This window comes from Brachypodium distachyon, chromosome 2, assembly GCF_000005505.3.
Source record: "Brachypodium distachyon strain Bd21 chromosome 2, Brachypodium_distachyon_v3.0, whole genome shotgun sequence".
In the NCBI taxonomy this organism is placed as follows: domain Eukaryota; kingdom Viridiplantae; phylum Streptophyta; class Magnoliopsida; order Poales; family Poaceae; genus Brachypodium; species Brachypodium distachyon.
Genome location: NC_016132.3, coordinates 47,245,420 through 47,382,872, shown reverse-complemented (window position 1 = coordinate 47,382,872; position 137,453 = coordinate 47,245,420). Strand labels below are relative to the sequence as shown.

The window sequence follows — 137,453 nt, the reverse complement described above, 5'->3', positions numbered from 1 at the left end:
ACACAACAATTAAATCTGTTAAATAATTAAGATATGGATGATGTTTTCCATCGAAGCTAAGATAAAATTACTAGCAAGTGCCATTAATATCTAAAAGTTTTTTAATTCACGATCAGTCTAATATGTTTTATCCGTAGAAACGCACGGGCATTTAGCTACTAATAATTAAAAATGCCATGTAATAAAGACAAGAATAATAATTTTTACAATGTGAGATGAGATATAAATACTCCACGTTTGTCGGCCATGTCACTGCCTCCACATGCGATGCTTCCTGGCCAGCAACAAGTGAACAACAGCAGCAACTCAGCATTCAGAAAGCAGCAAGCAGCAAGGGCATCGGCAGCAAGGCAGGAAACCAGCAATGTCAGCATAACGGCAAGAAGCCAAGAAGATAGAGCAGGAACTGCAGCAGGCAGACGAGAGGGGGGAGGGATGGAGGGGAGAGATGAGGGTGAGGTACTACTCGAGCTTGCTTGGTGTTGGGAGGAGAGCTGCGGCCTGGGGATTTGGTGGTGGTGGTGAGTACAGGCCACGGCGGCGGAAAGGTCACTCTAGCCTGGAGGGTCGACCGGCATCTCCCCGTGGTGCGATTTCTGGTGCCCCATGCATGTGTGGCTGCAATTTTAAGGTTCCAATTGGGGCTTACTGGGCACCTGTATCCCCCATTGTATCCCAACCGTACCCCCATTTAATTTCTTTTTTTAATCGGAAAAGATGGGATACTTGGGGATACGCATATCCTGGCGTATCCCATACCCCGCCGTATCTGAACAGGGACATGGCTGCCGCAGCCGTATCGGTGCTTCAGAGACTGTGGCAGAGGAAATTTGTATAATCAATTCACATTGTATTCCTTTTTCATTGCAAACATGGAATATTTGGTTATTTCCATTAAAGTATGTTGTGTCACTCAAGTTGTCCCAACACTCCACTTACCGTATTTGCTTGGTCAGTAAATGGTCCTCATATGCCAGCAGGAAAGGAGCAAAGTTCGGAAAACTATGCTCCTCTATGAGCAAAAGATTTACATCTTTGTTTTTATGTCTGTAAGACTCAAAAGTTTGATAAAGATAAATTACATTGTGTACCTCTTGCTATTCTTTACTTAGATGGACTCCAGCATACTGTCTCGTTGTTGAAAATCCACTTAGTTCCTTGCAGCCTTGTAATGAAACCTACCATCTTGCATTCTCATAGAAATGACTATAGTACTATGGTTTTACCGATAACCTCCATGGGAGTTATAAAGACAAACTATGCATGAATATTTTGTTTCTAACTTAATTATTTTCATAGTGATTGGTGCTCACACACTTTGCATGCCATATTTATGACTGTTGATGTGAATTGGAGTTTAATGGAGGACGAGTGACTTGACTATCTTTAATTGAATTTTGGAGGCAGGTCCATGCGGACACAGTGACAGTCATATGTTATGTGTTTGATCTATGGGTATAAATTTCCGGCTTCACAACCAAAAAATGAAGAAAGAAGGCAAGCCCAAATATGTGTTTAGACCATCTAATTGGCTAGTACCTGAATTAAATTAAAGTGATTTATGTTTTGAGCCAGAATTATTATTGCAAGGGGACTGAACCAGGGTTTACAATTTTGATATAATAAATTTTTGGTACCCCTTGAAACTGATGAAATTTCGACAATTTCAATTAATTTCAGAGAAACTGAAGAAAGTTTGTTGAAATGTGAACAAATTTAGGTTTCGTATAAGAAATATATTAGAGTCCATGACATTCATATTTGTTCATCTAGCGTAGTGGTAACTCCTTGCCCTCTCTCTCTGTTTATATATGGTGCCAGGTTCGATCCTCCACCTCCACCTTTGCATTTTTTTACCAGTGTAAGTAAAAAGAATGAAAAACGAAGAAAACAGTGGAGATTCGACCCTGTGACCTCAAGGGTGTGCGGGAGCATAACACCACTATGGTAGTTCTTTGGACATGTCTATGTTAGGATTCTAATTTCTAAGTATATTTCACACTTAATTCCAAATTTCCAACCACAATCAAAATGACCAAAATTTCGAAGAATTTTTTCCCTTGGGCTGAACCACCACTTCCAATTCTTATAATGGTAAAGGTAGAGATCACAGTTCTATGATGCCACTAGACTCCGGAAGGACCCCTTATTCAGGCGATGTCTTATGAGGGAATGATCACCAGTAATGTCAATTGTATATCGCATTCTTAGGCAATGCTGCAGCGATTCATATCTGTTTAAGCGTGCAACTTGCAGCCAATATTTATAATTGTTTTGACTTATTATAGGATTGTATTTCGGTACTGCTTCTAGAGTTAGTTGTACATTACTACGAGAAAGGTCTACGACTCTTCACTTGGACCGCTTGCAGCTCCGTTGTGGCAAAATCAGTTAATATGTTTCCAAATTTATTCTTTCAGGTAAGCTTGCAACCTTGAGGGTGAAACAGAGTTCAGGGAGCTATTCCTCTTCCTTTTTGGTATTCAATCAAGAGGATCCTAACACACAAGGTGGTATAAATTTGATAAAAGCAGTTCAAGCCATTTCAATCCACCCGTTCTCCAAGGACATGTTTTTGGCACTTGATTCGGCTGGAGTGTTGCATGTCTTCATTCTTCGAAATACTGAATTGGTCACAGAAGCTGCCAACACATACTGTTTGGATTGTGACATGAAAGTGCAACTGTTTGCTGTTTTTCCAAGTAGCTCTGCGAGTGAGTTTTTATCCTGGATTTGTTCTTTTCTGCATCGTGTTGGTTTACTTAATTAATAAATGTGTTCAGAGTGTCTGTGCAGAGACACAAATATTTTGGGTTTCAGATGGTGGACATTCCATACACATAGTGCCAGCATTGCCGACATTTGATGTTGAGTCCCTTCAAAACAAATATAGTGATGGGGAAAGAGAGTCAGCAGCCATTAAGCTTTCAGGTTCGCCTTTAAACCAAGTTATTTTGTTTTTGTTAGTGTTGTAAATTTTAAAATTACTCAGATCTTAAATTGTCAATTTAAGTTTTTCAGATTTTTTGGCCTATTGAAAACGGATATTATCTTATGTGGAATTATTCCACGCATATACTTCATGTTGCTCGACATCATAGGGTCATTCCAGAACTTTGAAAACTAAGCTATTTTCTGAAGGACAGTGCTATAACAGTTTTACGCAAGTCACGTACTGGTTTCTTTATGTCATTCGTGTTTAACCTGGGAAAGTCACTCACAGTACTTCGGAAACACACAATAATTGTTCAAAAAAGAAGTATAAATTATTATCCAGTTTCTATATAGGACAGTATTAAAATAATTTCAACGGAAGTAAGCTTCTTTTGTTCAAAAAAGTACTGTACCTGGGCAGTTTTTTGTCTATAGAAAACACAGAACGGAAGTAAGCTTATTTTGTTTAAGTTGTCCATTATGGTCTGTAATGCGCATGTACGTCATAACCGTCTTTTCCTCAGGATTCTAACTTCTGTTATCCTGCAGCTATTGAAGCAATCTTTACAAGTGAAAAGGTTCAGGACATTGTACCTATCTCCAAGGATTCAGTCCTTATCCTTGGTCAAGGTATGAGTTAGTGATGTGTATCTTAAAGTTGGACATTCTCAATTGCCATAAACCTTCTACTCCCTCCGATCCAAAATAAGTGTCTCAGTTTTGAACTAAGCCTAGTTCAAAACTGTGACACTTATTTTGGATCAGATGTAGTAGATAATATATTGGTTTTGTTTCTCTTCTCTTGTTTTCAATTTCTCTAATGCCATATATATTGTATTTCAGGCAACATGTTTTTATATGGAACTGCTTGAATTTGGTTTGTCATCATATGTGTGGTAAATCTACCTGAAGAACTTTTTTGCCATTTTAGTTAATTTTCACATTCATTGGTTTAGCCTACACCACCAATTTTTCTTTTGATATCAGGTGGAGACACAACTGTTGTTTGGATCATGAATTTGCAGTTTTGGATGGTATTCTGGACAATGACAGGGTGAGTTCAGTGACTAACTGCCTTTATTTCACCATTTCTGAGACCACTCTTATTTGTTGCTCACTAATGATCTGCACTTTTTGTCAGAGTGCAGTGTTTGTTGATCGTGAAGACACACTTGTTTGCCTGTTTTTGAAATCATGAGCATCATTAGTATTTAATTTCAGTAAGCAGATGAAAACGCATGACTTCCACAGCTACCACCAAGAGTTGAAAGTTGCAGGCTGTTCTCTACCTTGTGTCAACTATCTAAAAGTTTAACGTAGAAAAGCCCCGAGCCCTCTTTCAGCACAGCTCATCAGTACTTCTGAAGTCTGAACAGGTGAGCCAGATTATGCATGGATTACGAAGACCCAGCTGTTCTGTATTCATATTTGCATGCCAGGACAACGCCATTTCTAGTTGTGATGGCTGCAAGAAAGGGGTGGTTGAAGCCCTTTGCGCAGGCTCAGCTGTCGTCGAATATGGATCAGCACCAAGTGGGTCAGTTATGAACTGCTCTCTTCTGGTGCTCGACTAGGAAGTCGATCTACTGTGAGTGATGTCTTGGAGCCGAGAGTAGTGGGTACTTGTAATTGCCAAGCTATGGGCACCTCAGAAACCAATAACGTTGCGCTAGTGCTGTGACTAGATCAACTGCTAAGTCGTCCTCTGTTATGATTTGATCTTCCTACAGTGTGCTAGAGTTTGCTTGCCCCTTACTGATAATCCGAAACTAGTTGTTTGTCTCTCTTTTTCTACCGTATCAATTTTGGCTCTCTGTTGTAATCTTTGGATTTAGCATGAATTGCAAGTTTGTAACCCCTTGTTTTTTTTAGTTATGTGAAAGTGAATCAAAGAGGTCTCAGAACCTGTCAAACACAATCAGATGAAGAGCGAGCAAATTTCACTTTCTGTAGTAGTAGCATAGTTGAACCCAAATTTTGCTAGAAGTATCTTTTTACGGAGGGAAAACAGGCAATTCTTTATGAAGGAAAAACTACGAACCTCCCTAAAAACCAGAGCTTATCCACCCCCACCGGATACTACGCGCACTAGAACGGGTTAACGGAGCTAATTAGTAGCCTGTATCCGATCTGATAAGTGGTATCTCAAGATGGAAAAAAGGGAGTAATTACACCCGGTAGTACCAAAAAGACGTCCTCCCTTAGCGAAAACACATACAAGCAGCATAGGGGGGAAACAAAGGGAGGGAAAAGGAAAAAAACTCACTCAGGACACAGAAGTAACAGAAATGAGTCAGACCCTTGGTGCCTCCCTGGCGCCCACTTTAAATCTACAACTCTGATTCCTAAGAGAGACTTTGAACTTTAAGAGCCAAGCCTGAACAGTAGAGGTGACATTATTAAAGATGAGGTCATTTCTGCATTTCCAAAATTCCCACGCAGCAGAAAGGAAGATTTCCTTGTAAAGATCCTTGTGCATACAGTTCTTGGAGTATCGAATGTAAGTCATGAAGGGGGGATCCGGCCCAAGGCTAGTCCAGTCTAGGCCAATCTTGCGCCAACAATTTATACTGAAGTCACAACCGAAAAAGAGGTGATCTCTGGTTTCTCTAGCATGCCTGTTACAGCAAGCACAGGTAAGGATCCCATCTCTGTTGCAACGGCGACGATCCATCAGGTCCCTGGTGTTGAGCCGATCACAAGCGAGAAGCCACATTGCCCGGCGTAGTTGCCGCCAAGAGCCAGGTTCATCGTCTCTCTGCAACCCAGTGCCTCCGACTCCAGGTTAGCCAACTCCCCTCTCCGTGGTTTCTTCTGCTTCCGCCTTACGGCCGACCAGGCTCCGTTATGTCAACACCATTGAAGTAAGTTCCCTCTTCCGGCTGTAGCAGATCCGTATCTTTCCTTATCGCCGCATTGTACCAAGGCACAAACTGGTGGCTAATACTCCATCAGTTCCATACAGATTGGCACAGCTGGTCTGGTTCAAAGCCGCGCCAATTTTTATGGAACGGAGGGAGTATCTAGGTTTAATGTTTGGTATGATATCCTTGTAGTTGCAGGCCTTTTCGTTGGAATTGTCAAGTTGCGGTGTTCTGTAATGGAAGCGGAGCTCGAAATTTTTGGGGCACATAATGGATCTTCTTATGGAAGTAATTGAGTAATTCATTCCCATTACGTCTTGTGATGACTGCAACTCTGCGAGGTGAATGCGTCCTTGGCCAATGGTTGCTGTGATTCCAAATCAATTAGGTAGGAAAAGTATGGCTTTGATATGCTCTTAATTTAGGTGCGATGTGCATGCTATTTTCTTTTTCCCCCAGTGTATGTGTCTATTCTGGTGACATGGTGGATAAACATGGTTAAGATAGATATATGGATATATCACACATTACACGTCCAATATCAATGTAGGCCATGACATAAGCGTTCCCAGCACATCTAAAAAAAATAGAAACATGAAACACTCGAGACATCTCCTAACTAGTATGTAAGCCGATAATATGTTGTTTGACAAGTCATTTATACAATTAATGTCGAATTGGGATTCACTAAGAATTCCATTGCTATGACATACTATATGGTACATTATCCTGTTGTACTCAAGTGGATGGACAACCATATATTCGTGAGAATAAGTTATATGTTTCATGCCTTTGTAGGGGTCTATTCTAGTACACAAGTAGTACAGTATTACTCTTATTGTTAGCTCAAGAAGTAGATGATCTTCTGTTCTATATGTGATATGACAGCAGCAGGTGAGTCTGGTGGCTCTCTACCTCTGTTGGGAGCAATAATGCACCTTGATCTTATTCAACTTCACTACCACATTGTTCATCGGGGTTCTTTCATCGGGTATTGTTGAGGAGCACCGTAAACTCAGCTCAATTACAGATGCAAGACATGTGTTGAGGATGGCGGACTGCTCTTGCAAGGTGCTCTTGTCAGCATGAAAACGACTCCTGCTTCCAGTCGAGAGAATTTTGTGGTCAATTACATCTATAAGTTTGGATGGAAATGCTTCACTAACCCACTGCCACAAGCTCAGTTCCCCACTAAACATCGGATCCGTGGGTCTTTTCCCCGTGAAGACCTCCAGAAGCATGATCCCGTAGCTAAAAACATCACTCATCCGTGATGCTTTACCAGTTGATCCATACTCTGTTTTTTCGCATATTAGAACATAACACAAAATAAGACACATTTCTACATGCATAACAGCTTTATGTGCTGACAAGATTGGTAAGTGAGTATAATACCTGGTGCCATGTAGCCAATCGTACCGGGCATGCTTGTCAATGCAACGGAGTTATTATCGCCAAGCAACAACTTGGCAATGCCAAAATCAGCAACATGTGCAGTCATGTCTTCATCCAGCAATACATTGCTAGGCTTAATATCACAATGAAGAACAACCTCATTTTTCTGGTGGTGTAGGTACTCCATTGCCATTGCTACCTCTAACATAATTTCTAACCTCTTGAGGAACCCCAAACACTGCTGGCTGTTGCTGGAGTGCAGCCAGCTATCCAAACTCCCATTTGGCATGTACTGGAGCACCAGTGCCTTGAATTCAAAATTGGAGCAAGTGCTAAGTATTCTTACTAGGTTCCGGTGACGGGCCATGCGCAGAGCACTGCACTCTACATGAAAACTCACCGAGGCTCCTTCATGTTGCATGCTGAGGACCTTTACTGCGACAATCGATTCATCATCTAGCTGACCCTTGAAGACTTTGCCAAAGTTTCCAGATCCAATCAGGTTGCTCTCACTGAAGTTTGTTGTGGCACGAACAAGCTCATGGAATGATATCAGCGGGTAGTTGATTATGCTGGACTCGGAGGGAATTGATACCTTTTTCCACTTCTTGATCTTTGTTCTGAGCAGTACACACAAGCAGGTAGCCAAAATTGCAAACCCCCCGACAATGGGAAGTATGATTTTTATCAATGATTCCTGTGATCTATGGTTGCTTTGGCAGGGCGAGATGCCTAGACGTGGGAGGCCACAAAGAGCATTGTTTCCTCTCAAAGACTGGAGAGTGATGTTTGAGAAAACTCCACTATCCGGTATCGCACCATCTAGTCTATTGAAAGAGAGGTTCAAGCTAGTGAGGAATGTCAGATTGGCCAGTGACGCTGGTATGCTGCCCGAAAGGGAATTATATGATAGGTCCATGGTCTCTATGCTGACTAGCCCTCCAAATGAGCTTGGTATCTGTTCATGGAATGAATTGTTTGACAGGTTCAGATAGTTCAGCATCTGGAGCCTGCCCAAGGAATCTGGTAAGCCACCAGTCATTAGATTGCTGGAGAGGTCCATTTGAGCGATTTGTTTTACTTGGCTAACATCCATGGCCAGTGGACCAGTCAACATGTTGTATGACAGATTAAGACTGAGAAGCTTCGAAAGATGCCACAAACTCAAGGGTATGGTTGAAGAAAGTGAGTTAAGGGAAGATGTCATGTACTGCAGCTCACTTAGATTGCCCACACTACTTGGAATGGAGCCAGATAACTGGTTTTTATCAAGATACAATCTTACCAGGCGTGTTAATCTGGAAATTTCTTCTGGGATTGCACCGGAAATGGTGTTGTTGGCAAGGTTCAGCTCTTGGAGATTGTTCAGTGTAGTGATGGATACAGGTATCACCCCGCTCAGTTGGTTTCCATCTAGATCAACTATCATAAGGCTGCTGAGATTTGCAATTGTATTTGGAATGCTCCCTGTTAGGCTATTAAAACTTACTATGAACTCCTGCAACTGGGAACTAAGGTTCCCCAAATAGCCAGGTATTCTTCCTGTAAAAGCATTGTAGGATATTCCAAGTGCGCTTAGATTCTTGCAATTGGACAGTGCACCGAGAAAATTTAGCTTGCCGCTGAGTTTGTTTGCACCAACATACAGGCCTGTAAGACCAAGGATGTTCCCAAACGTGGTGGGCACTGATCCAGTGAACGTATTGAATGTCAGATCAAGAATTCTGATGCTTGATATGTTGCCAATGGATTCAGGAATGGTACCTGTTAGAAGGTTTGTCGAGAAGCTCAAGGCATTGAGGTTTTTCAGATAGCCTATTCCAGGTGGAATCTCTCCTTCCAGCTGGTTGACACTAAGGTCAAGCATGACAAGGCCTGTGAGGTTGCTTAGCTCAACCGGGATCTTACCGATGAGGTTATTTGCAGCCAGTAGAAGGGCATAAAGCCTAGGCATTGTTGCCAACCATGCTGGCACAGGACCAGTGAAGTTATTAATGGACAAGGAAAGAACCTCAAGGTTTTTGCATCTAGCCAATGCCGGCTGGATGTGGCCAGTGAAGTGATTTGAAGAAAGACCTAGTTTCTGCAGCATGGGGAGGTTAAAGCTCTTGTTGCCAGGGAAAGAACCGAAAAGATTGTTATCCCCCAGACCGAAGATTCGGAGCTTCGACATGTTAAAGATGGCAGGAGGGACAGGGCCATCCAGAATATTGAGTTCTAGGACTAGGATCTCAAGCTTCCTCAAAACGGCAATGGAGTGAGGTATGGTTCCAGCAAGCCTGTTCCGGCCAAGCCATATCACACTCAGATCAGGCGTGTTGTTGAAGAGACCTATAGGTATGGTGCCACTCAAGTCGTTGGAGTTCAAGCTTATGTACCGGAGCTTGCGCAGCTTCTGCAGCTCTGCTGGAATAGCCCCGGAGAGGCCATTGTAGCCGATGTCAAGATGCTCGAGCTCGGTGAGGTTGCCGAGCGACGAGGAGATGGTACCTGACAGCTTGTTCTCCTTGAGGTCCAGGTGTTTGAGCCGCGCGAGCCGGCCAAGCTCAGCCGGGATCATGCCGGCCAGCCCGGTGCGGCTGAGGTTGAGATGGGAGAGCGAGGAGAGGTTGCCGAGCTCCGGCGGTATGGCGCCAACGAGTGGCACGCCGGGCAGCGACAGCGCCATGACACGGCGGCCGCGTGCGTCGCAGGAGACGCCGAGCCAGCCGCAGAAGTTGGCGCGCGCTGTCCAGCTCCGGTGCAGGACGCCTCGTGGGTCGCGCACACTGGCCCTGAACGCGAGCAGCGCGGAGCGGTCGTTGTTGGTGGCGTTCGCTGGCTGCGGTTCGAGCGCCGCCGTGCCGGGCAGCAGCTGCAGCGACAAAGCCACCATGGTTAGCAGGACAAGATGAGCCATGGTGGCCGTGTGGTGCTTGCCTGCTTGGTTCTGCTGCGTAGGCATAGCTAGGCGTGCACTTTGGTACAACGGGGCCGGAGTTGATTGATCGATGCATGCATCGGAGGCTTTTTGGAAGACGTAGTCGCGCCTGGCTGGAATTGACTACCAAGTGCAGTCGCCTTCTGAGTGGATGATCGAAGCAGAGAGCTATCAACTGTGTACTGTACAGAGGGTGGAATGGCGGCCCATGCTTTCTGTTTTCTCGGTCCATCAATCGGATGGCAGTTCACATCACATTTACGAACGATCAAACTAGTCAGCCCGCAGTGAATGCCTGGATGGTACAACGGCTCTGGCACCGCTACGTACTCAAACTCTCCCATGGAAATGGGAAATCCCGTTGCGGCGCCGTGACTCATGAGGTTCTGCGCCTCACTCGACGAGCGCCTCCGAGGCGTGTGTGCGCAGAAGTGGAAAGTTCCAGTCTGCCATGCACGACTAAATCTAATTTGGGCGGCCACGGTTCGTAACGTCCATGACACGGTGCTAGCTAGCTGCCGCCACTTTTCGGGCTGGCTGACTTGTGAGGCAAGGGAACATTAATTACACCGTGCTAGCTAGCTTACCCAGTTCGTATCAACTGTGCTGCTAGTGGATTTTCTTTATCCTACTTAATTTCGAGTTTGGTACGTCCGTCGTCCTTCGGGCTCTCTCCACCCCCATCTCGCCCCGCCCGCTCGATTCCGCGGGCCGCAACACTGGAAAACCATCCCAATCTGAACCTTCGAAAAAACATCCCTCCCGCATCGTGCATGCCCCCTTTCTTCCACCCTCCCGCTCCGCCTCGACCACCGCGACCTGGCCACCAGCGAGGCGAGCTGGCAAGCTACATCTCCACCTCTGCCGCCGCCGCCGCCGCACCCGCATCACCTCCACCCGCACGCTGAACCACCGCCTCTCTCTCGGACTTTTTTCTCCCAAGATCTGGATTGAGCCGTCCCCTCTCCTTTTTCCTTGCCGTCGCAGGTTGCCGCTTCCTCTTCCTGGCGCCCACGTCCGGATCTTAGGCCGCGAGTGGGAGGCCCAGAGGCGGAGCCGCGTGTGGATGAGCGGGAGTCGGCATCCTACCCCGGTGATCTCCCCTCCAAGTATGTGCTGCACGCGGTGGACACCGAGGTGGTCGAGGGCGAGGGACACGGGGGCGGCGGCGCGGCCATCGCCTTTAAGCGCCACTACTGGACATGGATCGAGGAGGAGGACCACAGGGATGCCGCGATGGCCGCTGCCGAGGCTGCGTGCACGCAGTAGGATACTAGCTTTTCATAAATCTGTTCTACTTGATGGGTCGTGAAGGGATTGAGAGGATTATCTGTGCTTGCAGGAACAATTTGGTGTCGTTTCGGTATGGTCTTCTCTGGTTTTCATTCATGTGTACGTTCTACATGACTCGGGACATGGTTTTAATTTGTCAAGACCGTGCAGTGACTGCGGCTGCGGGGCTCCGCGGTCGGCACTCCAGGTGGCCGCACGGAAGCAGCCATGGCGAGGCGGCTGCGTGGGCCCGCCCGCAGCGGCGGCGGCCAGTTGAGGCGAGACGGCGGCTGTTATGGGCTGCATCTGGGCCTCCCGGCATCTCGATTCCTTGCGCCGCTGGTGCCTCAACGGCTCAGCCTTGCCGTCGCCCGCTGCCTGCACCACTGTTCGTCGCCACTGTCTGCACCGCGTTCCGCTCTTGTTGCCGTGCCGGACGTCCACTTGCCATCACATGCTACCCATTGGAACCACGGGCCTCGCCGACCATCGCTATCCTGTGCATATCCGATGGTCACCTAGCTCTACCTCTGCTGGCCGCTGGGGAATATCCACCAGCATGGCCCCCGACTATGCAATGTGAAGAAAGGTAGAAGAAGGGAGGTTCAGGCATGCATCGGTGTGGCTAATGTGTTCCTGACGAGCAGGGAAAAGAGAGGGGTCAGAGATAGAGGATAAAGGGAGAGGCCAGAAGGATGAAGTAGAAGTGATGCTGCTATGGTGATGCGTCAGCTGGGTTAGTTTCCAATCCTTTTGCAATTTCCATTTGTTGTGACCTTTAGGGTTGATTGGTATGTTCACCTGAGACATTAATAGTTCAGAAACTAGGATGGATCTGTCCATCGTATGAAATAGGTCACAATGTCAGAATTTAAGTATCAGTAAATATCTTCCCAAAGACCCTAAGTTTGCTCAATATGACGAATAATGTGAAAACTGGAGCAAAAATAAGGTGTTACGGTTCTGCATTTTCTACTCTGCATATCTTTTTTGTTATTCGTACTTCTGGTTAAGATAAATTTATATTTTTTCTCTGCTCGCCAATAGTAGATAAGTAGTAGATGCTTGCTTAAAGGGCTTGATGAACAACACGGTATATATTAGGGTCAATAGAGAATATTCTTCTCTAAAATATGATTCACAACACATTATATATTTACTATTGCATTTTATCATGTTTAGGGTACTAGTAGTTTCAGTGGCTGTTCAATATGGAGCTAGAGATGAGGAATCCCATATTAGAGGAGATGAGAATAGAGCCAGTGATTTGTAGATGGGGAGATTTAGGAGGTTACATATGCACTTATTAGTTTCAGCTGGAAATATTTGGTCATGTTCAATGCAAAAGTTTGCTTCAGAAGGATGGACAGGGGCTCCAGTGAATAGCATTCAGTATCTCAGGTACAAACATAAATCTTGATGTATAGTTCACTACTTCAATGATATGTTAGGATAGACAAGGATATTGCAGTAGTATGCAGCATTCACAAATAATATAGTTCAGGACTATACTTGGGACATCTGTTTATGATGATCTAAACTTCACTGTTTGTTGAGCAGAAGTGGTGCCCTAAAAGCTGGTGTTTTAGTTTCACATCTAATTCATTGCTGGTCTTGGTCTTCAGTCCATGATCCAAACTTCACTGTTTGTTCAGCAGAAGTGCTAAATGCACATATATTCTTTGTTGGCGAAGCCGTACATGTAAATTGAATGGTCAAGTAGTCGGATTCTTTTAGAATTGTTGTTATTATCTCTTATAATTTAGCAATCAAATTGAAATCTAAGAAATATGTTAACATTGTCTTGGGTCGGCAATAAGATCTGCCATGAAATATGTTAAAACCACAGTTGTCATGAAATATGTTAACATTGTCTTGCCAAGATGATCTTATTGGTGTCATTGAGTGCTTCAGAAATTAACATTATTTTTATGTATTCGTCCAGCAAGACAAGATCTTGAATATGTGATTATAAGCAATGGCTACTATTCTTTAATTTAGAGCCTGCAATGCTGCTTGGGAAGAGGTAGCGGGGAAGAAATGGCTATATATACTGTGTTGGTTGCATAAAAGGAAGGCGAGGGTCAGTTGTGGAAATACCTATTTTTGTTTCCTAATTCGATGGATAAATGTTTATTGCGTATTCAGAATAGCTTATGCTCCTTCTTAACGACATGAAGTACGAAGTTGTTTTCTTGATTGTTGACCGCTTTGAATTAAGTTGGGAATGCACAGATATTTGGTACACGTTGAAGCGAGTGAAGCTTTTTTTTTCTCCACTGATTTTTTCACAGTTAGAGCTGAGATCTGATCGAACATACAATGTATATTATGTTAGCTGACCGTTATAATTAGTTACTCCTTCCGATCCAGATAGTACAACTTTGTATACTAAGTTAGTACAAAATTTAAGACACTTATTATGGATCGGAAAAAGTATAAAATCTGAGTTGATTATATTTTCACCTCCATTCCACTGTGTATGAGTGTTGTCATTGTCACCTATCTTTAGTTTAGTGCTTAATGAGTTGTCATCCATCATTAAATGTGCACTGACATGTAGAAAAGAAAAAAATATTTTCATGAGATTGATTTTATCTTTTGCATTCATTTTTTCTCCGTAGCAACACACGGGCTCTTAACTAGTTGAATTATACTTGAGAGTTCAGTTTTTTCTTTTTCTTTTTTGAGAGGATTTTTTTTTAGGAGAACTTGAGAGTTCAGTTAGCCTACCATAATCAGCCGACGCCCGGCTCGCGATGTTGCTGCAGCCATTTTGACACAATGACATGGGCCGTCTACACGGCTCGTGGGCTCGAGCCCAGCGAGTCGTTGTCCACCTACTACCATTTTGGGCTCCCAGGCATCCAGTGCCGAGTCCTCCGCGACAGAGAATCAGATGCCGGCCAGCGATGGCGAGATCGTCGCGCGCGCGCCACCGCGAGCTGCGCCCAAGGGGCCACGCTAGTAGAGCGAATCCCCTTTGCTTCTACCCCGTCTTCATGGATCACGATGCGACAGAGCTAAGCTGGAGTACAACTCCAAGTAAGGATTTAGGGTTTCGCGATGGGAATGGGATCAGTGTTGGTCGGTGGAGCCCGTGGATCGGCAATCGCACTGCTGCTTCCTTGCCTCGATTAGCAATCCGGTCGGGATTGGAAAATGCTGGTATGCTATTGTCCTAATTCTGCATTCTCAACTGTAGCGATTTATTACTTGCGTTCCCAATTCAAATCCATGAGAGAGTGCCCGCAATGCATCCTTGCCATTGTTCAGTCCGCTGTTTGTGTGATCTGTTAATCAGGTCCAGTTGCACGTCATTAGTTGTTGCAATATATATGGTTTTTTACCTAATGTCAGAAACTAAGAAATATGCGATTCTCAAATATGATATGTCAGATGTCCATGCTTTTTCTTGTGAGGATAGAAGCAGGGTGCTTAGCTTAATTTCATTGAGGGGGAAATATATTACGAAGTACAAATACTTATACAGGAAGGTAAGAAGAACAACAACAACAAAAAGAAAACTTTCCCTAAGTGAGCTCCTTAATTCGCTAGCTGAGAACAATAATTTGTCTTGATCTTGTTTAATCTGACAACCACATCATCCATTGGCATTCTCTCATCAGGTGCAGTTCTAGAGCAAAGCAAGCCCAACTCAATGATGGACACTAGGCAAGTATTTAAGATGGTGGATGGGGCATCAGAGGGATTGCTTTTCATATCAGTACCATACTTTGGTTCATTTTGCAGTATGGCAGAGTCAGTGACAGTAGAGAGTTCATGTGGGAATGCTTCACTAACCCACTGTCTTAAGCTCAACTCACCAACAAACATTGGATCAGTTGGTTTTTTCCTTGTGAAGATTTCAAGGACAACAATCCCGAAGCTGTAAACGTCACTCCTCCGTGATGCTTTTCCTGTTGATCCAAACTCTGTTCCATGTCAAAAGGAAACCAGTGAGCTTATGTCTATGAGAACAATAGGAAATATTTTATCAGACTTTGCAATGGAAATTACCTGGTGCCATGTATCCTACTGTGCCTGGCATGCTTGTTAACACAATAGAGTTGTCATCTCCCGCCAGCAGCTTGGAAATTCCGAAGTCAGCAACATGTGCAATCATGTCCATGTCAAGCAAAATATTGCTAGGCTTTAAATCAAAATGCAGGACAACTTCGAAGTGCTGGTGATGTAGATACTCCATCGCCATTGCAACATCCAGCATGATTCCAAGCTGTTGTAGGAAACTAATGTGCCTTCCTCCATTTGAATGCAGCCAATCATCTAAACTACCATTGGGCATATACTCAAGAACCAGTGCTTTAAACTCAAGATTGGAGCAAGTGCTAACTATCCTCACCAAGTTCCGATGCCGGGCCATTCGTAGTGCGCGGCATTCTGTGTCAAAGCTCTTTGAAGCTACTTCGTCTTGCATATTGAGAACCTTTATTGCAATGACAGACTCATCATCTAGCTGACCTCTGAAGACTTTACCAAAGCCTCCAGCCCCTAGCAGGTTATCATCACTGAAGTTGCTTGTTGCACGGACAAGCTCATGGTATGAGATCAACTGGTAATTCACCAAATCTGTGTCTGTGGGTAATGGCATCTTTTCATGCTTATTCATTTTTTTTCTAACCAACATGCACAGGCAAGCAGATAAAATAAATAGTGTCACTACTGCAGGTAATATGACTTTCAGCAGTAGTTGTTTTGACGTTGAGTGCATGTTGTTCTGGCATCGCGCTATTCCTTCCCTTGGAAGGCCGCAGAGTGCTCTGTTTCCCATCAATGATTTTAGAGTGATGTTGGAGAACACACCTCCTTCTGGTATCTTTCCATCTAACCTGTTGAAAGATAGGTTCAAGTTGGTAAGGTATGTGAGATTGGCCAAGGACTTTGGAATGGCACCAGAAAGTGCATTGGAGGAGAAATCTAACTCCTCAATACTTAGTAACTTGCCAACTGAGTCTGGTACCGATCCTTCTAGTAAGTTGCTGGACAGATTCAGATAAATCATCATCTGCAATTCGCCAAAGGAAGCTGGGATGTCACCTGATAGCTGGTTGTTTGATAGATCCATCTTGCTAATTGCCGTCAGTTTCCCTATGTCGACAGGTAGGGAACCACTGAAAGAGTTCTCTGACAAATCAAGCTCCATTAGTTTCTGATGGTGCCATAGACCTGTTGGTATTGTGGAAGACAATAAGTTGTAGGATAGTGTCATAATCTGTATCTGGCTTAGGTTGCTGACACTACTTGGAATGGAACCAACAAGTCTATTGTTGTCAAGATGCAAGCTAGACAAGCTTTTTAATCCATTGATTTCTGTTGGTATGGTGCCAGACAAGCTATTATTTGCGAGGTTGAGTTCTTGGAGATTGCTCATTGCAGTGATTGGTGTGGGGATCCTCCCGCTCAGCTTGTTTCCACTCAGAGACAGAACCAATAAGTTGGTAAGATTAGCCAATGTACTAGGGATGCTTCCGGTGATCCCATTGTTATCTGCTATAAATGTTTCGAGGACCGTGCTAAGGTTTCCAATATAGGCTGGTAGCCTCCCTGTGAATGCGTTGTTTGTCATGGCAATTGTTTTCAGGCTCCTGCATTTTGAAAGTGCGGACAAGAAGTCGAGGTCCCCACTGAGCTGGTTCCCACTGAGCCAGATACGACGAAGGTTCAGCAGGTTCCCAAATGAAATTGGCACCGATCCAGTCAAATCATTTCCAACAAAATCTATTACTGTGAGGTTAGAAAGATAGCCTATGGATTCTGGAATGGAACCTGTTATTCGGTTGTTTGCAAAGCTTAGATAACTGAGGTTTCTCAGCTGTCCATACTCTGGTGGGACTCCCCCCTCAAGCTTGTTCTGGCTGAGGTCCAAACCAAGAAGCCCAGTATTGTTGCTCAGTTCCATAGGGATCTTTCCAGTGAGACCATTTGTTGACAGGTAAATTCTGGTGAGGTTTGGCATCATTGCCAGCCATGATGGCACAGGACCAGTGAAATTATTCACAGGAAGGGAGAGCATGTGAAGGTTCTTGCATGCTGAAAGACCATGCGGGATAGGTCCATCAAACTGATTTTCACCGAGGGAGATAAACTCCAACATAGGGAGGTAAAAGCTCTCATTTGAAGGGATTGGACCTGAGAGGTTGTTCCTTGTGATAGCTATAGTTTGCAGCTGGGACATATTGAAGATAGCAGGAGGCATGGGGCCTGATAGAAGATTGCGTTCCAGGACTAGCATCTCCAGCTTCGACAATGAGCCGATGCTATCAGGAATTGCTCCTGTCAGCCTGTTTGAGCCTAATCGTACTAAACGCAAATTGGGTGTGTTGTTGAACAAGCCAGGAGGTATCAGCCCGCTCAAGTCATTATTTGACAGTCTTAGAGACTGAAGATTGTTCAGATTCCCGAGCTCACTTGGCATTGACCCGAAGAGGTTGTTGCTATCAAGATAAAGAGACTCAAGGCTTGTGAGGTTGCCAAGTGTGGAGGGGATGGTACCTGACAAGCTGTTGTATGAGAGGACAAGATTTTGGAGCCGAGGCAGGCCACCAAGCTCTCTCGGCACAGGGCCCACGAGGCTGGTGTTGCTGAGAACAAGGCTGGAGAGGAAGGAGAGGTTGCCGAGCTGTGGGGCGATGCTGCCCTGGAGCGGCACGCCGTCGAACTCTAGGCCTGTCACATGATGCCCGCGTCGGTCGCACGAGACCCCAACCCACGAGCAAGGCGATGCACTGGTGCTCCAGTTGCTGTCGAGGATACCAAGAGGGTCCTTGACCTGTGCTTTGAAGGCGAACAGCGCAGCGAGGTCTGTGGGTTTGGTTGGCGGGGCGAGTGCCGGCTGTGCAGCACGTGGCATCAGTGAGACGAGGAGCAGCACCATGCGGATGTAGAGAAGAGCAGCCATGGTGTTGTTGAAGAACTGAAGGTTGGTGAAGGGAACGTGGGGCAGGCAGTGGGCTAGCTTTATTTGGAGTTTTGTACGGGCAAATCAATCAGTGTGCCTTATATTTTTATTTTTGAGGGAACATTCAGTGTGGTCAAGTGGCTGAAAACAGAACTCCAACTTGCTCCATATCTTTAATGAGGAACGGCACATTCGTAATGTATGTTCACAAGTTGCATATGGATGTACCAAAACTTGAGCACCGTACGACAACCTTTTCATATGGAACTGATTACACACTGCTGGTTCTTGGAAACCGGAGCTTCCTTCCAAGAGACAGACCTGTTTCAGAAATCAGAAGTTCTACAGCTCTTTCTTATATCAGGTACCTGAATCGGAGGGAATAATTTATTTGATATGCTGATTTGAGATTAACCAGCTGACTAACATAAGACATACTGTATTTCAGTTTTTTGGTCATCAGATTATTATTAGGCTCTAGGCTGCGTAACTTGACACATTATTGACGATGCTTGGATTTATTAAAGTGCAAGTTGATGCATCTGTAGCTTTTTCTGGCTTATTGGACTCTCTCTTTGGTTGCTTTGGAGTTAAATAGTTGATGCTCGGATTTATTGAAAGTGAGTTGATGCATCTGTAGCTTTTTCTGGCTTACTGGACTCTCTCTTTGGTTGCTTTGGAGTTAAATAGTTGACTGAAGAGCCGCTCATCTCGTCTTGTACGTAAGTGTGCGACCTGTACAGTTATCTTTTTCTGGATACGGTGCAATGGACCAGCATTACTTGACAATATTCGATGGTTCCTTCCAAGTACTTTCTCCGTCCCATAATTCTTGTCAAAATATTACATGTATCTAGACGTTTTTTACGAATAAATGCATCTATTTCTAGACAAATTTAAGACAAGAATTATGAAACGGAGCGAGTATTTAGAATTTTTGTGCAGTTATTCTGCAGACTGCTACTGAAGTATCTAACCAAAGGAACCGGCAGGCAACATGAAGTATCTTAATTTGTTCTCAGCTGCTTACAGATGTTCATACCAATGTACCATTTCACTTCCACACGATTATTATGACTTGGATGCAAGGTGCAAGCTGCACAACTTGATCCTTGATGTATTTATTTGGCTGTTTGTAAGTCAACTGAAGAAAGGCACATTCACATCTGACGTTAGCTTTTCTTGTCCTGATCTATTCGGTGATGCGGTACAAGGTGGGCAGCTATTCTCGTTTGCTTCGGGAAAAAAAAAAGGTATCCTCAAGAAAAAGGGAGACTAAATCTATCTAGAGTCTTGTAGTGATGGACTGATGGACCTACCTATGTTTTTTATACCCTTTTTATACATCTAGAGTTGATGAACTGAAATTGGCCGGTGGTCCTTTCCAAATATTTAAATCTCGGTGCGGTTCATCACCCAGATAATTTAGTACTAGCATTATTATCTTTCTCTGGGAGGCATAGCAGTTTAATCGCCTAAGCAATCACCATCACCAGAGATATTCACCGGGAAGAAGACCTGCGTGGACCTTTTGGAATGTCGATCCACACCACACGGTCTACGGCCGGGCTAGTCTACCATTCGTGCGGCCGTTCCGGCGTTTCCAGTTTTCCACCAGTCCACCCCAGATGAAACAAATGCTTGGTGAACGGTGACGCCGGCCGCCCGGCCGGCATTTGTCCTTCAGTTGGAGCCTTGTGACGCCGGCAACAGCTACGTGGACAGCGTCGGGACTCGGGATGAACGCTCTCCATGCCAACGCGCCGCGTGAGTCGACCAACGGGCGGTGCTGACTGCTGCTCTGATCCGATGTTCCCAATTCCTCATGTGTCTTGCTGACCTAGAGCAAGGAGAATAATAATGGGTTATAAGGTGGCTATAAAAATTAAAATATTATTTTGGTGTTTAGTTGGAGGAAAGAGAAAAGGAGAGAGAAGAGAAGTGGGCTGTTAACTAGTAGCCAGCTGCAACACGTGCTTCTAGTCACCCTCTGAGACTGTATGTGGGCCTGCTATTAATAAAATAATGTTTTTATAACCAACTTATTATACATGCTAACTATTATACTACTTAAAGATGACATGGTAATGCTTACATTTAGCTATTATACTACTTAAAGATGATCTGCCGGCAGACCAGTCTCTCGGAGGTGCTCATAAAGATAGGGTGTGTGTGCGTGCGTTCATAGGGGTGAGTGTACGTGCGTGTGTGTGAGTGCTTGCGTCTGTACCGTGTTTCCTTAAAAAAACAGCTTTATTGTCAAGATTGAACAGAAACTAATTCAGGATTCAGATTTGATAGTTTAAGAGATTGGGGTGTTAATCTTCGTCTAAGACTTCATCAATAAGGTAAATTATAAAAAACCACCACATTAACGGCTAGGGTTATATATTGGTACCGGTCTACATTCTTTTACTAAAAACAACCGGATTAAACTAAGTATCCAGTTCCTAGCGAATAACCCAAAAACTGACAAGGCGGGTCCACAGGTCAGGCTGACATGGCGTGCCAACGTGGCAACTCTCTCTTCTTCCTCCGTCTCTATTCCCCATCTAGAAGCTGTAGCTGGCCATCGTCTTGCTACACGATCCAGGAGCTGCTGCAGGCCGAGCTCGCTGCCATGGCCGCGGAGGGCAGCGCGGCGAACAGAGGCGCGCGGCGGGCCACGGAGAGCAACGCGGAAATCATCGATGCGCGGGGAGAAGGGGCGCGCGGCGCGCTGCGGCGAGCGGCCGCGAGCACGGCCAGCCGGGGCGCGCGCGACGAGCAGCCACGCGCGGCGAGCAAGGGCGCGACGCAGCGTGGGAGCAGCAGAGCAGCGCGAGCGTCGGAGCATCTGGGAGCGCGAGCGGAGCAACACGCGGTGGCGCGCGGGCGTACAGCGGCGCAAGCGGCGGAGCGGCAGCGCGGCCGAGCGCGGGGAGCAGGGGAGGAGGAGGTGATGTAGAGGCGGGGCTACACAGAGGTGCTCATGGCCGGAACGCTCGGCCGAGGGAGGAGACGGCTCAAGCTCGGCATCCTCGCTGGAGAAGGAGCAGGGACGGCTGGGAGCAAGGAAAGAGACCATGCTGGAGGCCGAGCTGACAAGACGCGCTGGCCCGACAGTGGGTCGTACCTGTCAGAAGCAGGTTTAGGCGCTAGGAAACGAGTGGTTCCGTTTATCCGATGGTTTTTTGCAAAAATACAAAAACCGGTACCTACGTAAAAACCTATCACGAAAATGGCGCGCGATGCAAGCACAAGGGTTGAATAAAAGAAAAGCCCAACGAAGGAGAAAAATCCAACCACATGGTTAGCCCAACTGGCCAAGCCTAACAAGCCCAGCCCGGCCCCGTCTCATCCTGTGACCCTGTCCAAAACACACCCGGTGCCCAAGTGGTAGCGGCGGCGGCGATGCGGCTGCTCTCCGGCGTCTCGGCTTCCCGCCTCCCCTGCCCTCTCCTCTCGTTCGCCCGCGCAAGGCCTAGATGTGTGCCGCGCTCTTCCTCCATCTCCGCGTGCCGGGCCGCCTCCTCGTCAGCTGCGTCCACTGGTGACGGCGGCGCGCGGAAGCCGTGGCTGTTCGTTGGGCTCGGGAACCCCGGGAAGATTTACCAGAGTACTCGCCACAACGTAAGCTTCCTTATGTGCTCTGTTTACTGTTAAAATCATAGTTCTGCTTGCTGGGATTGTAGATTTATGCTAGTTACTAATGGGTTGAATTGGTACATATTTGAGTTCTACGACAAAAAAGTTACACGGTTTTGGTGAATGGTGAGCGCAGAGGTATGAACTTCTAGCATGTGCTACACCGTCAAAACACGTCTGCAGCCATTTTGCAAGTATAAACCTGCTTTCTGTTGTTTTAGCCGGTGGATTGAACATTTCGTCCTTCTATTGGACTGTGGATAATCGCATTGTATAAGCGTGCTGGTCCTCGGAAATGTCATCTTACCATCTTAGTATCACGGTCACTAGTATCATGGTCAGTCAATTGCCATGCTTTGAGTATAGAATTTGAAGGAACATTTAAATGTACCAGTGAGATATTTGTTTATCCAAAGTCATTATTATGCTATGACTGTATATATTGCAAGGAGGTCCCACTTTTCAGACTCAATTTGTAGAATTGGACTACACATACTTCAGTTTTTCATTAATAGTTCTGTGTGTCAGTGGTCCAGTGTACAGTACCTCTATATTTGAGTTGAGGTCTATCTGATTATTCACAGGTTGGATTTGAGATGATTGATGTTATAGCAGAAGCTGAGGGTATATCACTCAGCAGTATGCAGTTCAAGGCAATGGTTGGCAGAGGTAATATTCACACCTCCCCAAAAGAAACTTTGCATTTTGTATTGACAGCTCCGTTGCTACCTGATTGTGTACTTGGCAGAGCTAAGGTTTCTTCTCCTTTATTTTTACCGGAATTTAACTTTCTTTCTCGTTTCTTGCATACTAATTAAATCCTAACTTGCAAGAATTGTCTAACAATCATCTTTATGGGTTTTCTTAAGTAGTTCATGAAAGCAAAAAACTGTGTGTTTAGGATTATCTGCTCCTTTGAGATTATTTATGTACAATCAGGCATTCATATGAAAATGTGTGTTGTCACTATCCAGGTCGTATTGGAGATGTCCCTATCATGCTTGCCAAGCCGCAAACATTTATGAATGCAAGCGGTGAGTCTGTAAGTATAATGACTGCAAAACAAACTTGAAACTAATTGCTCCATTGTTCCCTTGTTTGACGCATTAAACTATACAGGTTGGGCAGCTGGTTTCGTATTTCAAGATACCACTTAATCAAGTTCTTGTGGTAAATGTTACTCTTGAGTTGGTTCTTTTTATCATGGATCACTGTAATCTGATTCTGACTTCATCTTCTCTTTTCGCAGATGTATGATGATCTAGATTTACCCTTCGCAAAATTGCGACTACTGCCAAAAGGTGGACATGGCGGGCATAATGGGTACTGCAGCCTTTTATATGAAATGCATTTGCTGTATGCGTACCTTATCTAATGTTCCACTGTTCTTTGCTTTACTAACTATAGGCTGAAAACCTCATGACTTCTCATGACTTTGGAGGCAGATAATTCTCAGTCACTCTTAAGTTCATCTAAGCAAAAGGATAACATTATCATATACTTATGGTTACTGCCTTTGGTCTTAGTGCAGTGTAATTGTGTAGTGATCTTTAAAAACTGACTATAAGGTTCTTAGCTGTGATAAAATGCTTCAGACTGTTATGTGGGGCATGGCCTACTGGTGGCACAAGAAGGTCACCAAGCAGGGGGGCACGGCAGAAACTTAAGGGGATATAAATACCCCTAGTTATCTTTAGCAGCTTAAATCTCTTAAGAGATATTTCTTGATTCCCAAGTTAGTTATTTCTAATGTTTGCAAGCTGGCCATATAATGCCTAGCATATGAGTGAATAGAGCAAGCTGAAAATTATCCCAATTTTCTCTCCCTGATTTCTTCCCTGCTCTTGTGGTGCGGCAGCCTCCTATCGGCTGGGTGTCACACCCCATCTTATCAGAGCCATCTCCCCTACTATCCTACCCATATCATAGCATCGACAAACTTTAGTAACATGTTTACATTTGTACATTTATTTCACCCCCGCCTATTTATTTTTTCTTGAGAAGAGTCTACGCCCTATTAATTCATACATAGACCTTATTACTTATGTAAAAAACGTGAAGGTAATAATTTGTAATGCCTTTGGGATGTTTCTTTCATTATTCTTATTTTGGGGAGAGCTTATGGAAAATGCAACTAAATAATTGTGATGAGCTGGTAACCTTTCTTTTCATTTTTCTTCTTCTTCTGAAAATAGCTCTTTGTTTTACTTAAGATTGTTCAACAATCTTCAGGATGAGAAGCATTATCAATCATCTCAAACAGACTCATGATTTTCCACGTCTAAGAATTGGTATGTCAGTCATTGGCTCACTTCTCTCCTTCTCTAATGTTACCAAGTCTAAATTTTTTCTTGTGGTGATATTTTGCAGGCATTGGACGACCACCTGGGAAGATGGATCCAGCTAATTTTGTTCTTAGGCCATTCACCAAGAAAGAGCAAGAAGAGGTTTGGCCTGCCTAATAGAAATTTAAAACTTTTGTATTTACTCTTTTGCTATGCTCAGGTCGTCATTCAATCAAGCAGTATATAATACTTTAAAAACTTGGACCAGCTTATTGATACGAGTGGAGGGGAAATGGATGGTAATGCAAGTAATCTTTCTTTCTTTTTTGCAGCTCGATTTCACGTTCCATAGGGGCTTGGAAGCAGTAAGAATAATGACAGTTGAAGGATTCAACAAAAGCGCTACTTTCGTGAACACTGTGCAATCATCCGAAATGCTGAATAGGTGATAAACCCATTGATTCATTTTTATGCCAAAGAGATTGGCTGATCTTCGCTATATGAAGACCCTACATCACTGAGAATTGAAGGTTTGTTGCTTTGTTGGTGCACAACTGCACATGCCGACATATGGCGACATTGGGTGCTGATTTATACACAGCAATAGAAGTATTACGAATTAATTGATGCCATCTCCCCCCATGTTCCGGAAAAGATTTCTTTTAGACATATTGTCTTCAGGACGTACATGTTATCACTATTTTCTACTGAAATATATCTGTGAAACCCAGCAAAACCATTGCTAGAAGTAGTTATGAATGCATATAAATTTGAATTACCCTACTTGAACTTTTCTAAAGATATTCTTAGTCAAAGTTCTGAAACAATTTATATCTATAATCCAAAATGGCAACTTTTATAAAACTGGAAAGTGTAAGTACAGTCTATCCAGAAGGTGCGAAACTGAAGTTATATTTGAAAAAATTAGACCCTGTCCCTTTGTTTTTGCAAGATAATATTACTACGGAGTAGGTGTCTATCTAATTGTAGGTGCCCAATTTCATCAGATATACGTAGTTATCTTTTTTGCTTCCTATGTGCCGAAGTAGTTTATAAAATAAAATTAACAACCTATTATTTCGTAGGGCTGTTTTAAGACGCTCCACTTTAGCTGCGTCCAGTGAAGAGTTGTAGGGGAATCACATACGTTTATTGTCGAGGATACCTTAGTAAAAAGCATAGTAGAGTGAAGAGTGGTAGGAAAATCACATCGGTTTGTTGCTATTGGGAAGTCGACTAGGCAAAACACCTAACAAAGTGAAAAAAAAGAAGATAAAACAACTTTCTTATTGTCAAGTAGTAAACCATAGTACTCATCTTAGGAAACCACATCGATCATCTGTTCAGAACTCCCAACTACGAAGCTCTTTTCTAGAGCGAGCCAACAATTCGTGGATCCATGGTTTGGATGAAGCTATGTACACTGGTATAGATGATTTGTCTCAAAGATGTTCCACTGATCCAAGAATCTGAAACTTCATCTACATAAACTCATAAATAGATCTATTTTTAGTTAGAGATAAGTCGGCGTGCTTGGCCATTGGATTAGGCAACACCTGGGAGAAGATTTGAAGGCAGATGACACTCCGATCTTAATCAAACGAATCTGATGCGTCAACTTAGATGTAATTAATTTTCTTAAAACTCGGACGATTGAGATAGTCACACCCATAATTACTTGTGTGTCACTATTTCTCGGTTGTTTGATATTTAAGATAAATGCTTTAAATCTTAGTTGACGTATCAGAACTGTTGGATTAAGATCTGAGCGTCATCCCCACTCTACCATCTTCCGCGTGCTCTCGAGGGCCAAACACGTCGACTGATCTCTAACTAAAAAACAGGTGATTTCTCAATAGTTCGCTTCTAAATATCTATACATGCAGCCTTTTTTAGACCAAATAAGTTGATAAATTGGTGTTTGCTTTTCCTCTTACACAATTAATTTTATCATTCATTTAATCATCATTCAATCACTTTTTCTTCTCCACCTTACCTCACACCCAATAGAATGCCAAAAATTATTTGCCTACAAAAGATAAACATGCAATGATCATTTAGTCACTGGGAGTCCAAATGTACAAATATTTAGAGAAAATTTGCTTGTGCTACATGTACAGATTGAAAGAAATAGAGGGAGTATATCCTTATTTACTATGCAATAATTGTACATATTAACCTTTGAGTAGTAAGTACATGTACAATTGGGTGACCTCTACCTTTCCTTAACGATGACATGTAGGGTAATTGCTAAGTGGAAGAAAGAACGAAGAAAGACATAAGCATTCCCTTACTTAAGGGATGATCTTTTCACAAGAAGGATAAGACAAATTTTACATTGTATTAGATTTCACATTTTCTTAACATGTAATTAATTAATTTTATTCATCTAGACTTAGTTGTAAAATAAAGCAGCAAGAAATAACATATTGCACAACATGTTTTGTTGTCTTATCTAGATGACTGCAATACATAAGAGAAGTCAGTCTTATCCACCATTATACATGGTTACATGACAATACTGGTGATCCATCACCTTCCATGAGATAAGGTATGCGAGATGGACAGTCCACAATAATTTGGGAAGGTTCTAAGAAAGTTCTGCTTTGTAAGTACTCTTAATTCAATAAATCTTTTGCATGGTACTATATACATCTACACTGACTCAGGCCACTCTCAATGCTAGTCTATCATCACGTCATTTTGCTGACATGGCACCCTCTTAATGATGTAACTATCTCTTATGTTCGCGAGTGTCTCTTCACGCAAATCAACACAAAGTCATTAGCTCTCTCGCTCTCATAAATTTATTAAATAACTGCTACTTTAGATATCACGAGACAATGCATTTAGGATATGATTTCTTAGCATTTATTGTGTGTTAAGAGACATCACATAAGGTCTCTCCCAATGTTTGTCTCTTAGCATGTCATCTTAGTCATTTTGTTGACATGGCATCCTCTTGATAAAACTGTCTCTCAACACAAAGTCATTAATTCTCTCTCACAAAACTCTTAAATAAGTGATATTTTAGATACAACAATAAGAGACAATGCATTGGGGTATGGTTTCTTAGCATTTATTGTGAGCTAAGAGTCGAGTTTGTCTGTTTTTTTTTTTGCCCACGTGGTGACAGGGTTAACGCAGAATAGAAGCCATGTCATGTCTGACTCAATACATCACTGGATATTATTTCCATCTCGAGAAAAACCTGCTGGAATATGCTGTGCTCACCGGCGAGGCGAGTTCGCACGACGGAACATCCACAGATGCCGAGATGCGACCACCTGTGGTAGCGGTGAGCCAGGGGCCCTCGACGTCTCCAGCGGTCCAAGCCAAGCCCCGTACAATCCATCCAAAATCGATCTTCGGCGTCCCGTCGTCTCGCTCTCGGAATCTGATTCTCCACGTTCTTAATTTGGGGATAACCTCTCCATTCTCGACTCTCCACGTTCTAAATTGTTTTCAGAAAAGATGAAGCTAACAACCTCCCCGAGACAGAGAGAGCACGTCAAGCCGCGACGTGGCCCCTGAGACGGCTGAATTCTAGTAACTGCTACGATTCCAGAAATGAATCCAAAATCTGAACAGCTACGCCGCGCACGATCTACGCGTCCCTACCTGTCAGCGTCCGACTGCCCAACCAATTAACTTTCCAGATCGACCGACCAAGCCTCTCAAAAGCCTAAAACCTCTGACCACGTCATCCGTCTCCTCCCTAATCCCCCCTCTGTTCCTCCGCCCCGCCGCCAAACTTCCCCCGCCGCACCATGGCGACGGCTGCCGCCACCACCACCTCCTCACTCTCCCTCCTCTTCGCCCACCCGCACTCCAACCGCTCTTCCGCCCCTCAGCGCTTCGACAGGTCCCACCTCCGCCTCCCGCCGCGTGCTGCGCCACATCGCGCGCGCTGCGCCTCCGACGCATCCACGACTGCCACGAAGCCCCGCCGCCCCGCGGAGGAGAACATCAGGGAGGAGGCCGCGCGCCTCCGCGGCCCCTCCAACAACTTCTCGGCGTGGTACGAGCCGTTCCCCCCGACCTCCGATGGCGACCCCAACGAGCGCTACTCGCTCGACGAGGTCGTCTACCGCTCCAGCACCGGCGGCCTCCTCGACGTCCGCCACGACATGGAGGCACTCGCGCGCTTCCCGGGCTCCTACTGGCGCGACCTCTTCGACTCCCGCGTCGGCCGCACCACCTGGCCCTACGGCTCCGGGGTCTGGTCCAAGAAGGAATTCGTGCTCCCGGAGATTGACTCGGACCACATCGTCTCCCTCTTCGAGGGCAACACCAACCTCTTCTGGGCGGAGCGCCTCGGCCGGGAGTACCTCGGCGGGATGAACGACCTCTGGGTCAAGCAGTGCGGCACCTCCCACACGGGCTCCTTCAAGGACCTCGGCATGACGGTGCTCGTCAGCCAGGTCAACCGCCTCCGCCGAGCTCCGCTCTCGCGCCCCATCAACGGCGTAGGGTGCGCGTCCACGGGTGACACCTCGGCCGCTCTCTCCGCGTACTGCGCTGCCGCCGGCATCCCGGCCATCGTCTTTCTCCCTGCCGACCGCATCTCGCTACAGCAGCTTATCCAGCCGATCGCCAACGGCGCGACAGTGCTATCCCTTGACACCGATTTCGATGGATGTATGCGGTTAATTAGGGAAGTGACAGCTGAGCTACCCATATACCTTGCCAACTCACTCAACTCGCTTCGACTTGAGGGGCAGAAGACTGCAGCCATCGAGATATTGCAACAGTTTAATTGGCAGGTGCCGGACTGGGTCATTGTTCCAGGAGGCAATCTTGGGAACATTTATGCTTTCTACAAGGGGTTTGAGATGTGCCGTACTCTTGGGCTAGTTGATCGTGTTCCACGGCTTGTCTGTGCACAGGCTGCAAACGCAAATCCATTGTACCGGTACTACAAGTCTGGGTGGACTGACTTCCAGTCACTTGTTGCTGAAACTACATTTGCATCTGCCATACAGATTGGTGATCCAGTATCTGTTGATCGTGCGGTTGTTGCGCTCAAGGCAACTGATGGTATTGTCGAAGAAGCTACAGAGGAGGAACTCATGGATGCAATGGCGCTTGCTGACCTCACTGGGATGTTTGCTTGCCCACACACAGGGGTTGCACTTTCTGCTCTGTTCAAGCTCCGGGGCCAGGGCATAATTGGTCCTAATGATCGTACCGTGGTCGTTAGTACAGCCCATGGGCTGAAGTTCACACAGTCAAAGATCGATTACCATGATAAGAACATCAAAGACATGTTGTGCCAGTATGCCAATCCACCAGTCAGTGTGAAGGCTGACTTCGGTTCTGTCATGGATGTTCTCCAGAAGAAGCTCAATGGTAAGATCTGAGCTTACCTTTAGTTAACCTCAACAGTTCCTTTCTTGTTTATCACCACAGCGGACTGTATTTTGGCATCTTAATCAACTGCAGTTGGTGATGATAGTATGGTGCGATCATCTTTATTTTGCAGTACTAGGTTCTTGAGGCTCTTCTAATTATAGGCAAAAGTGGATAGAGCTTTCCTTGTACTTTATCTGTATCTTGTAATATCAATAATAAATTACGGTCTTATGGTTGAATAATTGCTTGAGGTAGCCTGTGCGTGCTTGCTTATTTGTGTTTTATTGCTCGTTACCCTGCCTATGATGAAGCGACTCTTTGGTTTGAGTGACCTAAGAAGATTTGTTACACTTGTTGGATTGTTGCAATTTGTGCTACCTCTCGCTTGCCGCAAGAAAATTCTTGACCGGACATAGAGTGTTTCACATCACCAGCTTCGGTATCTAAGGAGATAGTTTGGATTGTTAGAACCATATACAGTATTCCATAGCCAGAGTCAGAGGATGCGTAAATATCATAAAATTAGATTCTGCTAAAGACTGAAATTCTAGTATAACCTGTCACTATTTCGCAAGCCATTGTCCTAACCATATCTGTTCTGTGGTGATCTCCAGTTGCTGCTATAGGCTTTCCATTAGTAGAAAATAAGCTAGGTCGTGCATTTTAGGAGCCAACCAATGATCTTTTTCCTTTACCTTTTGAGCTAGGACAGGTCAAATAAAGAGACTGACTTTTGACTGATTGTGATAATGTGGTTGTGTGAGGCCTTGTATGCTTTCTGTAACATTACTGATCATGCTGCTGCCTTTCTAGAAAAACTACTATGATAGTGAGTGGAGTTGTTCACTCACCTTTTTGGTGGATAACTTTGATTTGTGTCTCCCTGCAACTAGTCAGTCTCACGTAAAAATCAAACACCTCCTGTTGATTTTGGTGTTACTCCCATTGGCAATCAGGGTATAGTAGTTTCCCATCAGAATCGCTTGTCCCAAGTCCTACTTTCTTATCCAGGTTTTCCCTATGGAGTCCTGACAGTTCTATCCTTGTTTCATCTCTACCACCGCTAGTCGTGCATGTCTTAATCAGAACCTGGGTACTTTTATCTTTGTGTCTTCTTGTCCCTCATCGCAGTCAAGTCTGGTGGTATGATGTTAGATCACTTTTTTTTTCAATCAACGTAACATCAGAAAGAATTCTTCTGACTGCAGAATTTTGATGCACGTGATTTAAGAACAGACTTTACAGCTCGTTTGGCACCCCTTATTTCATTTCATTTGGTCTAAATGAAATGAAATCTAATTTTTGGTCGCATTTCATTTGGTTGAATTTGAATTCCAGATTCAAAAGTCATGTTTGTCTACCACATGGATTTGTAGAGTTAGAGACAATTCCAGAGAAATGATGGCTTATAGAAAGAAATTGAGGTTAGTTGTACTGTGATTCCATGAAATCACAAATTGATCATGTAGTCAATTTCGTGCCAACCAAACAAGTTAGTTTCTAGAATTCAAAATGAATTCCACAATTCTAGTCTCAAATGATGGGCACCAAACAAGCCGTTATTGTTGTCTCCATTAGAAACGCAAGAACAAGCAAACGATCTGTTTCAGAGGACAACTCCTTGTTGTGCTCAAGCGAACAGTTTAAGTGTAGGCTTAGAGATGCCGCTTCTACGGTACATTTGATGTGCGGTATGTTGCCTTAGTAAAACCATACATTCCTGATGCCGTCCAGTCGCGGCACGCACCTAAACCCATGGCTAAAAGAGCACACACCTAAACCTGACACATTCATATGGCTAAAAGAGTACTTCGAAGTTTTGAGTACGTCCCTGTTCTCCTGGATGAAGTTTGTTGTCCTCAAATGACGCAGCTCTCTGTGAGATCTCTGCTGCGATGCCAATGGCTGCCGCTCCACCACCAGTTCCTCCGCCACATCGATACCATGCGGCTCAACTCAAGCCGTCCAAATATAACTGCCTAGCCGGCAATCACGGTTAACTTCCCAAACCGTCCGGAGTTGAAAAGGCGCGGGGCCCGGCCAGGAGCGCCGCTCTACCACCTCTCCTCCTTCCTTCCTTCCTTCCTTCCTTGCACCACCACACATCCCGGCCATAAGGCGGCATCTCCAACCTCGACCTCCACGCGAAGGAGTACGCACGCACGTACACTGTTCGCCCCATCGCTCCCGATGGACCGGCGGCCGGAGCTTCGGCGGTCGATGACGCTCTCGGAGCAGCTGTCCACGCCCGACCAGGCCATCCGCGACTTCCTCAAGATCCCCAACGACGACAGCCACCTGGACGACGCCGACCGCACCGCCGCAGACAGCGCAGGCAGCGGCGGCATGTGGAAGCCGCTGCGCGACCGTCTCCGGCTCCGCCACACCGCGAACGCCTGGTCCTCCACCCCGTCCCAGAAGAGCCCCACGACGTCGTCCGACGGCAGCGGATCCACTGGCGGAAACCTCAAGAACAACAACAACAACAACCGCAGCAACAAGTACATCTACGCCCCGGGCGAGGCCACGGCGGCCTTCTCCCGCACCACCTCGCTCCGCCAGACGCCCACCTTCTCCCGCGCCACCTCCACCCGCGTCGGCCCCACCGCCGCCGTCGGCCGCATGGATCGCTCCCGCGAGATCAACCACAACGACGAGGGCTCCGATGAGGAATCCGAACACGACGAGGAGGAAGACGACGACGAGGAGAAGGACAACGAGGAGGACGCTGAGGCTCCGGCGGCGCAGATGTCCCTGATGGCGCTTCTGGGGCAGTCGGACGACACGTGGGACGAGGACGACGAGGACGAGGACGGGGACGGCGGCGGCGGGGCCGGCAATAAGGGCGCGGCGCACGGCGGCGGCGGCGACGAGGACGAGGACGACGGCGACGGCGACGGCGAGGGCCGCGAGGAGGAGATGGTGCACGTGTGCTGCGTCTGCATGGTGCGACACAAGGGCGCGGCGTTCATCCCCTGCGGCCACACTTTCTGCCGCCTCTGCTCCCGCGAGCTCTGGGTCAGCCGCGGCAACTGCCCGCTCTGCAACGGCTTCATCCAGGAGATCCTCGACATCTTCTGAAATCAAAAATCGAAAACTCGTCCCTCCTCCGTGCGTCGACTCTTAATTTACCTCTGTCCCTGATCCCCGCCGGCCAGCATTTCTTTGATTCTGATGGTGAGTGAGTGGCCAATGCGCTGCCTCGCTCTGAATATTGAGATCCATGTCGTAGGTGAAACCGGTTCCGCTAGTCCTTTGAGTTCGTTCCGGGAAACGATCACTGATGTTTGCTATTTATTTATTTCTGGAATGTGATCGAGTGTGTACTAGTAGTTGTTTGGAATAAAAATGTTGTATGCGTGTATTGAACTATTGATGTATGTAATGTACTCAAAGTTTGTGGGCTTGTGACGAAGAAACATGGAGATAGTACCGTAATTTCGGAGGAAATCCTATATGAGAATATGATCGACCCCGTTCACCCGTTGCAAGTGCATGAAAAACAACCAAAAAGCAAATTACTTTCCGAGACGAAGACCTTCTTGGGCTCAATCCCATTTGTTATCTAATTCGGCCTTAGGCCCTTTTCGCATAGGGATACTAACGGGCCGTCTGCCCGTTCGCAGGCTAGCACGGGCCGAAGACATGTGTTCTCGGGTGAACACATGTGCGCCATCTTCCGCTCAAAAAAAAAACATGTGCGCCATCTCAAAAAGGAAGACATGTGTGTCAAAGCAGAACGCATATGTACTCCCGAGCACAAGCCTTGGATGCTTTCGGGGTGTTTGGCTGTGCGTGCAATCGGCAAAAGATTTGTCTGTGTCTTTTGGCACGCTGGTTCACACTGTCCATTACCTGATAGTTATGAATCTTATGATGTCTTGATAGTTTTTTAAGTGTCAAATTGCTTGCTGCGTGTTGGTTGTGTATACTACTTGTCGAGTTCACAACTCCTTAATTTTGTACCTTGGCTAAAGGTCACTGATATACCAGTAGTATGTTAGCTAAAGCGCAGCACTGAAAAATAACAACATACGGCTACTAAAATGAACTGCACACTGCTCAGATGTAACAAGAGTTTTGTCCAACGCCTTTCCTGTTCTGCTTTGTACTCTTCACAAAATGAACTGCACACGGCACAGTATGAATTTAGGAGAGCACGCAGGTACGGAAAATTGCAGAGGCACTGAAGCAAACACTATAGCTTAACTTTCTTAACAAGGAGTAGCAATGGCAAACCGCAGCCTCCAACCTAGACGAGCCTACATTGTTTGCAGTACTGCTTTTCTTTTCTTGTAAGAGATGTTTGCAGTACTGTGAGTGATGCGATCAACAGCTAGCACAGTGGCCGTTTAGGAACACGCGGGGGACACACAGACAGCAAGTGAGAGTACGTAGCTCCTGCTTTAACTCCTCCTTCTGTAGTCCTTCACGAGGAAAATATGACGCCGCCTACCTCGTTTCACGCGCAGATAAACGAACTCCCTGATGCGTTCCAATCATTCCACTGTGGATGGCCAGCCCCCGTACGTCAGATTATTAAGGTTGTCACGTACTTTCCGCTGTTGCTCTGCTCCAGCGTACGTACGTACGTACGGTGCTTACTGGCTGTACGTAGCGAGGATTGATCGCTTCCAGCAGAGTAGGCTTCAAAGTCTAAACTGTTAGCTGTCCAGAGCTTAATTGTCCTAGATAACACATCCCAAAAGAGAGTTGACGCCGATAGTTACAAGTCGCGAGTCAGAACATGCAGCAGACACGGACGACTTTGACAGGGAAACCATATAGGCTATAGCTTAGCTATAGTAGGTTTGGTCAAAATACAGGGGAACTGCGATGCGTGCAGTTTGTTTGTGAGGTTTAATTAAGAAGTGATTCGCGACTCCGATACCCCCTCCACAAAGCAGAACAGGGAAAGACGCCTGGCTTCCCGTTAACTAGTGGCCGATCGACGACACCACACCAGGGGCCGGCCAGCAGATTTATAAGACTCCACTAATTTGTCCGTATACAGTTCACATCTGTGGAAAACAATCTTCACATGGAGTTCAGGATAAATAAAGCAAGCTAATGACGCAGCTAGCAGGGCCAGGTCAGGGCATGCACCTCTCCAACCACCCAACAATTGGTCAAAAAGCTTTTCTAAACAAGCCAAATCGCGGTCTCAGGTTAAATATATGTGCGCCTAATGATATCGTCTACCGATGATGACGGAAAGAGCCCCCCAGGCCCCCACGCCAACTTTTGATCTTCTCCTGGCCGCCAGTACTCTTCCACATGCGTGGATCGCCCCGGTCTCCGTGATACTTTAGCTTATGCTGGCGCTAACTACGTACGGCGCCAGGTCAGCCAATTTTAACCAGTCAGCTCCCAGCTCAACTGGTCGGCTCCAGCTTACGTGTGAGCATGTATGTATATGTACATGTGTTTATCGAGTAGACGAGCATCGGACCGAAGAAAGGTAGCCAGAGAACTCGATGCCTCCATCAAATAACTGAAGAGATTACAAAAAGATCATGTTTTGGTGATGTGAAGCACATGGGCGTTTGCAGTGCAGATGAGTACACAACTACGTGCCCTTTTCCTGCATCACCACCTACACCACCCGTCTGCCCATCCATGCGTGATGATAGGCATTTGGCAGCATATAATATTCGCCAAATTGCAACATTTGGATCTATCGATCGAGCTGGAACGAACCGTAATAGACGCGCGATGATTCAGAGAGCAGGAGAATTAAGGCATTACGTGGTAGTACTAGCGGTAGAGTAGTAATACAAGTGTCCCGGGAAGATACGGCATAGGGACGAGATAAGGATGTGTACGTGGTGTGACTCACACCGTGTGAGATGTTTTTTGTCGTTCAGTACGTACATCTCTACATAAAATTGTACTTACACATGTTTAAGCATTTTTTAGTTTGATGATATCGATACTAGTACGGCCGGGCAACTGGTGATCGATAATCAGGACTCGTTACACGTGACGTGAGGACCTCACTGGTCCCGACCGGTGCAAAGCTTTTTCCAACTTTTGGACCTGATCTGTTGTCGTTCTAGAACCGTTTGGAATCGTGGAAGGATTCGGTTGACGAAGTCAGGTAATTGTACACCGACAGATAATAGCCGAGTCGAGATGTGCCACATGATCCAACTATTAAGTAGACCACCGGTTCTATAATATGTTTTCGTTTGAAGGAAAAATTAAGTCGCTCATGGATCTATGGATGGGTCACGGCCAGACGGAACGGCAGTTTAAGCACCTGAGGTTGCTGTCAGTGGCTTTCTTTGCGCGCGAAGGGAACGAATTCGTCAGCCGGAATGGATAATCGAGATGTGCCGCGGGCTATAGCTAATGAGTAATGAGCTCTTTCGCTTCCGTCCAAATTATTATACGATGCTACCACATCAGTCATCAGCAGCTCGATCAGCTGGCTGTCCCTCGATCCCCGGTCCCTCTCTTTCCCACACACAAGCTCTTCCGTTACGGCAGCTAAAGAAAGCTGCTCAATGCAATGTTATCATTCGAGCTTTTCCAGATAAGGAAGGAGGGAGAGGCATGCATGCGTGCATTATTTAATTTTTACTTTTTGAGATGAGCATCGTCTTTTACATGTGAACAAGACACAGGCGGAGGGGGAAAGGAAGAAATTAACCACTAAGCCACATGCAAAGGAGTGATTACTTAGCACCAATATTATCATTAAGCACATAGGCCAGATGAACTTTCACCGAACCGAGACCAACCGAACCGAGAACTGGCCGCGGAAGGGACAGCTAACTTATCTCATCCGCCTTATCTGGAACACAATTGGCAAAACCAACAGCCAAATCACAGAGAGAATCTCGCCTCCCATTCCTGCTAAAAAAAGAGAGCACGCTCAATCGCTCATCCTAAAGGACAACAAGCCCATGCACATCTGCATTATTCAAGCAGGGGTGCCGAATAAAGAAAATGGAATGGATAGATAAGCCCTGGAGAGAGAGATAGAAACAGCAGCGGGAGATGGACATGGAACGAAAGCAGCAGCCGAAACAGCGATGCCCAGTGTCAGCGGTCAGCACGAGACCGGACAGCAGCTGCAAATTGTTTCTGGGGGGAATGCACTTGGCGCCCGCAGGCCGGCCTGGTCCACACTTCATGTGAACGCCCACGCCCCTCCCTCATCCGCCTGCCCAGTCTACCATGCACATGCAAGTGGTCACACCGCGGCCGCCATCCTTGACACTGTTTAGCGTTTACGACATAGTTGTTGTTTGTTTTGCAAAAGGAAAATGGTGTAACTGTATCGACGATATAATGTGTGTTTGGTTGAACAGAATTGAATTTTTCAAGATCTACATAATGGGATGATATGGAATGGTTTCACACCGGCATGTTTGGTCCGAAGAACGTGGGAAACGGTTTAAAAAATTTGTTTAAATGATGGAGGTATGAGTTTGCTTCACATATATCTGAAATATTTAATTCGTTCGATGAAACCATCTTACTCCATTCCACTTTGCTATAAGCAGAAACTTGAAAATATTACGTTTGATGAAACCAATTTATAAGTAGAAACCATTTGATTCAATCTGCAGACTTTACATGTGACACTCTCAAACTTGGAAGGTATGCAAAATAAGTTGATCAAAGGTAACTAAAATACAGACGACAACGCACCAGGTGAAAAACTCGCAAAAAATTGAAAACTTTCTATACCCATTCAATCTAAGATAAATGGATCAGATGAAATGTGAAACTCTACCCGCTTAAATATATTTTCTGAAAAACCTCTTGTGATTAGAGGACTAGAGGGTTTTTTTCATAAAATATATTTAAGTGATCAGTGATGGAACCTTTCATCTGATCCATTTATTTGAGATGTAATGGATATGATCGAAAGTTTTCAAGTTTTCACAAAATAGAAGTTTTCACATGATACGTCATCAAAGTAGATTTAGTAATTGCCTTGCTACATGAACACATAGAGGGAGTCATTTTGTCGATGTTTCCATGATTTAGATATGCATTTTTGCATAATCTAAATAAAAAAATGTCTTTAGAGTTGAGCGAGGTCCAAGTGAACTCACGTGACATATCACGAGCATGAGTGCTTCATGCAAGAGGAGAAGGAAGGATGAATATGAAAAATAAGGTGACAGAGGAAGAGATCGATGAGGAGGCGTCTGACCTTGTAATGCTCCTGGGCTTAGCTAGACAGAAGCTTGATCAGGACGTTGATTCCTTTGCCTGGAATAATACCGATGGCGGTGGACGACTAGATCTGTTTGCAAGGTCACGGAGTAAGACAAGGTGGTAAAACACCGAATTGTCAGAGGAGTATTGCCCAAGAGTTTTTACTTGTTCTCAATATTCATGTAAACCATGATATAATTAGATAACCTTAAGGGGTGCACACGGCACAACGTAGATCCAAGATTAAAAGGTAAAGCGCGCAAGGTATCCTCAAACTATTTCACTAATAACTCTAACTCAAACTCAAATAAGTTGGCGCATTGTTGACCATTGACCGAAACTACTTAATGGTTAGTTTGGACCTATATGAGTAACCAAGAGTACGTTTTGTGTCCAGCCATCGTTTATCAAAGTTTTGGGCCTAAGTAAAGCAAAAACACCGGGTACAGTTCAAAGGCCATTTCAAGAATAGAAAATAGTTGCCGAAACTGAAAATATCTCAACCACAAAAAGTGTCACATACGTTTAAATATTAGACTTGACATCGGTGATAGTATTTTTTTTCTGGATTTATTCTGGAATTTATCGGGCGTTGCATTGGTAGTGCATTGTGTTTCCTCAACAAACAAAAAGGGAAATAGTTCACGGACCTCTGCTGCACATCACTTAGTCAGCAAAAAGTCTATATACCAGGTGGCCATAAAAGAAAAACAAAGTCAGTCAACCCTCACCCAATACTACTATTCTCTCTGTAATCAAATCAATTATGTAGTTCCCGCAAGAAAATAATTCTGTGAGATATTTTTCTCCTGGACAATGACCCGTTGAATTCACGCTCCTCAACAGACGACCAATGAGAAGAGCCACCTTCTATTATACGGAACTAGCAAAAGACGCGTCGGTTGCTACGGAACAACAAAAAATTGTATCAAAACATAAAATCAAATATTGATGTGTTTCATGGACACATATGTATATAACGATTATGATATGTTTATTTTTTATGCTATACTTTGGTCTCTCTTTTTTGCACATGTATTATTTCTATATCTCGTGTAAAGAGAAAGTGACACATGCTCAATCCTTTTGCTCTCTATCTCAACAGGTTATCACTGTTCTCACATACACCACACTTGAAAAGTCATGCATGAGCGTTTTTTAACTTTTTTGCTGAATTCATAAAGTGATTCTCAATATAATCATGACTAATGAAGAACATGTAGCAATGATAACGTTTATCACTTCCATCAGTCCAAACCGCTCAACCTCCCGTGTGATGATGATTTAAACAGCAAGCATCGATATATCGATCACGACAGCAAGCAGCAGCATCCATCATATAAAGCAAGCGGCAGTATAAAGCAGCCTTCCTGCTCTCCTATTACTTCTACTCCTTACTTTATTTCTCAACTAACTTTCCCCAATTTCTCTCGCTCTCCCTCTGACTATTCTCTCCATCCACCCTGAGTGTAAACTCATCCTCTCCCCGCCCCGATTCATCCCGCCACCGAACATTGTGCGCCCGCCCGCTTGTGCGCACCGCCTCCGTCCATAGATTCCTGCTGCCAGTCCGCTCCCGCGGGCCGCCTGCTCCCACTTGCTGCCCGACACACCTATGCGCCCTCTCATAGCCTTGTTCGCCCGTTCGCAGCGGTCGAGGCGCGCGACGGAGCCACGGGTCCGCAGCTGCCTTCCGCACACGGACGCCGCCGACGCGCACGAGCTGGTGGAGGCGACCAAGAGCGGCGGCGGGCACTGTCGAGATCCGAATCGGGTGGGGTTGAGATTCGTAGGAGAGGAGGAGCGAGGAGGGCTCTGTTGTTTTTTTTTTCTTTTTTAGGCAACATGTGTTTTTTCTGTGCTTGAGGACCGCGGGAGACGGGATTAAAAGGCGTGTGGGGACAACGGTGGCCGATTCGTAATTTCGGTGAAGTGACATACCACGACGTCCGTACCATCATCACCTACTCCAATTTAATATATTGGTATAGACTAGTGGAAATGCCCGTGCGGTGCCACGGCCCAACCACTTTAAAAGATGATCCCGTGCACTAATAAATCATCATCATTCAAATTCTGTTCCACATTTTCACATTCTAACAAGAAAAGATCCAATACAAAAGTTCAAAACATAGAGCAAATTTGTATACATCCAAAAGTCTGGAACCCATAGAAAGAAGATGCTAATTTCCAAGCATGCAGTTGAACTATCAGTAGATGCTAATTTCCAATCAGCACATGGTAATCATTCGGTGCATGGTAGAACACTAGTCTATCTATTATCCATAGCAGCTACCATCAATCAGGTTGGGAGTACATCCCAATTAGCTATCGAATTATCCGTCGATTGGTATAAAGCACCACAACAAACGAAAACAACAAGGACTCGCCGGATGGTTGAACTATGGCCGGCCACCTACTGGATCTCATGCGTGGATGGCGAACGACGGCCACTTTCGGGATCACGCGTTGGGACTACGGACAGCGGTCGTCGGGTGGATCTCGCATGGGGTCGGTATGCTTGGAGTGGCCAGGCCGCAAACTGCAGCGAGAAAAGCAGTGATGTCCAGGCGAAGGAAGGAGCAGGAGGTCGGGGGAGAGAAGGGAGGCGGGTGCGGTGGGGTTGGTAGCCAGAGAGGAAGGGAGCTGCGGCGGCGGGGGCGATGGAGCAGGTTGGGTGGGGCGTCGGGAGGGGATCGAGCAGGTTGGGCGCTGGGGGTGTCCGGGTCGAGAGAAATAACAAGCGGTGGCATATTGACCGTAATTTTGATGACATGACGTACGGCGGCGGTCGTACCATCACCACCAACTCCAATTTAATCTCTCTCTATATATAATATATATGCCGTAATTTTGATGACATGACGTACGACGGTGGTCGTACCATCACCACCAACTCTAATTTATATATTGTTATAGATTATAGATATATGCCGTAGTTTTGATGACATGACGTACGGCGGCCGTCATACCATCACGACCAACTCCAATTTAATATATTGATATAGATACGTATACACGAACCAGGCTTAGAGGAAGGTTTTCTTCCCATAGTCTTTCCATTTTATCTGTCCAAAACCGGGCAACAAACAGGCCATTCAAATTCTTAGTTTCCCTGTAAAAACAAACACGCACAAATAACTAATCTCCGGTTTCGACATGCATCGCGCGCGGTCTACTGTATTTTATTTCCTGGCGCTTAACTTCCCCACGCGGCTAGGTACAGACTGTAGCTAGCGCCGTACGTACGTAATGCATCTGGAATTCCACGCGGCGTGGCTCTGAGGTGCATGCGACAAGTTGCAGCTTGCTAGCGATAGCATTGCAACTATTGCAAGTCGGCGTTGCATGTTTCTGCAATTGCTCCACTGTTTCTCTTCGTAGCCCCGTCCACTTGACGAGCTCGGCCGCATCGCTGGGTCGCGTGGCAACAAATCTGACCAGATTTATCGCTCCCTGTTGTTTAAACGTCCAGCGCACCCATGAAAATTCTAAAGCCCACTTGCCCGTTTTAAGACTGGCGTGCGCCGACTTATCAAACCACCGCTTTAACACAAAAGATTATCTCTTCTGAGTAGTACTACTGTACTAGCAGCTTAACTAGCTTTATGATAGAATCAACAGAGCTTATCGACGTGTAGTGCTAGGATCGACCAACAATGCTGTGGTGTCCAGTTGCTGGCCGGCCAGCTGCACACGCGGTGCTCCCTCGAACGCTAGGAAAACTCTCCCGTTTACTGGACTTTTCTGCCAGGTCGATCCCAATCACTCCCCTGTCGCTTATGGACAATTCACCTTGGTGTTTCTAGTTCCTTGTTTGTACCATTCCCCTCCCCAGCTAACATAAGAATTTTCCCAGTTGATGAAGTTGTATCCAGACAGTCTCCTCCAAAAGCTTCCAGAAATGGGCTCACCAGTCCATGCAATCAACGTCGCGACAGTGGCAACACGCAATCCATCTATCTGAAACACATATATCCGACCCGACCATGTAAGCAACAATAATGAAAGCCCCAAACCTGATGCCAAAAAAAATGCCAAATAAAGGCAGAATGGAGAAGGGATCCATGGGCGGCCGGATAGCCAGCTCACATCATCATTCATCAGCAACAAGAACAATCTTTTCCGTCGACCACGCTACTGTCTATCTATCTATCTATCCCTTGAGCCAACCCATTCGCTGACTGACACACCAACGCTGGCCTAGCCAGCCAGCCAGCCCATGAGGCATCAGCGAGCCACACTGTCGTCATGTATCCATGTCTGAATCGAGTCTCACAGCCAGCCCATGGGTGTTGACGTCTACTTCTATCCAAATCCAACGCAGCAGCGACAGTTTTATATGGTTTGCAGCCACCGGAAAGCGAGAGAAAGAAAATCAACCGAAAAACACCAGAGCAAAACCATGAGCCACGCCCAAGCCCACGCGGATCATGTCACAGAGTGTGGTACATTAGTATAGCACCCCATGCCATACACGACACCCACCGCCCGCCCGGCCCGATCCTATATATCCCACGCCTCTTCCTGCCTCCCTCCCTCGACTATCAATCCACCTACAATTCGAGGTTCTAGCATCGTTTACCAACAGAAGAAGCGCACATAGGTACCTGGGTCCTGGAATAGTACTACTCCACGGCAGTCAGTGTTCCGAAATGGACAGCTCCAGCTGCCTCGCGGATGAAACCAACAGCGGCGGCGCGTCCACGGACAAGCTCAAGGCGCTGGTCGCGGCGGCCACGGCCACGGCACCGCTGGAACGCATGGGCAGCGGCGCAAGCGCGGTGCTGGACGCGGCCGAGCCTGGCGCCGAGGCGGACTCCGGCCGTGTCGTGCAGCAGGGCGCCGGCGTTGGCGGGAAGCTCCCCTCGTCCAAGTACAAGGGCGTCGTCCCGCAGCCCAACGGGCGCTGGGGCGCGCAGATCTACGAGCGGCACCAGCGCGTGTGGCTCGGCACCTTCGCCGGCGAGGCCGACGCGGCGCGCGCCTACGACGTCGCCGCGCAGCGCTTCCGCGGCCGCGACGCCGTCACCAACTTCCGCCCGCTCTCCGAGTCCAGCCCCGACCCCGCCGACGCCGCCGAGCTCCGCTTCCTCGCCTCCCGCTCCAAGGCGGAGGTCGTCGACATGCTCCGCAAGCACACATACTTCGACGAGCTCGCCCAGAGCAGGCGCGCTTTCGCCGCCGCTGCTGCTTCCGTCCCCACCATCGCCTCGCGCCATAACGGGCAGCACTCTTCGCCAAGTCCGTTCCCTGCCGCGGCAGCGGCTGCCGCTGCCGCGGCAAGGGAGCACCTGTTCGACAAGACGGTCACGCCCAGCGACGTGGGCAAGCTGAACAGGCTGGTGATACCGAAGCAGCACGCGGAGAAGCACTTCCCGCTGCAGCTCCCCGCGGCCGCCGCGGCCGGGGGCGGCGGCGAGAGCTGCAAGGGCCTGCTGCTCAACTTCGAGGACGCCGGCGGCAAGGTGTGGCGGTTCCGCTACTCGTACTGGAACAGCAGCCAGAGCTACGTGCTCACCAAGGGCTGGAGCCGCTTCGTCAAGGAGAAGGGACTCCACGCCGGAGACGTCGTCGGCTTCTACCGCTCCGTCGCCGGCGCCGGGGAAGACAGCAAGCTCTTCATCGACTGCAAGCTGCGGCCCAACAGTACTAACACCGCCGCCGCCGCAGTCTTTACGGACCTCCCTGTGGATCAGTCGGCTCCTGTGGCCAAGCCCGTGAGGCTCTTCGGCGTTGACTTGACCATACAGCCGGCCCCGGAGCAGGGGACGGCCGGGTGCAAGAGGACTACCAGGGACTTCGTGAAACCGGCCGGCCCGCAAGTGCCGTTCAAGAAGCAATGCATAAAGCTCGCACTAGTGTAGAGTAGTAGCAACTGCTGTTAATTGTAGCTTGATTTCTCGTTAGAAAGTTGCGGTTTTTTTGCTCGCATAATTCAGGTGATAGCGTAGTCCCTCCTTGGTATCTCACCACGCTAGCTTGTTTATTTGTCTTGTTCTTCCATGCTCTGATGTAAATCTTTTCCTCCCAAAAGGTGTTATACCAATGAAGCAAACCTTAGAAAGGTTAGCTAGATCGCCGATCAACTAACAAGGAAGAAGAAGAACATAACTACTTATTAACATTTTTAATGTTGCCTAGCTCTCGTCGGTTTCCAGATATCTAGCATTTTGACTTGGCTTCTCTGATACTACACCCCTGAGCTGTGATGTGATGGTAGTGCAACTACACATACCGCAGTGTCAGGTGCATGCATGTACCGCCAGCTAATTCGGGGAAACATTGAAAGAAGCTGTGCACATCAGCCATCTATCTGATGGCTCACTGGCAGGGTAGGGAGCGCGCCCATGTCTCGCATGCATGCACACTACGGACATCTCCCGCTGTAGATGTGATAAACTTATCAAGGAACAGGGAAGAGGGCACAGTCCCTTTTTACAGGGATATGCTCGCCAGTAGAAAAGATCAAATAGATCTGATGGAAACAAAACAAAATGCAGTGTCCGGCCCTACAGCTTGCATACTGTACCTCGCGCCGGATAGCAACACAACACGTACAAGTTGCTAGATAGAGCGAGGTGGGTGGTTGCTGCTAGCTACTAGCTAGTAGCACCTAGCTAAGCTAGGATAGGACTACTTGCATGCCCATTTGTTCGTTGTTTAATCACATGCATGCACGGCGTGATCATCTCTTTGTTGACATGTGCAACACATTGCCGTCGATTTAGCAGTACTGGCATAGTGTTTTGTTTTCGACGGGTTGTCAGCCCCCTCCAGCTCAGGCTGATGTAGACAGATTTACGCAGCGGAGTGTTTCCGTTGGCTTCACGCGGGGTTTTGTCCGGCCAAGGTAGAGATCAGGCAAACGGTAGGTCGCCGGTGGAATCTTGCATCAAGGTGCGCCGGCCGCCGGTTACCATAAGATAAGATGCACCGGCGCGAGCGGCAAATCGATAGCCTTCTGCCCTTCTACTCCACTTGTTTCCCCTGTTCACTTGTTACCCCATTCTTAAATCTTGCTTCTAAATCTAGAGAGTACTATGAGAAGCTACAGGCCTGACACTAGCAAACAGAGCATCACGTACAGCGCTAACGTACCGAAGGGATAAATGCAAGAAACGATCAATGCCTGGTAAGGCGGTGATCCACTTCTCCTGATTTAAAGAGGTCCAGGCCGAGTCACCAACAGGCAGACTCCATCGGTCGCCACGTACGGAAAGAGACGCGGCAGACACGGCTCTTGAGGAGATCAGGGCCGGGGGGGGACTCCTGCGCTCCTTGCCTGTCTTTTTCAACAATAATCTGCGAGCGGCAACATGGAGACAAGTTGCGAATATAAAGGCGCTCCTCGGTCGCTTCGCCACCTAATGTTTGCCCTTGCTGGTCGTTAACACGGAACAAGCTAATGGAAGAAGTACTTCAGCAATACCCACTCCCAGCCAAGTGAATTCCAAAATATCGAATTGAAACAAGTGATTCCGGTTCCAATGGATGTGCGAGGGACGACCGACACCCACTTGCTGGAGAGCACGCCTGAGGTGAGTCATCGTTTTGGTTAGATATTTGCTTAAACCACGTGAGACGAGAGCCCAGAATACAAACGCGTGTCACGGATTACCGTGTGAGGGGAGAAATACCAGCGCTGCAAACCTGCTCTTTGTAGTTTGTACGTTATAAATATCCTGACGTGGGCCATTTCTCCGCGACTCCGCTCCATCTTCGGGTCGTAACACGGCGACGCTTGAACAGAAGTTATGCGGTTGTCAAGGTACATTACTACCCTGATGCACACATGTGCCACTTGATTCACTACTTGCATTCAGCGGCGTTTGGCAAAAGTCATCGGTCGTCACAGCAGCAGGATTCCTGTACATTACTCTACGTGGTCTAGTCAGAACAAGTCTAGCCGTTGCTGAAAAACCTGCGATTCAGTGTTTTTCGGTTTTGAAAAAACACGGTCAGAATAAAAACCGAAAACTGAACCGAAAACGAGTATGCGGTATCTGTTCACCCCGAGTCCTCGCAAAACCGAAACTGAACCGAAAACGAGCAGCCAGGCGTCCGACGGCCATGGGTGCGGGCGCTGGCGGCGGCGCAAGGACAAGTGAAAGATTGGTGTGGTCGACTAGGAGGGGTGAATAGGTGACTAACAAATTTTAACTTTTCTTTTCTCGAAAGATACAGACACTTAATCCTAAGGTCCACTAAATTCTCTAAAAGGAATGCAACCCTAGTATGAAGTGCACTATCCGAAGCAAAGTATACACAATGAAGTAAACAAGTAAGTAAAAGGGGCAAGTATGATACCACACGGGAAGACGAAAATTTCATCGGAGTTTCACCTATTGGGATCGGTGTACGTCTCTGTTTGGAGGAGTGCTCTACCACAAAGGGAGAGACGCCACGAAGGCTCACTCTATTCTCCAACTCACCACACCACAAAGGTGGGATGAGCTCTCACAACACCACAAAAGGCGAGGTGAGTTTCACTAATGGCTTCCTTGAAGGCGAACGTCGAACCTTTACAAACAAGGAGAAGGGCACGAATCTACAACTAAATTGGAGGCTCATTTCCAAATCCTTAAACACCTCCTCACAAGATTGGAGTGCTTGAAGAGACACCTTCCGGCTAGGGATCCCAAAATCCCAAGAGTAACAAAATCCACCAAGGAAAACGAGGGGAATCAACTTTTGATTTGGTGAAACCCTAGATCGAGCTCTTCTCAACCCTTCCTCAAAGTATTGGCTTGAGGGATGCACTAGGGAGAGAGATCTTGAGATTTGAAACTCTTGGTGTTCTTGAGTGAGAGAATGGGGATGAACTGGGTGCGCTCGGGCAAGAAACCCGTTGGGGACAAAGCACCTTTTATACCCCATCGAAATCCAGCCGTTAGGACACATTTTAGTAACCCCGGTACCGGGCCGATAGTGGACCGGAAGTTCTAGGGGGTAGAACTTCCGTCCTGCTACCGGCCTCCTACCGCTTTACTCATAAGGATTCCAGTAGCGTTTCAGTACCATACCGGCACCAGGGTGGAACTTCCGCCCATCGGAACCTCCAGCTAATTAGGCGGTAGTACCGACTATCACTGGAAAAGTCTGACAGTCAAAGCAGGATAACGACAACTCTCAACTCAAAACTGGGTTTAGGCTTTATGTGGGTGCAATTCAGTAGATTTGTGTACGTGAAGTTGATTCACCCAAAACTTTCCCAAATGAATTCTCTTTTTATAGTACGGATTTTCTTACGACTTGATAAAATAAAAAAGCGTAAATCCTTATACGCTTCTTTCCTTTTTTAGGGTGATAAATCGTGTCACAACACTAGTTATCAAATCTAAAAACACTTGACGCACGGTTAGTCTACAAGTTATGTTGTCATTAACACAAAAACTCATTAGCGATCGAAATGCCCTTTCAGCAGGGCGCGCAGGGGCGGCGGCCATGGCGGGGCTGGCAGAGGAAGAATTTCAGCCCGTCCAACCGTTTTCACGAGATGTTCAGAACCGAGAAATCCCGAACTCCGTCCCGAATACGTTCGGATTTTTGCCTCGTGAAATCGGTTCACCGAAAAAAAATCGGATTCAGATTAGGTTTGCGGTATCTGTTTTTTACTCTCGACATCACAGGGACGGTTATTTTTCGGTTCTTGCTTTTTTTTCTCTTACGCAGCTTTTGTTGCATACTATACCGAGCTCTGAGGCCGGAATCAGTGCTGTCTTTTCACAAGTTCTTTTATCTGTCAACACAGCCAGGCTTTACCTCACCGGTGTCCCCACCGTTCCTTCAGGGAAGTTTCCCTCTGTGGACACATACGCCAGCATGAGGACGATGGAAAGGAGACGTGGTGGTTAATTGGCACAGCAGCATGCACCACACATTACGACACAGAAGACTGGAGAACGCTCAGGGCAACTGTGAGGGAGTGGTGGAGAGCAGAGAAAAAATAAAAATAAAATCCGGAGAGGTAACCTGACTTTTGAGACCAATGCATAGACGCATTGACGGAAGAAGAATCTCGCCTTGGTAGCTAAGAAATGAAGGGAAGCAGAAGCAGCGCGGCGCGTGGGAACGCTCGCGGCTAGCTTTGCCCTTTCCCCTCTCGCAAGTCGCGAAGCCACTGCAGAGCTGCAGTCTGTCGCTAAACGCGGTGGCCACATGCTGCTGCAGCAGCAGCAGCAGCAGGTACGTTCGTTGCCGTGTTGTTCTTCCTTTCCCATTCGCCGATCACGCGACCGTCAGTCTCCTCGCGGTTGATGGAGCAAGAAAAGACGATAATAAGCAAGTTGTGTTTATCTTTACGGCATGGTACTTGGTTATTATTTAGAGGTAGTTTGCGATCTATGCAATCTGCTGCATGTGGAAGGGGCTGTTGTGGCAAGTCAACCCTGTCCGGCCTCTGCGAATGTTTATTGACACGGACTACCCCTGACCGGGCTGACCCTGGCTCGGATCTCGACAAGTGTTAGGTCGTTTTGTTTGGGCCTTCCCCCCCAGCATGGGTGTTTTGCACGTAAGGCCATGTAGCTTTTGAATTGTTCACAAATGCTTGCGAGTGTCATCGTGATGCCTTGCGTCATTAAACTATGTACGTGGAGCAGTTAACTACAGTGCAAGTGGTCTAGTACTCTGGTGTAGTGGTGTACTCTTCGTCTAGAGAAAACTAGGACCTGAGCTAGATTCTGTGTGATGACAGCTCCACAAACGGTGCTTCGGGCAGGACAAGTAACTAAGTAAGTGTTGCTAGTCAAGGTCAAGAAGTCTACCATTATTAGGTGCACTTATCATCGAAGATTTGTATTTCGAGTACTCTGCTCATTGAATATTGGTGGCTGTTTTGTTTGAATCTAATAAGGTTGCCGGATTTTTCTGACCGCTAAAGTACGTGTTCCGGACAGTTGGGGAAAATTGCATATTCTACATAAAATTTTAGATTCTTCTTTGAGGGCTTGGGAACGCAGGATAGAAGAGATACAGGAGTAGGGAATTGCACTAGTTAGTCGCAGATAATATTCCAAAGCGGAAATAAGAGTATTCTTTTTTTCCGAACCCATGTCTAAGTGTGCTGTCATTTTTCATTACAAGAGGGACCAAAATGTCCAAGTCTTACAAAACCTAAACGCCAGGGGGGAACAGAAAAAGAACTGAAAAAACTGTACACAGACAAAAAGAAAACTACAAGTCCGGTGGTCCGGTATGCCGGGGGAGGCCGTGAAGAGCCCTGAAATACAGTCACTAGAATTGCCGAAGGAGTTCAACACGTTCGCCAGCTCGCTTCCTCTAGAAGCAATAACACTGGATGTACACAAGAACATGTACTGCGCGAGAAGTCTAAGAGAGCAAGTTGCAAAATGGTGTCGGCGGTACAGTACCCCACGCCGTTTCGCTTATTAAAAAAAAACTCTGAATCAAATCCCCCTTCCAGTGCTTGAGGGCATCACAATTCTAACCACCGTAAATTGGAAAAAAATAAATAGAAACAACAAATTGAGGAGTTCAAGGCACGACTGCTGGCATAGAAGAGCACCAACGACAACCACAAGCATATGCAGCAACAACAGTAGCAGCAGACCAACGACAGCCTCAAGCGTATGCTTAAGATCTTCCGTTTCTCGTTTTGGTTTCTTGGATCTCTGGTGCTATAGATGGAGGATAAGAACATGCACTGGAACGGGGGAGTTGATTCGGAGTTTTTTTTTTTGAATAAACGAAACGGAGAGCAGGGCTTTCCATAAAAATGACCAAGTAAACCGGCAAGCCACATGCCCCCTCCCCCCACCACCACGCCCCCCACCCCAAATCAAGTTATTGTACTACTTGCTTCCATTTTACAACTTGTTGTACTAAACTGCTCGCGCAATACAAATACAGTTCTACGGGACATCTTCCTCCTTTCTTGCTCCAAAGATTCCTCCAATCTTTTACAGGAACCCATACCGAGAGGACATAAGGTAGCGACCAATCCACATTAGACTCGTTTATCAGTTTTGGTGGCCGTATTTCGCATTATGGCATTAAAATTTATGTGAGTAATTTAGGTTGTGTTTGGTTTGTGGAATATGGTGTAATGTCATGAAACGGTTCTAGATTTTTGTGTGGTTCGTGTGTTTGGTTTGTATAATATTGAGAAGTAGAATGGAACTAGTTGGTTCCTCAAAGAGGAATATTCCTTTCATATGCGGAACTAACTGATAACTCGGAAACGGAGGAATGCGTTTGTTCCGCATGGAACCGGTGGGTCCTAGTGAAAAACTTGATCACGCCCCGACTCCCGACCTCCTCTCTCTCCTCTATCCTCACCCCCTCCCCGATCCTCTCTGTCTCCCCATCGTCTCTCGATCCATGGCGGTGGCGCCCACCTCACAAAATCTGGCCGCTCCCCACGAGATCCCAGCCGGCGACCGACGGAAGGGAGAGAATGCCGGCGGCCGGCAGAGGAGGCCGCGAAGGGGCTGCAGGACAGAGGAGGCCGGCGGAGGGGCCATGGCAAAGGAGGCTGGCGACAGGGGGTGCTACAGCCTACAGAGGGAGAAGCAGATGGATGAATTTTCAGCTTTTCTTGTTTCAATTTGTCTGTTTTTCCTTGTTTGATGATTGAGTATAGTGAGGTGATCAAATTTACTATGTGCTATTATGTTTTGATGTATGTATATAAATTGTCCAATTTTTTCTTAGTGTTGAAATCATGTAATGAAATGTTGCTCATACTCATTAGTCTGAGGGGTAACCTAACCAACAGGTGAGCACATCATTTGCATTTCATTTCCATCTCATCTCCTCAACCAAACACTTAATGTAACCATTCCATTCAACAATGTCCATTTCACAACCAAACAACAAACTATTCCATTCTGAATAGAGTGGAATGGTTCCATTCCATTCCACCAAATTCTGCAACCAAACATTACACTTAAGCTCTGTGGTTAGTTTTGATTTGTAATATGGACTTCAGGACTTGAGTCCCACAGGGAGAAAACTCTGGCCGAATCAGACAAATTTGAGCGTGGTTCTTTCTTCTGCTCTGGCCGAATCAAGAAGCAACGAAGAGATCAAGAGAGATATTTTAAGTGGTTCCCCGCTGCGTGGCGGCTCTTGGGGATCACGCAAAGGTGTGTGACAAAACAGCATGCCGCATGTGCTTGAGCACGCTTTAACGGATAAACAAATGACCGTAGACGGATAAACTTGGCACAGCCACATGCATGCATCGTCATCCCGCGACGCCATTGGCAGCTCTGGACACCGGTCAAACTTAACAGCCACAGACACAGGCGATGGATCGGTGGGTGACCCACGGATGCGTGCGTGTGTGCATATAGGTCCTGCCTAATTAATCAGCTATTGCAGCGCATCAAAAGCACACTTGGTCAAGTGGTTAGGCTCCATCATGTACTGGATAGTACTATAATCTATTTGCACTAATCTATTACAGCAGTATTAATTAAACTCATGTAATTAATAACTCCTACATGCAATGGCTGTGATCTCCACCTCACTACTTCCCGTCTCAGAGTTGCTCCCTCTGATCCTAAATTTTTAAATTCTTGACTCAAATTCGTTCAAATATGGACGTATCTATTCTTAAAAAACATCCAGATACATGTAATATTTCGACAACAATTTAGAACCGGAGGGAGTACTACCCTCAGCTGGTTAGCTAGCTCCCTGGCTTTATATTTCTCCACGAGGGCTCCTTTGACCAGAGAGCTAGAACTCGAAACAAATTAGACTTGGTTGGCAGTAGTTCTAATATTTCTTATTTGTCCTCGAGCTGTAGCGCACTGCACACTCGACGTAAGTGCATACAGATCGGTCGTTTTCTCGCTTCATGCGCAAGTGTCATACACACGCCGTGGAAATGCTTGAAGTTTGATTGACCAAATTTGTGCATCAAAAGCAGTACAAGAAACGGAAGAGTAATGTACTCCTTCCGTTCCATAATTTTTGTCGAAATATTATATGTATCTAGACGTTTTTTAAGAATAGATACATCCATTTTGGGACAAATTTGAGATAAGAATTATAGAACGGAGGTAGTAGATATGTGCATGCACATACATAATTTTTCTAGTTAATTAGGCAGCGCTTTATTTTGGACGCCGCTGACAGTTGACGCACCCATTCACATTTCGGAATGGATTACAGGATTTGCAAGCAATACGATGTTAGTTACTCTTAAAGTACAAACGCAGCTAGTTCCCTGAAAAGAGAAAGTACACGAAGTGTCAAGTGTCAACTCATCTCGTAATTTTGTCGTACAAAGGGGAATTGATTCAAATGTCCGCTAGGGTGTCGCATGTGCTGCTGACGGAAGTGTGTTTGCATGGGGACGACTTTGTTGCTAGCAGTCACTTCGACGTAGTGTTAATTTTTATCTGCTGATTAATAATGGATGCTTATTAGTACTCCATGCACTCTTGTTGGTCTAAAATTCAAACGCATAGGGCATCGTGTGGTAATTAACTTTGTATTATTCGCGAGAAATTAATGCAATACACCAAGCAAATTAAGCCAAATCGGAGAGTGACTCAGTAATATCCAGTGTACACATATCTGGATTAGGATTTACTTTACCAAAATTGAGCCAAATACTCGCATATAGATGGCGAACGTTTGATCCCAAGTTCGAGGTCTTCCCGCATGATTTGGTCAGTCGTCCACAACTTGACTTGATTTTGGCTACGCGCATCACATCAGAATGCGGCTCAAGCTGTTTGCCACCCGTAATATTCTGAAGCCATGTGCAGGTTGAAGCCTGCTTCTTCGGCACCTTCCGTGGGCTGATCTGGGAAAAAGAAAGCTTGCATTATCGAAATGCATCTGCGTCAGGATTAGTGCAAGTACGTGGGCATTCCAAGAGAAAGGATCGTCGCGGGCTGAAGACTAGATCGGCCCACGCTTCCGAAGGCCTCCACGGTTAAGCTTGCCCACATTTCAAGAGAAAGGATAGCGGGATGAAGACTAGATCTGCCCACGCTTCCGAAGGCTGCTACGGTTAAGTTTGCCCACATTTCAAGAGAGAAGATCCTAACGGGCTGAAGACTACATCGGCCCACGCTTCCGAAGGCCTCCGCGGTTAAGTTTGCCCAACCACGGTGGCAGGTTTGGACCCATCTAGCACCAGTTCTGCTCTAAAGAAAAACAAAAAAAAAAACAAATCTAGTAGTACCAGTTCTCCTTTGCCATAGCCTGAGGCTGGAGGAGGAGTGCAGGAGCATCTTTGGCGTTTGAAGGAGGATATGGAAGCGGCGGCAGCGTCCTCACAATCATAACGTTTTCTCCGGCCATAATTTGCTCGCATCTGCAAGATCATGCTCCGCAACGTGTGAAGAATCTGTAATAGATTACTCATAATCATAACATCGTTTATTGTATTACAACCGATTACACATCATGATCATCAATCGCACAGGAGATTATTCATGTTAAGTACGTACAGGAGCTCTACCGATCTGCAACGCTATGGTTACAATACACGGAGAGCTGCTCCGTAGCTTTTATTGTGTTGCCGGCCGTATATTCGTGCAGGTTACGACCTTATAATGTTGCCGATCGACTAAGCGAACGGCCTCTGGTTGTAGCAGTCCAAGTTATCGCCGTAGCTGACGCCGAGGAGGTCACAGTAGCGCTTGTAGAACCCGATCCGGTCGGCGACGCGGTTGTCCTGCCCGCGGCCGCACTCGAGCCCGCCGTTGATGATGTTGGTGATCACGCCGAACCCCGGCACCCTGCCAGCCGCCTGGTCTGCGCCCGAGGGGCTCCACCGGCCAGTGATAACGTCATGGCTGGACGGTTTAGGCGCCTGCGCCGTCATCCAGAACCAGAACGCCGTCTTGAACGACACGGTCGGGTCCGTGGCCACCAGGTCCGGGTTCCCCAGCAGGTCGGCACGGATGGCCTGGCCCGCCGGCCCGTAGTTGTAGTTGTGGGAGATCTGGATGGGCCCGCGGCCGTAGTACTTCTTCCCCGCCGCGCACGGCCACTGGGAGCTCTGCGTGCAGTAGTCGGAGGTGGCGCCGCGCTCCTGGTTGAAGCAGTATCCCCACGAGAATGGGCCGTCGGGCGCCGTGGGCCACCCGCCCGTGGTCTCGTGGGAGGTCTGGGCCAGGAATGCGGCCACCTCGCGCTTCCTGACGTCGGCCCCGCCCGTGGTCGCGAATCCGGGGAAGGAGTTGGCGGCGGCCACGAAGGCGTCGTAGGTGTAGAACCCCTTGGCCTGGCACGCCGCGTCGTTGCGGTGAAGCAGCATCCGGTCGAAGAGCGACCGCGGCACGATGGAGGACACGCCGCCGCCGCCGCCGCCGGAGGGGGTCGGGGTGACCGGCGTGTTGCCGCAGCCGCTGCATTGGCTCTGGCAGCCGGAGCCGCAGTAGTCGGAGGTGGAGCCGCAGAAGCCGAAGCGGCTGCAGCAGAGGCAGTTGGGGCACGTCGCCCCGCCGGCCTGCGAGCCGCACTGCTCGGCGCGCGCGGACACGGCCAGCAAGGCCGCGGCCACCAGCATGGCCACCACCGCGATTGCTCTCATCTCGTGTGGCGATGAATTGAAGCAGATTAGCAGAACCCACTCTAGTGTTACGCTGCTGGTGTAGTGTGGTTGCCAGAAGCTGTGGGAATGCTCGTCTTTATATAGCTAGCCGAGGGCAGGCCAGCAGACGTACGTGTCCACCTTGCCATGATCGATCTATCTAGATATATAATACGTGCACGCATGCTTCGGTTTCTATAACTACTAAGCTAACTACTCAACGCTTGTGGAATGCTAGGCACGATCCGTTGCACGATCCGGTCCACGTTGATTGGGCTGGAAGTGAGCGTGGAAATTAAGATGCCTTCAGGTCCAGTTTGGTTGCTGTTGGTCAGATTTGGATTCTCGCTTGATTGCTTCCTTCGCGCATGCAGCACATGCATGCATGCACGCGTGCTTGCACCAGCTCAGCTTTGATGCGCCATCAAACTTCACGGCACCCATGCATGGATCCAGGATGGAGTACGTAGAATTTTCTTCGCATGCATTAACTAATGGATGTAGTTTTCGTGCGTGGAATTCCATCCTTTCTTTCATGGTGGACGGGACAGACTTGGAATTCCGTTCTCTCGAGTCGTCGTCGATGGAATTCCATCATCCGTCCTCGGTTCCTTTCAGGGACGCTGCCGCCGTGCCAACCCGGTATACATTTTGTGTGATTTTATGGGAATAACATTACAGCAAGTAGTTCGTATGTGACATGTGAGGTAACGAATCACACATGCAACAGCTAGCCGGATCAAGCTGAAAGCAACCAAAGCCGCACGCACCCAGCGCCCAAACTGATAAGTACTCCATCCATGCCATGTTAAGTGTCGCAATTTTATCTAGAGAGACGTGTATCTACAATGGGCCTTATCATATGATTCAGCCGCTGTCTGCTAGCTTACCAAAGCAAAACATGTGAAATATACAGTGGGCCTTATTCGCATATGAACACCCACCCAACGAAAACCATGTACGACTAGCTAGCAAAGTTTAAGCCACGAATCCGTATTGGAATTCCTGTTTTAAAGTAATGAAGCCTGAAAATTAGATCTGCTCAGTCACATTATATCATATCATGAAGGTTTTTCCCCATGTAGAAAGCCAGTATCTGGTGTAAGCATCTAGAGATTCTTCTTTGTGGCACGATGGCACGATATATGATATCTACTCTGTATCGCGAGGTATGCGCAGCAGAGGTTCCTGTACATGTAAGTACTAAGTATTCCGTCATTGCTGTCTCCGGCCAGCTTCCATGGTATCTAGTGCTTGGCTCGTGGTCCTCATCTCAAAGCCATAAGAAGCTTCAAGCGAACCGTTCGGCAGCGATTGTTGACAATCAGTCGATGTGGGCTGCACTTGTCTGTCCCCCTCCGGGTTATGAACGTGCAGCATGTACGCGTGCGGCCATAGGCCTATCATTCAACAATGCAAAAACCATCAATAATCTTGACAAAGATTCCCTTTTTAGTATTAAAAAAAGATGACCATGGGAGCTTTTGAACTGATAAAATTACAAATGAGCACGAGATAGTCCTGCTATAAAGGCTACATGGTAGAAATTCCATTCATCACTGAATTATATTTTAATCTAAAGATATGAAGCATACCGTTTTCATCACAGGGTGGTGGAAAAAACTGCAGGTAGCACAAAGAAGCAACCAACAGTCCTGCAAAATCATAAAGTTGGCCTATCAAGAATTGTACGTGTATAACATTTCTAAGCTCTAAGTTCTATTTTTAAATGATCTGGGACGTGTTCTTTAATAGATAACCCTGCCAGGCATACCCAGAATTCCGCCAGTACACACATCTTGCCAGTGATGCCAATAGTCATCTACACGTGAAACAGCCACTAAGGCTGCAAGAAGCAGAGGAAGAAGAACAATGCAGAGTTTTGCAATATGGCCTTTTTGATCAAATACTTTGATTTTACCAGCCAGATACCATGACAGGAAACCAAGTCCAGCAAAGGACCCTGTGAAACAGAAATTTGTGAGTCACTGAGTCATCCACCTCAAGAACTGGTAGCATGCAAAAGCTCCTGCAGTCTAGAACATGAGCAATCGTGTATTCACATGCAATAGGAAATGCTAACTGAACCTCCATGATATTTTGTACTATTATTGAGGTAAGTAGGAGCTGAAAAACATGTTTTCACTTACAAGAAGTATGACCACTTGGAAAGCTCTTGTGACCCTCTTTGATATCGCTTGCTTTACCATGACATAGCACACCTGTAGTAATTTTGTCATAGGCCTGAAGATCAAGTAAGCCATAAGTTTCAGACAACTCAGACGGATCATGCAAACGGCTCAAATAAAATGAATAATAAAGTATTTTAAAGGATTCAACTAGAAGTGAGAACATTACAGGTACTCCGTCAGGAAAACAGCGCCAAAAAAAATCAGGACGTGGCCGACCAACGCCATCCTTAATGGCATCAGTTAAAACTGCAGTTATAAGCACTGAAAATAGGAGCCCTGGCAGGACATGCTAGATTTCAGAACGAGTTATATGAATAGGATAGCAAATTTTCCTGAAAAAAGAATAGGATACCACAGGCCTGAAAGGAAGAATATGAAAGTACCTAGTATGGCATGATGCAAATCATACACATTCCTCCTCTTGAAGTATATTACGGTTATGATAACCATAGGTCCAATGATACCATATATCTGCATAAGAAGGATAATTAACAAAAGGCTACTTTAAATGTTCATGGAATAGACAGGGCAGGACTAAGAGGGAAATATATATATACCGGCACCGCCCAAAATGGTATTGTGTTCTTTTTCATGGGGTATCTGAGATCTGTCATCATGTCTGACCCAACAAATCGATGGAATGGTTCTATTGTATTCAGTACTCCATCTATTACAACTAGAAGCAGCAGCACAATCCAGTCATACATATGTAGCCTTGCAACTTTAGCTCCATGAGATGTCACATAGGGCGGAGGAACTCCAACATGGATAGGTGCTGAAGGAGCTGGCATCGCTTCAGAAGTTCTGATCTGCCAATTTATCAACCGAATAAATTTAAGAATCCTCTAAATAAATTACAGTATGCTATCCCTATTGGTCAATAAATAATAAAATTTAAATCATCAGTTTGAAGAACCTTGATTTTCTACCATCAAAGAGGCAGTCAGGACTATAGTTGCACATGTTTCTATGTTGTAGAGACTAGCAACCAAGAAACTAGGCCTCTTTAGCATCAGCACAATGATGAAATTTTACTTTTGAGTGAAAATAGCATGCAGTTTATGTCAAATTTTCTTTGTTAAGCCAATTATAAACCATGAGCCGATTTCTTCTTGTTAATCTCACTCTGTCACTGACAGTTCCTAAAATGCTCCCTATGGGCTATAGAAGTCCAAGACAGAGATAGCTCCTCAAACTGGCCTATGCGTGTAAAGTAATGATGCCGATTGTTTGAATTATCCATGTACTCACAGGCATGTTAACAGCAGCATAATCAAATATGATGAGTCAAAAAATAGAACATCATGACATAACCAGGACACGGACAAAGCTGCTATTGAAAATGGAGTGCCTCATCATATAACACTAGTAAGTAGGCGAATTAATTATGATGCTGTGGCTACGGATAAATCGCGAGACATATCATCTCTATGCATAACAGAAATATCACAGGTGAATTCTACACAACGATTATGAGTTATGATGGCACATGCAGTTATGCTGCAAAAGTGTTGCAAGTCCAATATCAAGTAGAAGTTGCAGGAATCAAGGAAGAACAGCAACTGCCTCGTGTTCCTGGCAAATGGCAACTCCTAGTACAATCAGGACATAAGGGCATCTGTGGGTTGGTGCCTTGGTGGCACAAACAGAGTGCACACAGAGCGCTCGGCGTTTTGCCGCACCCAGGTCCCGGCGTTCATGGAGCGCAATTAGTCGCCATTACTTCACACACCTAACATGCATACAGCAGAGGCGAGACAGGATCAAACCTTTAGCAAAGCTACTCAGAGAAGAGCCACCGCTCGCGGGTTATGCTCCCCTCCTCCCCTCCGCACGGCTGTAAGAGAAGAAGGTGAGCAACCACCAGGCACCAATAGGCATGCGCAATGTAGAAACAGGGGTATATAACCTACCTGCGATCTCTGGATTTCTTCCGGTCTCGTTTTCCTCTTCTTGTAGCTGTTGACGTAAGCCGACGAAACGAAGGGAAGAGCGCGTCCGTGGATACGGGCGAAAGAGCCGCAACGGATTCTTTTTTGGTTGGCCATCTCCCTTCCTCCATTAAGGAATTTGACCGTCAAGTGGCGGCGCGTAGCGACGCTTCGGGAGGAGCCGGGAGGTGCCGGCGCGGCGGGCGGCCGATGAAACTTGACCGGTTCGGTGTCCCTTTTCTGTTTCTGTTTGGTGAACTCGCCTTAAAAGGCGCATTGGACCAATCGTGCACAGCCGACGCGGCCACGCGGGCCGTCAGATGGGAGATCAGATCTGACGGCCATCGGGGCATGCACTGACGCACACGCCTCCCCTGTGGACTAACTCTTTTCCTTAAAACAGACCGATTTTGGTCTCTGCAGCACACATCGATATTAAGTTATAATGAGTCAGCGGAATAAATTTAACATAGCGAGTCTACTCATCTAAAAAGCGAATACTAGTATAGTACACCGCTAGTCAGCTAGGTAAAGATATCCCGAAATACCATTTCCAAACAATTCCATTCAATACACGAAGGTTCTCGCCGATGCACGCGAAGCATGAAGGACCAGAGACGCATCCTATGTGTGGCTTTGAAGATTACAATTTTGGATCGATCGAAAACAAATCACCCTATAGTTCTAAATAACTCAACAAAAAGCCGAAACTTCCATCCGAATATGAGGTTTAATCTTTTTCTCAAGCCTGTTAAGCCAGTTTCCAACGTATTAGTAGTAATCAATGTCGGTGAAGGATATGAAAAGCAATAAAAATAATGCGTTAGACAATAGGAGCAAAAAGACATGAGAGAAAAAGATGTTGAATCCAGCTTAGCAAGATTATATTTCATTAAAATAACCTTATGATTAAAAACAACATTCTCATTTTAGCAGTGTTTTTAATTTACATAATTATTTCCGATAAAAAAACCATATGGCTTTCATAAAATCCGCGCACATAGATTTTACAGAAAAAAATACTTGAGGAAGAAGACTCCACATAGATTTCTCCGATAATACGAACCAACATGTGCACTGCCATCTATCACGGGATATGTTCGGTCTGAAACTAATATTGAAAGGATAGTCACAAAGACTGCAGTAACATGAACGTTTTTGCGTTGCACGATGCAGTAGAGCTGTAGAGAGATCTGTATTGAAAACAAAGAGATGAACCAATTTCCGTCGCGTCGCTGTGGACAAACTCTTTTCGGAACTACTGCACGTCAAGTCAGTATATAATGATAAACGGTCCAGATACAAGATGCGAACACAACGCGCTGTACAAAATCCATGTTCCAGGCGGAGCAGTGTCACCTGGCTAAACAAACCACGACCTTTGCGGGGCCCACAGCGGAGATAATGCCTAGGTGCGCGCGCGAACAGCCCACCGGATGAGCAAAGTGGCTGCAGTGCCGTGCGACGTCGCCCTCGCGAACGTCCGCCCTTTCTTCGCGTCTTGCTGGTTTTTTTTTTTTAAAGAACAACCCCACATTGCATTAAACGCCTGAACAGTACAGCACCAGCCCCAAAGGCTCAAAGATAAGCACAACAGTCAAGCTACTGAAATTAAATACTCCACGGTTTGATTTTACGCTTTTTAGGCACAGATACATTCATATTTGGAATTTTTTATTTTAAACCCTGACTTCATAGACAAAGTATGAATCGGACCTTAACTTTCTAATCCCTAATTTTCGAACCCTGACCTTACTGATCCCGATTAATTAAAATCCTTAATCCCAGAAATCGTGTTTGGTTGATACCAACATGATTTTGTGATTGATGAGTAGGCTTACAAATTGTCATGATTTGTGTCTATGTCACTACTACATAATGGATCATTAGTAAATGGCGTAAAATGACATCAGTAGCAGGCGTCTCACCCGCCGCAACCTGCATGCCAGTGATGAGGTGCAAATCAGTGACGAGCAGGCCATCCGTTAGTGATGGGGCGCCTCATCAGTGGCGGTCACGCCACACACCTTGATGGGATTAGGAAAAATAAAAAAATAAATCACAAAAAAATCGTCCGCTTGTCAAAGCTCCGTCGCAGCCGCTCCGGGCCCCACGTGCGACACTGCTCCCCTAGGTGCCCCCAGGCCACGAAACGGATTTTCTAAGAATAAATGCCGATTAGGGTTCGAAATACAAGAATTAAGAGGTTAAAGTTCAATTCAGACTTTGCTTAAAAGATCAGGATTTAAGGTAGAAATCCCGACCGGGATCATCCTTATCGTAGCTTGCCAAACAGCTTTAAGGTCATAATTGACCGCGATTAACAAGATCAGGTTTTCGATCTCAGAAATTAAGAAGTCAGGGTTCATCTCGGACGTCATACACGAGTACGGATTTTTTTCTTCATGTTTAAGCTTTTGAGTCTCTTGATACGGGACGGACCGAATACAAGCCAAAGACTGTCCAATGCTCACGCAGGAGAAGGGCACGCGTCTGGTGACTCAGCACAGGGAGCCAAGCTTCGATGGCACACGCGTCTTGCTGGTTTGTGTGTGGTTTAGATAAACGAGCACTCTGGGCAGCTTCAGGCACCACACAGGCACACACACCCCAGCAGCTAGCGTGACGCTCCTGCCATGCCAATCTACTTCAATTCATCGCCACGATGAAATCAGCTGCGGTGGTGGCCATGCTGGCCGCGGCCATATTGGCCGTGTTCGCGCGCACCGAGCAGTGCGGTTCGCAGGCCGGCGGGGCGACGTGCCCCGACTGCCTCTGCTGCAGCCGCTTCGGCTTCTGCGGCTCCACCTCCGACTACTGCGGCTCCGGCTGCCAAAGCCAATGCAGCGGCTGCTCCAGCGTCGTTACGCCGGCCCCAGCCCCCTCCGGCGGCAGCGCTTTGTCCTCCGTCGTGTCGCGGTCGCTCTTCGACAAGATGCTGCTGCACCGCAATGACGCGGCGTGCCCGGCCAAGGGGTTCTACACCTACGACGCCTTCGTGGCCGCTGCAAACTCCTTCCTCGGCTTCGCCACCACGGGAGGCATGGACATTAGGAAGCGCGAGGTGGCCGCCTTCCTGGCCCAGACCTCCCACGAGACCACCGGCGGGGGGCCCACATCACCCGACGGCCCATACTCATGGGGATACTGCTTCAAGCAGGAGATAGCCAGATTAGACTACTGCACGCCGAGCTCGCAGTGGCCGTGCGCGGCGGGGAAGAAGTACTACGGCCGCGGACCCATCCAGATCACCTACAACTACAACTACGGGCCGGCGGGCCAAGCCATCGGCAACGACCTGCTGGGAGACCCGGACCTCGTGGCCACGGACGCGACTGTGTCGTTCAGGACGGCGTTGTGGTTCTGGATGACGGCGCAGGCACCAAATCCGTCCAGCCATGACGTTATCACGGGCCGGTGGCAGGCGGCCGGGAATCTGTCGGGGTTCGGCATGATCACCAACATCATCAACGGCGAGCTCGAGTGCGGCCGCGGGCAGGACAACCGCGCCGTCGCCGACAGGATCGGGTTTTACAAGCGCTACTGCGACCTCCTCGGCGTCAGCTACGGCGACAACTTGGACTGCTACAACCAGAGGCCGCTTCACAGAAGTATGAGTATGACTAGAGCACAAAAAGTGAAATTCACACGTTTTTATTTATATCACGGAACTTTTTGTCACACTAAGAGAAGTATGAGTATGACTAGTATATGGTCGGGGATTCGAGCGTGTCCATCAGGGGTCCTCCCGTCGTCGCGTCCGGCGTGCGCGACACGGCGTGACTGCCTGGACGACAGCCATAGCAATTTAGAGCCAATGGACACGCCACTGAATGACTGGACCGAGCCATCCCAGTTTGCCCACGAAACAGGGCGATCAATTAATATTAAGCAGATAAAACACGTACTATTACTACATGACTTGACAGAATGACAGGTTAGCTGGAGTGCTAGCTAGCTAGATCTTTGCCATGGCCTGCAGGTGCGCCCAGAAGCTTCTTCACGCCTCATCATTCCTGCTCTTAACGGTGTCGTCTCTCCTCGCTATCGCCACCCATGCAACACCGCCGAGTCCCGTTAGGATCGCCGTCTACTGGGGCCGGAACGGCGCCGACAGCACCCTCGAGGAAACATGCAGAACGGGCCTCTACGCTTATGTGAACCTTGCGTACCTGGCCGAGTTCGGCGGCGGCATGACCCCGGTCCTCGACCTGGGCAAGAACTGCGATCCGGCCTCGGGAGGATGCGCCGCTCTAAGCAGGCGACATCGTGTCCTGCCAGTCCAAAGGCGTCAAGGTGCTCCTCAGCATCGGCGGCACCTTCTCGGGAAACTACAAACTCTCCTCCGCCTCCGACGCGCAGGACGTGGCCGCCTACCTCTGGAACAACTTCCTCGGCGGAACCTCCGCCGTGCCCCGCCCGCTCGGCAACGCGTCGTTGGACGGCATCGACTTTGAAGTGGAGAATGGCCTCGGCATTGAATACTACGACGACCTCGCCAAAAACCCGGTGACGCTGTTCGACGGAGCCACGGCGGGCAGGAAGTACATGCTCACCGCCGCGCCTACGTACTGCCCGTACTCGGGCCAGACGCTGGACCGGGTGCTCAGGACGGGGCTGTTCGACCACGTGTGGGTAAAGTTCTACGACAGCTTCGTCTGTGAATCCGCGGTCGGGAACTACAGTACGCTGTGGAGCGAGTGGCAGCGATGGACTTCGGCGTTGCCGTCATATTCCTGGGTCTGGCGGCAGGGCCCGATGCCTCCATCGCCACCGACGGGTTCATAGGCCTGCAGACCCTCGCGTCACGGGTGCTGCCAGTGCTGAAACGCTCGGCCAATTACGGCGGCATCATGTTGTGGGACCGCAACTCGGACGCAGGCATTGGATACAGCGCCAAGCTGCGGAGCATGGTAGCCAACAACGACATAGGTATCCCCTCCGATCTTAAATTGTTGTCGAAATATTACATGTATTTAGATTTTTTTAAACGGTTTTTAATAATAAATACATTCATATTTGTGCAAATTTGAGTTCAAGAATTTAGAACCAGAGGAAGTACTTAAATTTTTTTGCGCTCTTAGCAATACTTCTTTTTAAAAGTAATAAAATATATACAAATAATTTCTTGGACCACCTAATGACGGCAACAAACACTAGAACGAGCCGGAGACGGCCACCTTCCTTATCTCTTCGTCACCGGAGCCGGGCAGAGCTTACTAAATCTCTTCATCCCTTCAACAAGCACTAGAGTACTGGTCCTCTAAATTTTGCCCAGTTTATAACTCTCGCTGACTGGGTTCGACCACAAGTACACAACCCCACCGTGTACAGTGTACTCTTGTACTCTTTGGGATATTTGATTCACGGCATCTATTTTTATGTTGTTCTTGCTTGTTTCTATTGCTTTCTCGAACAATGACCTTCCAGGTCGTTAGGTTAACCAAGCGTCCAGAGTTTTTTTTTAAAGCAATGCAATCTTGTATTTGAAACATCACGATACCTAGCACATACACAACAGTTTAAATATAGGTTACTACAATGCAGATTTTCAAGTTACCCGATAACATGTGAATTTTTTTTCACAATTTGCAGGGGAAGCCACAATCGGAACGCCAATAGGCTCGCCGCCAGCCACATCACCAGTTCTATGGAGGACTGAGACATCGCCGAAGAAGAGGGCTGGAATATGTAAGAACACTATCTCTTGGTGGCATCTAGTAGTATAGGCACGCACAATTGCACATAGCTAGCAAGCCATATTTTTTTTTGGCGTGTGTATTATCTATGTTTTCTCTATTTCCTCGTATAGCTGGACATATAGGGTGGGAGATCACACTAGTGTGGCTGATAATTACTAAAACACATACTAGGGTTGTGGAAGTAAATCAGATCGAGGGTTGGCAATCGGGTCGGCTATAACTGAGACTAAAAACGAATAGCAAAAATATGTTCCAATGTGGCAACCATTTACTTGCCACGCCATCCGACAGGTAGGTTCATCATGTCAGAAATCGGGCTAATTAGTTAAATGGGGTGACAGTATATCACACATTTAAAAACATGGAGCAAAATATGACACAAATATTAAAATGAGTTAGACATTGTCACAAATTTAAGAATATATTGAGGGTAAAAAGTGGAATTCACTCTAAAATTTTTGTGGCAATGTGGTGCCTTGTTTATATACCACCTGCCGTTTTTAGAAGAGTGATTTGCAATATAATCCAGTAACTTGCAAGGTTTATCGAGTAAGTCCATGAATCCAAAGGATGCATAAATGTGGATTCCTTGAGTGCAAGTGTAGAGATTTACAGTGGAATCTATTCTTAGAGTGTTCTCTCCCTACTCTGCTCGTGCAATATATTCGTCAGCATATTTTGAGTAATTTACATTATAATCCATATAGACTCATTTCCATTCCTGCCGTTATTTCAGATGTAATAGCAGGCACCTCAAGCCTAGTTGGCGTATGTTTATTTATCCTCGCATTGTTTCTATGGTATAAGAAATACTACAGAAATTTGTCCTGCCAAAGGGGATCAAAGAACACACCGAGGATCGAATCCTTCCTAGAAAAGGAAGCAGCTTCATATCCCAAAAGATACACTTACTCAGAAGTGAGAAGAATGACTAACTCTTTTGCTCACAAGCTTGGCCAAGGTGGCTTTGGAGCCGTCTATAGAGGCAAATTCCCAGATGGCCGTGAGATAGCAGTGAAGATGCTCAAAGATACAAAGGGTGATGGGGAGGAATTCATGAATGAGGTGGCTAGCATTAGCAGAACCTCTCATATCAATGTCGTCACGCTCTTAGGGTTCTGCTTGCGAGGGTCAAAAAGAGCTCTCATCTACGAGTACATGATCAATGGCTCACTTGAGAGATACACTTTTGGCAACAGCTCTGTTCAAAATCCTAACGCCCTAAGCTGGGAGAGGCTCTTTGACATTGTACTTGGCATAGCTCGAGGGCTTGAGTACCTTCATCAGGGGTGCAACACTCGCATTGTACATTTTGATATCAAGCCTCAAAACATTCTACTGGACGAAGAATTTTGTCCAAAGATATCTGATTTTGGGTTAGCCAAATTGTGCCAGCAAAAGGAAAGCAAAATCTCTATCGGTGGAGCAAGAGGAACGGTAGGGTACATAGCACCAGAGGTTTTCTCAAGGCAGTACGGAGCTGTGAGCAGCAAGTCTGATGTGTATGGTTATGGAATGGTGGTTCTTGAGATGGTTGGAGCAAAGAACCAAATCAATGTTAGTACAGACAATAGCACCAAATATTTTCCTCAGTGGATATATGACAACTTTGATGAGTTCTGTGGCACCACATGTGAGATTGTTAGTAGCGAGCCAACGGAGCTGTTGAGAAAGATGACTATAGTTGGGTTGTGGTGCATTCAGCTAACACCCACGGATCGACCATCCATGAGCAAAGTCCTTGACATGTTGGAAAGCAACAGCGAGGACTTGCAACTGCCACCAAAAGCATATTGATGTAAACAAGAATAAGCATCTTAAGGCAAAGTCCTTGGCTCTAAATACGTTAACTTTATAGTTTGTACAGTTATCAGTTATTACCAACAATGATGATTTTCTTAGCATTGTTGCCGTCCTGGTTGAATTCCTCCTCTGCAGTATGCACACTGCACACGGCCGGGTATACATGTTTAGTTGCTGATCCTCATAGAACCTTTTGGTGCCTTATACAAACATATGCAACCATCCAGCGAGTGGTGGTACTCTTTATTTAAAATACGATGTTTGAGAATCTATATACGTTCTGTTTCAGAAGAAAAAACATATATATGCTTGCTCTAATCACCGCACCATGTGAGATTAAACAATTGGTGCATTCATCATATATACAGTGTTAACGTCGCAGGGCTTTCAAGGTAGTGTATATAGTGACTAGTGAAGTAAGAAAACCAGAAAAACCATATCAGATAGTACACCCTAAACCATAAGAACAGGCGTCATATTGACGTTTTGGCAATCTGCAGCCTCTGTGGTGTTGAGGATCAGAGCATGAATTCATGCTTTGTTCGCCTGCCCTACAACAGCTAATAAGACCTGCAGGGAGGTGATGATAGAAGTCTGGTCGTTTGCTGACAAGAACTCGATGAGAAACTTAACCCCCAGTACCTGAACGGCTATTCGGCAACTTTATGAACGCAACGTCGGAAGTTTGGATGATGGTCAATGCACAACTTGGAACTAGGATGGTACTCGGTGATGAGACCGATAAAATCTTCTTTGGTGGGTAGCGACAACTTGTCCATGATCGGAAGCTCTAAAGGCTTTAATTAGTACAACGATGAAACACATTGCTTCAGCTTCATAGTGGACGAACCTACCCATTCTTGTGCAGACCAACTGCATTGTGCACGTCTGTTGTGAATGGTGTCCATCACCATCAAGGTTGACATATCAAGGCACGGCCTGCCATCTGGTCAAGGAAGTTAATAGGTTCGTGGCACATGGTGAGGTTGTACCGATGACGGTGGTGTTGAGGAGAGGTTGGGTTGCAGCAATGGTTTTAGTAGTCGTTCTTTCCGGCATCCGTTGGCTCTCTGAGATAAGAGCTCCTGGAATCCAGTATTAGTTCGAGGAGATCGCAGACGCATCTGGCAGCAATAACCAATAGCAAATTAGGGGGAAATCACATAGCAACAGTATGATTCCAAGAAGATGGTAAGAAAAATACTTAACTTCTTACAGCTTCTTTCTCCATTTTGCTCAGATACTCGATCACCATAGACCATACCAGAGGAAATACCAGTGCCCTTTTTAAGTTGTTAAAAAAAATCTCAGGTGGAACTTAGACTGCATGGACTTAGCCAGGTTACCTTGAAGAGGAATCCATGCTCTGACAAGTTTGATTTGACAAATTTTATTTTACCATGTCCAAGAGAGGTAACCTCGTCAAATGGTCCATCAAAATAATATACATGTACATTCTTCACTGATGGAGGATCCCCATGGTATCAAGCTAAAAGATATCTGCAAGTTTTAGGGAAATATAGTAAGTTGGCTGTTGGCTGATGGAGGATCACCCATGTCCCTTTCTTTTCCTACTAAAATGAGGGAATTCCAAAGTGATGTATCACATGTAAATTCTTCACTGATGGAGGATCACCCATGCTATTCTTTTTAACAAATATCTTATTACTTTGTCAGTTTACACAAATGTATAAAGTAGAAGAACATGTTGATAAACAATGGGAAAATGACCTTTTTAACAAGGACTTCTGGAGTTGTGTGTAAGATAGAACAGCTGTGGAGCATACGTCAATTTGATCCTGCGACACTTTGATGTAGTCTACAGCAATATCCAACATGTCTGACATGTTTGATTGCTGCATATTTGAGAACAAACTTATTACGAGTACTATTTCTCTATTAAATAAATTTCCTTGGAGAAAAAGTGCACAACACAAATGCAGTTCAGAACAGCTAGATTTCACAATCTGACAAAACGTAATGAATGATAGAGTACTGAAAGGAACAAGCAATGTTTTTTGTTTCCCAATGAAGTGAATTGCCATAAAGTAGTCTGAATAGGTGCGAGTCTTCAACAACCACGGAGGTTTTGGATTTCTGATAGACAGGACAATACTTCCAATTCAAATTAGAAAGGTCAGATAGTTCTTCAGTGATATGAGCATTTGTAATTCATGGTTAGAATTTTCTTTTATCCTTATCTGCTGATAGATCAAAATGACAATGGGCTTTATATTATGTGCTGACAGAAAATCAACTACCTTGTCCATGTTGGGCACCAGGTCTACCAGCTAGAACATGAATCAAAGATTTTGAAGTAATTAAGTAACTATAAACAAGCTTGCAGCTCTCAAAAGGTCAAAACAGCAGCAGATCGAAGAAGAACGGTAAAAAGAAGGCAGATATCATTACATATGCAACTACTCTAGTAGAATCAGCTCCTGTCGTAACAGAATACCAATTACACCAACTATCTCCATTGTAGATCTTCTAAGTTCTAACTACCATTAGGCCAGTGTACTGCTATGCATGGCTTGACAAATTTTATGGCTGTACAACATCATTAACTCTTTCTCCATTATGTAGTTCAGTCGTCAAGCTAATGGAAGTCCCAAGTCCCAACAGTTCAAAAATGTAAATTCTATCACTCATATGCAAGATGAAGCTACATAATCACAATAGTAAAACCATCTGCTACCTCGAGATGGGAGTAATATCAGATCAGATGCTAGATATGTTGGCAAAGCTGAATAAAGAAGATTTGAATCCCAAGAAGCTAGGGAGGCACAAGGTGCTGGACCACTACACATGCTTATAATCCATACGTCCATTCAAGAAAAAAAATGTACAAATAAGACAGAAGAGGAAACATGCTTACATGAGGCGCTCCCAATAGCTAATGAACACAAAACAGCACCTCATCCTCCAATCCTTCAAAGTCAGCTCTGGTTTGCCACATAACCTGTGCGCTACTCTGGTTGCCCGCCAGGAGCTGAGCCTCACGGCTCGACACAGCGGTGATGCTACAGTATATTCAGTCAAAATGAAACTTCATAAGAAAAATAACAACACCAACAGCAACCAGTTTCAGTTTTGGTTCAAGAATGAAGGAGTGTGTAGATGGATCTGGGAGCATTTTAATTACCTCTACTGTTGAGCCCTTCTCAGCGGCTGGGCCCCTCCCTTCCATAAGATCACAGTACTTGAGGCCATCAGCTGTTCCCGATACCAATATTCTCAGACCAGTTTTACAGTTTTACTCAGATATCTAAAAAATGAGGTACAATTTAACCAATACAGTGAAGACTCGTGACTAATATATGCTAATAATTTTGACTTGAAACTGCATTTGCATTTCAAAATATCATATATATCTATATGGCTTGACAACATAATTAATTAGCCTCGAGCCCTCGATCCAGTAAGCAAAAACTTGTGGGCGAAAAAACCAGAGCAGAAACGTAGAAACCAGAAAAACCGGCGGCGCGACCGTACGTACGAGTAAACAAATAGTCGCTGCAGAGAGCCTCAAGAACCGCCGTCGCACGCGCTGCTAGCCCGCCGCCGTGCTGAACGATATGAGGCGGCGGTCGGAGGGGGGGGTGGGCGAGGAGGAGGGATAGAAGGAGGCGACGCAGCGGGCGGATCGAGGGGGAGAGGAGGCGACGTCCGGCGAGATGAGCCGGCTTGGTGAGGTCAGGATCTGCTTGCGAGGGGGGAGCAACCGTCGCCGGCTCGCCGCAGAGAACGAGGGAGGTGGGTCCGGTTCGACTCCGTTAGTGTTTTTTTTTCGTGCGTACTGCGTGGATCTTGAGTGAACATGAGCCCTTGATCACTGATCCGACGGTGCACGACGAGTGAACGGTGAGGGATAGTTTTTTTTTGAGCGCATAGATGGCCATCGGTCCAAGCTTTTTTGAAAAGTCCGGAAACCCGGTGGGCTTGGCCCGTTTGTGCCTGGCCCAATACATATTTAATCGGGCCGGTTCGAGGCCGTGCTTGGGCTTCAACATCATGCCGGCCGGCATGGGCCCATTTGATTTTTTCATGATTACACGTTCGGACCATTAATCTTCTCAACTCTTGCCCAACCTGTCATATTTTTTTTTGGCCCACCATTAATTCCTTAATGTTTTGGCGTAGCCCAACCATATTTTTCATTTTCTCTCTAATCTAGCCCAGCCCAATATTGTTTTTTCTTTTTTTCACTGATCTGGCCCATGTGTCGAGGTAAGCCTGCGGGGCTTAAACGTGCCTGGGCCGGCCTGACCAGGCTTCGTGTCGCGCCTGGGACTGGAAGACGCGTTTCGGGGCCAGGCTTTACGGTGCCGGGCCCGGCCGTCCGGGCGAGGCCCGTTTATCCGGTGCCGGACCGGACCGGCCCCTTGGCAGTCTATAGGTTAAACTGTGTGTTCACGGTAGTAGAAATTAATGGATTGAGTTCTTCGCGCTCCGGTTATAAAAAAAAAAGTAACGTGAAGGTACATGTTAGTTTCAAATATACAGTGGCCTTAATGTCATTGGATCAAGGATCCTAAGAATTGCAGTGCTGATTGAATTTTGAGCCTTAGACGCATCCGCTGGAAAAATATAGAATTTATGAACCTTACAAAACACAAAACAAATGTGAAGAGAAAGATATGTAGACCATGACATCGCCCTCCTCCCTCATCGTTGCCATGTCCCTGGCCGCTCGCCGCCCTCTACCGTGCCACGTCAGGGATTCGTTGATTTAGGGTTCAGCCGTGGGGGATTCGGGGTAGAAGAAGAAGAGTAATGTGCGCGCGCGGGTCGCAATAGCATAGGAGAAAAAAGGATTTTTGTTTGGGGGAAAAAAACAAGCCCTCGGCACGCGACTTTGCCACGCGCTGGCAAGACATGTGTAGCTGCTCTGGATCGCATCTGTCCAAAAATGTATCTGCAATACAAGTTCTGTACCACCTAGCCCCATTTTACAAGTTCTTGTATGAAAATGTCCTCTTCACATATTTCATAACTAAATTTCACCTTTTACGTACAAAATGTACAGCATGTTTTGTTCTTTTTTAAATGACGTGGAACCTATAAGAGAATGGGCACTGAGTCTGGAAGTCTTGCCGGTGGTTTGAGAGAAACTGTAATTGTTCAGGTGTTGTTGTCCTGTTTTGTTATGTATTGGGGAGGGGCTTGGCGTCTGAGCATGGCCATGGTCGGAATTTCGTTTTTTCAGTTTGCTTGGCTTTTCTTTTGTGTTTCTTTACTTTCCAGGATTCTTTTTTTTTGCGACAGGATTCTGAACCAGTAACAAACTTATGATCCGCTTGTGTTTTTGGAACGGAGTACGGCCGCATTTATGCGGGCGGATGGGAAAAAATATAAGAGAATGCAGTCTACTTCTCATGCTCATTTAGTCAGTCTTTCTGGTCGGAGCTTGGCTTCGAATGGAACATTGATCTTCATCTTATTGATATGTTAATATCCACTGGCCAGAATCACCGACACAATCCATGTTTTAAAGAGGCTCTGATCCTTGGTTGCTGGAGTTTATGGAATCACAGGAATATCATCATTTTCCATGCTGGGGAGAGACAGCTTACTGGGGTATTTTATGATGTTTCTGAATTATTTCACTAATGTGAGACACAGAGCTAAACCTAGTCTAAAGGAGGGCATGCAAAGCTTGGCTTGACACTTTATAAGTCTTCTCTCTTTATTTCTCCTTTTGTTCTGTTGCAACCCCCTTGTACATTTCCATGATTTAATATATAAAGATGATACAGTAGGGAGCTTCCCTACTGTTTTGTTTAAAAAAAATCATGTATAAACAGATGACCGACTGGCAAACCAAACACGTCCGTATGGAATATAGCTAAAAAGTACCAGAGAAAACAAATAACTAGCTAAAGTGATCTAAACTTTAATCTGGGTATCAATATAACAAGTAATATTTTGATATTGCATTATGATTTATTATCATGCAAATCCAACCTACTAACATAACTTGGCATACACACATTACATACGAGTGCAAACAACAGATCCATCAATTCCCCGTGTCGAATTTGAATTTTGTTTATAAATAAATGCGGTGTACATCACGCGAGATCAATCATCTGAGGTAAAAAAACCAGTGGTTGGTAGGTAATGTGAATTTTCATTACAAATACTTAGTTAATATCATGCAAAAAAAATCAGTCGGTTTGATGTAAAAGTTGGTCGATCGTCCGAAACACAATACACGTTTAGTTTTGGATTTTAATACAAACTCACATACAAATAACTGTCTCATGTATGTTCAAAGCAAATTTACTCAATATAACTTCGTACTAAGGGTTATGAGATTGATTAATTCTATTTTCTAGATATATCGGGTAGTTTAATTCAGTTTTTCTGACCATTTATCATGTACATGGTAGTACAGGACATGTCTACGTCGGGTAGAAAATAGGGAAATGCATTCTGGACTGTATGGCTAACGGCTTGTACAGCCAGAGCCGCACGATCTCTCCGCGATTCGCACTGGATTGAGTCGGGTTCATTTCTTGCAATGACAGGCTCCTCAGGAAGTCAGGAGGCAAAGTAGGGGCACTTGTCGACACAGACCACGTCTTGTCCTAGCTTTACGGACAGCAGATGTACTAGCAGCACGCCACGGCACGCCCGCCGTCTAGCCCCGTGAATCCAGCTACACCCCTACGTCCACCGAACCGTGCAAAATCACGACGCCGGCCATCCCAGTCACCAAATCTCCCCCACCCTGCTACCATTCTCGCTGCCTGCACTCCCAGCCCCCCACCCCCCTCTCACCCATCATGGACTTCGTCTACCAGAACCATAGCCCAGCCGATCCAGATCCAGGGCGACTTCTTCAGCTGCGGATCGAAGTTATTCTGAGGATTTTGATCCGGATCGCGACTTCTTCAGCCCCGATTCCGGCGTGCCCAGCAGCAACCTCGCCCCCAGCCGCAACCCACCATGGATATCTGACTAGCATGCAGAGCTGGTGGGGAAGAAGGTGCTCTGGTCCACACTGCCCGGCTGCCCGCTGACTCGCAAGCAGCAGACGGCTCCTTGATGCGGTCGTGGGGGTTGAGGGACAACCTGCAGACGCCGACGCAGGTGCTACACCGGCACCGCAGCCTCCGGATCCATAGTCGACACACTCGCCGGACTGAAAAAATTTGTTCTATGCTCCAGCCCCCTGTTCTTCTATTGCTGCTGCTCTCTCTCTCTCTCCCCCCCCCCCCCCCCCCTCTCTCTCTCTGTGTGTGTGTGTGTTTGTTTGTATAATTGTACTCCTCGATCTTTGTATATTTGATCTGCCTCTTCCTCGATCTTTTCTGTTCGTACTTGTCCATGGACTATGCAGAATTGGCTCTTGAGCACATCGTTTTCTTCTTCATTTAATTTGTGGAGCTACCGGTTTGAGCTCCTACTCTCGGACCACAGACGGGCAGGGGCGTGGGCGTCTCCGTCGCGGAGTCATCCATCCATTCGTCTCGCGGCGGGCGCTTCGTGGTCGATCTCGACCTGACGGCAGTCGGCAGCGCAGCCATTCGGCCGTAGTGGGTCGCCGGGGTGCAGCCAAGGTCGAAAGGGCATCAGTGATCTGACAGGGGTACTCGGCGCTGTGGCCGTTGGGGAGCTACCACCATGGGCTCGTGATGTCGGCGGCAGTGCAGGCGGACGACACGTCGCCGCAGAGCCTGGGGTTGCGGAGGTAGTACAAGCCCATTCCTAGCAGCAGGAGGCAGCAGCTTGAACGGCACGGCGTACGACTGTGGAGTGTTCTTCTTTTTGTCTCCGGATTACTCGTCGTGATTTTTCGTGCTTGTGATCATGTCTCTATTTTGTGTGTCATTCGTAGTAGTTTGTGTTTTAGACTTCGGAGTGCTTTTTTTCAAGTCTAGAAGAGGAAGGTAGGAGTAAGATCATCAGCAAGCAGAGGTATAGGAGCGAGTTCATGTTAGACTTCTTAGTTTTGTCTTCTTTTTCTCTGGCCATTTTGTAACAAAACAAAAATTGGGCTCGATGTTGTTGTTAAATTTCAAAATGTTTATTGTACGATGAAATGGTTCGAAATTTAAGAGGTGATGTTTTGAAAGAGCTCATTTAGTTTGGCCCTTATTACGGCACTTGAAGTTGAAGCTTGACGCGTACAGAGAAAACCATGGTTTTTGGACAACGCATTGTCAACGGAATCATGCAGAGCGCAGTGTATCGGCCAAGGACACCGAATGAGTAAGCTCAGGTACTTGACAAAAATTAGCTCGATCAACCTCCAGTACAGGGAAAAGTAAAAAGTATAAAGACGTTGAGCTGACCTGAACTTTCAGTAGCTGAGACCATCGTCCTCCGTGGTGACGCCGGCGGACAGCAACATGGAGACGTCCTTCTCCTCCTCCTCCAGGTCGACGGGCAGGCTCCCGAGCATCTGCACGACGTCGTCCATGTTGGGGCTCTTCCCCGGTGCCTCGGCCACACACGCCAGCGCCACATGCAGCACCGCCACCATCTCCTCCACAGCTCCAATATCCCTTGGCGAACCCACACGAGAATCCGGGCCAGTCCGTCCCGCAGACAAAACAGGGGGCCCATGGGACGTGAATCCGGGCATGGGCGCGCCGCCTGTCTTTGTCCGGGCCGGTTACCCGGGGGACAGGACGGTTAATGGTGTCTTTAGGCCTAAGCTCGTCGTGAGGGGGTTTAGCGCCTGACGCTAAGGCGCTAGAGTTCAAATATTAGCTTTCACCGGCAGTGCGTGAAGAGGCAGTCATTTATGTCCAGTAGCGTTCCAGAAGCGTTCGAATACATTAGTGCCCGAACGTAAGGCGTTAAGCTGTTAAGTTTAGCGCCGACCGACAGGACGTGCGTTCTTGTTCAACACGCAGGCTAATATTTTTTGGACCAACGGCTGTCCCGCCCGAGACGACAAACCCTAGAACCATGCCTTTATAAACCCGTCCATGTTCTTGGTCCCCATATCCCCGGTTGTCTCCCCATAGCCGCCACCACCCAACGCTGGCTGTCTTCCTGTCTCCGCCACCACCCAACTCCCCCTGTCTCCCTGTCTCCGCCGTATCCGGCAAGCCACCCGCCCGGCCTCGCCCATGGACCACCCAACGGACGCGCCAACTCCCCCTGTCTCCTCCACGCCTGAGCAGGTCGTGGAGCTCGCCGTGGTTGTCAACCCGTCGGCACCGCCGGAGATAGCAGTGGGGAATCGCAATGCACCGATAGGGGCGCCGGTCATGCAAGCATTGCCCGTCCTCCCTCCGGCCATGGTGCCGGCGCATGCGACGCCGCTCCAAATGCCGGACGAGGACACTCTCTACATTCTCCTCAACATCAACGGCACACAAATACAGTTCAAAGCCCCCGTTGGTCGTCCCACCGTGGTATCCCTTGCTACCATGGCTGCATCTGCCGGCTTGAACTACCACCAAGTGGTAAGTGCCTACAATGCGTGTACTGCCCCCCCCCCCCTCCGTATTGGTTCTCGTGTTGCGTTCGGTGGGCCGAACCAGGTCCTACAGGTTGGTACGGAGGCGTCGAGGGCAGTGGTTATGCTTCCTGATGAGCATCTCATAGTTGTGGGAAACCACAATGGAAACCTCATCCGTGTTGCTCTTCTTGGGGACCCCATCGATCCACTCAATGACACCCTTCATGCGGTCAACGATCTGTCCAATTCACCCAACGGAGGCGTTATCATCTTACTTATCAGCTTCGCGGCATTCATTTGGCTCAACAACCGCTCGTAGATGGATGTGTTCGCTTCATGTAGCAAGTTAAACCCTAATATGTATTTCCTGTGTGTGTGGTAATGTATTAGCTTCAATGTATTAGGAATATTAACCCCCATATGTATTTGCCTCCTGGCTCCACCGAATCGTTGTTCTTAGCTTCATGTATTAGGTATTGCACTATTGAATGTAATCGTAACCGCTATTTAGTAAGAACCTTAGTACTATATCTCCTCGTGCATCTTTTGTGAATGTATTTGGTCTTCCCTTTGTGCGCGGTTTTTTTAAGGGTTAAACCCATCAAGTAGCGCCTTGTCGGTAGGCGTTAAACTCTGTTGTTTAAATCCGACCGACAGGGCGTGAAGCTTTGGAGTGTCACGCCTTGTCGGTGGGCGTTAAGGTCGTGCACATATAAAAAGGATCCGCATCACGACCCACCACTGTGAACTCACCCACGACATCAATCAGTCCCCTGGCCTTCTTCCCCTGGCGCCCCCACCTTAGATCATAGAGTGGGCAAGTGACCATGATGTGACGCGGGGACCCTGAGCTGCGGCCTGCCGAGAAGCGCATCGTGGTCTCGAGGACAGCGGGGATGGAAGAAATGGAGAAGGGGCTATAGGACCGCGCACTTCTGGTCACCATCCTTCCTGGAGTTGAGAATCCGCCTCGTCGAGTTACGATCCGCAATGTCATTGACGCGGTAATGCAGAAGTGTGGGATCGAGGATGGAATGTCTTGTAAAGTAAGTTGCCCCCCAGCTAACTTCTTGTTTAGATTCACCGATCCTGAAGATTGCACGGTTGCGATGAATCAATCGATGCATCTAGAGGTTAACGGGTGCACTGTTAAGTTTGCTCGATGGAAACGTTCCTACCGGGGTGAAGACGCAGTGCTCCCATTCACCACCGTGTTGTCGCTATATGGGCTACCCGAAGATGGGTACGAGAGAGACTTTGTGGAGAAGATTGTAAACCAGCTGGGGGTGAGTTTATTGAGTATGTAACGCCTGTCGACCTTTGCTGCGTCAAGCTTAAAGCATGCATGCGTGATCTGTGGCATCTTTCGAAGAAGCTAAGGCTGGAGGTGCCAAAGCCAATATGTACCACAATACCAGTTCAAGTTGATGAGGAAACTCAGCTCGCCATAGAGCAGTCCTTTGAAGCTCCTGGGACTCCACTGTCCAGGCGTACTATCACTTTCGATGTGATCGTTCATCTTCATGAGGTTGTCAGTCCTTACCCACTCATGACAGATTCTGGGTCAGATGATGGCATGTCAGATGTAGGTTTTCGTAGTGTTACCCGGGTGCACGAGTGGAATTGCTATGCTGGCAGCGTTGATGGGTCAGTGCCGGGAGCAGATTGGTGCCAGCATACACAGTGCTGAGTACTGTTCTCATATGTTGTTCTCTGAAGTTACTGTCCTGTGGTGTGTCATGTATGATGTGTCTAAGATGGTGTGTCGACAACTCTATGTTATGTAGGTTAAGGCATTGCCTAAGATGTTGTGTGCTCTATTTGTTAGAGTTTGTTGTAATCAGAACCAAGCATTTATGTGTGTTATGTACTATGTGGTTATGAAAGCATTTCTGTGGTCTTTTCTGCTGATGATTTCATATCATGTGTCCACAGATACTGTAACGTTCCAGTGCCTTCAAAGCTGGAGGTAAGCACATTTAGCGCCCGACAACAAGGCGCGAAAGTAGTTAGGACAACGCCCACCGACAGGGCGTGAAGCGTTCAAGCAGCGTTCCAGAATCGTTCCAGTAGCATTTATGCTCGGGGTCAACTAGTTTAGCGCCCTAGGGGAGGGCACGAATGTTATAATAACAGCGCCCACCGACAGGGCGGTATATATCCAGGCTCAGCGCCTGGCTTCTAGGCGTCAAACTCTACCCCTTTGGACAATGGAGAACAATTACCCCTGATGCTTTCCATGAAGATATCTTCATCGGATTCCTCTTGTTCAACACATAAAAGCGTTTAAGTTGCAGAGACGATAGCGCCGAACGCCTGGGCGCTACATGACTTGCTTCGTGGGCCCGTAAATGCCATGTTGTCGCTGCCTGGCCACGATGGCAGGCATTTCAGCGCCTTCAGGGCAGGCGCGATATCCCCAGGTTTAACGCCTAAGAGTCGGGCGCTGAGCAAAAGGGTTATCGCTGTGAAATAGTTTCGCCCGGGTTCATCTGATGAAATTGTTTCGCCACGAGGTCTATTTTATTGAAATCGACGAGGTTGGGGACCAGCGTGCACGGATCTTGGTGCACCAGCCTGCGGTGGGATAGTACAAGCCATTGACTGTACAGCTATAAAATCCACTCTAGTAGAAAATAATGATGATTTTTTTTGAAGGAAAGAAAATAATGATGATTAAAAATGCATCCGGCGAAATTACGCAGGACACCATGCTGGTTTTATATTAATAGATAGATTATTCGTTGGTTCCTGATTTGATCAAAGAAAACGATACGTTTGAAATGGAGGGAGGAAAAACTAGGAGGAAGAAGTTTCATTGACAGTTCACCGTCGATGTGGTCGAAGATTAGAGCATCAGCATCAGGGTCCTCCCGTTGCCGTGTACGTCGTGCCCGACACGGCGCGACTGTCTCGACGGCTACAAATATTGTAGCCGATGGACACGCCACTGGAGGACTGAACCTAGTCATCCCCGTTTGCCGACGCAACAGGGCAAACCTCTACATGAGTAGATTGGGGATGGGAGGATAGAGCGGAGACCGGTGCTAGTCTCGTAGATCTCTTCCATGGCCTGCAGCCGCAAGCTTCTTGGCGCCTCCTCCCTCTTCTTCACGGTGTCCGTCCTCGCCATCGCTAGCCACGCTGAACGCCCAAATCCCGTCAGAATCGCCGTGTACTGGGGCCAGAACGGCAACGAGGGCAGCCTCAACGAAACATGTAGCACCGGCCTCTACGCGTACGTGAACCTCGCCTTCCTCAACGTGTTCGGCGGCGACAGGGCCCCGGTACTCAACCTGGCCGGCCACTGCGATCCTGCCTCGGGGGGCTGCGCCGCTTTAGCCACCGACATCGCCTACTGCCAGTCCAAAGGCGTGAAGGTGCTCCTCAGCATCGGCGGTGGAACAGGAAACTACGGCCTCTCCTCTGCTTCCGATGCGCGGAACGTGTCCATCTATCTCTGGGACAACTTCCTTGGCGGGGGCTCCGGAGGTTCCTCGTCCAGACCGCTCGGCGGCGCCCAGTTGGACGGCATCGACTTTGACATCGACACTGGCAGGGACGACTACTATGACGACCTCGCCAAAAACCTGTTTATGCAGTACAACTCGACCGTTTTTCAAGAATCGGGAGGTTCTGCTGACCAGGTCGGGGTAACCGCAGGCGGAGGATTCTCTAAAAGTAACGCCACGGGAGAGAAGAAGAAGTACATGCTCACCGCGGCGCCACAGTGCCCGTACCCAGACGCTTCCCTCGGCCGGGCGCTCAAGACGGGGCTCTTCGACCACGTGTGGGTGCAGTTCTACAACAACCCCGCGTGCCAGTACACGGCCGGAGACCCGAGCGCGCTGCAGAGCGCGTGGCAGCAGTGGACGGCAGCTCTGCCGTCAGCGTCAGTATTCCTTGGCCTGCCGGCATCGCCCGATGCCGCGCCCAGCGGGTACATAGACGCGGACACGCTCGCGTCGCGGGTGCTGCCGGTAGTCAGACGCGCGGGCAATTACGGCGGAGTCATGCTCTGGAGCCGCTTCCAGGACGTGCAAACCGGATACAGTGCCAAGTTGCAGAGCGTGGCGAACAAGAGCACGGGTACGTACACAACAATTTTGCATGCATTCTTCTGCTCGGAATGGCACGATACCAATCGCCGTAATAATTCGATCAATTTCGCTTTCCTGCAGGAGAATAATTCTCTTAGTTTTTTCAACTATATAACTATTTTGTCCATTGCTACCTCTGTTCTTAAATATAAGAAGTCATGTCTTTGTCCTAATTCAAATTTCTTCAAGTTTGACCAAGTTTATAAAAAAATCTACAAACATCTATGCCTCCATATTAGTTTAATTCCAATCGGCGTTTTTTATTAGGGGTAAGATTATAAACTTAGTGAAACTTAAAGAAATTTGACTTAAGACAAAGCAATGACTTCTTATACTCCTTACGCCCGGAAATAAGTGACGTGGATTTGTATAAGAAACAATACAAATCCAAACAATTTATTTCCGGACGGAGGGAGTATTTAAAAATCAAGAAAATACAAGTGGAAACAAATTAACTCTTTTACAATTTGCAGCGGACGGGCCAATAGGATCACCACCAGTTGCACGGAGTGTTGCCGCCTCGTCTGATACGAGGATCCGAACATGTAAGAGAACACACACCCGGAAAGCTCTCTCTGTCTCTCCATCCATAGTGATTGTGTTTGTTGGATGCTGGCCGTTTTGTATCTGGGTGTAGTCACGTACTAATCACGGTCATCCGATCTTGTTTTGAGATATGTGTCATTGCAATGTTCTAGGGCAAATGTAATTGCAATACGTTGACACCTACTCGTCGTGGTGCCATTAAAAAGTTTTGCATTGGTTTTGAGAAATTTAATATATGTTCAATCCCATCGTAGCCTATATTAAACCTACACCAGGTGATTCTCAAAAAAAATGTTTCTTTCTCCAGGCAGCAGTATTAAGTTTGATTAGCATGCAAAACATAAATGCATAGATTTTGTCAACCAGTCGAAACTAAGTCGTGGAAACCACCCTAGCCAACCCTATTAAAAAAGAAATTGGTTGCTATGGCGTGATGTTTAGAGACTTACGTTGTAAATTTATTATAATAAGTGTTCTTCGTCACTAACCTGATTTTTCAATACAGTGTTCAACAGATCATATATACTCATCTTGATTCCTACCATCTTTTCAGATGTAATAGCTGGGTCCTCAAGCCTGGTTGGCGTGTGCTTATTTCTCCTCACGTTCTTTTATTGGTATAAGAAATACTATGGTATTTTTCCCTGCCAAGGGGGATCAAAGAACACACCTAGGATTGAATCCTTCCTACAAAAGCAAGCAACTTCACATCCCAAAAGGTACAGTTACCCAGAAGTGAGAAGAATGACCAACTCTTTTGCTCAGAAGCTTGGCCAAGGTGGCTTTGGAGCTGTCTACAGAGGCAAACTCCCTGATGGCCGTGAGATAGCAGTGAAGATGCTAAAAGATACCAAAGGTGATGGGGAGGAATTCATGAATGAGGTGGCTAGCATAAGCAGATGCTCTCATGTCAACGTTGTTACCCTCTTAGGGTTCTGCTTGCAAGGTAAAAAAAAGGCTCTCATATACGAGTACATGATCAATGGCTCACTTGAGAGGTACACTTTTGGCAACAACTCTATTCAAGATCCAAATGCCCTCAACTGGGAGAGGCTCTTTGACATTGTTCTCGGCATCGCTCGAGGCCTTGAGTACCTTCATCGAGGGTGCAACACTCCCATCATACATTTTGATATTAAGCCTCAAAACATTTTACTAGATGGAAGCTTCTGTCCAAAGATATCCGATTTTGGGTTAGCTAAATTGTGCCACCAAAAGGAAAGTAGAATCTCTATTGGTGGGGCAAGAGGAACGGTAGGGTACATAGCACCAGAGGTATTGTTCTCAAGGCAGTACGGAGCTGTGAGCAGCAAGTCTGATGTGTACGGTTATGGAATGGTGGTTCTTGAGATGGTTGGAGCAAGGAACCAAATCAATGTTAGTACAGAGAGTAGCACCAAATATTTTCCTCAGTGGATATATGACAACTTTGATGAGTTCTGTTGCACCACACATGAGATTGTTAGTAGCGAGACTACAGAGCTGTTAAGAAAGATGACTATAGTTGGGTTATGGTGCATTCAGCTAACACCCACTTATCGACCATCGATGAGCAAAGTTGTTGACATGTTGGAAAGCGACGGCAAAGACTTGCAACTACCTCCAAAAGCATCTTAGTGTAAACAAGAATATGCATCTTAATGCAAAGTCCTTGGCTCTAAGAATGTTACTTTTATAGTTTGTACATTGATTCATGTGGCATGCCAAAAAATATATTTACACACACCACCAGATCAATCTTACCAGTTAAGAACAGATCAGTAAGAGCATATCTCAATCATGCCCAAAAGTTGGGAAACTAGAGGCCCATTAATCGTCTTGAACCAAGCCCATTGATCCCAAAAGCGACAAATCGGAGAAAGCAAACATATCATCCGAATGTCACGATTGATTGTGGCAACAGGGAAAAAGCTTGGCTGATCGCTAGCAAACCAACAAACAAAAGCCAAAGAACGACGGAGTATATGCATGTCTTGCTTAATTTTTCATGCAAAGTTTATGTACTGCTTTTAGTTCGTTACCGCGGTAGTACTAAGTTTTTGTTTTCTTTCCTCCAGGCAGCAGTATTAAGTTCGATGAACATGCAGAACATAAATACATAGATTTTGTCAAATCTAAACCATTTGGGATGCATTTGGTTGTGTGGCTTCTCCTGATCTTATTTGCCTGATGTGTTAAATACTCCCTCCGTCCCGAATTAACTTACGTAGATTTATATAAAAATTTATACAAATTCACGTCAGTTAATTTGGGACGGAGTGAGTATTTTATTTCTCGGTTAACAATTTTTTTTCATGCCAAATTATAAAATAAGTTTAACACATGTTTTCACGGCGGATTATAAAATAAATCAACACAACATTGCAAACTAAACCTCTCTTAGAGAGTTAGAAAAATACTTATGCATGGGATTCATTCTAAATAACAAATAGCCAAACCGAAATACAGCACCCAATTTAATAACAAAGCCAGATAAATCCGTAACAAGAGAACAAGACCGGTAATGATAGTCACACTACATTTTCACTGCAGTATAAATAATCCTTTTCGGTAAAATCCACTTACAATAATGAGTCTGCCAAATCATAATGATCCAAGATAACTAAATCAAATCGACAGAAACTGTTCTTTCCTCGTCATCTATCTTATTCATACCCAAAAAATCACTAGATCGATCAACAACACAAAACACCATGATATCAGGAAGTCCATCTGCGCGGTAGCCATAGCGAGAGCGATAGATCAGGCGTGCAGGAAGCCATTACCGTTGGCGACGGAATCGTCGAACGGCCCCCGCGGGTCGAGCTGCTTGCACATCTCCAGGAAGGCGTAGTAGAGGACCCGGTTCTTGGCGCCGGTGCGGTGCCTGCCGGTGTTCTTGCAGAAGAACTTGAGCTGCTCGAGCGTGCAGCAGCCCAGCAGCTGGCCCAGCAGGAGGAAGAGCCAGTTGATCTCGCCCTTGTCGTCGGGGATCACGGGCGACACGCAGCGCTTCTCCCCGCAGGCCGCGCAGTCGGGCAGCGCTGGGTTCATCCAGGCCTCGGGCGCGCGGTCGTTGAACTCGTGCCGGTGCGCGGCCACGTAGTCGCGCACCTCCGTGAACTTGGCGGCCAGGTCGTACGCCACGGTGGCCTTGCAGTTGCAGCGCTTGCACCGCGCCTCGCCCTCCACGGTCGTGACGCCGTGGGACAGCAGGATCTCCAGGGTCTCGTGCCGCGCGGGCCGCTCCGTCGCCCACGGGAGCGGCGGCGCGGCGGGGGCGGCGCTCCCGTCCGCGGCCGCGGCCGCGCCGTCGGATGGCGGCTCCGGCTGCTGCTGGCTGGGCGCGGAGTTGTTGAGGCGGCGGCGGATGGAGCGCGCAGGCGCAGGCGGCGGAGAAGGAACGGCGGAGTAGATGGATCCGAGGGAGAGGGCGAGGGGGTCGTCGACGCCGTTCTGGATCATCCTTGCTTGCCTTGCTAATGCTACCCCCTTGAGGAACCAATACAACCAATTGCTTGGTGGCGCTACTACCTATTCCCGACTCTCTTTCTTTGCTGCCGCAACAACGTCGAGGGGGTTTGGGGGGGTTTATAGGCAGGAGGAGGTCGCCCCCAGCTCCTCGCCAGAGGTGGGTTCTTCTAACAACCACGCGACGCGAATCTCTTGGACACGATATGATTTTCCGACCATTTCTCTCTCTTTACCTGCGCTATTAGCCCGGTTGTTCTCTAACCAAAAGGCATGCTTTCGGTTTATCTCGAGGGAAGGTAAAGGCAGGTTTCCCTTCATTCACGGAGGGACCGTCGTCAGGCGGTAGCAGCTGGGCCTGGCGAGAACATGGCCCCATGTGTCAGTCACAAATGCAGATCGCTAGGATCTGTTTCCTTGTGTCGTGTTCTCCCGGATGTTCGATGGGACCCACCGGGCCGTCTCCTAGCAGGCTAGCAGGCAAATGCATGTCCCTCTAGATCTGTGCCTGCCTTTCTGTTGCTGGTTGCCGCGGTGATCTTGGGAATTGTAATATCTCTTACAACCGACTCCCTTGCGACTTGCCGTGCCTTGAGTTGGGCGTTTTGCTCACGCCGTTAACTTGTGTACAAACATGCCGAGGCGCTGTTGCCGAAAGCATCTACTGGTTCTACACCCACTTTATTACACGGTACCGTATAGTGCTCCATCGGCAAGACAACGCCACTTGTTGGTAACAAAGATTGCACTATCCGCCAAAGTCTTGAGACCACTTTGCTACATGTGTAATGCTCATTATATTTGGTAAAGTAACATCAAATTCTGGTAACAAACAAGCTGAGGCCAGAGCCTCACCATTGGCGAAAGCCTCGACACACGTTTTGCTACGTGATATAGTGCTTGCCTGGCAGGACAACGTCAAATTTTGGTAAGTAACACAACTAAATCCCACTTCATACAAAATATCGATAGATGACTAAATTTTCGATGCAAATAGGCTGGAAAAAGTTATGTACGCTGCCAGAATTAATCCAAATTTGATTGCAAGCCAAACTGGTCCAGGACAGGCTTTTATCTGTCTCCGATGCCAGCTAAGATTGTCTCTTTTGAACGGTCATCTCGAGAACACAAACTCAAATATCAATTGGCCAGGTATGTCCAATATTGTGACAGCTATATATTGCATTCAGCGCCAGTTTGGAAAATTCAAAGTTTCAATATAAGATCCATGCATTTGACGACGTCAAGTTTTTGTTCCTCATCAATGTACATTGCCAGAATTATAGGCTGGAAAAAGTTATGTACGTTGCCAGAATTAATCCAAATTTGACTGAAAGCCTAGCTGGTCAGGCCAGGCTTTTATCTGGCTAAGATGCCAGCTAAGATTGTCTCTTTTGAACGGTCATCTCAAGAACGCAAACTCAAATATCAATTGGCCAGCTATGTCCAATATTGTGCCAGCTAACACATTCAGCGCCAGTTAGGAAAGTTCAAATTTTCAATATAAGATCCATGCATTTGATACACGTCATGTTTTTGTTCCTCTACAATGTACATTGCCATAATTATAGGCTGGAAAAAGTTTTGTACGTTGCCAGAATTAATCCAAATTTGATTGTGAAGCGACCGCCCCCGGGTAGGGTTCGATCTCTGTGCTTACAGTGCTAGTCCCTGGATCGACTCGCTAGCACACATAGTTTCAAGATGTGATATCAAGATACAAAGGTCAAAAGCATAATTACATCGCATTCATCTAGAATTTAATAGTACCTTACATATTGCATAATCTCATGGGTTAGCTCAAAATAAAATAAAATCTTGCAGCGGAAGGCATAAGATACAGGAGTCCCATAAAAACTCCATAGTCGAAACATGTTGGAATGTACACTCGCAACCCTAACAATTCGTACCTCACTCTTCACCTGGTTCACCTGCAATTTAAACGTTGCAGCCACTAGGGGGCCAATACATTGAATGTATTGGCAAGTTCACCAAAGGGTTATAACAGACCTAACAAGTATATGCAATATTTGACAACGTGGAGTTCAGGCTTTTTGCGTGGAAGCGAGCATAATTTAACCTACTACAATTGAATGTTACCATAATGTTAACTAATGGACACCGGGTAGAAACACTGATGCCCCTATTAATCTATGGACATTGAGTAGACACATCAATGCTCCTAACCCAAGTTTAAACCATTCGTTTAATTAAGAAATTAGAATGAGTGAGACATTTCTTATAGCTCCCAAATCTAGTTGCTCAAAATTGTCCATAACCGGGGACACGGCTAATTACTTAGTTTGACACTCTCGAGAGGTTGTACACTTTACCCACAAGAAACCGACGTGTTAATCCATTGCTGTCCTCAGGGTAGAGTAGCAACGGCATCGATTACAAGACTTTCAGAAGCCATTCCACAGACCACGGAAGAATCACGCTCCCCCTACACATGCTACCTCCGTACAATTCTCCGGACCTAGGTTCAAACAACTTACCCAATCCCGCCAGAGCCCATTTAGCATGTGGTTGTACTGGAAGCTACCAAACAGGAAACTAGTCTAGTCTCTGGATACCCCGGGTGGCATTCCACATTTGTGACGCAAGCGCTCCCCGAATCCACGGGGAGACGTCCATGGACGCTCCCCGAATCCACGGAGAGACGACTCAAAGGGACCCATAGAAATGGACTTGACATCTCAAAAGCTCAAAGCAGCCCACCCAGGATGATTCATTAAAGTTGTTTTTGCCAGGTTTCTAAAATACTCCACAATATCAGTTTCATGGTAATTGAGATTCCCTCCCACGTATACTAACATAGCATAGTAGTCAACTACTTACGATGGCAATTGGTGCAAGGTTAATGGCACAGGTATCCTACTCTACTAGGACAAAATATAACTAGCATAGATACGAATAATATCCCTATCAATGCAAACTACACAACACTAGTGCATAAGTATTTAAAAATAAGGAATGTAATGGGAATTTATGATCAAAGTGAACTTGCCTTGATTAAGATTGTTGAAGCCTTCTTCTTAAACGACACACAATCACTACAATCGCACTCCGAGTAATCTATCGTGAAGAAACGAATAACAATAATAAACAATATGTTCGATAACTCCAAATGAATTCCAAATGAAACAACAATATGCAAAAGCATGGAAGACATAATAATATTATCAAAACATAGTACAAATACTTTACTACAAAAGATAGGTTCAAAACTATAGGTTAGGGAAGGCGAGGGGACAATTGGAGCTTGGATGGACGAAGCATGGCTGTTAACAGATACAGAGTTCTACGGATCATGGGCTACTGAAAAAAAAATTAGAAGGTGTAAAAAGTAGTCCATAATTTAGACTTGGGTGTACTCTTGTCAACACAGAAAGAATCATTTCATTTGGAACTGCGGATCAACAGATACGAGTCTCCGAAGGTGGCTAATCAGTAACCAACTGCGGCAGATACAATTTTCAACTGAAGATACACTATTGAATAAGAACTTGAACAAGGTGAACAATCTGGATTGGTGTGTAGAGGGTGATCTATTCTTTGTATTCCAGAAGGAATTGGCTTAATAGGGAAGACAGATAAAAAGATGTGAGCTTGCAAAGATGGCTAGTCAGATTCAGACAGATCAAAGATACTAACTTCTACTGAAAAGTTACTGGTGCTAGAGGGTTCTAATGACAGAAAACTAATAAGATGAAACAAAGGTCATGTTGCACTCTTCGATTTTCCACCGGTTTCATCCTATTAGGCGATGTGAGGCAAAACTTAATGACAGATCCACAAGGACAATCTAATAGAAAGGTGCTGTAACTCATCGCAGAGAAACGTCTAAGGATGGGAATGGTTCGAAAGAAATTATAACTAAGGAAATAATATTATACCCTTCGTATCCCACATGTTGTATTTATGAAAACATGGACAATGCACATCTCACGATCCAACTAATGTTAATACAAGATATGCAACAATATGACAAAACTATCATGCACACTACGGATCTTAAGGGAACATGATTTATACTAAAACATCACATTAATTGTTGTTCTAGCATGATATGCTACTATTATTTAGTTAGTTTAACTAATAAAGTAATTAATTTGAATGCATCAAATTCATCTATGCAATGCTAACACAACTATACATGCTAATTGACTAAGTTACATGAGAGTTGATTTTATTAGCTCTAGTTTATTATCATGCCGAGGCTAACAATGACCTAAATCTCATGATGCAACTTATAGGTATGAAAATATACTTACATAAATTGTTTTAGTGATACCCAAACCAAGAAAAGATAGATCAAGAACATAGGGTTTACGATATCAAGATTTGATATGAATCTCCAAGTTGTTGGAACAAGTTAGAGAATGGAGAACTAATCTAAATGAGTTTAAATACATGAACATGCTATGATCAGATCATAAACACACGATAGATGCAAAGAAAATCTAGATTAGAAGGTTAGACAAAAGGCTAGGATTGAATTGAAATTGAAATAGTGAAGTTCTGGCAGTTAACAGATACGCTTTTTGATTGAAGATGCACCTTTGTAGATGAATCCTAAATTGTGCAACAAGTACAATAATGTGGAGAGCAGGATCTAAATGATGAACCACAGAAGGTTTGGAACCAAACGGATCAATGGAACAATTTATAAGAATTTTGAAAGGTGGCTAATCCAGAAGCAACAAGCTGTGAATAGCAGTTTCCAACGAAGATGCGGTGCTGAAAATGATGGATACGGGGTACACAATCTGATCTGATCTATAGAGGAGGACGTGATCTAACTACACCAAAAATAGTAGGCCGAAAATGATTCACAGATCAAAAGATATGGGCTTTTTCACAGATCAAAAGATATGGTCTTCTAAACATGGCTAATCAAAACAGATCATGCCGAAAGTTTTCTCACCGAAACGAAGTTCGCCGGAGTTCGGAAAATGGCAAAGGAGTCGTCGGCAGGGTCAATGTGGTCGGTGAGGAGGCTAGGGACGTGCACGACATCGAGGCAGACATCTTGACGCGGTCGAAACGGTCAGAGAGGCATCTGGACGGCGACGGGCGGAGCTCCGGGCGTGGCGTCGGCATGTCCTCGGGGAAGACGTGGCCAACGTCGATGGTTGTTCGCATAACCTTGCCAAAGGGGTAGGAAAGGAATTGAAGAACGGACTTTCGGCGAGAGCTCACATTCAACAATGGTGGCGGCGACCGGCGGTGAAGGACGTCGGTGTACCAAGCTGTACAGGGGTTTAGAGGCAAAGATTTTCATATGGGTGTAAGAGAGGAGAGGCAAAGGATCGAAGTAACGCGCTCGGAAACTTCTTATATGGGCCGAGGAGGGAGATCAGGGCATGAATGTCGACGGGCGGCATTCGGCGCAGCGCAGTTGGAAAAGGCGATTAAGAGGGGAAACGGTTGCTTGATTGACTGAATCGGCTCCTGGGATGGTGGGGATTGATGAGGTGCTTTCTTTTTGAAGAAAAACGTGCGGGAAGGAAGGAAATTGAAGGAGGGAATCATGGCTGCAGTTACGGGCAGATGGACGCGTCCTTCTGGTCGTGTGCATGTGAGAGGAGGACGAGGAGCTTGTGGCTGCTGGGCTGGGCGCTCGGGTGAGGTTGGGCCAGGAGGAAGGATGGGGCTTGAGTGGACCACAACAGAGGGAGAGGAAGTTCGGCCCAAGAAGAAGAAAGAAAAGGAAAAAGAGAAAAGAGGGGAATGGGCTGCGGCCAGGGAAGATGGGGCCGGCTGAGAAGATGGGTTTTGGCCCAGAGATAGGTTTAGGCTTTTTATGGCCTTTTCTAATACAAATAAAATCACAGAGATTCAAATATGGCATTTGAAAATACCATATGAACTCCGAAAAATTCAAGATAATTTCATCAAATCAAAATATCCAACATGGGCTTTGTCAAAATAGTTTGCACCCAAATAACGTTCATAAATAATTTTGGAATTCAACTAAGGCTCAATTGAAATCCAAATAAAACCATATAAATATTTTAGAGTCCAATAAATTGTCCGAATTGATTTTAACACCAAATCACGCACATCGAAACCATAGCAAATGTTTCCAACTATATGTTCTTGGGAAAGTCACATTATTCCTACTCTCAATTATTGATTATATGTTGGAAAAGCATTTGCGTGTGAGGATGTCATATTATCCTCTTCTCGAATATTTGATAACTTGTTCTCGAAATCAAAATGAACATGACAAAATAAAAATCAAGGAAATATAGGTGAATCATTAAATATGTTTCCAACCTTGAAATCAGGAAAGTCATATTATTCCCTCTCTTTAACATTTAAATAAATGTTGGAAAGCATTTCTAATCGATTCAAATATCCCAACGATGCTCTCAAATAGTCATGGCATCCAAATTGAAAATTTGGGATGTTAATAAATCTTTCCAAAATGAAAATAGGATTTATTAAGATGCAAAGATAAATCCTAATAAAATCATAGGATGCAAACGGTTCCAAATAAGATACTTTGGACTTATATAAATCTCCCAACCATGTTGTATAATTTGGATAGTCATATTAATCCACTCTTTTGTTGAATATTCAAACATGGTGTGGAAAATTTTAAATAAGTTCTAAAATTTTGAAATCCTTCAGAATTTCACAACCAAAATATTTCCAAAGCCAATATTTTATTTAAAATAATTATTTTATTTAACATTCCAATATGGGAAAATTCTGGGATTTTATAGATTGCAAGCCAAGCTGTTCCAGGCTTTTTATCTGGCTCTGATACCAGCTAAGATTGTCTCTTTTGAACGGTCATCTCGAGAACACAAACTCAAATATCAATTGGCCAGCTATGTCCAGTATTGTGCCAGCTAAGACATTCAACGCCAGTTTGGAAAATTCAAATTTTCAATATAAGATCCATGCCTTTGATGCGCGTCATGTTTTTGTTCCTCGTCATGAGATATTCAATTCATGACATATTTGGATATGTGAGATTGTCATGGTGATGATTTATTCATGTTTTTGTAACATTTTCTTGTTCAATTAATTAATAGTTCTATGTTATTGAGGTAGTATGACCTGAACAAATGCAGGTTAGACATTTTTGTTTGCGTGATTGAACAATTTTCTCTATTTAGTATTAGTGATGAATATGTTTATGGATATTTTTGATATGTACCATACCTTTCTTTCTTATTAGAATACCTAAGGATATTTTTGCAACATAACATATAGGCTCCAAAATGTAATGATTGATTGGTGCTTAAACTTTTGTTATCCGTAGAGTCTAATGAGGTGTTAGTTCCAGCGGCGTAGCCAGCTAAAATTTCCGGGGTGGTCCAACAGTGAAAATATTCATACAATTTAGTTATTTTAATGTTTTGATTTTTTTTAACTATGTTATATAAAGGATTGAAAAATCTCAGTGTGGTCCATGGACCATCCGGCAACCCCCTAGCTACGCCACTGGTTAGTTCTACTATCCTTTTCTTTAGGGAAGCTAGTTCTATTATCTTAGTACTTCCTCCGTCCCGAATTAACTGACGTGGATTTGTATAAATCAGTTAATTTGGGACGGAGGGAGTACATGACATGTTGAAGAGTGAGCTAAATTGGTGCAAGTTTTTTTTTTTTAATCGCTAAATTGATGCAAGGGGAGTCTCTAGTTGAGGCAAATGCTGGCAACGGAATGTAACCGGCCCACGTACGCTAGTCTCCACGGCCAGCCCGAAGGACAAAAATAGGCCGCGTGAATTGAGCGTCCGCTCTAGTCGGGCCTTCCAAGTCTAGCCCACCTCTTCAGTTAAGCCGCGTCCCCCTTAAGTCCTTAACAGGCCCCAAAGGAAAGACAGTCGACGGGAGCCAAAGCAGGGGAACATGAGGCATGAGCAATAAAGACCGTGTGTTTTGCTCAAAAAAAAAAAAGCAAAGGAACGCGGGTCTCCTAAAAAACAGAAAAGCAGCGCATGCCGCAGGCGGGTGCGCTGCGCCAAAGCCGAACCCGACGTCAAGGTCAGCCGCGGCAACAAGCTAGCAGTGCCGCGCTGTCCAAAAAAAAGAAAAAGAAAAAAAGCTAGCAGCGGCCGCGGCACACGTTACACACGTACACGGCAGGTACGTGCATTCGACCCGTGCGCATGCCTTCTGCAGTTGCCTAGGACCGGCGCGCACCGGTTGTCCGGTCACCGGGACGTGGCCACGCATATGCGGACAAAACGCCATGCCCAGCCTTTTCAGAACGCAGGCTGTGGCCAAGGATCAGTGGAGTGCTTTTGTGCTATACACTGCTACTCGATCATAGGCTGCCTGCGTTCAAGTCTGCGTCTCCGTTTTCCATGGAATGTTCCGTCTCCATCGTGTGCCCCAGAAGGCCAGAACCTTGTGAACCCATCACGCTACTACCTACGTACCTACGTTCGACTCTCGCCACTCAACGGACGTTAAAACCTTGTGAACCCATCAAAAGTGGAGAAATGAATGTTGGGCACACGAGAAAAGAGAGAGAAGAAGACGAAATCAATGCCAGACCACCCGGCCGCAACCCGACAGAACAATATTCCATTCGAAATCCATCGAGCGTGCGACTTTTGGACGCTCCCAAAATGTCACCACATGAATTGAGATGGAGCTAGGCACGCAACACATTGCTACTTCCCCTTCGTTTCATGAGTCTTGTCCAAGTATTACATGTATCTGGACATTTTTTAATATAGATATATTTATTTTTGGACAAATTCGAAGCAAGAATTATGAAACGGTGAGAGTACCTTGCATCATTTGATTCATTTCGTCAAGGGCACAGTGCATCATGATCCATGATCCTTTTTTATGCGATTGAGTGCATCTTTTGCTCTTTTACTCATTCTGTATTCCTATTGGCCATGCTTGTTTTCGTCAAGACTTGTTTTTCTTTCATAGCCACGTCTCATGCCTGTGCCCATGCAGTAAAAAGTAGGCAAACCACGTTTTTTGTCCAGCCGTTGGAGAAAAGCATTTACATATGACTGACTCATTACTGCGTTTGACTGGTTCGCTTTTCGTCCTTCTTAGTCTGAGAAGCTCAGGCTATTCGGTCTCTGGCCTCGATTCTTCCAACACGCTACCTACGTACCTATTTCCTTCTTCTCATGGAGGCGCAGCATTTATAGATTATCAATTTGATTAATTAAATATGTATGTTTTTTAACAAAAATATATCATTAGATTCATTATTGAAAGAATTTTCTAATGATATAAATTTTTTATTATTTAATTTATATTTAGTTAGCTAGACTGACGATCTAAGGATGCGTGCGTGTCTCATATTATGGGACGGAGGGAGTACTGTACTTCGGTTCAAGCCGTGATCACGGGAGGCTAAAAACTGTAGCACAGGCTGTCTTGTCATGTTCTAACAATCTGTCATGCCATATTTAAACCGTGCTTGATTGGAAATTACAACTTTTGTCATTGATAAGGACCCGAGAACATACCACGCCCCATTTGGTGCACAGGGTTTTCACAGGAATAAACGGACGCTTGGAACGTAAGAATAGAGACATAGGACATTTGCAGGACAGAAACACAACTCATTTGTCTTCAGCACCTACCAACATCCATTTGTCTACCTCATCTTTTCCGCTCCCCGTGTAAGCCCCAGCAACACAAATAAGACTTGGTTACTTTGTGGAGGCCATTGATGGAAATTAGCAGGAAAATGATGAGTCCCATGACATATAATTTACATTAAACTTCTCCTGCCGTGTCCAGAAAATGGATGTTTTCTTTTTTTTCGAGAAGTTCTTAACTAGATGTATCGAGGAATAGGCTAGAACATTTTTAGTAGAACTCTTTTACACTGCCCGAAATTAATTTAAACCGTCCATTTTTTCGATCTAACTGCTTAGATTAGTTGATACTTCTTGATACCCTAATTTAGATGCACGGAGTTTTGAGATGGAGTATTTAAAAATGAGGGTAAAATCGTCAGCAGCTCCTTTCTTTTTGCGTTTTGTCGGAGTAGTCAGAGGGGGGAAGCCGGCGGGCGCTGGCTGGGATGGCGGCGGCAACGCGGATCGGAAGGACGAACGGCGGCAGCAGGGGCGCGTGCCCGGCGGACGGCGGCGGCCGAGCGGTGCTGGGAGTGTGGTGCGGCCGCAGCGCGCGCAGGTCGGATGCGACGGCGCGGCAAGGCCGCCGGCAGGGGAATCGGGAAATTGGAAGAGACGGAGAACAAACTGCGATATATATTTTTTTGGCTCGGCTATTGCCCAGTCGACTGAGAAATTCTTATTTCTCAGTAGAGGGGAGTTGCACTGCTGTTTGTTTTCCTTTTCCGTTATTTTGATCGGGGTTTTTTGTTCTGCTGCTTGTTGGCTCTTTTGCATTGGTCTTTATTGTTTTTCCTGTAGTAATTATTTTATATCCTAGTGGATCTGTGCTTTGGGCCCAAATCGAAAAAGCATACAACACCAGTAGGTAGAATCCCATCCAGGAGTTAGAATCTCGTCCATCTTGCCTCCTTCCATCGAAAATAAAAACGAAAACTCAACAGCGGACCCAAAAACTCAATGAGTTCAGTTCCTACTAGCGCCTAAAAATACAACGAAATCCAAATAAAACAGCTCACAAAGTTCCTACTCGCAGATTCTCAAAAAAAAATCCAACTGGCCGATTTGCTTACTCAATTGCCTAATTAATCTCCTCACTCCGGTCGGAATTACTTGTTGAAATATTACATATATCTAGACGCTTTTTGAACATAGATACATCCATATTTGAGCAAATTTGAGACAAGTAATATGAGTCGGAGGGAGTAGAAAAACAAGCATGCAAAGCTTTAATCCGCAGAAATCTGAAGCACAAAAAACGTCAGAAAAATCCCGAAAAATCAGAACCGGATCGGACAGAACCTATAACGCCTTGCGTACCACTTGTTTACGGCTAGGGTTCGGGTGAGGGAGGAGCAGAATCACTTGCGAGTCTATCTGGAAAACTCACCGGCGACAACCTCCAGGTGGTCAATGAGAAAAATCGCAGAGCCCTCTCCCCCTTCGCATATTGATAGATGTTGTGCGACCATCTCTCTCTCTTGGACCATACTAAGTTGCAGATCCAGGAACATTATGTGCAAGTCGTACATGAAAAGCTAGTTAGTCAATTCATCAAAACAAAAATCCCTAATTGCGCATATTGATAAATGTTGTGTGACTCGTTTTTCTCTTGGACCATACTAAGTTGCACATGCGGACATGTGATGTGCAAGTCGTACATGAAAAAGCTAGCTGCGAAAGACATTCATAAAACAAAATCCCCTAATTGCGCATATTGATAGATGTTGTGCGACCCGTCTCTCTCTTGGACCATAGTAAGTTACACATGCGGACACATGGTGTGCAAGTCATACATGAAAGTATTGGGAAAAACAACTCATCAAACAAAATCCCCCTAATTGCGCATATTCATACATTGTGTGCAACTCGTCAAACAAAAACCTCATTTTACTAAGTTGCGCATAATAATACATGTTGTGCGACTCGTCTCTCTCTTGGTCCATAGTAAGTTGCACATAAGGACAAATGATGTGCAAGTCATACATGAAAAAGCTGGGAAAGACAACTCAAAAAACAAAATCCCCTAATTGCGCATATTGATAGATGTTGTGCAACTCGTCTCTCTCTTGGACCATACTAAATTACACATTCGGGCACATTATGTGCAACTTGTACATGAAAAGGCCGGAAAAGTCAACTCATCAAAACAAAATCCCTAATCACGCATGATGTTATGCGACTTTTCTCACTCTTGGTCCATACTAAGTTGCACATGTGGACACATGATGTGCAAGTCGCACATGAAAAGGCTAGACATCTCATCAAACAAAAACCTCCTTTTACTAAGTTGCACATAATAATACATGTTGTGAAACTCAACTGTTTTGGACTGTACTAAGTTGCGCATGCGAACACAGATGTTCAAGTTGCACATATTGATGCATGGTTTGCAACTCGTCTCTCTTGGAGCATACTAAATCGCACATGCGGGCACGTGATGTGCAAGTCATACATGAAAAAGCTGAAAAGTCAACTCATCAAATAAAAATCCCAAAAATGCGCATATTGATAGATGTCGTGCAACTCGTCTCTCTCTTGAACCATACTAAGTTGCACATACATGACACATGATGTCCAAGTCGTACATGAAAAGGATGGAAAAGGTAAACACATGTGGGACACATGATGGACGATGATAAGTTGTACATGTTGTGCAGAGCGGCCATGTGTGCGAGCGTACGGGCCTAAGAAAAAACAACTTCAAATTTGTGTGAAAACTGATCCACATCAGCAAAATAATTATGTGTAAAAAGGGCACCATATTCTGTTCCACTATATATATCACATACCAGGGCCCCATAGGAAACAACATAATCCTTATATCTAGCACAAAAGGCTACATCTATTACAACCCCAGTACACCAAAAAAGTTAGGCATAGCTGGAAAATTACATATAGCTGCTGGGTTAAACAAGCATGGCCTGGGAAGATATAGGTCATCGTACAGAAAAAGTCCACCGAACCCTTCCAAAAAGCTATTTAGCTTAGCTATTTTAAAGCTCTTCATGACACAAACAACTAAACATGACATTTCCTTGACTTAGCTTCCTTGACAAAATCTTTTCGCATGGTTGATCTCGATGTTGCCAACTGACCATCTGTATCTGTACGGAACTGGATTAATTTTGCTACATGATACGCAAATCATTAATGCAAAAGAAATTCATGTCGTTCGCTTTTTCATCTTACATGGCTCGCTTGACAAGGTCCCTTGTAAGTAGAAAATAAAATGGCACAATTAATGCAGATGTTGTACCTTGGGTATAAACAGATAATGAGACTGCATTTTCTAGAAAATATAGTACCTCCATTACAAAGAGTTGCAAAAACCCGAATAAAAATCTCCAACGGTAGCGCTATTTGTTAACTCCACGCTCCCCCCCCCCCCACCCATGGTACCAGTTAGAGATGAAAACTTGAACATGTTCTTGGCTGAATTCAGATTAACATTTTGCCAAAAAAAACATGATTTACTAGCGGCATTTACTAGAGCATGACTGATAGTAAATTACGCCTTCATTAATACAAAAAATTGTGCCTGTTTTACTAGAGGAAAGATGCAACTAATAACAAACATAGAATGCAACTCCTCTTCCGCACCCGTCCCCCTCCACCTTCCTCTATCGACAAAGAGGACACTTCCGAGAGCCCAGGACTCCTCGTCTGCTCATTATATGCAATCGGCGTGTGGGCCCACAAAAAAGCCCAAAACAAGCGTGCGTTCGAAACCCGAACAAAACACAAACACATCCTGCCTAAAAACACTGGGCGGCAAAGTGTCGTCGTTCCCAATTTGGATGTGCAAGTCATACTTGAACTCATGGCAGTCCATGACAACAAGGAAATTCTCGGCGAAATCATTTAGGCGATCCTTGAAGACCTGAGGGACAACCTGCTTAACAAAAACATTGGAAAAGGAATTTAAAAAACATCCAAATTAAAAATAGTGGAGACACAACAATTTCATTACCGCAAAGTTGCCACACCCTTCAGCCATGGGGATTGGGAAGGCTGAAACACAAACATCAGTGTGTCTGCCAAATACATCGAACTCAATCGTTGCGCTCCTTGCAACGACGAGCCATGATATCTACACAGAAAACACACAAAACTTAATGGAAAAAAGCTTGCAAAGCCCCAATACAAAAATGAGACACCCATAACTTGTCGCTAGGTGTATGATAACATGCTGAACCTCTGTACAGACCTATAAATCATACAGTAAAATGACCATATTGGAATGATATACATTGATGGAAACAAAATAAACATGCTCACTACTATCATGTGGTGTTATAGAAATAAAATCAACATAAGTTGATGTGTTAATTCCTAAAGTTTGTGGACAGTGGACTAGAGCAAATATGCAAGGCATTCACTCCAGAAAAAAAATCGATAAAAACACTGCCCCCCTCCCGAGTGACATGGCCAGCATACAAAAGTTCCATCAAAACTGATGCATCTAACACCACACAAAAATAAAATAAAAATCGCCGCCGCTGGACAGCCATCCCACCGCCGCATACAACCCTAGCAAGAAAAAACAAACCCTAGATGCACAACCATCTCCTCCCCTCCCGACCTATTATACCGAGAAGAAGAGGCAAGAACTTTACCTGGATGCGGGATTTATCAGCGAGGACGGAGCGTAACTCCCAGCGGCTCCTAGGCAATGCAGCTCCTCTTACTCTGCCTCCCCTCCCGACCCTGCTCCCGACCTGGTCTCTGGAGAAGAATACCCTTTCGTGGAACAGATCTCTCGATAAGAATACGCATCCCTCCCATCACGCTATCGACCGGCCATCGTGAAAAAAGCCCAAAAGCCCACATCGTGAAGGACAAACTCGGCCCCAACAACAGCCCACACCGAAACAACACACGGAAAAAAGAAAACGCACCAATCTCCGTGCAAGCAAACAAATGGACGGTCCGTACACGTCGACTGAGAAATACTTATTTCTCAGGCGCCTGATCAATAGCAAATTCGTTTTTTTATCCGCAAAAGAAAACTGCGGTATTTTTTATTTTATTACTAAAATGAAATAAAGTCTAGAATGCCTTTGTCTAATACTCCATTCGGTTTGCCTGGAGTATTAGGTACTGTAATATCTGTCTACACCTTGATATTTTTGAAACCAGATTCTAACATGATTAACACAGCGACTTTATGTTTACCAGCCACTTCAGTCGCTTGCAACGATTGCCTATTAAACGGCGATGTTTCGAGCATTCCCGCCAAAAAAAAAAAGTTTCGAGTATAAGAAAAAGGGAAATCTTGATGAAATATAGACAGGATCGTGACATTGTCATATATGCGTTTATGCGCAGGGACCCATTTAGAGTAGAACAACGTTGCTTTCTCTCCTGGACACTTGCAGGATGAGATTCCCGTCAGAGACGATGTATGCTGCCGCCGCTAGTTAATAAAGCCCGAGTTTTTGCGATGTCACGCGCAATGGCTTTCGGTTGGTCGCCGATCGAAAACGAGCAGATGTGAGATGGAAAGCTCAATCGTAGCTAACAGTCTCCCGTCTCTCCGATCTAATCCTCCTCCTTATCCGGGAGAAATCAACTACCTTGGACGCTTCTGTTTATGTTACTTGTAGTGTCTTAGCGTCCCCGTCCTTCAATTTTACATGAGACATTAGATTGGCATATATAGATGTGAGTATGATGGATAGGTGACCTCTCAACCATCAGTGTTTTGGATTAATTTTTTGTTAACTACACCTAACGGTGTGGATGCCCTGCTCCTCAAAACATGTAGAGTATGTCATCCTTCTATCATCTAAGCTAAAGTCGGCCAGCTATTTCCAAACTTTTCAATTAGTAAGCTAGCGTGCTCCACTCTTCCTCTTCTGCAAATGTGTCCTCTTCGATGCCACCGGAACACTTCTCACTTCTCGCTAAGAAGACACGTATGCGTGTGCCTAGAAAATGAAAACAAGTTAAGGCATCAGACGACGCCGCCATTCTACTTCGACAAATCAGCAAAAGCATTACCAAGATAAGAAAAACATCAGCCTCAGCAGGAAGGGAGAAAGCCGAAACCTGTCCATTTTAGAGCACTTGTTATAGACGTACGTACAGGTGGGCATGCTTTTGGGTTATCTTGCTGGTCACACCTCGCCATCCATTGGACAATCTACTATAAAACACTCCAAAATTCTTACTCTTTCTGTTTCATAATTCTTGTCGAAATTTTACATGTATCTAGACACATTTTAGGAATAGACACATTCATTTTGAGACAAATTTGAGACAAAAATTATGAAACGGAAGGAGAAAGTATCCAGTAATGGCTTCTTCCTCTCTTTTGGACCTTCTAATCGCTTTACTTAGGCAAAAGCCACAACAGAGAGCAAATTACACCACTGACGTTTCGTAAGCATCTGGAGACAGGGAGTAAAGAAGAGCTGAGACGAACAGGAATGATACTTTACCTCCGTTCCTTCCTCCGTCGCTTGCTCTGGCCCACACCGTCGAGAAGTGTCAGAGAGAGAGAGAGAGAGAATAGCGCTGCGTACGCCCGTCCACTGGAGCAAAAGCAAAGAATATTTCTTCTGGAGACGAGCGCTGCGTTTGGACTCGAGTGGACTTTTGGTCCTGTGATGCTGGTAATTCTGAATAGTTCGAGGTGACGCCTTCTGACTTTTCTCACTTTTCCGTGCTTAAACAGACAAGGGCAAAAAGCCAAGATTTGAATGGCAACGAACTGACGGATCCATCAGGGAGGAAGGGCTTATTAGTCTTGTTTATGAGTGCTTTGATTAGAAGCCGTACGTACAGATCCCACGATTAAGGGGACCTAAGAGAAAAGGGTGAGACGGAGACGAGAAAGAAGGGAACAACTTGAGCGAGCAAATTGCTTGTACCCATTTGCGTGATCCTGCAATCAGTGCTACGGCCTACCGAGAATCTCCGGAGGTCACACAGACTATTCATCATTTTTTCGGCCTTGTTTTGGAAGATTGCCACGAGTGGATGTGGTAGCATTTACCACCTTGTGCTCCACAAGCCGAACATGGAACGGTCTATGTTACTATGTATACACACATGGTCATTTATAAGTCCTAAATGTCGCCATATGGTCACTCGTTACACGGCTGTGATTACACTCTGTACGCTCAACAGCACCTCAACGACAAGTCTTATTTAGAGGGAAGAAAATAAATCTGGGTTGATTATTGTGGAAATGGATGGCCATAGCTAGGACTTTTCTCTGATCAACCAAACGGAAATTCCTAAAGAAATCCTCTGCCACCACGCCAAGCCGCCTCGACCAGGCCGCTATTTTTTCAGAAGTTTTGACCGTAGTCATCCTGTTAGCCATTGAATCGTTTTACTCCTACTAGATAGGAGTACAAGTGAGATTTTGTTTGACACTCTTTCTCCGACAAGTTTGACACCATAATGCGTGGTAAGCAAACATATTCTTATGCTTACCTAAAAAAACATATGCTCATGCTACATTTGTTTAAGCAACCCCAAACCATAAGTAAGCGTTTTCTTTGACCACCGTTTTGGAGCCTGGAAGTTCTTTTTGGGTAAGAATTGGAGCTTGGAAGTTGGAACCCACCAAACCAGAGAGAAGTCAAGAACATCCGTCCCCTTAAATCCAGGGCCACACCAAACCAAGGACAAAAATTTACCACCTCTCATTTCCTCGTGCTTCTCCCCCCCCCCCCCCTCGCGCCTTTGCCACCACACCGTACCACACCCTCCCAAAGCCTCTATACTGGAGAGAGTGCTCCCCTAGCCCTCCACACGCTACAGAACAAACGCGAAACCGCACCCGCTCTGCTCTCTGCTCTGCGCTTCGCATCGCTCACACGGGCTGCCATTACTGCCCCACCTGTCTCTGGGCCCGAGCACGCCAGCCAAAGGGAAGAAGCGGATTCCTCATGGCCGGTGACCGCCGCGGCGGCCCCTCTCCCACGGCGGAGCGCCGGCGTGGGATCCGGCGCCTCCTGCTGCCCCGCGGGGAGGCCTCCTCCTCGTCCTCGCCGACGCCGCTGTCTCCGCCGGCCGCGGCCGAGGTGGGGCGGAGAAAGGGGTTCGCCTCCGCCGCGCTGCGCGGGCTCGGGTGCACGTCGGCCGCGGCCTCGCAGGCGTACGCGCCGGGGGCAGGAGCCGCGGCGGCGGCGGCCGTGCGGTCGTCTGCCGACTGGCACGGACGGCGGAGGCGGGGGAAGGACAGGAGGAAGGAGAGGGGAGGAGGAGGAGGGGGAGCGGGTCTCGTGGGCGGAGGGATCGGCGCCGACGTGTGGTGCGCGCCGGGGATACCGTTCGCGGCGGAGGCGTCGTCCGTGGACTGCGTGGTGGCGCGGCACCAGATGTTGGGGAGGGCGCGCGGCGGCGAGGCCGAGAGGCCGCACATGCACAGAGAGGTGCGCCGATGGCTTCTTTCCTTTGATCCTTTCTGCTCCTTGGCGACTCCGGTCCTTGTTTGGATCTGTTCGTGCTCACAGTTTGTTCATTTCCAAGGATTGCTTGTTCTTTGCGGTAGTTTAATTTCGCTTTACTAATCTTATTTCTCATGTCTGGCCGTTTCTGTGCCTTTCTTTACTCCTTTTTGTCTGTTATTGATTGTCTTTTCACGTTTTTTTTTCGATTTTTCTGGCCATTTCAAAGCGTCGATCTTTTATTTCAGTTTCACATTTACGGACGCTCTTGAAATTTCGATCTTTGCTGTTTTATTTCACCCTTTTGTCCTGACAACCAGCTGTCTTCAATGCCAGTCATAATTAGCTCTTTAAACATCCGTAACAGTACTCCGCTGCGTTTGATGATGTTATTATTATCTCTTCAAGTTCGTGCCAATACTGAAGTCTCTCCTTGTGCAAGTGGAATCTATTGCCATGTTCTGCCAGCCACACACAAACACAGATGAGCTTTCAAGCTGACACGAGTACGTTTCTCACATCTTCAGAGGCCGTGCTTGTCTCGAAGATCGGCCATGCAGGAGCAGGTATCCTCGTCGTTCATGGAATCGCCGCCGCCGCCGCACCTGGACGGCCCGTTCTTCGGTGCCGAGCTCCTTCCCTCCGCCCGCCTTCGCCGGATGCGTGGGTACCGCCCATCCCCGGGAGGCCTCGAGGAAGAGGTAAATACTCCACAAGTACTAATACATATACACTGCCATGACTGCATCGGTCGCATTGCGTGTGCTTGCACACTTGAACCGCGCATCTGTACCTTTTCCCAACGTAGATATATGCAGGGTGTCCAGTACTCCAGTGACCAGGGAGGGCGGTTGGTGCGCGATTACGCTGCCATAAGATTCCCGTGCGCAGGACACTAGTTTAATCGGTGTGATGTGACCATGTTTTTTGCTGCAATGCGTGGTGGTATGGTACGTTCTCCGGTAGGGCGCTGGACTGGAGCCTGGAGGTGGTTGACTTGCTTCTTCAGTGCGCTAAACATAAGCTGAGATCGTGGCCTTCCCTTCTCGTAGTTAACTAACCAGCGCGATATACATCCCGCCTGTTAATGACGCAAGGAAGAGAGGGAGGGAATGTGACCTACTAGAGATGTGTGGCCGTGGAAAGAAACTTTTCATCAACCATATGGTCATGCTATGCCATGCAAGCCCCTTCTCTGTAATTCTCCCTCCGTCCCATATTAAGTGACTTTCTATTACATGTATCTAAACGTTTTTTACATAGAACATCCATATTTGAACAAATTTGAGTCACTTAATTTGGGACGGACCGTGCAGACTAAAGCACAGCTCGGGGAGCTGCGATGCCGATGAACCAGTCAAATGCCGTTCAAACTAGTATGCTATTTCAGGAGCGGTGGTCTGGTGGAAGTGAAACACCTGAGCGTGAGATGCAATAATATGGCTTCATTCTCTTTTTGGCATGCTGTTCTAGTGGCTCGTACAGTAGGTAGGAATGGGCATTCTGGCGCGTGAATGATGGGCCTTCAGTGGCTCGGTGACAGACGGTGCCCAGCTGTTCTGTTCTGCCTGACTCAAGTGTTCTTTTTGGTGCTTAGGGGGACCGATCCTTGATTTGCCTGTTGCTTCAGCTATAAAAGATCTGAAGTTGTAGTCATTTATTGTTCGTGATGGCTTCTAATTTTTATCATTGGACAGCTCGAGTTCTTTTCTTTGGTCCCTCAAAGCAAAAAGCACCTAGTATCAAAGATGTACATGGGAGAAGCGGGCAATTTACTCTAACATGCTTAGGTGACATTAGGCCATTAAGGGTGTTCAGAAACGGGTTGGGGGGAAAAGCTTTCTGACCTTGCAGCTTGCAACGCTAGTACAATTCTATGTATATTGACCAGTTTGAATAAGAAAAGGTGACAGACATTCTCTAATTGGATTCAGGAAGCTGATATTGTCTCACCGATACGGCTTTAGTGCTATTCCACCCAAGGGAATCGAAAGATGAAGTTTACTCCTGTTCAATGACTTCGACCAGGAAGCTTTGGCTAGTCGTGACTATATGCGACTTAGTGCTATTCCACACAGGGTTGCTTTTCTTAAGTATGGTTCCTAATTTATTTTCAAACTAGAGAACTGAAAATTTGATGTGTTCGTGAGTCTTAATAATATGAAACATGCTCCTAGCATAGCCGTCGTAAAGGCCGTTATCTGATTATTCCATATAACCTAGAAACTTGCATGCAGATGCAGTAATAGAAGCATATTTGGTTTTTGATCTCCACCAGGAAGAATCATTGGCTCGTCAACACGGTGCACTCTGCTTATACCTTAGTTTAGCACATATTATCCTGGTGTGCCCCGATATTTCTGTCAGCAATATGTTGATACGGATACCTCATTACTACTAACATTAATCTCCAAGCGGTCAAATGCACACTTATCACTGAGTAGATAAATGATCTGCATGTCTTCTATCGTACACTTCTGATGCAATTTTCTCCCATATGAAGTTGAACTGTACCATAAACATATGAAATGACTGACTTGACTTCTTGAAAGGCACATGCCTCTATTAGTCAGCCAAACATGTCATCCATAGACTTCAAAGAGCTATCTTGTGTGAGCTGCTATTAACTATGATCGGTTCTTTAATCTTTCATGCTAGTTATAAAGTAGACCTTTTCATTCAGCATCTAAGGTGTCACATGGAGGCGCAACGATTTCTTTCATGCTAGTTAGAAACAACTTGTTCTTTAGAGTATGTAGACATATACTGATGCAGTGTGCATTCTCAATAATGTATAAGCATTTTCTAAAAAACGAAAGTAATGTATAATGATGATAAACCTGCCTTTCCTTCTAGCAGTTTCAAGTACTTCTACTTAATTATACTACTTTTATGGCAGATCATGATGTTTCAGACAAGAGTTTTGTTGGGAGGAATGAGTATGTATGATCGGTACCAGGATTGGCGCCTTGATGTCGATAACATGACATATGAGGTATGTCTATCCTCCCTCCTGTGTAATAGCAACTGGCATGGCCATTATCATAAACCAACTTTATTTGACAGGAATTGCTCGAGCTTGGAGAAAGAATTGGACATGTCAACACAGGGTTGCGCGAGGACGAAATAGTTCGCAACCTTAGGAAGGTCAAACACCCAGCGCTCGATTCATCATTCAGGTTTCCAACAGAAGTGGAAAAGAAATGCAGTATTTGTCAAGTATGCCCTTACCTCCTCTGGTTCCATGCTTCTCTTTATATCAGTACTGTGTCTGGTGTTTAGACCAAGTCCATCCTGCTGTACATTGCAGGAAGAGTTTGAAGCAAATGATGAGATGGGGAGGCTGCATTGCGGCCACAGCTACCATGTTTACTGCATCAAGAAATGGCTTTCTCAGAAGAACGTGTGCCCAGTTTGCAAGACTGCTGTCACCAAGACTTAAGAGTTCGTACTCCAGGCTACACCTATTGTGTACCTGAGTGAAACTTGAAAAGTCTGCATGTTGTGTCCTGTACAGCCTGTTATATATTTGTAAACACAACATCCATTCATTTGAATTTGCAGATAGCAATGCCATATTGTGGCAATCTTTTATCAAATATATGGGTTCTTGTATGGTCTTTCATGAGGGTGACGTCAAGAATGTTTTGCAGAACTGACTTGGTCACTGTGACAAATCACTTGTTAGTTTCTGGAGGTGTCTACACCGTCCTATCCAAGGGTGGTGGCTCGCAATCAGACGGTACAAAGGAAGCGTCTTGTGAAATTAAATTATATTACAAAAGTGTGCAATAATTCCCATTTCAATCTATCTTTTACTTGGCCGTGTACAAGTATTAATTTGCGTTAAGCTAGATAAGCTAGACACAAACACATATGATATGATTACATCGCAGAGCGTGTTAAACATCTTCAAAGAAAAATCTGTGCTCTCTATCCGCCAGCTGCTCTGTTCGCCTTGGAAGTGCTTTCACCGGTACATGTCAGTTACCCACCATTTCATTGTGTATTTTGGTGATTTCACAGTATCTTCCATTCCAATGTGGGGTGACCATTGTGCAGTGCCGTGTGGAAGTTTTGATTTTTACAGGGAATACGAGTTTAAGAAGACACTTTATCATGTTGAGAGAGGAACTCTATTATGCAAGGGTACACTTCATGGATAGCCTACACACACGATAACAAAGAGCACAGTAAGAATCAAAGACCGAATTTCATCCCTAGGTACCAGATAAGCACACGTACCTTCCGACCTCCAACCAGGTCATAGTGTGCATAGTGAGGGCCTTCAGGTTGGCCAAAAACCTTATAGGTGACCAGATGCTTGGGAATTAGTTTCACAGTTTCTGCAAATATAAGGAAAAGCCATTTAAATCATTTAAAACAATTTTCGAAAGGAAGTTCAGAAGTAACTCAAAAACAAACAATGATAGTCTACATGCATTACCTAAAACCACCACCCACTGCCTGGGATAACCCAGGTCAGCATAAATGGGAAGTGGCTAGTATGATGTGATCACACCGTACTAGTCAGTTCAGTTCTGAACCCAGAAATTCGTTTTATTAAAAATCATGCAAAAGATTACTACGCAACACAAAAGTTCCTTATTGTAAAAGAACAGAAAATAAAATGAAGCCAGTTGCCAGACCGTATACAGCTTCTGGAGGGCAAATCAGATCCTCATCTCCAGCAAGGGCAAGCACCGGAACTTTGATTTTCCGCAAATGCTCCTTGAAGAAAAGGGTACCCGTCCTGTTACGCAGCCCACCATCACGGAATGCAGTTGTCAGCTGTAATAGCACTTTTGCCGGTACTGTGCCTGAACGGTTACGCCATTAAGTTGTCACAAGAAATGTTGAGAGCATTCATAGTGAAATTCATGCCTACAAAGATGAACTGCAGACTCAACTTTTCCTATGGCGTTTGGCGAACTTGACCTATTATCTACCTTCAAAACATAATAACAGTGGAGTAACATTTTACTATTTTAGTGCACGAGTTCAAACTCCAATAAAGGATAATAGTCACATTAACCTGCTTCTCTTGCTTAATAAAAAGATAAAAATTTGCATACACACTAAAAACTAGATTTCATACTCCTGGAAATGGTAACAGAGACTTCGAAATTGAAGAATACTTCCTCCGTTCCATAATTCTTGTCGGAATATTACATGTATCTAGACACTTTTTAGGAATAGATACGTCCATTTATGGGCAAATTTGAGACAAGAATTATGGAACGGAGGGAGTAGTACATACACACAAAATATATGGATAGCATCTGATAGCTTACACCTACCCCCCTGTTTACACTAATATCATATTGCTTAAGAAGAGCAGTTTGGTAAACTTTTTGTACAATAGACTGGTATAGCTAGAAAGTTTGGTAAACTGTGTAACTTCTCATATTAGCAAGACCATGTCATGTGTTCATACTACACTTGTATGGTAGTTGACGGCTTTCATAGAGAAGACAGGATAGGTCTTGAGACTTACAGAAGTTATTCAAGATCAGCTTTGAAAGCAGTTCAGGGTCCATCATGTCCTTAGATGAAATTTGAGATCGCAGCAGTGACAAAATGTATGGCGCACGAGATGATATAGGGTAAGTTGTTGACAGTAATGTTCCTAGTGGGACAGCAGGAACACGCAACATCTCAGCTGGATCTGCCTAATAAACAATATAATTGACATTAGATTAATGCCTATGTATTAAAAATGTCAGCCTGATTGATAGTCAACTTACAAGAGGCACTAGCATCTTGAGTGAGGAGTTGGATGTCGTGTAGTCAACTGACGAGGCCAGGGTAACAATTGCTGCCAGCTCTGGATCAGCCCCTTCAAATCCTTGTGAAGCAAAAAGAAAAAAGAGTTGGTACTTGGTATTTAGTAGTATTGTGTATTAGTTCTCAATCTTTATCTCTGACACACAAGCAAGCTTAGAAGAACAAAAACTCAAGACCGGAGTTAAAAACCAAAATGGCATCTGTAATGAACAATGAACATGACAAAATGCACTATGTAAAAGTTGTAGATCAGCTTGTCAGAAGTACATGTACTAGAAGCAGGTCCTGAAAAGGACCCTCTTACAGGGATGACAACAGAGATGAAACTAAAACACATAACCAATAGATAGCTTTGAAGGAAACAAGATGCGGAAATTATTGGCTGCAAAAAATCTAATTCTATATTTCAATTTCTATGACAGTTCATTTTTTTTCAAATGAAGGCAATGGCTTTGCGTAGTTTCACTGGACATAAGGCATTTATTTGCACAAGAAAGATTGGAAAAGGATGAACAAAAAAGGCATTCCTCCCAATATAAGATCTCCTAGAACCTTAGTACTGGCCGTATTGCACTCACTAGCTACATCCCTGATCTTCATTAGAAGGCTAGAAGCATAGTCAGCATGGTGCTCATGTTTTGGAAAACCATGGCATTGTGTTCTTTGAGAATTTCCCATGACACAAGCACACAACCATCAACCATGTCAAGGTTTGTGAGGAGTTCGCGTGGTTCAATCATGAATGATCTTCCAGCATTCATGGACCGAGTGAGCCACTGTCCATAAATTTGGTTGCATATTTTCAAAACTAACCGAGATTTGCCAATGTCCAGATGAACACTGAATATAGCCTGCTAGGCTGCTAAACCAAGAAGACCATTTGCCATTTATGAAGAGAGCAGGTGCTGATTCAAAGACTGTGTCTTGATAACTAAAAGGATGTATATTGCATGAGATGATACAAAGAGAGCAAGAGGAAGAAAGTTGCATAGATAGGAAAGGAGGAGGAGCTCAGATGATTGCTCGAAGGGTAACAACAAATAACATAGATCTTCTGGAACTAAAGATACCATGATCAGACAGACAGGCTTAATACAAATGTCCAATGACAGTACACTCAATTTTACTAAATTTCCAACAAGGTCTACCTAACAGAAATACTAGCAGGAAAAAGCCGCCGGTTGCTGGATAAAACAGACAGGACCAGGTATTATAATATCCTAATACCTGGAGTGGTGTGTTGAATGACTTAGTATTTGCTTTAGAGGCTTCCAGAGCCCTCTGTCAAACAAACAAACTAATAAAATTTAAAGTCTTCCATGGATGTTTGTTCAGAGATGTCAGTTACCACTTACCAATGATAATGTAATTTTGGTGTCAATATGTTATACTTCAGCTTTAGCCTTACTAATCGTTTGTCCAGCTCTGAAAATAATTAACGTAAAACAGAAAAAGGAGGCAGGTCAATGAAACATACCACACTTTGAAACCATTGCATACAACAAGATTCCTCCCATAGAATGACCAATGGCAAGCAATTTTCCATCCTTGGTTGCACTCTGCTGTTTTATATAATCTATCTGCACAAACAGGAAATCACTTAACTTCTTACCAAGGTGTCCAAGGTCTCTTCAATTAATCTTGCAATAGTAAAGAGTGTGTCTACAAACCGCTGCAGGTACATCCTCTTCCAGGTAATGGTCAAAGTCCCAATCATAGCTAATAATCAGCTCCAACTGCTTCTGGAAATCTTCTATGGTTGCAGACAGGCGTTCTTGCCAGCCAAATAACCGAGGGGAAACATTTTGTTGACCTTCCCCAAGAATCTTCACAAGGCGCTGACTTAACTGGCTGATTTGATCAGATATAGCTGACGTCTGTGGCAATTCAATCAGACCTATAATTTTGTCTGCAACCTCCTCTAGACTACTAGTTAATGAGGCATCAGGGACAAGTTCTGTCACTCGGTCAAAAAAACTGTCAGTGATGTTTTTCAGTTGACTATCTTTTACATATCCTGAAAATGTTACACCCAGTTGTTCCAAAGCATTTGTTAACTGTGTAACCAGTTGCGGTTCTTCTGATGTGTTTGTTTCTACCATACTCCTGTCTGGTAGAACTGGAACTTCAGAATTTTGAGGTTCATAAGTTGACATATCCTTGGCAGGAGCAACAACATTTACTTTCTGTGTCGAATTTTTTTCCAAACCCAAATTAGAGGACGTGTCAGGTTTGTTGCTTGTTGCAGCTAATTCTGATCCACGTGTGCTCAGGCCTGCACCACGCAACTCAACAATCCATGTATCAAACCCTTGCATAGACATATGACGGGCAAAGGAAGCCTGACAGTATTTCATGTGTCAATGGAAGTCTACGACGAAATGAAAGCCATAAAAATAAAGGCCTATAATCATGAACCAGGGTAACAAGGAAGAAAGCCGGTGCATATTTTTATCTTTGTTGGGTCGAGTGTTTCATATGGTACAAAACAAGACAGGGAACGATGCATCGAATAAAAACCCAAAAGAAATACCAGATTTTTTTTAAATAGTTTGACTCTTGAATTCCAAGCATTACAGCAACTACATCTTTCATTTGACTCTTGAAGAAGAATGGGCAGGCATATTTTTAACTGCAAGCTTAGCACATACTTCACTATGGAAAGAAACACCGTGGTTCTAATAAAATACCATAATCCATATAGCAATGTATGAACTTCGTAACTATCACCAATGCGATTAGATGCTAATTTTGTTCTAACCAAATTTAATAACGACTGCTCCCTCCGTTTCTAAATATAAGATGTTCTAGCTTTGTCCTAAGTCAAACTAAAGTTGACCAAGTTTTACCGACATCTGTAACTCTAAATTAGTTTTGTTAAATCCTTCATGATATATATCTTCATAGTATATTTGTTTGATATTGTAGATGCTAGTACATTTTCATATAAACTTGGTCAAACTTTAAGAAGTTTGACTTAGGACAAAGCTAGACATCTTACATTTATGAACGGAGGTAATATATGTGATGTGTTTGAAAAATAATTAGTACTCAAGGTGTGCCGATTGCTCTATCCCCATCACATGTCCTACTTGTGCACTTTACTGGGATCAATATTTCATAATATGAACAACAGTAAAAGAACTAAGGTGAAACTATATATCTAAGTAGAGAGATTTATCAACAGCAATAGCGTCACTATATAAACTCACCCCAGGGGACAGGTCGAATCCAATCGCGTTAGTGGCCACTCCCGAGAGCAGCATCAGTGGGTGGTTCCTCTTGGGTGCCTGCACAAACAAACCAAGCGAACACGTAATCAACAATCAAGCAAAAGCAGCTCAGACGAAGCTGCGCCGACCACCGTACCCGCAGGAGCAAGCACGCACCTCAGGCGGCGGGCGGTACCTCCAGAGCGCGAGCCGCCATTCGGTGCCGGGCACGGGCGCGTAGTGCAGTTCGTCCGCCGTGCAGATCGCGGGCTTCGCCCCCTGCTCGCAGTCGCAGGCAGAGCCCGCAGAGGCGAGGGCCCGCGAGGGTGAGGGCGACGGCGAGGAGGGGGGCGGGGGCTGCGAGGCGCTGTAGGAGGCGAACGCGCGGAGCCGCAGCGGCGGCGGAGGAGGCGCGTACGGAGAAGCGCGCGCGATGGGGGAGGAGGATAGGTGCGCGACGGCGGCGCCGGCGAGGAGGAGGCGGAGGTTGGCGCCGTGGAGGAGCGGCATGGCGTTCGGCGGTTGGAATCCTCGATTCTGGGGTGTTCTTTTTGCTCGTCGCCAATTTGCTTTGTTTTAGCAACCCCCGTCCGACCGAGCCGTATGTGTGAGCACCGGCGGTGCCATGTTACGCACGCAGCCAGGTTGAGTTGTCTCGGGGAACGGAGTTGTCGCCACGTGGGAAAGCCATGTCCATGCGAGATGCGGCCACCAGTGTGTGGACGGCTTAGATCGCATGCGCCGTCCAAGGGCTTCTTTCAGATCTTTGGTTCGATGGGATTAGAATCTGGCTTGTATGATTTGCATCGCTAGATTTTTAGCAATTTTTCTTTACTCCGTAGTATGCTATGTACATTCAATTTTAAAGAGATTTTCTTCAAGAAAACGGCAGCAACGATTGAATTAATTTAATTAAGAGTTGGAAAATATTGAACCCCGCAAATAAAGAGAAAAAAAAGCAACTGAAAAAGGTTTACACGAAGGAATATATGCGTCGCAAGAGGAGCACTCCTAATGCCATCGAAAAGCCACACAATACCAAGACGTTGCAATGCACAAAAGCATCCACGCCAACTTAGATGTCACCCGCGACCACAAATGTAGCGGCAATGTCGAAGGACCTCACTCCATCAAGACCGTTGTCGAAGGGCATTGCAAAGTCGAGACTTAACTGCACACGAGGAGGATTCCAGTCTCTTGGGAAATGTCGTGCTCCAAGTCGTTACCCACAATTCATGTGTGTGTTTTCCTGTGCTATAATCAAATAGTACGTGATCGTACTTAAAAGCAGCAAGTCTTTTTAAGTAAAGATTCAAGCAAAACTCAACTCTGAAAATAAACGTATTTGGATTTTGGACGAGAGTAGTGATAAGATGACTAGATGAGTGGTCTTTTGAGAAGTCCTCATGTTGCATATCGGTTTTCTACAATCAAACAAGATGTCGTGCTTTGCGCAATCACGCATCGCACGCCTCGTGGTCACTGCCGTGCAGCATCTACAGACTGGAGTCATACGGATAAATCTGTTCTGAAAATGACCAGGGTCGTCAGAATACATGTTACACTGTCGATTTATGCAACAGCAAGAGTGTGATGCAGAGAAGCAAGGTACAGCATAATCATCTGGCGAAACTAAAACAGGTTTAATGTAGTGATCTGGTTGTGAGCGAACCAGTAATGAACAAATCAAGAACAAAACTGGAGTATGATATACTGCGCCGGTTGCCACGCCGTTGAAAACGGGTGCGAAGGAGGCCATGCAAATGCAGCTGTCGTCAATCGGTGCTCTTGCGGCTGCCGCCTCTCTTTTCCTTGATCAACTTCAGGAGGCTGGGCATCACCTTCTTCTTCCTCTTGATGGTGAACGACGGCGATTTCGGGTTCCAGGACGCCGCCGACACCGACGACCGCCGCGCCTTGGACCTCCTCCCCGTCGCCGACACCCTGGCCGACCTCCGCCGCGGGTACGCGCACTGCAGCTCGCCGATGCTCTCGGCCGTCAAGTTCAGGTCGTACAGCTCCCGCTCCAGCGCCTCCTGCTCGCGCGCCGTCTTCGCCGCCTCCAACGCCGCCTGCGCCTCCCTGGGCCCCATCTCTCTCATCTCCCGCTCCGCCGCCTCCGCCCGCATCGCCGCCTCCTTCTCCCCGGCCTTCAGCGCCTGCACCCACGCCTGGGCCGCCGCCACTTTCTTGTCCGCCACAACCCTGACCAGCGCCGCACGCCCGCTCAGGTACTCGTACTCGAACCTCGAGACCGTTATCGTCCCCCCATGGTTCTTCCGCCGTGCCAGCAGCGCCCTAGCCTGCATCGTGCTCTCCGCGGCGGCCTTGAGCTTCTTCATCGCCGCGGCCTCGGACGCCTTGGCCGCCTCCAGCGCCTTCACGGACTGCCTGATCCGCTCCTCGGCCGCAGCGATCTCCGCCGCGGCGCTCTCGGTCTCCGCCACCACGCACCGCTTCTCCAGCAGCGTCAGCTCTTCCTCCTTGTTCGCCGCCTCGGTCTCGGCGTGCAGCTGCTGCATGGCCGCCGTCAGGTTCGACATGATCGCCTTGGACCTCTCGCTGGCCGCCGTGACGGATTCCATCTGGGCCCGCGCCTTGAGGAGCTTGGCGTTCAGCTGCTGCACCTGCGCGTCCGCGTCCTTCTCCTGCGCCTTGAGCCGGTTGGCCTCCTCCACGACGCGCGCGATCTCGGTGCGCGTGCGGTCCATGGACGTCATGAACTGGAACCCCCCGGCCCTGATGTTATCCAGCTCTCTCTTGGCCGCGCTCAGCTCGGCCTCTGAAGCCTGCAGCAACGCCCTCTCCTCCGCCGTCTCGTCGTTGTTCTTCGGGCTGACGGGGTTCTTCTCCATGGCGCGCACCAGCTCCATCTCGCCCTGGAGGACCTCCACGTCGGCGTTCGTCGCTTCAAGCTTCGCCTCCAGCGCTCTCGCGCGGCTCAGTCCGTCGCGTGCGGACTCCACCTTGGCCCTCGTGGCCTCTATCTCCCTGGCGAACCGCGCGGCCTCGGCGTCGCGCTGGGCGGCGAGCTCGCGGCGCTCCCGCTCGGCCTCGATGCGCGCGAGCTCCACCAGGACGTGCTCCTCGTTCGCCTCGTCCACCTGGCGCCGCATCTCGTCGGCGGCCTGCAGGCTGGACTGGATCTTGCACACCGTCGACACCACGTCGCTCTCGGCCTTGGCCTTGGCCTCCGCCGCGGACTTCAGCTCCAGCTTCAGCTTCCGCAGCTCACGCTTGGCACGGTCCAGCTCCTGCGTCACCGCCACGTATTGAGCGTCCGGTGACAGTGACTCCTCGGCGTCCTTCTTTCCTGTCCTGGTTGCCCGAATTCCTTGCAGCTCTGATTTCTGGGACGTCGCTCTGGACTTGGTCTGGTCGATTTGGCGCTCCAGCTCCTTTGCCATGGCCCGTGCTCTCGAGAGCTCCGACTCCGCGCCGGCTCGCTCCTTATCCACAGATGCCTTGCGCTCCTTCAGCTTGTCCATGCCGGATTTCGCTAGTTGTTTCATTTCAGAAGACAGATTCTGCATATGATGAGAGAGTAGATATCAAGTACAGTTAAACAGCAGTGACTAGTTGCTCACAGGAAACAGGGAAAAAATGTCAGGTGTTTCCTTTCACTCAGAAATTCAGAATTGGGAGAGTACCTCTTGAGCTAGAACATGCCCTCGGTTCTTCTCTGCCTTTCTTCCACTGATGCTCTCGCCAAAGATGCTCATGGTAGCTCTCACTGATCCACTATCCATGGCGGCCTCCATCTTGCTCCAAATGACGCAACCTAATAAGTAGTACTGTATATAAATGCTACTCCTACTCCGTACTCTATCATCACCAAACAAATTCAGAGGTTCGCCAAGGCACGAATCATTTGTTTGGACAGGTAAGATTTTGTGTGCTGGTAAACCAGGACAAGTGTTTCGGCCCAGCTCTATCCTGCTTGGCAGGGCTCAGAGGGCCTCACTACCACACAACACAACTGGCCCCGTTTTATCCACCTTGTTCCTATTCAGTCTCCTGTCACATTTTGCTAATTGTCGAGTTGTCTCTACCAAATAATTGACTGCTTTCCCGTTCAATTTAGTTTGCCATTTTGTTCATAGCACTTTCTTTGGATTGGAGCGGAACAAATTTTGTTTTTCCTGATCTTTTGTGGCCACATATATTGCATTTCGTTACTTTCGTCCATGGGTAAGCAGCTCCGGTTTGTCAGCAAAGACCTGTAGGCTCCTCCTCGCAAAAAAAGAAGAAGACCTACAGGCTATACAGGGGACGTGGAGATTCCTTATGACATTGAGGTGGATTCGGATGATCTAGCCTTTCCAATCAGTTTCAGGTTATTTTTCTGTTTGCTAACCAACTCTTTTTTTTTGCTTTCGTGTGTACTCTATTTTTCCACAGCAGATAATAAATAAGTCAAAACCTTTTCTTGCTAATCTCTTTTCAGGGCAGTTGTGCCATCTCACGTCCTTGACTGTCAAAACTTTGGAGAAGAAACTAGATAGAAAAATTGATTACATCGGAGTAACACTTTGTAGCTAGATGAGACGGGATTCAGAACTTGTTCCCTCTGTAATTTGTTTGTTTCCGTAGCATGCTGCTTTACTCCTACTTTTGATTCATAAATTATGAATGCATTTTAAACTGACTCCGTGGGGCGCTACCTATGAAATGCATTTTAAACTGACATTCATGCTTGAACAAAAACTATGTTACTCTGTATATGTTTTATTGTATAGATTAGATCACCAAGTGTATCTCATCACTGTGCCATTTTTCTGTTCATATATATGACGGTGTAACATACTGCTGGCAGGCAGTAGCTAACAACCTTGTACTCTTTTTTTTTGTTACATATATACTCCTTTGTTTTGCATGCCAAGCAAAAGGTATATAAATGCTTTGTCCAGAAATTAACATAAGCAGTTTGTTATGGTCATCTGCAGATCACGACATGATTAACGTGCTTCTCAATTGGATATGTGTTCTAGATGCTACCAAAATCATGGTTTTGTTGAAGTTTATAGGTGATATAGACACTACCAAAATTATGGTTAATATCCAAACAACAGCTCAAGTGTGTCTCGTGATCATAGTTTTTGTTATGTCAAATTAACCTTGATACAATTGTCCTGTCAGTACACAAGTTCGGTTGAACAAAAACTATGTTAATTTTGTTAATTTGGATTCGGTTTTTGTTATGTCAAGGTTTCTCTGTTTGATACTTCAGATCATAGATGTGTTGAACGTTGGGCTAAAATTCATGATTTAATGTTGTTTATTTTCCTGTCAGTTCACAAGTTCGGTTATATCGGTTTAAACCGAAACCAAACCAAAATTTAGGTTAACTGAATTGTCGGTTAGCTGAAAAACCGACCATATTTCGGCTGACATTTCTCACATAACCGAATTACTAAAAAAGGAAAAAACCGAATGCCCACCCATAGACAAAGTACAATACAAAATAAGTTATGTGATCAAAGAAGTTGTGTAATTCTTATTGAGGGCGCATGATTTGTATGTGCCGGTTTTCTTACAATTATACTGTGTTGCTTACATGCTTCTTTGTACCAAGAGTATATCCTGGCCTTCCTTAATTATGTGAACAATATTTCCTGTTTTACGTTGATGTAGAGAACTTTTACTTTTCCTTATGTGGATCTGGATGGCCGCAGGCCGAGTGGCTGATGGCGGTTGTCATGCACCTGCTAATTTGGTTTTCGTGCTCCACATAATCAGCATATGCACACATTAATTTTGTTAGATGCAGACTTCCATGTTGTTATGTCCACGTCTGGAGTTTTGGACAGCATGATCGTGTTTACTCTCCCTGAACCCACGATGCAACTCTTGTTTTTCTACAACCGGTTTCTGTCCTGAAGCTAAGCCCACCTTTCACTAGAAAAAGGCCCATCTTTTGTCCGCATCACCCTCATGCAACGTAATATTATTTCGGACATACAGTCTGAACCGCAAGCAACGTAGCGTGACTGGCTCACAATTGGCTGGGGTTCAGAATGATATTCTGCCCGCGGGAAGTTAAATAGCGCGATTATCTCTCTATATAATATCTTACCTATATATATTAACAAATCGGTATAACATACACGTGTAGAAAGCAATGGTCAAATTTATGTCTTCAAGACTGCTGGATTCATTTCTAAAAACCTCACGTATTTATGAGCAGAGAGAGCATATATAGAGAGAAAGGATACATCTTTTATAGTACTTCTAGAACATAGACAACCATGTCCGCAAAGATACGCATGAGAGTTGTTTAGGACACAGTACACACATTCTTATTCTGTAAGCAATAATTGCGCTGGACTGGCTGGTTTTGGATGGAACTCATTTCACGCCAGGTACTTGAGCACACCGGGAATGTGAACCCTATAAAAATAATCGTCCCAATCGATTGTCATGGGGTCGAAATCAAAGTAATATTCCGTGTTGTTAGTTTGCTCCATCGCCATCCTCAGCCTCTCAAGGTTCATGTTATCAAAGCTTCACAACATCCATAAAATCAACTCAGAAAGAATGCGGTGGTGTTTTAAGGACAACCATTTCATATCGATATATAGAACCAGAAAGATGCTTACCGCCCTTTGAATAAGGTGTAAGGCGCATAAAGCTCTATCAAACTCATGGCCAATCTGTATTTTCCGTTCAGCTCGTTGTAGTATGGTGAGAAAGCACCACAGAGCGCAATGTTCACCATGTGCAGGATCTGCCAAGTCCAACCGTAACAGAAGCACACACATTAATGGTCACATTCTCATGTGCGAATTCAATGTTTATCCCAAGTAAAAGCAATAATAGATAACTCCTATCACAATCGAACCTCTAGAGGGAGCTTGTACTTGACGAACATGTACCCCTGGAGCCGGCAACAGTGCTAAAGAGGCGCATCTTGTTCAGCCGGATGGGCTCGCTGTTGTTCCCTGCACGCGGAGGGTTGTCGATGAAATATCGGTGCGCCGATTCCTGTAGAAGTGCGTAGGAGGCTGGGTTTCGCAGGGATGATGTCACGTGGTAGATGGTCTGCGCTTGCTCTCCTGAGTGTGCTACCATGGCCACCATCATAGTGTTCACCACCATGTCACCGGGAATCTGTCCACACTTTGGTCATGAGTGTGTAATTTCTTAGCAAGCAAATGTTGGTTGTGGTATATGAACTCACTACGTCCATTATTGTATCGGGGTCAACTAGGAAGAATTTCAAGGCCTGCTTGGCATAACCCAATATCACTGAGTCGATTGTCCTGAATAATATAAAAATTCAGCGGCCGATCACCCAAAGAAACAAGAAATATATTGTTGAGTTTGCACACTTGATTCCTTCTATCCATCCAGGTAACGGCTCCTTCAGGAGGCTGGTTATGATGCTCGGACGTATGATGACAACTGGAAGGTCACCTCGCAGGTGCCCCAGCATCATCTCGCCCATTGCCTTGGTGAAAGTGTAGGTGTTTGGCCACCCAAACTGCCTAGCCCTAAATTGATGTGTAAGAAACGTGTGTCAGGGTCAGGTTTAATAGTGGTCACAGGAAGTTGTACACATGTAATATATGTTGACATTTCATTGCTTCTATGAATTTTCTCTAACCTCTCGAGGCCAAGTTCCTTCATGGTTTTCCTTTCAGCCTTTTCTGAAGAATAGTTAGCCCTCAATTCTGTCCGGGTATCTTTGATGATATTTAACTCGGATTCAATGTATAGGTGTGTTCCTTCCCTTAGTGTCTCACCCTTCAAGAATGCTTTCTCTAGTATCAATCCCTCTTGTTCACCAGCTAAAAAGGCTGCTCAAGTCATTAATAGCTTATTAGAATCCAGAATAATGTATACAAAACAAAACAGAGTCCCATTGCTAGCTTCGCACCCGTTGAAACATGAAGCAACATCTTTAGTCCAGTGCACTTGTTTGCAAACTCAGCGATGTGCTTAGCTCCCAAGACATTCGTGTCGAAAGCCACATCATATCTGCAAACCACACTGGTCAGTTATTTCAATATCATGTGTGGTATCTCAGTAATCTATGACCCTAGAATTTCTCAAACCTTTCATAGAAATTCGTGGTTGCAGCTGTGTTGACGATGATGTCTATGTTCTTGTATAGTTCTTCCAGCTTAGTCTTGTCTAGTCCGAAATTCTCATACATGACGTCTCCTGCCAAAGGGCATAGCTTAGCTTCGATGAAATCTTCAAATCCCTCACCGTGCTTGTCTTTCAGAACCTGAAAGATCTGCCTCCCTGCCACCTGAAGATTCCATCGTGTATATGGTTGCAGGGAAAGGTTAATACTCCATCCATCCTGAAATAAGTGACGTGGATTTGTATAAATTCTTATACAAATGCATGTCACTCTTATAGAAATGCACGTCACTTATTTTAGAACGGAGGGAGCAGATCTAGTTTAAATGGTACGGAGTTAATATAGACAGGGGTGGTTGAAACCCATCCGAGGCGCCCCCCCCCCCCCCCCCCCAATCTCCCTCTGTGTTTCCCTCCGGCGAGGTTATCGCCACCTCCACCGGTTGCCGACTAGCACTCCAACCTTGCCTAAAAATCTATTGAAGGATAGTGCCCTCTTCTCCCCAATCTTTTAGGATTTGGGTGAATTTGATTTGGTGCAACCAATTCTAAATGGTATGTTAAGTTCAAGACTCGGTTGACATGGTTCAAGATAAGAAAAAAGTGAGTTCAAGACATGCGGATGTAGTTTAAAATGAAAAAAATCACTACCCATTTGGGTCCATCTTTAGGTCCAAGAAAACTACACGTAAGAAAACGTGTTGAAGTATAAGTTAATTGTTCATTTTTTTTCTAGAGGTTCCAACTTTTGGATGAATAGACAGATGCATGGAACTCTACGTTGTATTAGAGCAAAAGGTCTATAAAAATAGTTGCAAGCTACGGCCTATAAAATCCTAGAGGTGAGGATGAGTGTGAAAATATATTGGTCTTCCTTTCCCGTCAGGTCGAGTTTAGAAAATTTGGCTAGGGGTATATAAGATTATTTAAATCCAGTTCGATTGAACAAAAAAAAAAGAAAGTGCTATTTCTCAATCGACTTAAAAAATTTATTTCTAAATCGACGAAGGTTTTCACATCATTCATACTTGTATGACTCTTGCACGTATCTGACTCAATCATCTTAGAAATAGAAAAAAACAATACGCTAGCCAGCCTTGTATAAATTCCTTCGATGATTCTGATCGAGCTGGCGATGCTGGTTCAAGAATTGCGTGCGGTGGTTTCCACGTACGGTTTAGCCGAAACCGTTTTAAACACAACCCTAGGTGTATACAATTTTGTACCATCGTCTACCTCGTCCGTGGCGGGCAGAGTGGCAATGACTCTTTGCCGCCCTACTCCCTTGTCACGTTTGCCGGCCATCCCTAAGTGCGAGAGTCATGTGATTGTTATCTGGCACTAAAATGCTTTTACACCTAACCCCTCATGATCCTAACACTCTAGACCGGAAGAAAAATAAATAATCCCTCGGTTCCATAATTCTTATCGAAATCTTACATGTATCTAGACACTTTTAGGAATAGATACATCCATTTTTGGACAAATTTGAGACAAGAATTATGGAACGGAGGGAGTAGATGATCCAGACGACTGTTGGCAAGTCATATAGCATGCGGCGATATAGGGGTATCATCTTCGAGACACGATTTTAATTCCATTCTAGTGATGTGACCCCGCGGCCCCACGTACTGATTGGGTGCTGGCATGAGTCTTGAAACTGTCGTACAAACTCTGTTGTACTACTCCCTCCGGCTGGAATTACTTGTCTCAGATTTAGTACAAAGTTGTACTAAATCAACGACAAGTAATTCCGACCGGAGACAGTAATACGTTTTCATGTTCGGTTTGCTTTTTGAAATGTCTGACATCACTTTTAGTTACTTTCACGGAGATTTACAGTTTCTAGAAGAAAGCAAAGAACAACAAATTTACCAATTACACGACACATGCAACTTGTACGTACTCTCTCCGTTTCATAAATACTGGCACGGCTTTTAGCTAGAGCCGTGCCAATTTTTTTGAACACATGGAATATTTTTCAGTGATAAAACTGGTTGGCTGGGTTTGTGTCACGCGGTTGGATTTTTAGATTGACTTGCCAAAAGCATTGGATGCACCTCATGTAGGAATTTTGTGTCCCGCAGCAACTATTTAATCTCATTTATAAATAGTATCTCAATGTGTGGAATTATTGTTGATCTGAAATAATTATTTGATGGAATTTGTACTTGAGAAGTTTATACATACTTAAGGTTAAAAAATACTTAAGGAAGATTAGTATTGGAATACAATATTAATATACTTGAAAGATCACAGGGTACAATACTAAGGTTGATTGTCAGGCTACAGTCCTGATGAAAATTAACCTACATGATTAAAGAATCACATGTGTGTGTCTTGGGACGTCACATATAAGTGTACAATTAAAGACTAATTGTACTGTGGTTGTTGATTATATCTGGACTTGATCTGAAACAAGTTTGTTTAAACTTGGAAGCTTATCTGCATATGGATCAGCACTCAATCAACAGTATAAGAGGTCCCACTCCGTAGCCTCAATATACACCGTGAACGGCACCACCGATAAGGCAAAAGAATAGGGGTAGGACACAGACCTAAATTTCCTCGGACCCTATTTGGCAGTGTTGCAAGAAGTATTATGGAATTCTTTCGCCACATTGAAAGGGCAAATACTTCACCTCGGTCCAAATCCGATGCTTTGCAGAATCCACGTCGGTGGCTCGAACCAATAAGAAGAGCTGTCATAAGCATCCATTTCCTCAAGACGGCTATATTTGTGATCCTCCGGAGGATTCGTCCATGTATTTATAGGGAAGAAAGAAGGATGCCTCGGTTTCAGAAGGCAGATCCGCAGATGGAAGAAGAGCAACAGAGGATGTACTGAGAAGACTATCATCAAGGCAGCATCATGCATACTTTCCCAAAAAAAAAAAAGCATCATGCATACACACCACACCAGTACACCATCCGTCAACCACCAGTATTTTTTGGACCACGCACGGAAGCTTGATTTAATTTTTACGTACTGGATGCTCGCGTGTTCCAATTGAATTTAACTTGTGGATGGATGGGATTGGAGCTAGCCAAAAACGACGGGTGTTTGGATTCATGGCATCCAGCTGCCGGGAAAATCACGTCGATCGATGAGCGGTACTATATTGGTAGTTGTACTGTCACGTTCACTTGCGAGCCCGTTTGCAGCATGGTGCGTGTGCAGTACGTTTAAGCTAGGTTCCGTTCGTTTTCAGAGGATCTTTCCGAGTTGTACGGGAGTTATTGTGATGTTCAGTGGACGTACGATATATGAGAGTTCAGAGACGTTAGTTCCAATGACGGCATTCTGGCTGACACCGGGCTCGCAGATCATTCAGACAATGCGCGCTGGAGTGCGGGGAGCCAAGGAAATCGTCGGCCTTAGGCTTTGTAAAAGTTTATGGATCTTACAGATTAGCGATTGCTTCATATTAGGTCTAAAAGCGGTGATTTAGCCTGACTTATTGCCTTGGCCCCCTATATTAGCAGCCCAGTTGGACACCCCCCAATCTCAATTCCTCCCTGGACGTGGCGCTTCTTCTTTTCAACAATGAAACATCGACGAGGAAGCAAATTCCAATCTACCACTCAACTTACCAGTCAAACTAAGAAACCGGATCATCACCTTGTCACATGTATATTATACTACCACTACTATATGTGCTCTCGATTCTTCCTGAACGCATTACAAAGAAACCGCTGCACAAGTCCAAGCTCTGCAAACTGCAATGGCAGGAGAAAGAGAACCAGGAGGCGAGCTGCAGCTGCTGGGCGCGTGGATCAGCCCCTGGGTGATCCGGGCAAGAGTAGCGCTGGAGATGAAGGGCGTGAGCTACGAGTACATCGAGCAGGACCTACAGCAGAAGAGCGACCTCCTGCTCCGGTCCAACCCGGTGCACAAGAAGGTGCCCGTCCTGATCCACGACGGCAGGCCGGTGTGCGAGTCGCTCGTCGTCCTCGAGTACCTCGACGAGGCCTTCGCCGGGACCGGCCCGACCCTCCTCCCCGGCGACCCCTACGACCGCGCCGCCGCCCGCTTCTGGGCCTCCTACGTCAACGACACGGTATACATAATAATCTCTGCTTCTGTTCTCTCCTCATTCATCGGAAAAATTCCTAATTTGGGGGTTCATAACAAATAGGCGGTCTGAATGTTTACGATTTGCTCGCAGTTTTTCCCGGCGTGGAGGGTGCTGTTCAGGTCGACGACGGCGGAGCAGAGGGCGGAGGCGTTCGAGGACGTGCTCCCTCATGCGGAAACGCTGGATCGGGCGTTTGAGGAGTGCTCAAAGGGGAAGGCCTTCTTCGGCGGCGACGGCATCGGGATCGTTGACCTGGCGCTCGGGAGCTTCCTCGTTTGGATCAGGGTGGTGGACGAATTGGCCGGAACCAACCTCCTAGACGGGACGAAATTGGCACCGTGGGCGGAGCGGTTCTTGGCCGTGGACGCCGTCGCGGAGGTGATGCCCGAAGCCGGGAGGATCATGGAGCACTACAAGGGGTTTCTGGCTAAATTGGCTGCAACACCGGCTGGTTCTAGCTGATTGGAATGCTCGCCCACTGTGTCAGTGAGATGTACTGTGAAAAATAATTGTTCTCTGCTGACAACCTGAGCGGGGTACGTGTTGAATAAAAAGAGCAAAATGCGAGTATATTGTCTTTGTGCCCACATATTCTTTTTTTCCTTCAAAAGTTGTTATTTGTTGAGTGGAATAACACGTTGAATTTTACTGACCTATTGTACGTACAAATAGTAGACCCTTGTCATATTCCTTTGCCCGCGCACATTTGATACTCACTCCGTTTCTAAATACTTGTCGTTGTTTTAGTACAAGTTTTCTAAATACTTGTCACTGTTTCAGTGCAAGTTTGCATAAAACAAAGGATGTCACAAAATTTTACTAAATTTGAATGCATCTATATACTAAGTCATGTCTAAATATATCCAAATTTTAACAAACCTGAGACACTTTTTGTTGGACTGAAAAGTATCTAATTTTGACTTCAACATTTTTTTGGGCAGTCTGTCATGTTTCACTTTTTTCTGCGTGCCGGTCATTTTATCCAACGGTATAACAATGAATCAATGGTTTGGCGGCAGGCGTTACTTGGGGGGTTAGGGGGTATCCTGCGTGCAATGATCTAACCTTATCTTTTATTAGGGTAGACAACTCAATCAGCTATTCAAAATTTGAGGTCATGTCAGCTTGCGTGTAGATTTGGTCTTCTATATATGGTTTCGTCGGAGTTTGGAAGTACAGTAAAGATGCGTTGTTTTCGGTTTCTTGTACTGACTTCTTCTAGAAGCTGTCCTCGTCTAGTTTTCTTGAGAAGTCGTGTCACAAATTTAGCTAGACTTTTAAAGTAGTTTAGGCCAAATTAGTTTGGTGTCCTAATCAAATTTAGGTGGCGGCTTCTTCAAGTAGTTAGGGAAGGGCAGCTTCTCAGAGAAACCGGTCCATGAAACCGAAAAGAACTGGCCCAAAAAATGCAAGACCGAAGCTACACACGACTTCGAAGATCTTCAAACTAAACTTTTAGTTTTTCGCATATCATTTTTTCTCCTTTGTGCTGGATTGATTTTGCTAAAAAGGAAAACACGTTTTAGGATTTCTAAAGCGCATAGATCACAAAAAGTCAGAACGGTCTGCTGGCTTCATTGCAATCCTCTCGCTAATGATACTAGGGAGGTTACTGATGCAACCCCAACTTTATGAAATGAAATCTCCTTTTTGCAACAATAAAAAAAAGACACGTCCCATATCTCATTGATAATTTTTGCTCACCGATTATCAAATCCAAAGTGCGGGGATAGGGATGACACTTTCTGCTCACCGACCAAATCCAAAAGAAACTGAAAATGTACGTGGACCTAGTCGAGGAAGAAATGCAGGCCGACCGAACTAGAGTCCGCTCCGATTATTTAAGCCCACAATTTTGTGGCCCAGCTTAACACACTTTGGTCTCCTTTGAGTGTGATGCGGCCTGCGGAGAGAGTAGAGCTTTTGCAGGAGGCCGACCGGGACTCACTGAGTCACTGTAACAATCAGAACACGGCGAAGAATGGCGCACGAGGTGTTGTGTTTAGCATCATTCACAGGTACGGATCTTCTCCATCAAGCGTCTCCGCGTGTGGAAACCAAGTGATCTGGTCACCGTGGTGGAGTTTTAATTAGTCTGATCAGTTAACATGTTCGCGGAGCTGATATGCGAAATTACTCGTCGCAAAAAAGAACTCCGTACGAAATTACGAATATGCTGGCCGACTGGAGTTCTGCCGGTGATGCCGCTGCTGTTGCAAAGTTAAAAAAAGGTCCCTCAACGCTGCGTGAGTGCGTGACTGACCAAAAAGCGAGCGCCGGCCAACCGCAGGCAAAGCCAGCAATGTCGACAGATATACCAGCGGCTGTCCGAACTGACTCGTGCCCCGGTTTCGTTGGGCCAATCTATTTGATGCGGCCACGTCCAGTCCCGCTTGTACTACACCTGGTCCGATTTAAACACTAAAGATGTGACCGAGCTTCTCCAATTTAGAATTTTAGATGAATCCCTGGTGCTACCAAATTCCCTAGTGATATTATTCTGTCAGCGGTTAAGAAAGCAGACCTTCCGAGTGTGATGCTTTTTTGGAACAGCTGTCTAGTCAATGTCAAGTCTCACTAAACAAAGGAACTTTCGGCTCGTGAATAAAAGGACAAAGCCACGAAAGTGTTGTTAGTGAATAAATATAGCATTTAGGTTTATTATTTACATGTATATTTACGTGGCGAAGTGTCTAAATTCGAGCTGACGTATCTCTTAATCAAGAATACAATGGTCCAGGTGGGCTCAGTGCTTGATTTCTTTTTAGATGGCCATAGCTGATTATGATAGAGGCTGTAAACTAAGCGATAGAGAAAAGAGAAAGGAAACCCGTGTTCGCAAATTATTAAGCGCGAGAGAATAGACAACACACACAGACGGAGAGCGGCCCTCCATTCGCACCCCATCCCCACCCCACGCCACACGACTCCTATTCGAATTACCGAAAACCAAAAGCAAAGGAAAGGAAAGCAGGGGCAAAGGGCACGGGATGGACGCCGGCCACGGGACTGCCGCCCAAGAGACGGACGACGACGCGCCGCACAAGAAGAAGACGGCGGCCAGGAAAAGCGCTGGGCCGCGCGCCCTGTCGCCAGCGGCGCCACCCGAGGACGTCGGGAAGGACGCGGCGCTCGCAGAGTGCGCGGTCTCGTGCTGCATCTTCTGCGCGTGCCTGCCGGTCGCCGCGCTCTTCTGCGTGGCGCGCGCGGCGGTGCTGGCGGTGGAAGGCGACGTGGAGGACCTCGTGGCTCCCTTGTGGCGTTCTCCGCAGGCAGTTTTTATCCTTCCAAAATAATGACTCCTGTAAATTTTCATGATTGTTGGAGTTACGGTGTTCCCTGCAGAGAAAAAACATTAAAAATGTGGTTTTCTGTCTCGCACAGCTAAATCTAGCTCTAATAATAAGGGATTGGCTAGGGATCAGATGACTGAGATTACGATGCTCCTGGACGGAAATCAATCCATGCATGTGCATGCAAAAGATTGAATGCATACTCCGTCAAAAAAAGATTGAATGCATACGTGAGCCATCATCTGCATGCACGACGATTGAATGCATACGGAAAAACAATCCATGCCTAGAAATTTGCATATACAATTTCCCGTGCCATTTTTAAATTTGTGCATAAAATTACACGTGCAATTTTTAAATTGCATACTCCTATAAGATTTCACTTGCAATTTTTAAAATTGCACCGAAATTTTCAGTTGCAACTTTTAAAATTTGATAGTTTTCTTTTTGTTGCCTTTTTCCTTCCTCCCCTTTTAAAGAAACTACGGTGCAATTTTAAAAATTATAGTTGCAATCTCATGCGACGGAGGAAATTACTGTTACTGTTTTATTTCAGTTGAGAGGAAAAAAACATTAGAGTTGCAAAAAGTTAAAAGGAATAATTTTTGTAAAACAAAAGCGAAACTTGATATAAATTATAAATCAAAACAGAAAAAGAAGAAGGAAACAAAAAATTCACCGGGATGGGATTCAAACCTGCGACCTCTAAAACAGAGAGAATATATACAAACCACCAAGACAGATACATGTCACTGATTTTATTTCAGTTATGAACGTACTTATAGCATGTTAGTTTCAGCCGTCGACTGAAAAATATGATTTCTCATGCGACTGTTCCCTAGCAAATCCGTAATAATAAAAAGCGCAATGCTTTCTTCGTCGCCGTCCGACGGGCACGTAAAATACCGACCCGCTTGCCTCTCTTTTCCGAACTCCCCTCGATTCCCGAAGAAAAAACGAACATCACACGATCTAGCGTCGATCTCCCCTCACTCTTGCTTCCGTCGCCCGTCGGGCGTAATAGAAAAAAAAATCCCGGCTCACGCATCTGATGCCCTCCTGCCGTTGCCATGCACCTCCGCTTGCACTGCTGGTCCTGCCGGCGATGCCGGGCCGCCCCTGACGCGCGCACGAGCTGCTGCACCTGACTGCGCCCGCCGCGGAGCCGCCAAATTAGCCGCCTTCCTCGCTGCCGCCGCCCTGGCCAACGTGCTCACTGTGCCCGCCACCTACGACGCCAGGCCGAGCCGCCGCAACGCCAAATCCTGCCGTCCGCTTCCAAATCTTCTGTTGCCACCCCCTCTGGCCTTCCATCGATCCGTCGTCCCTTGCACAGACGACGTGCTCTTCTGGTTCTCACCTCGGGCGCTCCTCTTGACGCCTCCAACCTCCTCCATATCACCGTCGAGGCCTCTGCCAAAACACCTCAACAACCTAGAGCTCCCGCACGATGTGTCCAAGTTGCGGGAGTTGGTCCTTCCAGGATCAGGAGGTTCAACAAGCAAGAAAGTGCATGGTTTCCTTGACAGCTGGGTTCTAATTTGGAGATGTTTGCCTTCGTGTGTAATTAGGCTCTTTGGTTCTGATTTTATCGATACGGATGCGAGTGTTTAAACTGTAAAGCATGAATTCTACTGCTCTAGATACTTAGATAGCTTGCTGGTTCCTGAAAAAATTACGTTGTGTTTGGCCCATCAAGTATTCGACGAATTGCTCATAAGATTTGATCGGTAAGTTTTTGCCACACACAGGCCACAAAAACAGAAACAGTAGTTTCAATCCGAACATGCACGTTGATTAAAATTGCTACATATTGTACAAAGCACTGCGATGGTTGTATCTTAAGCCAATTTAATGTATAAGATACGGCTTTAAGATACCATGCATTGGAAGCACCGTTAGGGAATTTTACACGACCTGAATAAACATAATAATTTCTAACAAACTTGACTGATTTCTTGATTGCAACACTGAGTTGTTCTATTTGGTGGTGAAACATTTAAGAGGGACATAGGTTGAGTGAGTTTTCTGGAAGTCCGAACTTGACTGGTCTATTTATCATGTAGTTCTCTAAAAAAGACTGTCCAAAGTTGTGTCTTCTCAATATGGAAACCTTTTGGGTATAATTATTTGATTGTTGTTCCTAACCGCAAAAGACAGGTGTATAGCTACATGCCACAAAAGATGTTTGTATTTCTTGCAGCATATGCATGTGTTCTCCATCAAGGAAAATACATAAATTGTTTTTCCGCAAGCAACATTTTCAGTAATAAGCAGCAAAACTGTGCCACTAGATGTAGCCTTATGAGTTCACAGAATGCAAAGAAATAAAATGAGTTGCCATTTCTGATCCTAAAAATTAGTTACTTTGAGGTTTCAGTTTAATACATTCTTAGTATTAATTGGCGGTTTATTTGTTCTCCGTTGCAACAACCGAGCATTTTGACTAGTACTAGATAAATGATGGTTATTTCAAAAATTCCCTAAAGCATTGAAAACATAGATAATAACAAAAAGATAATAAACATCAAAGTTCATGTATGCATTTTATATGCATCAATGGGCCATTACTGTCTACCTAGGATACATGATAGATCTGATAGACGCACATTGCAACTGCAAAAGAAACAATTCGAATATTTTTCATCCTCAAATCAATCTTAAAAAACTTAAAAAACAACAAGCCCCCAATGTGTCAAAAAGAGATATTTTACAAAGATTCGAGTTTGTTCAAGAGGGACTCCAAGAAGAAAGGCAAGACTCCAAGCACTCCAAGAACAAGTTCAAGTACTCTAAGGAGAAGGAGAATAAAAAAGACTATACGATCAATTTCATACCCCTTATAATGGAAATTGGTATTCTTCCTGAAACTATAAGGATGTTTTTGAATATATCAGATACACCCAAGTGATATATTATTCAAAAAACACCTGAGTTCGTAAGACCGCACAACATTGAAAAATCTTTATCACATTTACCATTCACTTTATCGCATTTACCATTGTATAAATAAGTTGTAGTTGCTACGTGTTAACAACTTTTATTGATTGCTTACAAAGTGAACAAATCTCAAGTCTAATTTTTATATATCAATATTTGGGTAATTCTGTTGTATTCTTTCTACAAATTTAACAGATTTCTGCGAGGACCATAAAACCCACATTTAACTACGTTTGCACACCTACACTACTTAGAGACCTCACATGGTATGAGAGTTATTCACTATCACAATATTTATGAACACTCATCTTGGTGCCTACCCTGCTACTACACAACCATAGTAATCAATCATGTTAGCTCACTCTTTGCTCTTTGGTGTGATGGTTGTAGTGGTACTCTAATTCTTGATGTGGTTGTGGTACACCTCAGGGGGTGACGGTCATGTCTAATAGTTGTAAAAAAACCATGAGATGTAAGACAAGTGTTCTCATTCCAAACATCATATTATAAATATCTATTTTTTAGAATACTTTACAAGTATCTCAGTTCCAGAGAATTCTCACTTACTCATTAATCTTTCTTTAGGATCTTTAATGGTAAATATCATCTTTCTTCATTCATTCAACCTCCCAAGCCTTATGAAATATTCTAATATTTTCATGACAAACATTCACTAGAAGACTTTGTGTAAATATCTTCTCTAATTATCCAAAATATTCTAGAAACTTCTCAAATACAGATTACTAATTTTCAACACTCCCAAGTTATCCCAAATGTTCTTGAATTTCTCAACTATGCATTTATGCATTGTTATTTCTTGACATTCACCGTGCCACCCATCGCGGTGCCTAGGAGCATCTACAATGGATGGTGCCTAGTGAGGTGCTTAGAAAAAATAAACATGTTTTTGCTTAAACACCGGTGACCCGGTGTCTATTTGTATAGGACAGGTGCCAAGTTTGACACCTCTAGCAGAGAAATAAGCATCGGTGCTAAAGATAAACCGATTTAATTTTATAGGCGCCACCTTAATCACCTTGTATTGTACATGTTCTAAGGCTGCTCGATCTTAGTAGGAATGAGGTGCAAATTGTCGTTGGGAGAGACGGTATCGAACCGGGCAACTCTATTTCTTCTATAGTGAAATGCAGGAACTCCCAGCCCCTTTGAGGTGTCCTCAAAAAAAGAGACGGTAACGGTAATTAATCACGGTTAAAGGGTTATTTTGAGTACACGCCACCCGCGGTTTTCAGTTCTTATCTCGAGCAGAACAGGGTTTTGGCTTTTGTCGTAGCTGCAAAGGAAAAAAGGTCCTCTCAACGCTGCCCATGCTGCGTCACGGTGATACGGACCAAAAAGCTAGCGCTGGCAACTGCAGCCAAACCAGTAGTGTCGACATACAAACGCAGACGCTCACAACACGCGCACACACTACTCCTTTGAGCACCTCTGAAATACTGAGCCGGCAGTTCTTGAGAGATTTGGAAATGTGACACTCATGTCAAGTCTAGGACTTGAACCTGAGTGGGTTGATTCCATCATAAGGAACCAGACCACCTGAGCTAAACTCAGTTCACAGTCTTGAAATAGTTGGAGTAACTTTGTACGCTTGGAGCGGTTAAGCAGTACGTGCACGCAGTATATTAGATCGTACTCTCTCCGTTTTAAAATACACACGATATATTTTTGGTGACCGTTAAATTTTATAAAAATAAAGTTTGACAAAGCCTATATGAAAAAATAAATTAAAATTTACAATAACAAATCAATACAATATGTAAATATATGTCGGGAGGGATCAAGTGATCTTAATTTGACACTGTAGATAGTGATATTTTTGCTAGAAATTTGCTCAAAATTTATAAAGTTTGACATTCAATACAAATTCCTTTTTTTAACGGTGTGATTTTTATATGTAGCAATTGCATATTTAGATACAACTCTACCAACGGTTCGTGTCTTAGAGTTGTATCCAAATGAACCTATATTTGTATGCCTTCTTATCCAAAAAAAAACATGTATCTGTATGAGCTTTCTGCTCTGTACTGCCTTTAATGGAGTGTGGCCGCATGTTTGCGGGTGGATGAAAAAAGAAAATGAATCTGTATTTAATATGTTACTTTAGAGAAGTTATGATTTTTCTTGGGTCCAACTCTAAGAGTCATATCTAGATTAAGATATGTTATATGATATCTCTTTCTGTTAATTTAACAATAGCTTCATCAGATACTATTATTTAATGAGTAGTACTTCCTCCGTCTCATATTAAATTTTACAACTTTGTCTAGATATGCATGCATCTACACGCGCTTTGGTGCGTAAGTACATGCGTGTCTTCTATATCTAAGAAGGGGAACCCTACTAACTGATTTTCATGTCCACTCCTTCAACCATGTCACCCATTTTTCCTACCGCATCGTTCCCGCGACTGTTCCTGCCGCATCGTTCCCCCGCGAGATGGGTTTTGCCTGCGTCTCCGTGCTTCCAGGCTTGCCCAGTTCGCTAGCACCCAAGGAATCTAGGTTCGTAGCCCACTAGAAAAAGAATTGTTCAACTAGCCCCGAGAAGCTTGTTTATTCTCGGAGCACGGTCTCCGGCACCGGGGATGCCGACCACCCCCTTTTTGGTTCGGTGGAGGGCGAGGTCATCGCTCCGGCGATCGCCGGCGTGCCGATAGACACGAAGTGTAGACATAAGAGTTTACCTAGGTTCAGGCCAACCGGAGGTGTAATACCCTGCGTCCTGCTTTGAGTTGTATTCACAAGTGTGAGTGCGTACAGATCACCTGGGGAGTTCCCGGGTTGGCTACTTGGGTGAATGCGATGCTATGTTCTAATAACTGGGGTTGGAACCCTTTGACCGGTGGCATTGGTTCTCCTTTTATAACCAAGGGGATACCATAGGTGCCTAAGCATGCAGCGTGACACGTTTCCTAAATGCGTGTCACGGCCACACGAGATAAACTTTGGTTGATCCGCGCTGGACGCCATGCAATGCCTGTCTACTGTACACGGTAGAAAAAACAGTTCGCAGGGTAGTCGCCCTAGCCTTGCTCAACAAGACTAGGCCTACCGATAAGACTCCTGTCAGTGCATTAAATGCACTGCGCCCGCTATCTTGTCCTGTCTTCACTGTTCTGCGGGTCCCGCCCGCATGCCCAAGCGCGGGTTGCTGGGGTGAACCTTCCCGGCAAGCGCACCTGCTAGTTGCCAGGAGGCGTTCCTTCAGCTTCCCGGGACCGGGGTTCCCGGGGGCATCTTGTACTCGGCCCTTAGCCTTTAACTTCGCCCAAGGCCGTCTCCTCGAGGCAGGCTTCCCGGACTCGTCGCTTCCCGGGAGGCCTTCCTGACGGGGCTTCGTGACTGGCAACCCACGCGTCCCGTATCAGTGGGACCCCGTGGGCCACATGTACGACAGTAGCCCTCGGGCGTGGGCTGGCAGCCTTGAAGCTTCCTGCAAGTGTTATCCTCGGTCGGTTGCCGGGCTACGCCCTATCCGACGCGTGGGTCCCAGGGGGGAAAACCCCTGGCACCCGGCCTCGCGGGCCGCATTTATAGTCCCACTCCTCCGAGCGGAACAGTCGGATGCACGATTTCGTGCCTTATCCTCCTTAATCACCAGAGAGTTAAGGCCACATCTTGCACCCTCCTCTTAATCTCCGATTCTTTAGGGCTCTTTATTGCCGATCGTGGGGGTGTCCGTTGCAGCCCATCAGCCCCGATAAATACCCAAGGCCGGCGGCGGGTACTCCCCATTGTCTCTCGCTCCTGCCATCGCCTCCTCCGAAGCTCCCCACTCCCCAACTCCAACCAAACCACCTCTCCACCTCCGCCGATGTCTTCCAAGGGCCAGAACCGTCCCAAGGCGAGCACCAGCAAATAGGATAAGGCTGGCAAGAAGGAGCTGTCAGACAGGGCCAGGAAGGAGGAGGAAATGTGGGCTAAGTTCGCCTTCTTCCCCCCCCCCCCCCGGGTACAACGGCGAGGGGGTCGACAAGCTGAACCTGACGCTGGCCACCAAGCCCAATGAGCACGGACCGACGCAGGTCCTCCCCGTCGATGCGGAGCGCGACGGGCACTACTTCCTGATCTTCGGGAGGTCATCCTTGCCGGGTTCGTGCCGCCGCACACCTGCTTCCTTTCAGCCATCATGGAGACCTACGGGCTCATCATGGCGCAGCTTCACCCCACGTCATTCTTCACATTGGCTTTTTTCCAGCACCTCTGCGAAGCGTTCGTGGGGGTGATGCCGTCGGTGGCGCTATTCCGCCACTACTACTACCCGAGGGTGGAGAAGAAGGCTCCCCTGTCCTCGGGAGTAGAGTTCCGATTCCGTGATAGGATCAAGTAGGAATTCATCGAGCTGGGGAAGAAAAAGATCGAGCACGAATGGTGCCGCGACTGGTGCTGGTTGCACACAGACGAGCTCCAGTAGTTCCACGAGGAGCCCCTCAGGCCTCCGAAGGGCTCTGACGACTGGCCGCTCCGCGACCAGAAGATGCCGCTGACGCAGCGGTTGTGACGGCCGCAGCGGCCGCTGGGGACCCTTGGGTCCCCGACCCGAGCTCGCAGGGAACCGGCCTGGCGGTAGGTACGTGCGAGTTCCAGCGTTTCTTCTATCTATTCGCGCCAATCCCCATGCTAAACGCAGGTGCCGTTCGTGCAGCTGCCGGAGGGGTTCCGGCTGCGCCCGTGCCTGCAGAGGTGCGGGTAATCGACCTCACTAGCGAGGTCGACGACGATGCTCCGGCGGATGTTGCCTCCGTCGGAGCTCTTCAGCAATCAGTCATGGTGCCTGCCGGGGCCGGACTGCTGCCACAAGTGACGCCACACAGGGGGCGTCATCTGAGGCAGGTGACACAGAGCAGCCTCCGCCAGCCGGGGCGGGCGACGGTGCCCTGGAGAAGCCCCCGAGCCCCCAGCTCGCCCCTTCGGACGAGCAGGGCACAGCGGGGCTCGGCCAAGCCGGGGACGCGCTCTCAAATCCCGACGCGCCCTCGGGGTCACAAACGGTCGCGGCGGGGTCCTCCTCCTCCGCTGGAGCCGCCTTCAGCCCGGGAGCAGGGGAGCTCGCCGGGCGGTCTTGGGGTCGGATCACCTTCGACCCCAGTGTGTTCCAGCAGGGACACCAAGTGATCGACAACATCCAGCAGCAGTAGCAGATGTTCGTTGATTTCTACAATGACACGTAGCAGCACCACGCCCGTGTGGTGGCGGAACTGGACGCAGCGCGACGGGAGGCGGAGGAGTAGCGCACCGAACTGCAGCGGCTCCAGGAGGAGCTCCAGCAGGCGCCACAAGCCAGTGCAACGCCTGCTGTGCAAGGGGTGCCGGAGGTGTAGGTCCTCCAGCAGCTGTGGGATCTCCAGCAAGAGCATCAGCGGGAGCTCGATCTGGTGAAGGCCACACACGCCAAGAGCGAGGAGGAGCACCAGGCGGCTCTGGACTAATTCCAAGGGCGTCTCCGAGAGAAGACGGACTTATTGTCCGGCTACTCCCTGGAGATCCAGCGCCTCCGACGCGAGGTCGGAGAGCTGAAGACGGCGGCTGCAACAGCAGCCGAAGCCTCAGTGCGTCGGGAGAAGGAGCTACAGGACCAAGCCTGCCCCCGGAAGCGCGAGCTTGCGGGGCAGCTCAAGGCCGCCCAAGATGCCAGGTCGTCCTTTCAAGGGGAGCTCGACATGGTGTAGCAGGAACTCCGGCTGATCGACGACGATCACACCAAGAAGGCGTAGGAGATCGGTAGGCTGAAGTCCGAGTGCCGCGAACACAAGCTGCAGGCCCAGCAGGCTCGCGGTGCATGCACCGACCGGCAGGCCTGCAGGATAGGGGAGGTGGCCAGGCTGAAGAAGCAGGCCGACTCGGCGGTGGAGGCGCTGCGGGGGTTCGACATCCCTGTGGCTTCCTTCGATGGGGCAGACATGGGGAGCTTCACTTCATTCTTCGTAGACTTCGTCGGCCGGTCGAGCGGCCTGCAAAACGAGATACTTAGCTTCCCGTTTTTTTCGGACTTGTTGCACCTTGTTGAGAGCCGTGGCAAGGACGCGGTGGCAGTGCACCCTCCAGCAGCACTCTCGGAGCTACGGAGGCATGCACCACCACCGCGTCTTTACGACGCCTCTCGCTTGTCTCATCGCTATTTCTGGTGTCGCTTCGTAAGAGATGTGGCAGGGCCGCGATGGTGGGAACACCCTCAGCGACAAGCACAGAGGAATGCACCACCATCGCCTCTCTGCGACATCTCTTGCCTTCTTGCCCGTTGCTGCTGTTGCACTTGCCCTGGTCTCCTTAAATAGCCAAAGCGCTGCTCTTGCCTCCACACGCCCGGGACCACCAGTCGCCGCGTGGAGGCACTGGCCCTGTCTTAGTTTCCTGCATCAAGCCTCGAAGTAATTGCCATATATGCACAACTTAGTCGTCTTACTCGCAAGACGACTGAAAGGGAAACCTTGACCCTGTATGGGTTTTGATGAATGATGACAACATGGTTGAGGAACTAATGAGTTACACTGAGTGTTTCAGGTTTTAGTTCCTCAGAAGAATTGGTTTAACCAGCATCGATGACCCCTAAAAATTGAAGTACAGGTACTGGCGTGAAGTATGAAGAAATCGGTGAAGAACGTGAAGCATAGTATTCTTCATAGGTCTTTCCGTAGCTTTCTTTCACTTGAGTATAGGAACGCCGTATTATTAAGGGGGGTTTGAAGTGTGGAGCTGGTTTAGGTGAAACCTTATTCTTCATGTTCAGCTTAGGCGAAAACCATTTTCTGTGTGTGTTTTTTGTCGGAGTGAAGAATGAAGCATTTCAGGCTTCACAGAAACTTCCGCGTGAAGTCTTCACTCTGAGTTCAAATGTGTTTGAAATTCTGTCGCTTTCGTGCTTGACCACCTAATCTAACCGTTGTGAGACTAAGTGATAAAGTGTGAGCTGGAGGCTCAAAGTTCACTTTATCCAACGGGTCACAACGGCTACATCAGCTGTGGCCAAGGCTATATAAGACGACCCACCCCGAAGGAATTCGGTGGTGATCCCGAGTGAGTTGTTTTGAAGAACACCTGATAAAACACTTAGAGCTGAACTGAGCGTGAAGAATGGGATCCCCTCTCGAGCCGAGCACTTGAAGCTTGTTACTCTTGGTGATTGGCATCACCTAGACGGCTAGGAGTCAGTGTTGAAGAGCAATCGAAGATTGTGATTTGCCATCAATCAGTCTGTGAAGGTCCGGAGATCACCTCAAGATCTACCACGAGTAACTGGACGAGCCTTCAGTCTTAGCTTAGGAGGATTGGGTGGACTTGTGTGTCCGCGAGTCTTGTGTGACTCGGCCCCCTCAACGGAGACGTAGGATTGTGCCAACAATCTGAACTTCGAAAACAAATCCCTGTGTCTTCAGTCTTGGTGATTTCGTTCCTCAACTTTTACTCTGTGAAGTATAACTGATTCATTGTGTTCTGTCTTCATTGCTGCTGCTAAACATGTTCATTTTTCTTCTTTCCGCTGCTACTCTAAAATTGTTGAAGTACTGTGACTGTCTTCAGTCTTCATTTTGAAGAAAGAATCAAAACTGGTCACATTCACCCCCCCCCCCCCCGCCCTCTGTGACATACTCGATCTTTCAACGACGACACCCGTGACCACCCCACGAGTGTCACAGTGTGCCTTCGCCTTATCTCTATCCTGCATGTCAGATTCCTGCAGTGCCCAAGGTACATAGCAAAAAAAAATTGAAATGCACGAAAATCAGTATAAACTGGATAACCTCCTGCCTCCCAGCCCCCGGGCACAAAAGAGTCGACCTCAAACCTGATTGTGAGCATCTTTACGTTTCCATGGTGCCTCACTGGCACGTAACATGTTGCGGACGGGTCCGGCAACTGCTAGGTCTCGCGGCAACGAGCTTGGTTTCGGGGTTCCGGCAGCCCCCTGCTCACAACCAAGAATGAGGAGACAATTCTGTGCACCTAGAGCAGGAGACAGAAGCATTCATAAATAGCAAAACACAATATCCACCAAAGGAACACTTATCTTTATTCAACTTTGTGCTAGCGGATTACAATCGGGCCTTGTCCGGATACACTAGCTTAAAGAGGCACGCTGCCGCAGCGTCACCCGTGGGTAAGGCGCCACCGTTTCACGGATAGAACTTGCGTAAGTGTTCAATGTTGCAACTATTGGACACCGGCAAGCCTTCTTCGGTTTCCAGCCGGACAGCCCCCGGTTTGGTCACCTGCACTACCCGGAAAGGGCCTTCCCAGATTGCAGTCAACTTATTCCCAGCCTTCGTTACTTCTATCCGGCGCAGGACGAGATCTCCAACCTCGAGCCCCCGGGGACGGACTCTCCTGTCGTGATAACGACGGAGCCCCTGCTGGTAGCTTGTGTTGGGCTCGTTGCATAGGAAACAAAAATTTTCCTACGAGAAGTGCGGAAGAAAACCCAAGAATATATATACTAGATGTATGTAACGAGAGGGATCATGAACACCATACCCTCGTAGACCGCTAAGCGTTACGATCACGATATCGTTGTTGGTGTAGTGGAACTTTCAATGAGATCAATCTCAGTGCCGAACGGACAGCACCTCCTTGGTATCCACACGTTCAGCTTCACGTTGTCTCCTCCTTCCTCGAT

At 46.1% G+C, this 137,453-nt stretch overlaps 16 protein-coding genes, 3 long non-coding RNA genes and 2 pseudogenes across 26 annotated transcripts in view; 12 read left to right on the top strand and 9 right to left on the bottom strand.

Moving 5' to 3' along the window:
• LOC100826759 (zyxin) overlaps positions 1-4,852 on the top strand; it is a 6,136-nt gene extending 1,284 nt beyond the window's left edge. The window contains exons 2-7 of one of the 3 annotated variants that reach the window (XM_010233876.3): positions 2,421-2,714; positions 2,797-2,931; positions 3,484-3,564; positions 3,778-3,830; positions 3,922-3,988; positions 4,083-4,852. In XM_010233876.3, the coding sequence (XP_010232178.1) occupies positions 2,421-2,714; positions 2,797-2,931; positions 3,484-3,564; positions 3,778-3,806 (539 nt within the window). In that variant the 3' untranslated portion in view covers positions 3,807-3,830; positions 3,922-3,988; positions 4,083-4,852. Of the gene's footprint in view, positions 1-2,420; positions 2,715-2,783; positions 2,932-3,483; positions 3,565-3,777; positions 3,831-3,921; positions 3,989-4,075 lie in introns of those variants that run through there. The other 2 variants (XM_003569561.4, XM_014898086.2) reach the window with 2 other exon arrangements.
• A 1,557-nt stretch (positions 4,853-6,409) lies between these two features.
• LOC106866121 (putative receptor-like protein kinase At3g47110) lies at positions 6,410-10,336 on the bottom strand. Of its 2 annotated transcripts, XM_024458290.1 has the most exons (3): positions 8,958-10,336; positions 7,194-8,879; positions 6,410-7,095 (listed from the first exon to the last, which is right to left on the bottom strand). In XM_024458290.1, the coding sequence occupies exons 1-3, from the start codon at positions 10,135-10,137 to the stop codon at positions 6,710-6,712; spliced, it is 3,252 nt and encodes a 1,083-aa protein (XP_024314058.1). In that variant the 5' UTR covers positions 10,138-10,336; the 3' UTR covers positions 6,410-6,709. The 2 variants fall into 2 exon arrangements, with proteins under 2 accessions (XP_024314058.1, XP_014754340.2); XM_014898854.2 differs by having other exon boundaries at positions 7,194-10,336.
• Positions 10,337-14,806: 4,470 nt separating this feature from the next.
• On the bottom strand, positions 14,807-18,357 carry LOC100840518 (putative receptor-like protein kinase At3g47110). The gene is made up of 2 exons (XM_014899878.2): positions 15,406-18,357; positions 14,807-15,320 (listed from the first exon to the last, which is right to left on the bottom strand). Exons 1-2 carry the CDS (start codon positions 18,302-18,304, stop codon positions 14,932-14,934), a joined length of 3,288 nt encoding a protein of 1,095 aa, XP_014755364.1. The 5' UTR covers positions 18,305-18,357; the 3' UTR covers positions 14,807-14,931.
• On the top strand, positions 18,357-19,095 carry LOC112270917. Its single transcript, XR_002963545.1, has 2 exons — positions 18,357-18,668; positions 18,753-19,095. It is a non-coding gene; the product is annotated as an uncharacterized LOC112270917 (long non-coding RNA).
• A 2,514-nt stretch (positions 19,096-21,609) lies between these two features.
• LOC100826443 (peptidyl-tRNA hydrolase, mitochondrial) lies at positions 21,610-24,994 on the top strand. The gene is made up of 8 exons (XM_003569560.4): positions 21,610-21,916; positions 22,516-22,600; positions 22,906-22,973; positions 23,051-23,101; positions 23,181-23,254; positions 24,164-24,222; positions 24,302-24,378; positions 24,549-24,994. The coding sequence occupies exons 1-8, from the start codon at positions 21,698-21,700 to the stop codon at positions 24,663-24,665; spliced, it is 750 nt and encodes a 249-aa protein (XP_003569608.1). The 5' UTR covers positions 21,610-21,697; the 3' UTR covers positions 24,666-24,994.
• Positions 24,995-27,710: 2,716 nt separating this feature from the next.
• On the top strand, positions 27,711-29,813 carry LOC100826132 (threonine synthase, chloroplastic). Its single transcript, XM_003569559.4, has one exon. The coding sequence runs from the start codon at positions 27,987-27,989 to the stop codon at positions 29,577-29,579; it is 1,593 nt and encodes a 530-aa protein (XP_003569607.1). The 5' UTR covers positions 27,711-27,986; the 3' UTR covers positions 29,580-29,813.
• Positions 29,814-29,955: 142 nt separating this feature from the next.
• LOC100825819 (transcription initiation factor TFIID subunit 11) lies at positions 29,956-32,977 on the top strand. Its single transcript, XM_010233874.3, has one exon. The coding sequence runs from the start codon at positions 31,762-31,764 to the stop codon at positions 32,650-32,652; it is 891 nt and encodes a 296-aa protein (XP_010232176.2). The 5' UTR covers positions 29,956-31,761; the 3' UTR covers positions 32,653-32,977.
• An 8,918-nt stretch (positions 32,978-41,895) lies between these two features.
• Positions 41,896-43,883, top strand: LOC100824693 (AP2/ERF and B3 domain-containing protein Os01g0693400). Its single transcript, XM_003569555.4, has one exon. It carries the CDS (start codon positions 42,405-42,407, stop codon positions 43,614-43,616), a length of 1,212 nt encoding a protein of 403 aa, XP_003569603.1. The 5' UTR covers positions 41,896-42,404; the 3' UTR covers positions 43,617-43,883.
• A 9,193-nt stretch (positions 43,884-53,076) lies between these two features.
• LOC100824996 (basic endochitinase A) lies at positions 53,077-54,415 on the bottom strand. Its single transcript, XM_003569556.3, has one exon. The coding sequence runs from the start codon at positions 54,275-54,277 to the stop codon at positions 53,309-53,311; it is 969 nt and encodes a 322-aa protein (XP_003569604.1). The 5' UTR covers positions 54,278-54,415; the 3' UTR covers positions 53,077-53,308.
• An 870-nt stretch (positions 54,416-55,285) lies between these two features.
• On the bottom strand, positions 55,286-58,624 carry LOC100825512 (lipid phosphate phosphatase 2). 2 transcript variants are annotated; one of them, XM_014899192.2, is made up of 9 exons: positions 58,383-58,624; positions 58,239-58,306; positions 57,027-57,278; positions 56,853-56,940; positions 56,636-56,745; positions 56,428-56,521; positions 56,052-56,240; positions 55,873-55,932; positions 55,286-55,677 (listed from the first exon to the last, which is right to left on the bottom strand). In XM_014899192.2, the coding sequence occupies exons 3-9, from the start codon at positions 57,258-57,260 to the stop codon at positions 55,493-55,495; spliced, it is 960 nt and encodes a 319-aa protein (XP_014754678.1). In that variant the 5' UTR covers positions 57,261-57,278; positions 58,239-58,306; positions 58,383-58,624; the 3' UTR covers positions 55,286-55,492. The 2 variants fall into 2 exon arrangements, with proteins under 2 accessions (XP_014754678.1, XP_010232174.1); XM_010233872.3 differs by lacking the exon at positions 58,383-58,624 and having other exon boundaries at positions 58,239-58,376.
• A 2,295-nt stretch (positions 58,625-60,919) lies between these two features.
• On the top strand, positions 60,920-66,026 carry LOC100839908 (rust resistance kinase Lr10). The gene is made up of 3 exons (XM_010233871.3): positions 60,920-62,011; positions 63,996-64,091; positions 64,839-66,026. The coding sequence occupies exons 1-3, from the start codon at positions 61,066-61,068 to the stop codon at positions 65,897-65,899; spliced, it is 2,103 nt and encodes a 700-aa protein (XP_010232173.1). The 5' UTR covers positions 60,920-61,065; the 3' UTR covers positions 65,900-66,026.
• Positions 62,221-63,323, top strand: LOC112270676 (annotated as a pseudogene).
• Positions 66,027-66,211: 185 nt separating the features above from the next.
• On the bottom strand, positions 66,212-74,414 carry LOC104582842. 3 transcript variants are annotated; one of them, XR_730878.3, is made up of 5 exons: positions 69,405-69,693; positions 69,051-69,173; positions 68,784-68,928; positions 67,637-67,761; positions 66,212-67,405 (listed from the first exon to the last, which is right to left on the bottom strand). It is a non-coding gene; the product is annotated as an uncharacterized LOC104582842 (long non-coding RNA). The 3 variants fall into 3 exon arrangements; XR_002963074.1 differs by lacking the exon at positions 69,405-69,693 and adding an exon at positions 74,209-74,414 and having other exon boundaries at positions 66,237-67,405; positions 69,051-69,121; XR_730877.3 differs by having other exon boundaries at positions 66,237-67,405; positions 69,051-69,121; positions 69,405-69,691.
• Positions 74,415-78,275: 3,861 nt separating this feature from the next.
• On the top strand, positions 78,276-81,698 carry LOC100839600 (cysteine-rich receptor-like protein kinase 15). The gene is made up of 3 exons (XM_010233870.3): positions 78,276-79,418; positions 79,903-79,974; positions 80,529-81,698. Exons 1-3 carry the CDS (start codon positions 78,398-78,400, stop codon positions 81,590-81,592), a joined length of 2,157 nt encoding a protein of 718 aa, XP_010232172.1. The 5' UTR covers positions 78,276-78,397; the 3' UTR covers positions 81,593-81,698.
• A 781-nt stretch (positions 81,699-82,479) lies between these two features.
• On the bottom strand, positions 82,480-97,800 carry LOC100839294. The gene is made up of 5 exons (XM_010235191.3): positions 97,704-97,800; positions 97,206-97,222; positions 96,986-97,105; positions 96,779-96,907; positions 82,480-83,488 (listed from the first exon to the last, which is right to left on the bottom strand). Exons 1-5 carry the CDS (start codon positions 97,798-97,800, stop codon positions 82,718-82,720), a joined length of 1,134 nt encoding a protein of 377 aa, XP_010233493.3. The 3' UTR covers positions 82,480-82,717.
• A 2,908-nt stretch (positions 97,801-100,708) lies between these two features.
• On the top strand, positions 100,709-105,043 carry LOC100824389. The gene is made up of 5 exons (XM_003569554.4): positions 100,709-101,405; positions 101,948-102,121; positions 104,320-104,415; positions 104,487-104,639; positions 104,731-105,043. Exons 1-5 carry the CDS (start codon positions 100,920-100,922, stop codon positions 104,860-104,862), a joined length of 1,041 nt encoding a protein of 346 aa, XP_003569602.1. The 5' UTR covers positions 100,709-100,919; the 3' UTR covers positions 104,863-105,043.
• Positions 105,044-105,178: 135 nt separating this feature from the next.
• LOC100824080 lies at positions 105,179-111,028 on the bottom strand. Of its 2 annotated transcripts, XM_003569553.4 has the most exons (9): positions 110,597-111,022; positions 110,420-110,497; positions 108,878-109,549; positions 108,685-108,787; positions 107,168-107,268; positions 106,918-107,092; positions 106,070-106,240; positions 105,666-105,766; positions 105,179-105,587 (listed from the first exon to the last, which is right to left on the bottom strand). In XM_003569553.4, exons 1-9 carry the CDS (start codon positions 110,927-110,929, stop codon positions 105,522-105,524), a joined length of 1,800 nt encoding a protein of 599 aa, XP_003569601.1. In that variant the 5' UTR covers positions 110,930-111,022; the 3' UTR covers positions 105,179-105,521. The 2 variants fall into 2 exon arrangements, 1 of the variants encoding a protein (XP_003569601.1); XR_002962961.1 differs by lacking the exon at positions 105,179-105,587 and having other exon boundaries at positions 105,748-105,766; positions 106,070-106,173; positions 110,597-111,028.
• A 903-nt stretch (positions 111,029-111,931) lies between these two features.
• Positions 111,932-114,386, bottom strand: LOC100823767 (protein PLASTID MOVEMENT IMPAIRED 2). The gene is made up of 2 exons (XM_003569552.4): positions 114,070-114,386; positions 111,932-113,946 (listed from the first exon to the last, which is right to left on the bottom strand). Exons 1-2 carry the CDS (start codon positions 114,178-114,180, stop codon positions 112,195-112,197), a joined length of 1,863 nt encoding a protein of 620 aa, XP_003569600.1. The 5' UTR covers positions 114,181-114,386; the 3' UTR covers positions 111,932-112,194.
• Positions 114,387-114,443: 57 nt separating this feature from the next.
• LOC112270634 lies at positions 114,444-115,295 on the top strand. Its single transcript, XR_002962960.1, has 2 exons — positions 114,444-114,755; positions 114,867-115,295. It is a non-coding gene; the product is annotated as an uncharacterized LOC112270634 (long non-coding RNA).
• Positions 115,296-116,546: 1,251 nt separating this feature from the next.
• LOC100838987 lies at positions 116,547-121,841 on the bottom strand (annotated as a pseudogene).
• Positions 121,842-121,843: 2 nt separating this feature from the next.
• Positions 121,844-123,245, top strand: LOC100838684 (probable glutathione S-transferase GSTU6). The gene is made up of 2 exons (XM_010233868.3): positions 121,844-122,571; positions 122,680-123,245. The coding sequence occupies exons 1-2, from the start codon at positions 122,236-122,238 to the stop codon at positions 123,049-123,051; spliced, it is 708 nt and encodes a 235-aa protein (XP_010232170.1). The 5' UTR covers positions 121,844-122,235; the 3' UTR covers positions 123,052-123,245.
• The last annotated feature ends 14,208 nt before the right edge of the window (positions 123,246-137,453 follow it).

Bases quoted from the DNA above. Each gene is read 5' to 3' on its own strand.
- LOC100826132 (XM_003569559.4), top strand. From the start codon at position 27,987: ATGGCGACGGCTGCCGCCACCACCACCTCCTCACTCTCCCTCCTCTTC.
- LOC100825512 (XM_014899192.2), bottom strand. From the start codon at position 57,260: ATGCCAGCTCCTTCAGCACCTATCCATGTTGGAGTTCCTCCGCCCTAT. The intron at 56,241-56,427 runs GTAAGTGAAAAC...TCTGTTTCACAG, and splicing joins TCCAAGTGGTCATACTTCTT to GGTCCTTTGCTGGACTTGGT. The intron at 55,933-56,051 runs GTATGCCTGGCA...ATGATTTTGCAG, and splicing joins GTGTACTGGCGGAATTCTGG to GACTGTTGGTTGCTTCTTTG.
- LOC100824996 (XM_003569556.3), bottom strand. From the start codon at position 54,277: ATGAGAGCAATCGCGGTGGTGGCCATGCTGGTGGCCGCGGCCTTGCTG.
- LOC100839294 (XM_010235191.3), bottom strand. From the start codon at position 97,800: ATGGGAGGGATGCGTATTCTTATCGAGAGATCTGTTCCACGAAAGGGT. The intron at 96,908-96,985 runs GTAATGAAATTG...TTTGTTAAGCAG, and splicing joins AAGGGTGTGGCAACTTTGCG to GTTGTCCCTCAGGTCTTCAA. The intron at 83,489-96,778 runs GTTTTTAGGCAG...AGTCGGGAATAG, and splicing joins ACGACACTTTGCCGCCCAGT to GTAGTAGCGCCACCAAGCAA.
- LOC100824080 (XM_003569553.4), bottom strand. From the start codon at position 110,929: ATGCCGCTCCTCCACGGCGCCAACCTCCGCCTCCTCCTCGCCGGCGCC. The intron at 107,269-108,684 runs GTATGTTTCATT...TTGCTTCACAAG, and splicing joins TGCAATGGTTTCAAAGTGTG to GATTTGAAGGGGCTGATCCA. The intron at 105,588-105,665 runs GTACGTGTGCTT...TCGTGTGTGTAG, and splicing joins ACCTGGTTGGAGGTCGGAAG to GCTATCCATGAAGTGTACCC.
- LOC100840518 (XM_014899878.2), bottom strand. From the start codon at position 18,304: ATGGCTGCTCTTCTCTACATCCGCATGGTGCTGCTCCTCGTCTCACTG. The intron at 15,321-15,405 runs GTAATTTCCATT...GACATGGAACAG, and splicing joins AGTAGGATACATGGCACCAG to AGTTTGGATCAACAGGAAAA.
- LOC100823767 (XM_003569552.4), bottom strand. From the start codon at position 114,180: ATGGAGGCCGCCATGGATAGTGGATCAGTGAGAGCTACCATGAGCATC. The intron at 113,947-114,069 runs GTACTCTCCCAA...CATCATATGCAG, and splicing joins GGCATGTTCTAGCTCAAGAG to AATCTGTCTTCTGAAATGAA.
- LOC100838684 (XM_010233868.3), top strand. From the start codon at position 122,236: ATGGCAGGAGAAAGAGAACCAGGAGGCGAGCTGCAGCTGCTGGGCGCG. The intron at 122,572-122,679 runs GTATACATAATA...ATTTGCTCGCAG, and splicing joins CCTCCTACGTCAACGACACG to TTTTTCCCGGCGTGGAGGGT.
- LOC100825819 (XM_010233874.3), top strand. From the start codon at position 31,762: ATGGACCGGCGGCCGGAGCTTCGGCGGTCGATGACGCTCTCGGAGCAG.
- LOC100824389 (XM_003569554.4), top strand. From the start codon at position 100,920: ATGGCCGGTGACCGCCGCGGCGGCCCCTCTCCCACGGCGGAGCGCCGG. The intron at 102,122-104,319 runs GTAAATACTCCA...CTTTTATGGCAG, and splicing joins CGGGAGGCCTCGAGGAAGAG to ATCATGATGTTTCAGACAAG. The intron at 104,640-104,730 runs GTATGCCCTTAC...TGTACATTGCAG, and splicing joins AGAAATGCAGTATTTGTCAA to GAAGAGTTTGAAGCAAATGA.
- LOC100839908 (XM_010233871.3), top strand. From the start codon at position 61,066: ATGAAATCAGCTGCGGTGGTGGCCATGCTGGCCGCGGCCATATTGGCC. The intron at 62,012-63,995 runs GTATGAGTATGA...CACAATTTGCAG, and splicing joins CCAGAGGCCGCTTCACAGAA to GGGAAGCCACAATCGGAACG. The intron at 64,092-64,838 runs GTAAGAACACTA...CCGTTATTTCAG, and splicing joins GAAGAAGAGGGCTGGAATAT to ATGTAATAGCAGGCACCTCA.
- LOC100839600 (XM_010233870.3), top strand. From the start codon at position 78,398: ATGGCCTGCAGCCGCAAGCTTCTTGGCGCCTCCTCCCTCTTCTTCACG. The intron at 79,419-79,902 runs GTACGTACACAA...TACAATTTGCAG, and splicing joins CGTGGCGAACAAGAGCACGG to CGGACGGGCCAATAGGATCA. The intron at 79,975-80,528 runs GTAAGAGAACAC...CCATCTTTTCAG, and splicing joins TGATACGAGGATCCGAACAT to ATGTAATAGCTGGGTCCTCA.
- LOC100826443 (XM_003569560.4), top strand. From the start codon at position 21,698: ATGCGGCTGCTCTCCGGCGTCTCGGCTTCCCGCCTCCCCTGCCCTCTC. The intron at 22,601-22,905 runs GTAATATTCACA...GTCACTATCCAG, and splicing joins CAAGGCAATGGTTGGCAGAG to GTCGTATTGGAGATGTCCCT. The intron at 24,223-24,301 runs GTATGTCAGTCA...GATATTTTGCAG, and splicing joins TTTTCCACGTCTAAGAATTG to GCATTGGACGACCACCTGGG.
- LOC106866121 (XM_014898854.2), bottom strand. From the start codon at position 10,137: ATGCCTACGCAGCAGAACCAAGCAGGCAAGCACCACACGGCCACCATG. The intron at 7,096-7,193 runs GTATTATACTCA...GCGAAAAAACAG, and splicing joins GATTGGCTACATGGCACCAG to AGTATGGATCAACTGGTAAA.
- LOC100824693 (XM_003569555.4), top strand. From the start codon at position 42,405: ATGGACAGCTCCAGCTGCCTCGCGGATGAAACCAACAGCGGCGGCGCG.